The sequence below is a fragment of the Monodelphis domestica genome, chromosome 2 (genome assembly GCF_027887165.1).
Source record: "Monodelphis domestica isolate mMonDom1 chromosome 2, mMonDom1.pri, whole genome shotgun sequence".
In the NCBI taxonomy this organism is placed as follows: Eukaryota; Metazoa; Chordata; class Mammalia; order Didelphimorphia; family Didelphidae; genus Monodelphis; species Monodelphis domestica.
In genome coordinates, this window is record NC_077228.1 from 107,200,810 (window position 1) to 107,317,031 (window position 116,222).

General features: G+C 43.2%; 1 protein-coding gene and 1 long non-coding RNA gene across 3 annotated transcripts; one reads left to right on the top strand and one right to left on the bottom strand.

Annotated features, from left to right (window-relative positions):
- Positions 1–13,602: 13,602 nt before the first annotated feature.
- On the bottom strand, positions 13,603–14,357 carry LOC103096024 (uncharacterized). Its single transcript, XR_461549.2, has 2 exons — positions 14,194–14,357; positions 13,603–13,863 (listed from the first exon to the last, which is right to left on the bottom strand). It is a non-coding gene; the product is annotated as an uncharacterized LOC103096024 (long non-coding RNA).
- An 11,132-nt stretch (positions 14,358–25,489) lies between these two features.
- On the top strand, positions 25,490–110,362 carry SOX13 (SRY-box transcription factor 13). 2 transcript variants are annotated; one of them, XM_056815765.1, is made up of 14 exons: positions 25,490–26,908; positions 81,178–81,388; positions 83,908–84,016; positions 84,119–84,205; positions 88,112–88,284; positions 95,424–95,492; positions 96,796–96,910; positions 101,787–101,872; positions 102,589–102,751; positions 104,372–104,481; positions 104,947–105,043; positions 106,005–106,148; positions 106,455–106,671; positions 107,986–110,362. In XM_056815765.1, the coding sequence occupies exons 2-14, from the start codon at positions 81,179–81,181 to the stop codon at positions 108,260–108,262; spliced, it is 1,857 nt and encodes a 618-aa protein (XP_056671743.1). In that variant the 5' UTR covers positions 25,490–26,908; position 81,178; the 3' UTR covers positions 108,263–110,362. The 2 variants fall into 2 exon arrangements, with proteins under 2 accessions (XP_056671743.1, XP_056671742.1); XM_056815764.1 differs by having other exon boundaries at positions 25,779–26,908; positions 96,799–96,910.
- Positions 110,363–116,222: the final 5,860 nt, after the last annotated feature.

Consider the following 116,222-nt stretch of genomic DNA (forward strand, 5'->3'; position numbering starts at 1 on the left):
GTTGGAAAAATGGCGCCCATAGAATTGCTCAACTTAGAGTTGCTACAAACCTTCAATTTGTTAAAAAAAAAAAGCACAATATATACAAAGGGCAATAAAATAAGGTATGCCTGTGCCATATTTCAAGAATTGGGATGGGTTCTGGCACTGGGAAAAGCAACAAAAATGATAAAGGTCCTACCCTTGAGGTGCTTACATTCTAGTAAGGAGGGAGTTTTTTCTCATTCTATCTTGGGAGAAGATAAAGCACTGTGTGCAAGGCTGAAGCAAGAAAGTCAGCCCTGTCAGGGACACTGTGAGAGTATGTTTGCCAGCTTCAGGCTTTAAATCATGTAGGTTAGGGCCCCCCCTGGAAATGACTTAGGAATCAGGATGGACTCTCCTTCCCACTCGTACTCAGAACTTGTCAGAATGCCTTTAGAGCAGGAATTCTTGACATAGGGTCCATGAGCCTGTATGTTTAATATTTTAATAGCTGTACATTATTTCAAAACAATTGGTCTCCTTTGTAATCCTATGTATTTTGTTTTATGATCTTCAAGATGTTATTTTGAAAGGGGTCCAAAGTCTTTATCAGATGACCTAATGAGATCTTGATAGACAAAAGGTTAAGGATTCCTACTGCAGAGCCTTCCATAACCCTTAGTCAAAAAGCTGATGCCTTCTGGAAGGGGTTAATGGCCAAAGTAAGCCCTTATCAAGCAACACTTTAATTTTCAGCTGTCCAGAGGAAGATCATAGGAAAGAAAGGGGGTGAGTGATAAAAGATAACGAGCCAAAATCAGGATCCTAAAGCTAAAAAGGATTCCTAGGGACCACCTAATTCAATTATCTTTGCTTTTACAAGGAAGGAATCAGACTTTAACCATAAAGAACTTTATTATCATAATGTAATTATAATATGATACATTATATTATGTGTAACATAATGCAGCATATTACACATATCATTATATAATAATTATAAAAATGTACTGAATTATTCTTTCCCAGACATAGGATTTCATTGATAGCTCCCAGTGAGGAGCTCCCTATATCAGTTCAGATCTTGATCTACTCTGCAAATGAGAGCCTTAGAGAATTGTCTGAGGGAACATGGAAGTTAAGTGACTTGTCCAAGGCTTCACATCCATTATATGTCAGAGCAGGAACTGAAACCTATTTTCTTGACTCCTAGGACAGTTCACAATCTGTTACAACATGTTATTTTTCACAGAGGATGATAAAAGATGATAATAGTTATTAGTAATAATTATGGGTTAATAATACTATTACTGTAAGACATAGAAAGAATCACAAAATGTAAAATAAATAATTTTGACTACATCAAACTAAAAAGCTTTTGTACAAACAAAACCAATGTAACTAAAATCAGAAGGGAAACAACAAATTGGGGAAAAATCTTCATAGAAACCTCTGACAAAGGTTTAATTACTCATATTTATAAAGAGCTAAATCAATTGTACAAAAAATCAAGCCATTCTCCAATTGATAAATGGGCAAGGGACATGGATAGGCAGTTCTCAGATAAAGAAATCAAAACTATTAACAAGCACATGAAGAAGTGTTCTAAATCTCTTATAATCAGAGAGATGCAAATAAAAACAACTCTGAGGTGTCACCTCACACCTAGCAGATTGGCTAACATAACAGCAAAGGAAAGTAATGAATGCTGGAGGGGATGTGGCAAAGTAGGGACATTAATTCATTGCTGGTGGAGTTGTGAATTGATCCAACCATTCTGGAGGGCAATTTGGAACTATGCCCAAAGGGCGACAAAAGAATATCTACCCTTTGACCCAGCCATAGCACTGCTGGGTCTGTACCCCAAAGAGATAATGGACAAAAAGACTTGTACAAAAATATTCATAGCTGCGCTCTTTGTGGTGGCCCAAAACTGGAAAACGAGGGGATGCCCATCAATTGGGGAATGGCTGAGCAAATTGTGGTATATGTTGGTGATGGAATTCTATTGTGCTAAAAGGAATAATAAAGTGGAGGAATTCCGTGGAGACTGGAACAACCTCCAGGAAGTGATGCAGAGCGAGAGGAGCAGAACCAGGAGAACATTGTACACAGAGACTGACACATTGTGGTATAATCGAACGTAATGGACTTCTCCATTAGTGGCGGTGTAATGTCCCTGAACAACTTGCAGGGATCCAGGAGAAAAAACACTATTCATAAGCAAAGGATAAACTATGGGAGTGGAAACACCGAGGAAAAGCAACTGCCTGAATACAGCGGTTGAGGGGACATGACAGAGGAGAGACTCTAAATGAACACTCTAATGCAAATACTATCAACAAAGCAATGGGTTCAAATCAAGAAAACATGTAATGCCCAGTGGATTTACGCGTCGGCTATGGGGTGTGGGGGGAGGAAAAGAAAATGATCTATGTCTTTAACGAATAATGCTTGGAAATGATCAAATAAAATATATTAAAAAAATAATAATACTATTACTGTCCTGTTATTTTATTATGATGCTTTAATATCATCATAAAAGCATATATTATATCCATGGCTATACTGTTATCATTATATTATTAATACATACAATCATCTCTTATCATCATCACCATCATCTCATTGACTTCTATAGATGCGGTATGGAGGACTGAAAAGTGAAATGTGCCCTGGACTTGGTGCCATAGGACATGGGTTTGAATCTTGGCTGTGTCATTTAGTGACTAGGTACATTGTCGAGTCACTTCTGTTCTCTGAGACTATAAAATGAGGGTTGCATTAGATGATCCCCAGAGTCCCTTCTGGCTCTAAATTCTATGGTTGCCCAAATGCTTCTTTGTAGTCTGAAAGGACAGCATCAATTAACTCTGCTTTGGTCCCCTGGGCCAGTCATTCTACCTCTGAGGGTCTCCATCTCCTCATTAATAAAATGGGGAGAGAGTGAGGTAAAGGGTGAAGATGGATCTCTCAGGTCTAGCATTTCAGAGTTTGGGGACTGGAAGCTTTTAAGACCCATCCAATTGAATAGCCTTTCTTCTTTTTTTTTTCTTTAATTTATTGCCTTCAATGTTTGAGGCTCTGTTGGGGATGTAAAGTCAACAAAAGACCACTTTTAAGAAGATTACATGAGGAATACAACTTTGTAAGCAGATAATATATACATATGTTATGTTATTTTAACATAATTAGTTTCCTTTGTAATTCTAAGTATTTTAGTTTATACATGCAAAAATATTTTGAAAAGGGGTGCAAAGACCTCAGAAGACTGTACATCACTGTGTGCCATTGGCACACAAAAGGTTAGGGAATATATGAGAGAGAGAGGCAGTGTGTGTGTGTGTGTGTGTGTGTGTGTGTGTGTGCACATGATTATTTGAGAAGAAGAACTGATAGAAGAATAAAGGAGATTTTCCTGCAGAAAGTGACACTTTTTTTAGTTTGTTTTTTAATTTTATTTTTTCCAGATTACATGTCAATATAATTTCTTAATATTCATTTTCTGATATTTTGCAATCCATGTTTTCTCTCTCCTTTCTACCTCCCTCTTCCTCAAGAAGGCAGGTAATATGATATAGGCTGTACATATAGCATCATGTAACATTTATTTCCATATTCATCATGTTTTTAAAAATTAATTAATTAAAAATTTTTCCCATAGTTCCATGATTCATGTTCTTTCCCTCCCTTCATCCTTCCCCATCCCGGAGCTGATGAGCAATTCCACTGGGTTTTACATGTATCATTCAAAACCTATTTCCATATTATTAATATTTGCAATAGAGTGATCATTTAAAGTCAACATCCTCAATCATATACCCATTGAGCCACATGATCAATCATATGCTTTTCTTCTGCATTTTTACTGGCACAGTTCAGAAAGTGACACCTTAGCTGAATTTGTAATCAAAGAAGGATTTTCCAAGACAAAGGTAAGGAGAAAATACATTCTAGGCATGGGGAATCAGTCTGTGCAAAGACACTGAAAAGGGGATAGAATATTGACTTTAGAGCAAGCAGACTGGCTTGATTGGAACAAAATATATGAAGAAAAGTAACGTGAACTGAGCCTGGAAAGATATGTTGGAACCATATTGTGAAGGCTTTAAATCCTATGTAAGGTGTCTGCATTCTATCCCAGAGGCGATAGGGAGCTACTGAAGATTCTTGAAAGAGAATAAGGGAAGGTATGAGAAACATGTGTTACATGCTCAGACTTGTGATTTAAGAAGATTGCTTTGGCAGCTGTTGTGGAATGGCTTGGCAAGGGGAGATGTTGGAAGCTGGGAGTCCAATTAAGACACTGATGCAATAATACAGGCAAGAGATGATGGTAGAGGCTTGAAGTAGATTCAATGTGAGCAGGGAGAAGGGCACGGATGCAAGATATGTTGTGGGGGTAGAATCAACAAGATATGTCAACAGATAAGATAACAGGAGAAAGGGAAGAATCTGACTAGGATGGGCCCCAAACCTGAGTGATTAGAACAATTCCACAGAAATAGAGTAGTTTGGAAGACTAGAGGCTTTAGGGAAGAAGTTTGGTTTAGGGGAGAAGGAGGAAGGAATTAAATAATTTTATAGAGCTTACAATGTGCCAGATATTATGTCTAAGATCTTTACAAATATTATCTCATTTAACCCTCAAAACAACCCTAAAGTTCCTATTCTATAGTTGAGGAAATTAAGGCTGAGTTTAAGTGACTCTCCCAGGGTCAGGGTCACCTAGCTATTATTAACTGTTTAAGGCTAGATTTGAATTTAGGTCTTCTTAACTCCAGGCCCAGCACTCCATCCCAAGATAACAAGTTTTGTTTATAAATATTGAGTCAAGACATCCAACATGCAGTTTGTGATAGGAGACCTGGAGCTCATAAAGGGAGATTAGGGCAATATATATGCTCCTATTCTGGGCTAATAACTTTGTTTTACCTTCTCTACACAGATTATTCAAGGTTTTCTGGGTGATGGCCTTCTTCATCCTCTACAAATCTTTCTCCTGCTCTGAACCCTCAGTGCTCTTCTACCTGGTCTGCTCACTGTTTGGGTACCACCAGACATTCCCATGCTCAGATTCACAATTTGGTCACATATTTTCTCCTCCTAAATGGCAGTCCAATTCTCCTTCCACCTATTTCTGGTTTTCTAAGTCTTGCCGATCCATTGTTCAAGGCCCAACTCTAAGCCCTTAAAACTTCTTTCCTCCCTTACAATTTCAGCCCCTAGTGATCTTTCTACCATCTTGTCTTTGACCTTCCCACTTTCCCACTTCCCATTCAGATGGGCCAACACTTAATCGAGTGTCGGCACCATGCTAAGGGCCCAAAGATGGAAAAGCATCCAAGACCTTACCAACAAGAGTCTCATAGTTTAATACTGGAGACATTACGATCATAGATTGGGGTGCTACAAGGTAAACTATTCAGATAAATAATCATAGTACTTGGGGTTGGAAAGTGTCTTAGAGATCCTCTTTCTGAGGTTTTTAGCTTGAGGTCCATGAATTTATTTTTTAAAATAGTTTGATCACTGAATTTCAGTATCATTGGTTCCTTTGTAATCCTCCACATTTTGCTTTTCTACCTCTAAAAACACCCCTCTTCTGAGAAGGGGTCCCCAGGCTTCACTAGACTATCTAAGGGGCTAATCCTCTTATTTTACAGATGAGGAAAAGAGAGATGTAGGCAAAAGATCAGGGATACCTGGGAAGGCCTCGTGGAGGAAGTGGCAAGGGAGATGGGCCTTGAAAAATGGACACCAAGGATCTCAAGAGGTCAAGTTGAGGAGGAGAGGGTGACCTGGGCCAGTGAATGGAAGGGAAAGATGAGAGAGGACAGAAAGAACTAATAGTATAGATTGACTAGATTATAGAATGTGTGAAGGGGAGCTGCATGAAATATGCCTGGAAGAATAGATGATAGTAGATGAAGGAAAGGATTTTTGACTTTGTCCTAGGAGCTATAGGGAGCCAGTGAAATTCCTTGAGCAGAGGAGTAATGTTTATCACATTTTACCTTGCATGGTATGGAAAGGAGGAAATAGCAGTCATCTCATCCATCTCTGCCTTCTGCCTTCTGGATCCAGGACAGTTTGGATACTTAGATGCCTCCAGACTCCAGTGTCATCCTTTTGCCTTTGGAGTAAACACTTCGGATGGGAGTGGGAATCAAGTCCTGGGAAATACAGCTCCTTTTGCCAGCAAAGTCCTATGGGATGAAGAAACGGCCAGGTCAAAGGGTCTCCTCTCCTCTAGGCTCAAGAAGGTAGTATTATTGTGGAGGGGGAATGGGGGAGGAAATAAAACTGTTTAACAACTTGAACGTCAGGAATGATTTCCTTCCAAAGAGTTCCAAACACTCAGCATTTATGATCTTAACTTTTTTTTTTTTAATGCTCTGTGGGGAATGGAGATAGAAGATCTTCTATAAGACAGATGAGGGAAATTGAGGCCCAAAGTAGTGAAGGGACTTACCCAAGGCCATATAACACGTAGGGGCAGAGACCAGATGAAAAGCTGAATTATCAGTGTAATTCTTAACCTTACAGCCCACCCCTTTCCCCAGGTGGGGTCCTATGACCCCAGCGGAGTGAGCAGAGAGGTGGGTGGGGAGTCATAGGACCTCCCTGTGGTTTGCCCAGACGGAGCCCACATCTCTGCTTCCCAGCTCTCCCAGTCTTAGACCACACACCAGCCAGCCTGCCTCCCCTAGGGGAGCCAGCCCGACTGGCTTCCCTTTGGTGCCATGCCAACTGCCGAGCTCATTAGCAGGTCTGCTTCCAGGTAGATCCACCAGCAGGGTCATTAAAGTCATAAATGAGACCCCAAATGTCAGTGGGTTGGACAGGTCCTCTCCCTTCATTGTACTCCGTTCCAGCGGGGTCCGGAATTGGGCCCCCGAAACAATGCCCCACTTCCTCCCAGGAAGCCAGAGGCCCATGCTGGCCTCCCCGGTCTGCCCACGTGCTCCAGCCAAGCCATTGTCTCTGAGTGTGAGCAGCCCAACCATTCCCATGACCAGAGTAATTGCATCCTCTGCAATGACCACATTTGGCAGAGCCAGAGGTCAGGGCGAAGAGCCTTTGACAGCTAACCACAATTGCCTTCCCCACCTGTCCCTGGCCAAGGAGAGGGGCCCAGCAGATCACTGAGAATTAGGATGCTCGGCCACTACTTCCCTGGCTGCCCCTTCTGACTCGCTTCTTCCTTAGAAACAAGGCAGGTAGGTTGGAATAAGAAGGGAACTGGGGGGTTGAATTGTCTGTGATGTGTTGGGTGGTCCTGAGTAAATCACTCTGCCTCTGGGCTTCAGTTTCCCCATTGTGTGTTTCTGGAAAGACCTCCGTAGCTGAAATAAGCAGTGTTTGAGTGCTCTCGTAGGCCAAACTTTTCCCAGGGAAGTATTTTTATGTCGGGGTGTAAAAAGTCCATTTCTATGACTATACAACATTTGGGGGGATACCAGAAAGTGACTTCTCTGACAGTAAGTAATTTCCAATAAGGAAACTACCTCTGCTCCTAGAAGATTTGCCTGGGGCCTTGAGAGGCCAAGTGGCCAGACTGTGCCAGACAGAGGATTTAAATAAACCATCTCCTCCAAACTTTGGGGCTGACCCTTTATCTTCTCCTCCATGCTTCCTTTCTGTCTGATCCGTTCTACTTTCCTTTAGGGGATGCCACAGCCAAATTGGATGGTCACTAGCCTGTTGGTCCCCTTAGCAGGGAAGCGGTGGGCAGGTCTGGTTATCCTGATGTTTCCTCCCCCAGGGAAGGTGGCGAGATGATCTAAGCATTACAGAATCAGAGAGAGTCAGAATTAGAAGTCCGAAGCCCAACTTCCATACTCATTTTCCAGATGAGAAAACTGAAGCCTGGGGTGGGGGGTGGGGGGGAGACTAAGGAAAAAGGCTGGTAGGGAGCAGGGCTAGGATTGGACTTCTCAGAACTTCACCAGAGTGAGAATGGGTCAGGGAAGAGGGTTGAGTGGATTCCAATGAAAACCAGATTGGTCTCTGAGGGTTGTGTTAGAGGGATGACTGGTACTTTTCTCTCCCCATTGACTGAAGTTTAGAGGCAGAGGTCACAGGTTCCCATCCAGCCTCAGTTTCTTACTCCCTGTATGACTATGGGCAGGTTGGTTCTTTCTCCTGGAAAACAGACTTGAATTAGACCTCTGAGGCCCCTCGGAACCCTTGTGCTTTGCCCCCACTGGCTAGGGGACCCAGGGAGAACTTTGGTCCTCTCTTGGGATGACCCAGACCTGGCCCTGCTGGCCCACAAGGTAAGAATCGTGGAGGGTAGAGATGCCAGAGGACTCCGTGTGGAGTCTCTCACCCTTGCCAAGACTGAGCCAAAGATGATGCTGTTGCTGTATTTTGTTGGGGGCCAACTCGGCAACAAACACAACTTGCAAAGACTCCCCAGCTTTAGCCTCAGGCCCTTGGGAATAGAGTGAGACACAAACAACTGGGTAGACCAGGGGCGGCTGGGGAGAAGGGGGAGAATTTGGAAGGGTGTGGCTTCTTTGAGGCTGCTGGGGAGAGGCCAAGGTCTGGGATCCTGGGCTGGAGTGAAGGAAGGTTTCTGTGGACCACAGAGGAATCTGAAAGCAGAAAAAGATGAGCAGGTGAGAGGGAGAAGGGTTCGATCAGGCTCTGGGTCAGCGCTCTGAACCTAGGACCTCATTCTTGAGAGCTCTCTCCCCCTGGGCCCCCTTCCCTCACTCTAAGAAGGTCTGGAGGCACTCAGCTTCCTAAAGATGAAGACATGTGTAAATGAGAACCTCTCTTCTTCTGGCCTCCAAAGCCCACCATCACCCACAGCCAAAGGGGAAGGTTCTCCCTTCTTGTGGTGCTACAGGGGCCATCAGGCCAGTCATTGTATCCAGGCAATATGGAATAAGGGCAGCTTAGTGACAGTGGACAGAGTGCCAGGCCTGAAGTTAAGAAGACTCTACTTCCTGAGTTCAAATCTGGCCTCAGACACTAGCTAGGCAACCCTAGGAAAGTCACTTAGCTCTGTTTGCCTCAGTTTCTTCATGTGAAGTGATTTGGAGAAAGAAATGGCAAACCACTCCAGATGGGGTCACCAAGAGCAGAACACAACCAGACAAGATCAACAACAAAGTATGGAGGCATAGCTGGGTAGTTTAGTGAATAGATCCTGAAATCAGGAGGACCTGGGTTCAAATTTGGCCTCAGACACTTCCTAGATGTGTGACCCTGGGCAGGTCACTTAAAACCTTTTTGCCTAGCTCTTGTCCTTCCATCTTAAAGTTATTCCCAAGACAGAAAACAAACAAAAGTATGGAATAGGGGCAAAAACTGGGTTCAAATCTAGCTCAACTCTTACCAGCAAGTGAGACCTTGGCAAGTCACTGCCTCTCTAAGCATCAGTTTTCTATCTATAAAATGGGGATAATAATAATACTTGTACTACCTACCTCAAAGAGTTGTTGGAAAGAAAGTCCTTTGTAAACTGTCAAGTGATAAATAAATGTGTTATTTTAATTACGATCATTACTATTATGAGATAAGGAAGTTTTCAAAGGATTCCCACTGAGCATCAAGAAGGCTCAGAAGGAACTCTTTCCCAAATTTTAAAACTTTTAAGTCCAGGCCTGACCCCAGGCTTTAGGTAGAAACTATAATAGCAGGTAGTCCAGCTGCTGAGGGGCATGGCTAAAAGCCAAAGAGGACTCTGGGGTTAGAGATCGGGTCAGATCTCATGTCTTACTCCAGCTCTGAAGGAGCCAGTTTGGAATCACCTTGCTGCTATCTTCTAATCTCCTTCCTTCGTGCCAGTTTTATACTAAAAGAAGCTTTCCCTGCCAGTTTACCCTCCCCACAAGTGGTTCTTTTGCCTCCTCCTTTAACTAGGGCTCTGGTTTGGCCCTCAAGTATAGTTACTTCTGTCCTGCTGGACACAATCAGCATTTGCTGCATGCCAACTGGGAACTGGGAAGGGAACAAAATGGCAGAGATTAATTTTGAAGAATTTCTGGGCATCCAAGATGGGTTTGAGTCCTGCCTGGGTCCTTTCTACCTATGTGACCTTGACCAAATCACTTCATGAGCCTCAGCTCCCTCCTTTGTCCAATGGAAAGGAATGACACTTGTACTATCTCCCTGCTGGGAGTGTTTTGAAGATCATAGATACAGAGCAGGAAGTGAATTTAGAGGCTACTTACCCCACTCCTTTTCAGTTGAGGAAACTCACTTTTCAATCAAGAGATGAAGACCTGAGTTCAATTCTAGCCTCAGACACATACCGACTGTGTGACCCTGGACAAGTCACTTTATCCGGTTTGCCTCAGTTTCCTCATCTGTAAAATGAGGTGGAGAAGGAAATGGCAAAATACTTTAGTAACTCTGCCAAGAAAACCCTAAATGGGGCTATGAAGAGTCAGGCTTGAGTGAAAAAAAAAAAAACAAACCCACAAAACACAACTGAAAAACAACAAAAAGTAGGTATAATAATAGTATCCACCTCCCAAAGTGGTTGTGAAGATTCAGTGAGATAATGATTGGAAAGCACTTAGCACAATACCTGGCACATGGTAGGAACTATGTAAATGTTAGCTTTCATTATTATTATTATTATTATTATTATTAAAGTGATTTGCTCAAGGCCACACAGGTAGTTAGAAAGCTGTTGAAAAAAAATAGGTAAAGTATCTTATAACCTTCCACCACTCCCAAACGGGGTTCTTCAGAACTCTTTCCCAGTGTTCTGTGCCAAGGGAATAGGGGTCCTTGTGAGGAAGTCTTCCCCCTAGAGAGTTTTCATTTTCCCTCTAAAATATTAACTATTAAATGCTATTAATATCACAAATACTTCTAGTTGGCAATTTTTTCCAGTGTGAAAATAGCTTTAATTTCCTTTATTTAAAAATGAAATTTCCCAGACCTCCCTTAATCCCAGGGTACTCCCTGTCCTCTGCTACAGACTAACCAGCATTTATGGATTTCTTCAAGTTAATTCAAGCCTCCAAGTATTCTGAGGCCAAATTCGTTTGGGAAATATCTGGAGCCTAATTAAGCAAGTTATGTGCCGCCAGCTCTAAGAAGCCACAGAAGTTGGGAGGAGGAGACCCCAGTGACCAGAGTTCAATGACAACAAGGTGCTTGTGGGAGAAGCTGTAGGACAGTGTTGGGGAAGACTGAGGACAGGAGTTTAGTGCTTTAGTAAACAACTTGGGAAGTGACAAGGAAATAAGTCTCCAATAATTCCTGCTGACCTCTGATCCTATAGTACTAGGGTGCTGCTAAAAAGGTGACCCTTCCAGTCAGTGAATTGAGAGCCAGACTCAGAGACAGGAGGTCCTGGGTTCAAGTCTGACCTCAGACACTTCCCAGCTGGGTGACCCTGAGCAAGTCACTTAACCCCCTATTAACTAGTCCTTACCACTCTTCTGCCTTGGAACCAAGACTCAGTATTGATTCCAAGATAGAAGGTAAGGGTTTAAAAAAAAAAAAGAATTGGAAGGAAAATAAATAGCTCTGACCTACTGAGGAAATGAAATCCTTGAAAACTGGAATAGATGAAACAAATATCAATGACTACAAGGTGGCAAGAAATTAGAACAAAATAAGGAAGGAAGGACTCATCCTGGATTATTCCTGGCCCTAGTTCTCATTGTCCCTTATCTTATCTCCCTACTTATTCCTTTTTTTTTTCTTTCAATCTCTTACCTTTTGTCTTAGATGAGTTCCAAGACCAGAAGAGCAGTTAGGCAAGGTGGGGTTAAGTGACTTGCCCAGGGTCACCTAGCTAAGAAGTATCTGAGTTCAAAATTGAATCCAGGACCTCGACTTCTCAAGTCCTGGCTCTCAATCCAAAAAGCCACTTAACTGCCTTAACTCTATTCTTGTACCAATCTCTGTGCAGAAATCATTGGGGTAAATGTCTATTAGTTTGTAAGCTCCCTTGAAGGCAGGGACTGGGTCTTTTTCAAATCTTTGGGTCCCAGTGACTAGTATGATGCTTAACAAAGGTTTTGCTTTGTTGAATGGTGGAAATTGTTGAATTGTGGAATTGTTGAATGAATTGTTGAATGGTGGAAAGACCTGGGAATGTTTAGTTTTGAGAAGAGAAGACCTTGTGTGCAGGGGAGAAAAGGGGTGGGCAGGGGTCTCCTTTGACGTACTTTTAGTGGAGGGTGTGCAGCAACAATTCTAAGTGGTAGATTGTTTAATTGCTTTCAGAGTGAGCATTTACACCTTGGAAATCTGAAATGGCTACAAATCCAGACTTGAACTATTGCTCACTTGATTGTCTAGACTTGGGAAAAGTAGTGGGGAAGATATTAATAATTCAGATTACTTTTAAAAGTCTGTAAGGAGTACATTTTCTCCCTCGCTTCTTTCCCCAACACACCGATGGGTATCATTCTTAGCTGTAGAGGGTATGGAAATGTCAGGGACTAGGTGTCTCAATGGATGGAGAGCCAGGCCCTGAAGACATGAGGTCCTGGGTTCAAATCTCACCTCAGATACTTCCTAGATTTGTGACCATGGGCAAGTCACTTACTTTACCCCATTGCCAAGCCCTTACTGCTCTTTTGTCTCAGAACTGATACTTAGTATTGATTTTAAAACAGAAGGTTTTGTTTTTTAACTCAGAGACTCTGATTTTGCCTGAAAATAAGGGAGTTTTTTTTTTTATAAAGTTACCCAATCCTAGAAAAGTTCACTTTACTAAGTAGTGAGTTCCCTGTTACTTGGACTGTTCAAGTCGAGGCTAGATGAGCATTTCTTCGGAAAGTTTTAGGGAGATTTTTATATGAAACAAGAATTTAGACTAGATGACGTGAGAAGGTCCTTTCCGACCCTGACTTATATCATTCTATGGTTATTCGATGGATGATACATGAATGGAAGGTCTTATAAAATTCTGAAGTCCTTACAAATTCACTCCAGTTCAACGCTGATTTGTACAGAGCCTAGATGCTGGAGAGAAACAGAGTTGATCTCAGGGATCTGGGGACCAATACTTAACTGAGAGTAGAATTCTTTTGGGGAAGGGAAGGTAGAGACAAGGAGAGAAGAAAGGGAGAATAAAATGCACCCCAAATATAATACAATACGAGGGGCAAAATAAGGCTCAAGATACAATGTAAGTTCAGAGGAAAACCGGAAGGGAAAAGAACCATGGGAAGACTTTTGGAGAAGGTGTCATTTGAATTAAGGGGGTAGGAAAAGAAAGGAAAAATAGCACTTAAATAGAAAAAGAGAAAACATGCCAGCGATTGGCAAGGGTGTAAGCAAAGACATAGAAATGTGAGCGGTCAGGGGACAGAGTAGTGGATTAAGTCTGGGGCATTGAGAAATGTGAACCATTTCTTTAGATCTCAGAGAGAAAGATAAAGTGACATAGGTCTTATATCCATTAATATGAAGATTTTTTTTTTAAACCTTCCCCTTCCCTTCTTGGAATCAATACTGGGTATTGGTTCCAAGGCAGAAGAGTGGTAAGGGCTTGGCAATGGGGGTCAAGTGACTTGCCCAGGGTCACCCAGCTGGGAAGTATCTGAGGTCAGATTTGAATCCAGGACCTCCCATCTCTAGGACTGGATCTCTAGCCACTGAGCCACCCAGCTACCCCCAGTATGAAGATTTTTGAGCAGAGACTTTACGTTCAGTGAGGTTGGTATATTTTATTTCATCCCAGTCTTTTGAAGAGATGGTAGCTCCTTTGCCCAGGATGCATGGGGCAATTAGAGCGTGTGGGCAGCAGGGGAAGCTTCGGTGACCAGAAGGATGCTGGATACCCAGAAACACCTCACTCTTCCCCAGCCAGGCTGGGTAATGGGAATCGGAGCTGTTTTGTTCTTCTCTTGCTGGTGCAGGGGTTCAGGGCTCAGTGAATGTGTGGGAGGCGCCATGTGCCTTCTGGGTCTACCTCAAGAGAAAAAGGTGTGTGTTGTGGAGGCAGAGGGGGTGTGCAGGCTTTAAAGACTTCTTAGGTAACTCATTCCTTTTGTGGATGGAAGGCCTGACTAAGCCAGGGATGCCGTGGGAACACCTCCCAAGGAGGATGACATGGGAGCCTGGTGGATTTGTCCCTGGACTGACCAGGGCTCCCCAGGGCAGGGATTTGGGGACCAATACTAGCTGCAGGTAGAATTCCTTTGGGGAAGAGAAGGAAGAGAGCAAGAAGGAGAGAAGGGAGGAAGGGGAAGATGCTACAGACCGTCCCACCCAGGCCACCTCTGCACCCTTCACTACCTGAGGACTGTCCTGAAAAAAATTGGATCCAAATATCTAGACTCTTCCAGGATCTCCCTGTCCCAGCCCATCTGACCCAAACCTTGGTACAGTGGGGAGGAGAAAGAGTGTATACAGCAGCTCAGAATGTCCCTGGTCCAGACCCCTTCCCCCCCACCCCCACCTCTTCCTCCTCCTCCTCTGGCCCCCCTGAGTTGCCATAGAAACAAGAACAAAGCCTCTCTTTCCCCTCTTTTCTGGATTGTTAATTGTCTTTACTCCATGGTGCCTTTGTTAATTGTTGCCTGTCCCTTCTAGTAGGGGGAACTGGGGCTCCCCCAAGGCTAGGCAGAGGGGGAAAAATCCAATGTGGAGGCCCAGGGATCATCAGGCCTCTTCTTGAGGAGGGAGGGGAAAGCACAAAGAACCAAGCCTGGGGCTCTCTAAACTGTCCAGACTCCTTAGACAGGCCACATTTCTCCCTTCACCTCAATGGCTATTTACAACTCCTCCTCACTCTTGTATATTCTGGGGGGGACCCCAAGGAAGAGGTCAGTGAGAATGGCAGCAAGAGGGAGAAAAGAAAAGCCAAGGACACAATAGGCCATTGCTGACACTCCCTCCCCATCCCTGCCTCCTGCCCCCCCCCCCCACCTCCACCAAGTTAAGCAGAAAGACTGGCTGCCAGATTCTTCCTCATCCTTTAGGAGACCCAATCATGCCCCCCCCCCCAGCTCCCAGGGAGAGAGGAGCCTTCTGCCCTCTCCCCCCTCCAATCCGGAGGCAGGCGGTTCCTTATGCCACCCCCAAAACACAATGGAGAGATAGTAAAGAATTAAAAAATGAAAGAAAATGAAAGGCAGAGACATAAGTGAACTGATATTTCCTGGACACCGATTATAGGCCTAGTATTTAACCGGGAGTCCTAAGGGATGAAGAAGTGTGCAGTGAGGTCCTGATTAATGGAAAATAATGAACCCCCCTGAGGCCGTCCCATATATTTGAATATACATGAATTAGGTTATAATTATGTAAAACAGGATAATTGGTATCAGCTGGTCAGAACCATTCCGTACAGTTTCATTTCTGCTTTCTCAGGGAGATGCTAGTCTGGATAAGAGAAACAGGACTTATACTTGAGAATATTTCAACATTTATTAAGCATCTACTGTATTCCAGGCACTGAGCTTAGACAGGGAAAAGAAAGAGGGGGAGAAATGGCTCAATCCTGTCCTATCCCTCAAAAAAGTTTTTAATCTAGTCTTGATACCAAAAGGTAGTTGTCCAGGTGGTATAATGGCTAAGAGCACTAGCTACGGTATGAGGAAAACCCGAGTTCAAATCTTGACTCTGATACTTACTAGCTGGGTAAGTCTGAGCAAATTATTTAACTTCTCTCAGCCTCAGTTTACTCATATGTAAAATGGGGATCATAATAGTATCTGCTATCTCCTGGGATTACTGTAAGGATTAAATCAGATAGTCTATATAAAATGTCTTGTAAAGCTTAAGACTAACTGCTGCTATTATTATTATTATTATTATTTCTATGGTTAAGTCTATGAGTACACAGAACAAACTGTAGGAGTTCCAGAAGGAAAGATTACTATAGGTAAGACCACCAAGGAAGGCTTTATAGAGCAGGGGAGATACTTCATTGCTATTATTTTAATTGTTATTGATATCTTTGGTTTTTACATCATCTTAATTTCCATGTGTCTTCTCAGTACTCACCAGGGAGCCATCTTCTATAACAAAAGAGAAAAGGAGAGAAAAGGGGGGGGAGGGAGGGAGAGAGAAAGAGAGAGGAGAGATGGAAAGGGAGAGGGAGGGGGGAAAGGTAGAGAGAGAGAGAGAGAGAGAGAGAGACAGAGACAGAGACAGAGACAGAGACAGAGACAGAGACAGAGACAGAGACAGAGAAAGGCAGAGAGAGAGAGACAGAGAGATAGAGAAGAGAGACAGGTGAGAGAGAAAAAAGAGAGAGGGGAGATGGAAAGGGAGAGGGGGGGAAAGGAAGAGAGAGAGAAATAGAGACAAATGGGGGGAGAGAGGGAGAGAGAAGAGAGAGAGAGAGAAGAGAGAGAAAGAGAGAGGGGAGATGGAAAATGGAAAGGGAGAGGGGGGAAGGAAGAGAGAAAGAGAGACAAACGGGAGAGAGAGAGAAAGACAGAGAGAGACAGAGAGAGAGAGAAAGAATAAAAAAGTATTTCAACAAAGCCAACCTAGATGGACATCAATGAATTCAACTGCCTATGCTGTGTTCCACATAGTCCCCCACCTCTTCAGAGAAGTGAGGCAAATACATTCTTCTATATGTATTCTTCAGGGCCAAAGTTGACCATTATAAGTGACAAAGTGTTCACCTTTGATTTTTGTCATGCCATCCCCTCATCACCCCTCCTGGCCTCTCAGTACAGGGGACAATTTAGCCAAGTCTTAAAAGCTGGGTAGAATTTGGATGGGGTTTAGCTTAGAGTAGAGTGGTGGAAATATTCCAACATCAGTTCGAATGATGGTACTTAAGATTTATAGAGTTCTCTCCCCCACAGCAAACCTGGAAGTTAGGTAGATTAAAGTATGTCCATTTTATAGGTAAGGAAACTGAGTCTCAAGGGAGGAGAAATTAAATAGCCAAGGCTATGATGTTTGTAAATGACAGAGCCCCAGTGGGAACCCAAGTCCCTTGACTTAAGATCAGCAATCTTTCTCTTACAGCAGAATATCTACAACAGTCAACAGCATTCACAAAACTGAACAATGATTCTAGGGAGTGGGAGATGGGGAGTGGTTTAATTTCTTCTGAGAAAAGAATAGGGGTTAAGAGAACATGGAGACTGGGGCAGCTAAGTGGCTTAGTGGATAGAGAACCCAGGCCTGGAGACAAGACAACCTGGATTAAATTTGACCTCAGATATTTCCTGACTGTATGTCCCTGGGTAAGTCACTTAACCCTTATTGTCTAGCCCTTACTCCTCTTCTGTCTTGGAACCAATATTTAGTATTGATTCTAAGACAGAAAGTAAGGTTTTTTTTTTTTTAAAGAAAGATAACATGGAGACCCTTTAGTCCAACTCTTTCATTTTATAGATAAAGAAATTGAGAGTCTAGACTGATTAAGTCATTTACCCAAGTGGTCACAGGAAGCAACAGAGATCAAATTCAAACCCAAGTCCTCAGACTCCAAATCTCTTATTCTTCCCACTTTGTATTAACCCTGAGTAGACAGTTCTCTACTTCTACCAATCCTCTCCAGACTTTCTGTCAAAGAACTGGGTTCCCTTAAATCTGTGTCAGAAGGAAGAAGGAGGAAGAGAAAGAGAAGGAAGAGGAAAAACAAGAAGAATCATATCTATATAGTGCTATGAGCAAAGCACTTCACAACTATTATCTCATTAAATTCTGACAAAAATCCCTAAATTGGGAACAAATATTATCTTAATTTTACACATGATAAAAGGTAAGGTTTAGTTAAATGACTTACCTAAGATCATACAACTAGTAAACATCTGAGGAAAGATTCAAAGACTAGTCCTTCCCATCATTCAAGTAATCAATAAGTAAGCATTTCTTAGTTATTTAATCTATGAAGTCATATATTTCATGTATGGTCCCTCTTCAAGGAACCTACTATGACTGGTACTGGCAACATGTGTGTATATATATCTACATCTCTTCATATGATGTGAGGGAGACAAAGGAGAGAGGACATATATATATATATATAAAGAGATAGAGAAGGAAGGAATAAATCCTTTTTCTCATGGATCTAGAGAGATGTGCACATATAGAAATGTATATAGAAATATATGTAGAATGTATAGATATATAGAATATATATGTCAAGAGAATAGTTACAAGGCAGTTGGGGAAGCAGAGTGCTAGGAGTTGAGAGATTAGGAAAAGGCTCCTAATGATGATCTTTAAGCTTTGTCTTGAAGGAAGAGAGGAATTTTATGAAGTTGAAATGAGAAGATGGTATACTTTAGACCCATGTTGGTGAACCTATGGCATACATGCCAGAGTCTGCCAGAGGGGGCTGCTCCCTTCCTCCTCTCCATGTATGGCTGAGGACATTTCTCACATGACCTGCCCCTCTGCCTAGCAGCCCAATGGGAGTGCTTCCTCCCTCTCCTGTCTGGGGTAAGGTTGTGGGGGGAGGGGGCAGGAAGTATACATTTGGCATGAGGATTGCAGTATAGGCATTCAGTCTCTAAAAAGTTCACCACCACTGCTCTAGACACAGAAGAGACCAGAGATGGGAGATGGAAGGCACAACGAGAAAGACAATTTGACTCTATCGCAGAGTGCAGGAGGGTATGTAGTTATACAAAGAAATTAGAAAGATAGGTTTAGGCTAGGTTGTAGATTGAACTTTTAAAACTAAATGGGATAGGGGAAGCTTGGTGGCTTAGTAGATAGAGCACCAGGCCTAGAGTCTGGAGGCCTCAGACATTTCCTAATTGTGTGACTCTGGGCAAATCACTTAACCCCATTTGCCTAGCCCTTGCTCTTCTGTCTTAGAGTTGTTACTAAGACAGAAAGGAAGGCTTTTAAAAAAATTAAATGGAAGTTTCTTTTTAATGGAAAGTAATAGGGAGCCATTGGTTTATTAAATAGAGGAATGACATGGCCAGATCTCTTCTCAAGAAAAATCATTTTGAAGAGATTGGAGTAGGAAGAGAACTGAGGCAGGGAGCCTGTTTTAATAGCCTAGGTGAGAGGTGACAAGAACTTGAATTAAGGTGATGTCTCGGTAGTTAGAAATGGAGAGTTAGATTTGAGATATGTAGCAAAGTAGAAATAGCAAAATCTGATTCATTTGTACAGAGGAGAGGGAGCAATCAAGAATAACATTGATTCTTAACTGTGTGACCCTGGGAAAGTCACTTAAACCCAGTTGCCTAGCCCCTTACTGCTCTTCTGCCTTAGAACCAATTCTTAGTAATGATTCTAAGCCAGAAGGTAAGGATTGACCCCCACCCCACCCCAATAGCATCAAGCTTAGTCTGGAAAGACAGCAATGCCTGAAACAATAATAAAGAAGTTTGGAAGATGAGTGGGTTTTGGCAGGGAAAGAGATAATGATCTCTTTCGACACATGATGTCCAGTTAAAAAGGTCCAGTTAGTAATGCCATACTGAAGCTTGGGGGACTAGACATTTAGATCTATGAGTCATCTGCTTAGAGATGATACTAAACACCTGGGAGCTGATGAAGTTATCCAGAGACAGAATATGTAAGAGAAAAGGACATGCACTTGACTTTTGGGGAACATACAAGGTGAGACAGCACGATATGGATGCAAAGGCTCCAAAAGAAGCCGGAGGAAAGGTTGACCAGGAATCTGGAAAACCATGAGAGAGTATTTTCATGAAGACCTAGAGAAGAAAGTATTTCAGGGGAGGGAGAAGGGCAGGTTTAGGAGAAAGGTCCAGAAGATTGAGTATGGAAGACAATAGATTTCTAGCCATTAAGTTAGCAATCATTCATTCAGATGAATCATGATAGACTTAGCTATTATGGCAATACAATGATCCAGGACCATTCTGAGGGACTTATGACAAAGAACTCTCTCCACCTCCAGAGAAAGAACTGTTGGAGTAGGAATGCAGATGAAAACATACGATTTCCCCATTGCTCATTTTGTTTTTGTTTTTTGTTTGTTTTGTTTCAGTTTTATTTGATTATTCACTTACAGAAATCAACAACTTGGAAATATGTTTTGTATGATAATACATGTATAATCCAGATGGAATTCCCTGCCAGCAAGGGGATCCAGGAGGCAAGTGAGAGAGGGAGATATAAGTTTGATCACATAACTTAGGACAACTTGGGTGCAAATTTGTTATTACTTGTAATTACTTGGTAAAAAAATAAAAATATAAATATAAAAATTAAAAAATTCATTCACTAAACACTTATTATGGAGAAGGCATTCTACTATAGACACAGTGGGTATTAGTTTATTTATACAAATAAAGACAACATCAGGCAAACACAATCCCTGCCCTTAAGGAGCTCACATGATAAGAGGAGAGAAAACTTGGAAATAACTGGATAGATACAATATGTATATACAAGTTGGGTCAGCTAAATGGTGGAGTAGATAGAGCCCCAGGGCTGTAGTAAAAAAGATCTGAGTTCAAATATAGTCTTGGATGGTTACTAGCTGAGAAGCTCAGCAAATCACTTAATCCTGTTTACCTCAGTTTCCTTATCTGTAAAATGAGCTGGAAAAGGGGCAACTAGGTGGCTTAGTGGGTAGAAAGCCAAGCTTGGATACACTTCCTAGCTGGATGACCTTGGGCAAGTCACTTAATCCCAATTGCCTAGCTCTTGTTGCTCTTCTGCCTTGGAACTGATACTTAGTAAGAATTCCAAAACAGAAGGTAAAAGCTTGTTTGTTTGTTTGTTTGTTTTAATAAATTGGGAAAGGTAATTCAAACCACTCTAGTATTTTTGCCAAGATAATCCCAAATGGGATAACAAAGAATCAGATACAACTGAACAACATCAACAACAAAGTATGGAATTGGGGTAAGAATTGGGGTCACTACATTGGGACTGAAATGACCCAATAATAATAGCAAGACATACAAGTAGATAGAAGATAATCTGAAAGGTGAATATATTAGTGGAGGTATGTGAAGGAGAAAGGGAACATAGGTTGTCCAGAACAAGCTTCCTGGGGGCAGGTAGTTGAGAGAGAGGCAGACCTGGAGCTGGGAGGTCCTGGATTCAAATGTGGCCTAGGACACTTTTTAGCTATGTAACTCTGGATTAGTCACTTATCCCCATTACCTAGCTCTTACCACTCTTTTACTGCAAAGTATTGATTCCCAAATGGAAGGTAAGGGTTAAAAAAAGAAGGCTACTGCCATTTTGTAGGTGCAAGGTGTTGAGGACCTGAACCAGGGGGTTGTCTACATGAATGGAGAGTAGGGGGTGTATACCAGAGACACTGGGAATGTAGAAATGACCAGTTTTAATACTGGATTAGATTGAAGGGTTAAATAAGATTAGGGAGTCCAGGTTGACATTGAGATTGTGGCCTTGGGTGACAGGGAGGATAGTGGTGTCCTGGAGTGGAATGGGGAAATTTAGAATACAGGAGGATCTGGGGGAAAAGATAATGAGTTCTGTTTTGGACATGTTGAAATTGGAATGACCATGTAACATCCAATTCTAGATGTTCAAAAGGTAGGTGATGATTTGGTTCTATTGTTCCAGAAAGAGACTAGAAGTACATACATTTGGGACATAAATCCTGAAAGGTTGAACACAGGAGCTGCTGAGATACCAAGTGAGATAGTATATATAGAGAATAAAAAGAGGAAGAGTCCAGGACAGAGCCTAGAGGGCCATCGACAGTTGGTAGACATGATAAGGATGAAGAACCAGCTAAGGAGACTGGGAAGAGGCAGGCGGACAGGGAAGAGAAAAACCAGAAAGAAAACAGTGCCACAGAAGCCTAGAGAATAGAGATTATCTAGGAGGAGAAGGTAATTACCAAGTACAAGGATAGGGATTAAGAAAAGGCTATTAGATTTGGTGATTAAGAGATAATTGGTAACTTTGGAGAGAGGGGTTTCAAATGAATGATAAAGTCAGAAGCCAGGTCACAGAGGATATGGAAAACAGTGAGAGGAGAGAAAGTGAAGGTAATGCATGCTGGACCAAGATAATCTGTTGGTAGCTTGAAAGGATGGTAGAATCTGCACAAATTTGTTTTTCATGTTTTTTATTTTTGTTAAAGGACAGAAAAAAACCATATATTTTTAAGAGCAGCAGGAAAGGAATCAATAGAAAGAAAAAGACCCATCGTTAGACAGAAGGGATGCTTGATCCAAGAGTATGGGCTCAAGATGGCCTTGGTAAAGGGAATGACCACCTCATCAGAGACTGGAGGAAAGGAGAAGAGAGTGGGGATGGTATCAAGAGATAAGGCAGTAGACAAGGGGCTTCATGGGAGGACTGAAGATCAAAGAGAAGACTTGAAATAGATTTTGTGAAGATTGAGACAGCAAATCAATTAGGGAGGAATAAAAGGACTGCTTTGCTGCAATAATCTGCCACAGATGAGGTTAGACAACATAATTTTGTAGTATTCTCGTCTTTACAATTTTATAATTCCCTCCATCTCGGTTCCTGACTTTTAATCCAGCATTTTATTCACTTGGCTCTACTACCTTGATAATTCAAAAAGATGGTCAAATCTAGTGGCATGAGCTATGGGCATGTAGGTTCTAATCCTGTCTCTGCACTAGTTAGCTCCATCACCTTTATCAAGTCCCTTAACCTCCTTAAACCTCAATTGCCTCACCTATAAAATGAGAGAATTAAATTAGATTCATTTGTTTTTAAAAAACTCTTACCTGGGTTCAAATTTGACCTCAGACACTTCCTACCTGTATGACCTTGGGCAAGTCACTTAAACCCCATTGCCTAGCCCTTACCACTCTTCTGCCTTGAAACCAATACTTAGTATTGATTCTAAGACAGAAGGTAAGGCAGAAGACTAGTAAGGGATAAACAGTGGGGGTTAAGTGACTTGCCCAAGGTCATACTCTTCTGCCTTGAAACCAATACTTAGTATTGATTCTAAGACAGAAGGTAAGGCAGAAGACTAGTAAGGGATAAACAGTGGGGGTTAAGTGACTTGCCCAAGGTCATACAGCTAGAAAGTATCTGAGGCTCATTTGAACCCAGGACCTCCCATCTCTAGTTCTGGTTCTCTATCCACTGAACCATCTAGTTGCCCTGAACTAGATTCTTAACCTAAGGTCTATGAAACATCATTGGAAAAAAAATTTACATCTTCATTTTCACTTACCTCTAACTAAAAATTAGAACATCCTTCAATTAGTTTTAAAACATTGTTCTGAGAAGGAATCTGTAGGTTTTGCCAGACTGCCCAAGGGGCTTGTGGCACACACAGGAAGGTGAAGGACCCTTAAACTAAAGGATCTCTTATCACACTGAAGTTGTGCAATGTAAAAGATGTAGCATGCCAAGCAACATGTGGGTTTTTCTAAGTGTGTCCCTCAGGGAAAATCCAACAACTCTTTCTTTGTGCTGAAGGAATATCATTGGGAAAATTTGGAAGAAGAAATTATAGGTCCTTTTTTCCTGCTCTCTTTCCATCTGTGACTCCCTTCCTTTAACTCTCCTGAGTTTTAGAACAGTCAATATCCCCCTCTTCATTCCCTCTCCTACACACATCCAAATATACCAGGATCTCTGGACCCTCTTCTCAAAAACAGAGGCTGAGCTCCAATTGCTCCTTTGGTGTCCACTTTGGTCCAATACTTTCTTTAGGGCTAAGAGTTTATTGGACCTCACAATGGGGATGCCCACTGTGGAAAGTGTGCTGGATTTGGAGTCAGAAGAAGTGGGTTCATATTCAATTTCTGCCATCCCTGTATGACTTTGGGTAAGTCATTCGCTCTCAGTTTTAGAGGCAGCTAGATGGCAGAGAGGATGTGTTGGGTCTGGGAACAGGGAAGTGTTATTTCAAATTCAGCCTCAGGCAATTGTGTGACAGAGCACCAAGTTTTTAACTTTTGTTTGCCTCAGTTTACCCTACTGTAAAGTAGGGAAAATAAAAACACCTACCTTGTACAGTTGTGGTGAAGATCAAGCTTATAAATCCCTTAGCAGAATAAATAGTAGGCACTTAATAAATACTCATCCTCCCTCAATGTGGGAGTTGAACTAGAAGACCTCAGGGGTCCCTTTCAGCTCCAAATCTGTTTCTATGTGTTCTTCGTGTTCTAGAGCAGGATTTGGCAGTCTTGATATAATAGAAAGACTTTTGGATAGTCTCAGGAGATCATGGGAAGACAGTGCACTTGAGTTTGAATAATTGTGATCACCTCTTCAGACTTAGTGCCCATAAAATGTTGTGCTAGATGATCTCTAAGACCATTTGCAGGTCTCAGCCCTTGACCCTCCCAGAAGAACAAATCTAAAAGGTGGAGACTTAAAGATTTAGAACTAACTGCTTGTCCCTTCAAGACCTGGAAATATCTCTAGCCTAACCCCACCCCAGGGACCATTTTCCCTCTTTACCCAGCTCAACTACTAGCAAAGTCATTTACACCTTTGTATGAATTGAAGTTCCTGTTGGTACCACTCCCAAGTGTGTTTGCATGTAGGCTGGGCTAGTAATTATGACTTTTTTAAAGTTAGTCAAAGGAATGTAAGGCTCAACCAAAGAATGTTGGATCAGGAGCACTTTCCCTTGTGGCTCTAAAGTCCCTTAAGTGATCCAAAAAGAGATCTAAATCACCTTTTCTGCTAACTTTTCTCATTCCACTGGGAAGTTTAAACATTTTGAAGAAGGTTTGCAGGAAGGTAAGCACATGGGTTTTCTGATATTTGCACCAGGTATTTACTGTGCCTTCTAATTAGGAAATTTAATCCAATTCAATTTATAAGTTTATCATAGGTTTAGAGCAGGAAGGGATCCAATGTCCTCAAGAAAGTGAGGCAGAGAGAGATTGTGACTGATTTTGTTCACACAGCTAGAATATAGAAAAAGGATTCTAACTTAGAACTAGTGACTTGGAATCTAGTGCCTTATCCACTTTTAAGTGCCTACCATATACTAAGCAGGGAGATACAAAAGACAAAAATGAAACAATCCTTGCACTGAAGAAACCTGAATTCTACCAGAGGATGAAACATGTAATCTGATATATACAGAGTATATCTATATCTATCTCTCTCTCTATAAATATACAGAATAAAAGAAAGTAATTTCAGGAGAACGAGAACATTAATTGGGGGCTCAGAAAGACTTGCAGGAAGTGGTACCTGAACTGTTTTAGAATGGGAGGAATGACATGGCAAAGGTCATATTAGGAAGAGGTTCTCACCAGTCATCCTAGAAGAGTCTCTCTGCCTAGGTACTGCTTTTTTTTTTTAATCTGCCAAGCTCCTCCTGCCCCTCTTTTCTCCTCCCCTCCTCCAGACCCCTATGGAAACTAAAGAGGGTCGAGAGACCAGCAACACATATAACCAAGAATTAATAAGAGAACGTGTTTGAAGCACTTCCCAAACCTTTAAAGACATTGTTGTTATCGAAAAGGCAGGCAAATAGGCCCAGTGAGAGCAGTAGGAACTGTTGAACCTGGAGAAGGGAGGGCCAAAGGTTTCCCTGAATAACTAGATAGGGTCTTTATTATAATAAGCTGTTATCCCTCTCTTCGGAGCAAAGAGCAGGAGGAAATGATGGGCTCATTCGATTGATTTTTTAAAATGGCAGCAAGTGGGAGTTGGATTAGATCTAAAGAGGGTTCCCGGCTCTGAGGAAGATTAGTTTTCCTTCGAGAGGTTCTGCGATCTTTGTCCGAGTAGGCTGGCAAATCTCGAAATTAACAGCCACCTTCCAGAACAGAGCCTGGAAAGGGGACTTCTCTAGCTCTAGACCTAGGGTTCTATGAAGGAACACCTGTACCTGCGGAGTGTGGGAAAGGGGGAGTCATCCGACCTAGTTTCCTCCTTTCTCTTTCTTTCCTCCCCCACCCTCCTCCGCCCCCTATCACCCGGGGCAACCTCGGCTCGGCCCCTTTAAACAGAGGTTTCCTGTCCAGCCAGCTGCGAGATGCCTAGATGGACAGGGCGAGAGGGGGAGCTCTGTCTCTCTGTCCCTCCCTCTCTACCCTCCCTCCTTTCCTCCCGGCTCTCTGTCTCCCTCCCTCTTTCTCCTCGGAAGCTGAAGAGCCGGTGAGGCGGTGGAAGCAGCAGCAGCAGCAGCAGCAGCAGCAGGAGCAGGAGCAGGAGCAGCAGCAGCAGCAGAAGAAGAAGCAGAAGCAGCAGCAGCAGCAGCAGCAGCAGCAGCAGCAGCAACAGCAACAACAGCAGCAGCAGCAGCAGCAACAGCAGGAGCAGCAGCAGCAGCAAAAGCAGGAGCAGCAGCAGCAGCAAAAGCAGGAGCAGGAGCAGGAGCAGCAACAGCAGCAGCAGCAGCAGCAGCAGCAGCAGCAATCTCTACCACCACCACTACCGCCGCCGCCGCCGCCGCCACCACCACTGCCGCCACCACCGCCGCGGCCGGAGCAGTAGCTGCAGCCACCAGCAGCTCTTTCCTTCTCTCTTTCCCTCCTTTCCTCCCTCCCTCCTGTGTTGTGAGTGTGACGCCGGGCGGCGGAGAGAGAGATAGGGAGAGAGAAGGTTCTTGGACTTAGCCGGAGAGAGGAGCGAACCCTGCCTTCAGTACTCCGGGCTCGGAACTCCAAGACGCCGGGAACTGGGGCGCAGGGAGGGAGTGAGCGGCTGGAGCAGCTCGGTGGAGGCTGTGCCCTGGGGCAGAGAGACTACCGAAGGGTCCAGACTCCGGACAGACCCCAGGAGTCTCGAGCAGCCAGCAGAGCGCGGGCTTCTAAGCTCAGGAAACCTGAGGGAAGACTGAGCTGGGGAAGCGAACAGACAGCCCGTAGCCGTCTACAAACGTCAGTCTCCCTCCGGGGAGCTCTGGACCTGGGACCAGCGGCGCCGGGAGCCTGGAGAGCGGGGAGAGAGCTTTCCTTGATATAAACCGAGGAGCAGTACTCCTCACCCCGCCCCCCAACTAGAACCAACCCCCCCCCCACTACCCCCATAGCCCTCCCCACTCCTGGACGTGGTTGGGGGCATGTGAGCTGGAAGCCGCGGCAGCCGGCGGCGATCATCCGGAGGGAGAAGCCCTGCCCCAGCGAAGGACGGAGCCGGAACCGGAGCCGGGAGAGTAGTAAGTGCACTCTGGCTTGCCTTGCCTTGCCTTGCCTTGCCTTGCCTTGCCTTGCCCTGCCCTGCCATGCCATGCCATGCCATGCCCTGTCCTCTCGCAGCGCCACCCCCAACCCTCGGGTCCTCTCCTCTCCCCCAGACGAGGTCCTCGCACAATTCAGCCCCTGGCTCACCCCTCTGAGTCCCTCGTTCTCCCTCAGACACCTGAAGTTTGACAGACGTATTGACATGTTTTGGGGGACACACCAGTTCCTGCCTCTTGAGTTTCCATCTGCTTGTAAAGTTTTCTAGGGTACCCACTCCTCCCTAGAAAGTGGTCTGCACCTACTCCTCCACCCCTCCAGTAATACCAGTTCTAGGTACGGTTATCACTCTGGCCAGACCCTTTAGAGCCGCCTGGTTGGGGGCAGGTTGCTTGTGGAGATGGAGATGAGAAACAGGGCGGCGAGCTCAGTCTCTATGCCTCCCTAACTCCTCCATCTGCCCAGCGTCTGTCTGGCTTCTCTCTTTGCCTGATAACTGACCCGGGTCCCTGTCTCGCCAACCAGTCTGTGGGGCTCAGGCACTATGATTTCCTAGCGGGAAGAGGTGGTGTGTGTGTGTGTTGTGTGTGTGTGTGTGGTATATGTGTGTATGTGTGTGTGGTGTATTCGTGAAGGGAGGGGGCGGGTTTATGTGACATAGCCCATACACACAGCCCCCAGGAATCGTCCCTAGATACTGGGATATCAATCGTACCCGTCCCTCGCTGCTCACCCCCTCCCTTCCTTCCCACCCCAATCCAATCAGCCCTAGGTTCATTCCCCAGAGGAGATGGGGGGAGGCGGCATCCTGTTTGTGTCTTAATTCTGCTGTTTCCCTCTACCCACCCCATACCGACCCCCCCCCCCCCCAATTTCTTAATTCGGGGATACACGAGGTGTATTTTCTAGTCCTGATCTTGCAAAATAAAAGTCCGGGGAGGGGGGGGGGGGATAGTCCCATTCTCAGCGGCTCGCCATTGTTTTCATACAAAGTGTATTCAACATATAAATACACACACCACACACGTGTCCCCGACTGGATCTGCCCAGGGCTTGGGGGATTCTCCCACCAGCTAGTCTGGCATTCTCCCGCTGTTGCTCATCTCCGGGCCGGGGTAGGTCTAGGAAGGTGTCATGGAGTTATGGAGTGTGCTTTTGCTGTTGACCACGACGCTGGGCAGGGGAATGAGTTTCAATTTAGGGGAGGCAGCTTTCTGGGAAGACCCTGCGCTCGGCCGGGTGGTTCCGGCTCCTGACCCCAAAGGAATTGGCAGTGAGCTTCAGAATTCCGCCAGACCTCTTGGCAAAGGCCCCCACGACATCAGTCTAGGGAGGAAGCTGGAAGTTTTCCTGGGAAGTTTGCTTTTTCTCCGTGAGAATTTCCGGGCAGAGCCAGGCTGACCCAGAGAGACAGTGACTGAGAGAAAAAGCCACGGACACACAGAGAGAAAGAATAGACAAAGAGAGACACTGAGAAGAGGCTTGGTGTTGTGGGGTCTCCCAGGGGCTGTAGGTAGCTAAGAGAATTAAGGGGCCCTGTTGCCTGCTAGTCTGAAGGGAAGGCGTTGATTTAATTGCTGCTTTGATTTTCAGACACTGGGCCTCCCGTTTCTTTGTGAAGTGGAGCCCCCTGACCAAGCTCTGGAATCTCAGTCCCACTCCCTGTCAGTCTCTGGCCGTGGGCAAGTCCTTTAACCTCTTGGGACCTCAGCTTTCTGTCTGAGAAATAGGGAGGCAGCCACACTTTGAAAGCCCATGTATCTTGCAGAAGTCAGAACTAGGATTTCAGACTCAGTGACTGCAGGAGGGCAAAGACCCACTCTCCTTAACTAATTTTGCCCAATCTAGAACAAAGTGACTTTGGGCATGAGATTAATTAATACTAATATTGAGCTTCAAAGAACAGAGGTTACATATCCAGGTACTGGATCCTGTGTTTAGGTTCATCTCCTCATCTCATTTTGGTGTTTGATTGTTTGAGTGGTTTTAATGAAAGGAACATTCTACTCACTCCTCCCCTCCCTCCATCTCTCCCTGGTGGGGCCTTCTCCACCCAGACCAATCTGCCTGATAGGAGAAAAACTCAGGACAGGCTTCCCCAGTGCATAGCTTTCTTGGCAGCAGGCTCTAGAATCGGATGTGCTTTTGTGTCAGTGGGGTTTGGTGAATTTCCAGAGAGAGATGGAACCCCAATTGTCTGGGGCCCTGGGGAAGAATCACCAGGGAAAGGTTAAGGCCTCTTCCTCCTGGGTATCTGCCCCCTAAGGCTGTATTTATATTGCTTACTGTTTAGGAACTTCCCACTGCTATAAGTAAAGAAAGATGGAATGTGCTTGATGATGATGATAATAATGTTATATAGTGCCTTACAATTATGATCTTTTTTGAACCTCACAACAACCCTGGGAGATAGGTGCCATTATTATCCCCATTTTATAGATGAGGAAACTGAGACAAATAAATAATTTGCCCAGGGTCCTGCAGCTAGTGTCTGAGGGTAGATTTGAACTGTGATCTTGAATTCTGATGCCAGGTCTAGTGAGTGACTTTTTGTCATCTAGCTGCCCCCTAAATATCCCAGCTACTTTGGGAGTTAATTCTCTGGGTTTCATCCATACATGGTTAGGGGATATTGTAGAAATGTGCTGGTGAATTAAAATCTCTGGAAATAGGTGCAAGTCAGACAAGTGGAAAGATCTAAAAAGAATGAGGTTAACTCTGGGTCTCAGTCATCTGGAAAAAGGATTCTAGTCCTGACTATTTTACTTATCGTTGTGTGACCTTGGGTAAGTCACTTGAACACTCCAGAAATCTTTTCCCTTTACTATAAAACTAGAGATACTATTTACAATATTACATTCATAGAAGTGTGGAGAAAATGCCTTGTAAATTAAAAAGAAATCTAGATTTAAATCCCTCTTCTAACACTTGCTATTTTTGTGAAAATTGGTAAGTTATTTAGTTCTATAACCCTCAGTATCCTCTTCTCAAGAAAAAAAAAAGGTAGAGGGAGGCACAGAAATAGACCATACCTGTAGGTATGTTTATTTAGCTGACTGGGTTGTTATGAGGGTCAATTAAGATAATTTAGGTAAAGTACTCTGCAAACTTTAAAAGTGCTATATGAAGGTCAGTCTCTAGAATAGAAATATGATCCATTAATATTATTGTTTCTCCCTTTGATCAAAGAAAATAAACTTTTCTATTCCTAATTCCCTTCCCTGAACTCATTGCTACTTGAAAATACTTTAGAAAACCAGTTGCAGTTTTCACCAGAACTTCAAACACAATTGCCCAATCTTGATTTTTCAAAAGGATCTTCCATTATACATCCTCTAAAATCTTTGTATTTTCAAACTTATGCTTATTCTGTGTTATTGAAGCAATTTTAAGTATTTTCATTAATGTAGGGGAGTAGGACGGAATGGACAGGGACCTGCCCTCTAAGTCCAAAGACTTGGTTTCAAGTCCAGACTCTGACACTTACTTATTTTGTGACCCTTGGAAAGTCATTAAGACTCTTCATGCCCCAGGCAATTCTCTAAAAACTATTAAGTTATTAATAGTTGTCAATATGGGTAGTTTCCTCACCTTTAATTTCCTATAGAGAAGAATTCAAGGGTCTTCTTTGAAAAAAAAAACCAATTATTGTACTATACCTTAGGCATTGTATCTTATAGAGAGATAAATTGGACTAGACAGTCTCCTCATGAAGTTGGAGGATATGGGCAGGGCAGAGAATAGAACAGTTTTGTTTTTCAGTTGTTTCTGTTGTGTCTAACTCTACATGACCCCATTTGGGATTTTCTTGGCAAAGCTACTAGAGTGATTTCCCACTTCCTTCTTAGCTTATTTGTCAAATGAGGAAATTGAAGCAAACAGGGTTAAATGACTTTCTTAGGATCACACAGCTAATGTCTGAAGACAGATTTGAACACAGGAAGATGATTTCAGGCTTGGCACTCTATCCACTACGCTACCTAACTGCAGTTGGGCTGACCTTAGATACTTAATATCTGTGTGACCTTGGGCAGTTCACTTAATCCTGTTTACCTCAGTTTCCTCATATGTGAAATGAGTAGGAGAAAGAAATGGCCAGCCATTCCAGTATCTTTGCCAAGAAAACCCCCAAATGGGGTCATGAAGACTTGGACACAGCTGAACAAGAAGAAGAATAGAATGGGGGTATCTAGGTGGCTCAGTGGATTGAGAGCTAGGCTTGGAGATGGGAGTCCCTGTGTTCAAATTTGGCCCCAGTCACTTTCTAGCTATGTGATCCTGGGCAAGTCACTTAACTCTTATTACCTAGCCTTAATGACTCTTTTGCTTTGGAACCTGTGTACTGTTTTTGATTCTAAGATGGAAGGTTAGGATTTATTTTTTTATTTTATTTTTTTTTCTTTAAAACCCTTACCTTCCCTCTTGGAGTTAATACTGTGTATTGGAGCCAATCCTGTGTATTGGTTCCAAGGCAGAAGAGTGGTAAGGGCTAGGCAATGGGGGTCAAGTGACTTGCCCAGAGTCACACAGCTGGGAAGTGTCTGAGGCCAGATTTGAACCTAGGACCTCGGGTCTCTAGGCCTAGCTCTCAATCCCTTGAGCTACCCAGCTGCCCCCAAGGTTAGGATTTATTAAAAAAGAAAAGGAAGACTAAGATCATACACAAGCACAAATATACAGAAAAGTGTTATGTCCATTCACCTGAAAGGAGAGACTCTTTGGGGAAAGGAGGCCATCCAGAAAAATTTCAAAGAGGAGTTGACATTTAAACCAGATGATGAAGGATCTCAATTTAGGAGATTTAGGGAAAGGACATTCTAGACCAGGAACAACCTTAGCAAAGACCTATAGGTGGGGAAGTATGATGTATACAGTAGTCTAATTGGGCTTACCTGCCTTTCAAGGAGGATATTGGAAATCAAGGATGGATAAACATATTCCAATTCTGTCCCTGGTATTGTGAGTGTGATAAGACATTCTCTCTCTCTCTCTCTCTCTCTCTCTGTCTGTCTCTCTCTTCTCTCCCCCATTTATTTACCTTTTTCCCCACCCCTCCATGGGGAATCTAAAGTTAAAGTTAACATTTCTCTAGGCAGTTAAGTGAATGAGTGAGAGATTCAGTTCAATCAACAAATATTCACAGAGTAGCTACTCTGTGTGTGTGTGTGTGTGTGTGTGTGTGTGTGTGTGTGTGTGTGTGTGTGTGTGTATAGGTAGGTAGGTAGAGGGAGATGGTACAAGACATATGAGTCATTGACTACCCCTTGCCCCAAAGGAGTTGCCATGCTGATTCAATCCTTTCTAGAGCTCTAGTTTGACAGGGTGCTTTGAGGTGCTTGGACACCAAGAGGCTGGCATGAAGTTGTCACCTATTTGGGGAGGGGAGTTCCAATAGAACAGCACCTTTTCCCTCCACCCCCACCACACTCCCCACCTCCCACCCCCATTCAGGGGTGAGGCTATATGTTTGAAAAGAACTGTGTTGGAAGGGACCGGCTGTGGGAGCTGGGAGCTCAGTAAATCGTGCTGTGAATGGAGTTATTTTTGTGTTCACTGTTTGCTTAAGAGGGCCTGCTCCTGCCTGAACTCGTTGCATTCACACTCTGCTGGTCCCCTTCCCGGAATCTGGCCTTCTTAACTCGGGTGATGGTCATGGTGCCTGCCAGGGGGTTGAGAATGAGGGCCCAGAGGAGACCTACTTTGCCCTCCCCTTTAGCCCTATTGGTGAAGATCCAGTGTTTAAAGAATTGAGCCTTCTCTTAAACCAGCCCATTCCCACATCTTTTGTGGGTGTAGGATAGGGGGGAGATAGTGATATTCCTGACTGGTCTCTGGGCTGATGAAGTCTTTGCATTAGAACTCTCCTCTGTTTCTTTCCTGTCTATTACTCTTCCCTCCCAAGTTCCCACCATCAACTAAACAGTCACTGGTATAGATCCAGTAGCTTATAGGGTCGATTAAACAGATTATTTTAAAAATTAATTTTTATTAATATAGTTTATTTTAATATTACCTTCATTTCCCAATATATTACTCCTTTCCCCCTTCCTGGAACCATCTCTCCTAATGAAGAATAAGAAAATGAGAACAAAAATGTTAATCAAAATTACCTACTGGAGTAGCTAGGAAGCAGAGTAGATACAGTACCAGGCCTTGAGTTGGGAGCACCTGGGTTCAAATTTGACCTCAGATACTTCCTAGCTGTGTAACTTTGGGCAAGTCACTTAACCCTTCTTTGCCTAGCTCTTGTCCTTGCATCTTAGAATTGTTACTAAGACAGGAAGTAGGGGTTTAGGAAAAAACTCCCTACCATATCAGCTAAGTTCAACATTAGTTGTGTTCTTTACTTGTTGTCCCCTCCCTTGTACAAAGAAAGCATTCTCATAGTCTTTTCTTTGGGACCACTGCATTCAGTTTCAATCTTTTCCATTGTTGCTGTTAAATAATCTCTGGGTGTGTTGATTTCCTGGATATACTTACTTCATTTTTCATCAGTTCATTTAAATCTTTCTTTGCTTTTCTTAGTCTTCCTATTTCTTGCAATCCAGTTACATGTCGTTACATTTACACGTCACAACTTCCTTAGCTGTTCCCCAGTCCGTGGGTATCTACTTTGTTTCCAGTTCTTTGCTACTTTAAGAAGTGCTGCTATAAATATTTTGGTGCATGTGAGACCTTTTTGTCATTGACCTCCTTGGGGGATGTGCCTGGCACTGGGAACTCTGGGTTAAAAGTTTGGACGTTTTAGTCACTTTCTTAGTATATTTCCAAATTGCTTTCCAGAATGGTTGGACTAATTCATTACTTTACCAACAGAGCATTAGTATGCCAAACAGACTGCTTCTGTTGGACAGCAAAAGGGCCCTAAAGCACTACTTGGCTCCTCCGGATTGAATGAGTGTCCTTAGCTGGAAGTCAGAGTTCATAAAAATCATAGAATATTAGAACCAAAAGGGGTCTTGGAGATATTCTGATTCAACACTCGTATTTTTATAGAAAAAGAAATTGAGGTAGTACAGTTAATAGTGTGCCAGATCTGGCTGGTATCAGGAAGATCTGGCTTCGAATACTTCCTAGTTGTGTGACCCTGGGCAAGCTGGCCCTTGCCACACTTCTGTTTTAGGATAGATTCTAAGATAGGAGGTTAAGGTTTAAAAAAATAGAAGAAATGGAGTCCTAGAGAACTCAGGTGACTGGCCTGAGATCTTCATACATTTAGAAAAAGGAGTAAATGTGAGATTCAAACCTTGGTTTGAGTTCAAATCCATGGTACCTCCCATTATAATACACTATGACATTATATTATGAAATATTGTAGACAAAAAATATAAATATTGTATATGAAATTCTATTTGTTTTTAACCCATACTTTCAGTCTTAGTAACAACTCTTAAGACTGAAGGGCAAGGGATTTACCCAGCGTCACACAGCTAGGAAGTGTCTGAGGCTAAATTTGAACCCACTTTCTCCTGACTCCAGGCCTGGCTCTTTATCCACTATGCCACCTAGTTGTCTGAGTAAAGGATTTTCTCAAAGCATCTGCAGTTCTTAATTTTGGCCATGCCTGGTTTGGCTAGCCTTGGCTTACAGCATATCTTAGGGAGCAGCTCCTCTTCTGGACTTTCCACTTCCAAGGTGAATAGGACCTGACTGTCCTCAAGTCCAGCAAGTGTCCTCCACCCATAATTTCTTTTTTCTTTTATGAGGCCCCCAGGAGTGTATAGGGCAGAGTATCTGCTCTGCAGTTGGTTAGTTTAGAGAGCCTGGCAAAGAAGATGGAGAGAAGGCAACAGCTGTAACTCCTCTCTCTTCCCAGATTCTTCCTCTTAGAAAGGAAAGCATGGGAGTAAGATTAAAAGGAAGTCACCAGAGATAGCCCCTGCCTCCTCTGTGAATAAAGTCTTAGGCTAGGACAAGGCAAGGCTTTCTCTTTTTGTGCCATATCACTCAGCTTAAGGCAATTCACCTTCCAAATTCTTTCCAATGGGCAAATCATTTGTGATTAGCCAAACAGGGTAAGAAGGGAAATTGAGGGCACTGGGTGGTGAAACTTGCTACTAGCAAGGTTAAAATCAAGATGAAACCTTGTGAAATCAAGATGGGAATGGGGAAAGGGAGGAAAGGACAAAGGAGTAAAGGGCAGAATTTCCAGCTGCTTCCTTTCTTCCCACAATATTCTTTCTCCCCCTCTCAACTGCCTCCTTCTTTCCCCCTGGGAGACTTGACTCCCTCCATTAAATCTGGAATTCTGTTCCCTCAATACCTGTGTTCCTACTCTTCTGCTCAGTGGCTTTAGCATTTAAATGGCCTTCTGCAGTATGTGTGGGATGGATATTAATATCCAGCCTTCTCACCCACTACCCCCCAAACCATTGTTCCACTACTGTGTGTGCTGGGGACATGTGCACCGCTTAGGTTTCAGTGACTTCGCCCTGGAGAGGGAAGGGAAGGAAAGAGGAAGTGTCAGCCTTGCGTAAGGGGGAAGGGACTGGAGCAGACTAGATGGCCAGACTGCCTTTACCATTACTGCCTTGTAATCCCTGCCAGGCTCCAGCTCCTCTGGGACACTGGGGGCAGAGGCTGCAGTGTTCTTTTCCCTGGTCTGGACCAAACCCCAACCTCCACCCCCACCCCCAATTGCTGTGCTTAGAATGGAATGTGCTCTATGTGGAATGGGATGGGGTGAGAAACCAGAACACTGTCTTGTCTAATTCCAAACAATTCAGGGAGGAAACCACTGCCCCCAGGGCCGTGGCACTGCTGGTAGCCTCCCTCCTCGCAAAGGGACTCAGATTACCTGCCTTTTGGGAGACAAGAGCAGGGAAAGTACCTCTCAGGGTCAACAGGGTTGGAGGTGGGCAGTAAGACTGGTTACGGAGAAGGGAGGCAGACAAGGCTATCTTAGATACCCCTACTTAGTAGTTGAGGAATTCCTAATTTGGTAAACTTCCAAAGGGGGTCTTATATATATATATATATATATATATATATATATATATATATATATATATATAAATAATATAGATGTGGTTTGTTTTTAAACTCTTAATTTCGAAATTAGAATCAATGCTAATATAAATTCTAAGGCCCAAGAGTGCTAAGGGTTAGGCAATGGGGTTGAGTGACTTGCCCAGGGTCACACATCTAGGAAGTCTTGCTCGTATTTGAGACCAGGTTCTCCATACTCCAGGTCTGGCTCTCTACCCCCTGAGCCACATAGCTGCCCCTGGGTTTGTCATTTCATAGTGTACAACAATAATTGCTACTTTCAAATGCCATTTTCCAATTGATGGGCAGTCTCTTTGTTTCCCTATTTTCTTCATCTGACCTCCTTATGGACAACAGTAGTAGTAAGGGTATCAATGCAATTTTATTGCCTGGTGTATCACTACAGTTTATGATACCCAACTATTTTAACTCTTACACTGGGTAGAAGCTGGAGGTGGATGGGTGGGTGGGTGGTGGTGATGGAGAGATTTTATAGAAGGTAATATATTTCCATTCTTTCCTGGCCATTTCAGTGGCTACCCAGAACCAGGAGAGTGGTGGTCTGATGCCCTTTTACTCAACCAGATTTATTCACTTTTTAAAAGAAATATTTGTCTTTTTAAATATTCTATTTGATTGGTATATTTTGTTTTAATATCACTTTCACTTCCCCATTGTATTTCTCTTTCCATTCTCTCCCTCTCTGAGAGTCATCCCTTATCAGGAAAGAAGAAAAAAGGGGAAAAAACCCCCATTTTAATAAAACTAACCAACCCACCTAGAGGCAAGTAAGGGCATAATTTATAGAATACTTAGAGCCTGGAGTCAGGAGGACCAGAGTTCAAATCTTACTTTGTGATTCTGGGTGAATCACTTAACCCTGTTTTGCTTCAGTTTCCTCATCTGTGAAATGGTCTGGAGAAGGAAATGGCAAGGCACTCCAATATCTCTGCCAAGAAAACCCTAAAGGGGTTCTCAAAAAGTAATTGACCAAACCTCTTACCCCAAAACAAAAAAAGTCCCTCATTATATTTGGGGTTCCTCTGTTAATTAAAAAAAATGGAGAGAACCCCGGAAAAGGTTTCTTTTCAGATTTCTTCTTTGGGGTCAAGCTTCACCATTAAAATTTCCCATATTCAGTTTGGATTGTTCTATTGTCATTCTTTCCACTCACCTTATTCTAGTCATTGTGCATTTCTGCTTCCTTCACTCTGAATCAATTCCTGTAAGTCTTACCTTGCTTCTCTATTCATTGTTTTCATTGTTTCTTAGCACTGGCCAGAACTGCCCTCCATTGTGCTGCAAATACCCTCCCCCCTTATCCTTTCCCCCCTTTCCCCATCCTGACTATTTGACTAAGTTTTGATCCTTTCAGAAAAGTCAGCTCACCATTCAATGCCTTGGTTTCCCTTCTGGTCCTGAGCTGTCCCACTCTCTTCTCTCCCTCCCACAAATGACCCAAGCTTTGGAAGGATTCCTTATTCTCGCTGACACTCTTCCATTCTGGGTCCCTAAACAAAAGCCTGAACCCAAGGGAAGGGAATGCCGCCCCTCCTGGAGATCCCGAGGAATTCTTTGGTATGGATTCCTGCCTTCACTTGCCCCTCTCAACTTTTACTCTTCCCCCCCCCCCCCCATTAATTGCTTTTGAAGAGCTTAGCTTTGGCTCTAGGGCAGCATTAGCTGACCCTCCGGGAGCTGCTCTGATCCCCCTCTTCTCAGAGCGCCGGAGGACGTTTTTTGGCATTCCCTACCCCTCTGGCCCTAGTAGCACTTTCTCCCTCACGATCTTGGGCCTGGGTCCCCCCCCCCCCCACTGACATTTTGAATTTTCCCTTTTGGCACTTGAACTTGGTGAAGGTTTGCCCCTGTTGCTTTTGTATGGGGAGAAGATCCTAGCCTCAGAGCTGGAAGGGACCTTGAGACCTTCAATTCAATTTTACAGATGAGGAAACTGAGACCAAGTGGCAAAAGTAGAATTTGAACTCCCATCTTCTGACTCTAAATCCACTGGTTTCTTACCATATCTGGTTGGAAGGAAGCTATAATGATTTTTCCAGATAGGTGGTATGAGTGAGGGAGAACATTTATGGGAATATTTATGAAAAGATTTCTTGAGGAAAAACTGAATCAAAGGCAAAAACTTACTTGGCTTCCCTTTTCAGTTTTTTGGTTGGGACATGGTCTGTACCTATAGACCATTTGAAAGGAACCCCAAATTTGTGTGGGGAAAGGAGCAAAGAAAGATTCTCTCCATTTTACAGAGGGAGAAAATGATTTAGTCCCTGTCACCTACTCAGTCCAGGGTACAGCCCTTTTGACTCTAAATCCAGATCTCTTTGCTGGAGTTTAGTGTCATTGGCTAAGCAACCTCCCCCACGAGGGGGAACATTGGGTAACCCAAGGGAAGAGACCATAAAGGGAAAGGGGAAAACGAGTGGGAGAATAAATCAGGAAGAAAAAGAATATAGGAGAATGAAGAGATCACAGTATCATACATAGATCTAGAACTGTAAGGGACAATTAGTCCAATTCTCCCATTTTCCAGATGAGGAAACTGAGGGCCAGGAGCTTTAGTGGCTTGCCCAAGGTTGTTGCACTGGTTGGAACTATCAAAGGCAGGATTTGAACCCACATCCATTAACCTCACCAACTATCTCAAACTGAGAAAAGAGAGAGAAGTCCTAATTAGAAGTGGTAAAGGACATGCCAGGGGAAGATGGGTGGTATATGGGAGGAGTGGTGTTACCCCTAGGTACAGCCTCTCTTCTCATCCCCCTGTTAATGCTCAGAATATTTTATGGTTTTTAATTCCAATATCTGGGTGGGTGGGATTCTGGATGGATGGGGGAGGGATGAGTGCCACCCACTGTGGGTGTAGCTAGGTGGCAGGCACTGAAGTCAGACTTCCAAGACTGGAGTCGGAAAGACCTGAGTTCAAAGATAGCCCCAGGCTTACCTCTTGTTTACCTCAGTTTTCTCTTCTATGAAATGGGGATAATAATAGCACCTACCTCCCAGGGTGTTTGTTCAGATCTGGAGAGAGAATAATTGTAATGCTTAGCAGAGTAAAATGCTATGTAAATGTTAAATGTATTATTTCTATGAATGCTGATCTACTAAGTGCCTCCCTCCCCCTCAGGTGCCTCATTTTCCCCCTCTGCTTAAGGAGGGCTTGGAATCTCTTCCCCCCCAGGAAATATTCTTCCGAACAGATGAAAGGGAAAGGCTGGTAGGTAAGGAAAGGGTTAAAGGCAGGGGCTACTGGGGCCTGCCGGGTTAGCCTGACTGAGGGCTGGGAGTCTGCCCTGGAATGTAGCTGGGGAGGAGTGGGGGGAGGGAGGCCACTCCCTGGAGAGCCTCTCCTCTTATCTTTTGTTTGGAACAATGGTTCTCCTGGCTTATTGTCTTTAACCTCCCTACCTCCCTTTGGAGCTGGGGTAGGGAGGGGACACTGAAGAAAGGGAGGGAGGGAGAGGCCTGCTAGTCTTCACCTTGGGGGCACCCACTCCTCTTTGGGGGGGGTTGGGAGGGAGAGGAAAGCTCTGAGAACCAGCTCGAGGGGCCTGGGGTTGAGTCTTAGCTGGGGTGGATGTATGGTGGGGGATGGGGAAAAGAGAGGGGAGCCTGATGGCTGGGGGTTGGGAGAGACCATCCCTCCTGAGTGGGGTGGGAGGGCTGGGGGGGGGGGGAGAATTGTACCTGTGGCCATTGTTGGCCCCTTGCCTCCCCCAGGCCCTGTCCCTCCCCTGCCCCCAGCCTCCTTTTCTGTCCATACCATTGTTGAGCGTCTTTAGGGAGGTGCTCCATCCTGGGGGGTCGGAGCCTGGAGGAGGAGCTGCCCAGCTTGGGGAAGGACAACAGGCAGAATTTCCTTCCAAGCCCGAACTTGGAAACAATAATGTCTATCTAGTGCTTTTTTTTTTATATCCCTCACCTTCCATCTTAGAATCAATACTGTGTATTGGTTCCAAGACAGAAGAGGGGTAAGGGCTAGGCAGTGGGGGTTCAGTGACTTGTTCAGGGGCATATGGCTAGTAAGTGTCTCAGGCCACTTTTGAACCCAGGACTTCTGTGTCTCTAGGCCTGGCTCTCAATCCACCTCTCCCCCTCCTCTAGCTCAAAATGTATGCATTATTTCATTTGAGCCCCACAATATTGTGATGTAGGTTAAATGTTTGACAAATGAAAACTGACATTTAGAAAAGACTAGCCCAGGGCCACACGGTGCTTCCACTTCTCTTCGGATTCTAAATCCAATGAAACCTTCCACTGCAAAACACCCATCGCCTTTTATCACCCCTTTTCCCAACCTTGATGCCCACCAAGCCTTAAGGTCAGAAGGACTGTTCAGAGCTCATCTAATTCCAATAAAAACCCCATTCTGCAGAGGAAGAAACTGAGTCACAAAAGGTTCCAGCTAGGGGCTTGCCTAAGCAGCCCACTTGATAGAAAAGGCTTGGAATCAAGAACTCTGGCTACCTCAGTTTCCTCATCTGTAAAATGAGATAGTACCTATTTCCTAGCATTGCTGTGAGATCAAATGAGATTATACTTGTGAAGCCCTTGGCAAATAGTAGATGCCTCATGAATGCTTTGTCCCTTCCTTCAGTGGGGAGAAGGAAGGGGTCTATTGCTAGGGTAAGGGGTTCTTTTGTGTCCCCTGCTGGGGGGAGGCAGTTAGGACATCCCTATCAGGTCTCATCTACTCCTGACACTCTGCCCCCAAGCTCCTTGGCGTCTAGCACCTATCTGTGGACTCCAGCATTCATAGACTGTGAGGAACTCCCTCTTTTCATTTTATTTTTTATCCAACCTGTGATTCTATCACTCATCCAGGTGGGGCACTTCCTACTAGCTGGGACACTCAGTCACCTTCCCTGCAGTCTTTAGAGAGCCAAAGAAGCCTTGAGCACCAGCATGGAGCAGAGGACTTCAGGTCAGGGCTTGGGGACTCCAAGGCCAGCTCTCTATCCAGCTACATGTTTATTTCTCTAAATGCTTCATTTTTCAGACCAGAAAGAGATGGAGTCCCAGAAATGGGAACTGATTTGCCTAAAGTCACCAAGTAATTAGTGGCAAAGCTGAGATTAGAACCCAGATCTCTGGACTCCCGTAGTCCCTCTCTAAGCAGCTGGAGGGCAGAGCTCCTGTGGGCTCCAGGAATCCAAAGTGAGCATTTAGCAGTCTTGGCTCAGGGCTGGCCTAAGGCAGAATTGTGAAGGTGACAACCCTCTCCCAAAGCCTCTATGTCCTCCTTCCCAAGGGTGTGCTGAAGTGAGCAAAGATCCAATTATTACAATTCCAGGATGAGCATTTACACTTCAGAAATTGGCAAAAGCTAAAACAGGGCTCGACTTACTGTTTTGTGGATGGTCTAGACTTGAGAGTGATGGGGAGAATGGTGATGATACAGATTATGCTGAAAAGTGTAGCCTGCATCCTTTCTGCCTCAACCCACCTCCCCTAACCCCTGCTTTAGACATTTATTAGCATTCTCCTCCTCCTCCTCCTCCCTTACTTTCTGTCTTAGTAACAGCTCTTAAGACAGAAGGGCAAGGGCTAGGCAGCAAATCAGGTTAAGTGACTTGCCCAAGGTCACCTAGCTAGGAAGTGTTTGAGAGACTTGATTTGAACCCAAGACATCCCATCTCTAGGTCTGGCTCTCAATCCACTGAGCCACCCAGCTGCTTGAAAAGGTGTTTTTTTTGTTTTTTACACAGTACCTTCTGTCTATCAAACTCAAGGCAGAAGAGCAATAAGGGCTAGGCAGTGGAGGTTAATGACTTGCCCAGGAAGTGTTTGAGGACACCTTGGAACCCAGGTTCTCCAGACTCCAGGTTTGGTGCTCAGCTGTTCCGGTTGCTACTTCTTGATGCCCAGAGTCCCCACCCCTCTGGTCAGTAGTCAGTAAACATTTATTATATGCCTACTTCTTCTGGCTCTATGCTAATCTCTTCCACACAATCATCCAATTTTATCCTCCTTGGGGTACAATTTGTCACTTTCCTCTGACCAGGTTCTCTCCCTGCTAAACAATTGGTAGAGTTTAATGGTTACTTTCATGTATTATTTGCATTTTAAAGGGGCTTTCTGGGGACTGATCTTTAACCCTAGGGATTAAGTAATTGAGGATGGAAAATCGGTAGTAGATGAGTCTGCTAGTGGAAGATATATACTTGGGTCTTGAGGGAGAAAGTCTACCCTTAAAATCAAAGGTAGAAGAGTTTGGTGTAGAAAAGCCTTGATTTGAAGTCGGAAGACCTGAGTGGGAATCCCGAATCTGCTATTAGCTATGTAATCTTGGGCAAATAAGTTCCTTTTTTTAGGTCTCAGTTTCCTCAATTGTGAAATGAGAAGATTAGACTGGATGATTCCTGAAATATCTTCCAGGACTAACAAGAGTCTTTAATGCTTTTCATGGTGATATTGGCCATTCCCCTCTCTCCCGATACCCAGCCTGTTAGCCTCCCCTCACTATAGCCACCCCTGAAGCTTGTATCTGAAGTCTCCTGCCTATTCAGAATCTGACTCCTCAAACTAAGGTAAGGGTCCTCGCCTTGGGACTTCTCTCTCCCAGATACCTTTAGGGGGAGCCAAGTGTGTCAAGGATAGAGGAGAGGCATGAGAGGACCAGAGATTTGTCAGGGCAGGAGTATTGGGCTTGGGTTCTCCTAAGAACTCGGCCATCCGTGTGTGTGTGTTTAGTAGAGCATCTTCTATGTTATTATATGTTCAAATGTTCCAGGATGTCCATGCCAACATCATGGTATTGAGAGAAAAGCATTGTCCTTGGAGTAAGGAAGAAATAGGGGTTCAAAGCATTTGGTAAACCACTTAAACACTGAACTTCAGTTTTCTTTTGTGTTTTAAACCCTTACCTTCCATCTTGGAATCAATACTGTGTATTAGTTCCAAGGCAGAAGAGTAGGCAATGGGGGTTAAGTGACTTGTCCAGGGTCACACAGCTGGGAAGGGTCTGAGGCCAGATTTGAACCTAGGACCTCCCATCTCTAGGCCTGACTCTCAATCCAATGAGTCACCCAGCTGCCCCCTACCTTCAGTTTTTTTGGGACTGTAAAATGGGGCTAAGAGTAGCCTTATAGTATGCTTCTCTCCGGAGTGCTGGAGACTCAGACAGGATGATATTTCTAAGCTTCCCAGTGCTGTATAAATGTCAACATATATAAAAAGAATATATTACATATTAAATATAATATAATCTATAATGTTTTTATATGTATACATGTTATATATTATTCTATAATGTTCATTATAATATTATAGATTTATATATTTATGCATTTTAAAACAGATTTGTATATTTTATATATAATGTATTTATAATATTACATATTAATATATTTTAATATATGTATATATAATTATATATTTATATATAAATTTTATATATTTTTATATGTTTTGTGAAGATTGGATTTGGCTATCTCCTGATTGTAATAATGAAGATACTTAGCTCTTCCTTGATTGTGAAGATTAAATTATAGTACCCAGTCTATTTTTAGATTTTAATCCCAAAAAGTGTTAACTCAATATTTGAAGTAGATCTACCCATTTTAATCTACAAAAAAAGTAACTAAACACTAAAGTTGCGAACTAACTACTAAAGGTGTGATATAACTAAAAAAGATATAATCTAACCAAAAAAGGTGTGAACTAAAGAGTGGGCAGTCCTGGAGAGGGCATCTGCTGTGTATGGTACATGTAAAATTTAGGGGAGAGGTGACACAAGAGAAAAAAGATCCTTAAATAGAGGAAACGGAGGCACAAGAGAGATAAATTGAAGAATTGACTTGGAGTTGGACTGGAGGATCAGTCTCTCAAGCTTGGAGTAAAGAAGAATCACTTGGAGTTGGAGGGAAGACAGAACTTGAGGAGAGACTGGAAGACAGACACTTGGACTTAGCTGTGGAACTGTACCCCAGGAGGAACTTGTGCAGGAGACCTCAGACTGCTTTCCTTTTAGATGGTCACAGTGGTGAGTGAAAGGCTGACTTAGTTTTCCTACCTTTCTGGAGGTGTGAACCTTTGAGAAAAGGCCATTGTCTTGAGACTCCTTTTCCCTGATAAGGGCCTTAGAATTTCTACCTGGCTCAGAGGAAGCCAGAGTTTTCTCTCTCTAATTTCTTAATATCTTCCCTCCATTGTAAATAAAACTCCATTTTACTTTAGTAATTCATTTTGGGATTTAGAAATTAAATCCCTGGCAACCACTAATTTAAATATTCAGTCCAACCACAGGTAAATTTAACAATTTATATATTTCTATATATAATAATACATAGAATATTTTATTTATTTATTTATTTTTAGAACACTCCCTCTTCCAATCAATATTATGTATTGTTTCCAAGACAGAAGAGCTGTAAGAGCCAGGCAATGGGGGTTAAGTGACTTGCCTAGGGTCACACAGCCAGGAAGTATCTGAGGCCAAGCTTGAACCCAGGACCTCCCATTTCTAGGCCTTGGCTCTCAATCCACTGAGCCATCCAACTGCTTCCAATGTCGGCTAATATTGCTGGGTAGAGAGGTATCATAGGCTAATGGAAAGAGCACAGCCGACAGACCTCTATGCGCTGATTCAGGCTGACTCTTTTAACAGGCTTGTGACCCAGAGCAAGTCACAATTTCTGTGAGCCTCAGTCTTCTCTTCAGTAAAATGGGAATGGTAATACTTATGAACCCGACTTTCACCAGCTTGTGGAAAAAGTGTTTTGCAAACCTTTTATTATTCCTCTTAAGTGTGTGGTCCTGTGGCACTGCCCCTTTGGAGCCCCTGGCTCTAGGGGGATGGTAGAAGCAAGAGCAAAGGCGGTGTTGGGGCAGGGGTGGGGGAAGCCATGGCGGGGGCCTGATGCCCAGGACCAACTGCGAATTCACCCGACGGGCTGCTAAATGCCTTTGCTGGTTCTCTGCCCTGTCGGCCCCCCTCCCTTCCCTCTCCTCCCTTCGATGCCCTCCTGAAAATAAACAACTGTGTCAACAGCAGGGTGATTGTGCGTCTCCTCAGGCCCCGCTGCCAGGACTGGGCAGGTGTTGGGAGAGGCTGCCAAAGGCCCATGCTGGGAGCCAGGGCTGGGCTGGGGCTGTGGGAGCGCAGGATAAACAAGGCCGCACACATGGAGGCAGGCAGACAGGCAGGCGAGGAGGGGAGAGAGAACAGGTGTCTCAGGAGCTCCAGGGACACAAAGAGCCTCTTGTCTCCTCCCTAGCAGCCCCTGCCTCCTTCCCCCAGGCCCAGGCCTGGGCCCAGTGACCAGGTCAGCGGTGAGGGCTCTGGGAACAATGAGGGAGTTGGCTTTCTCCCTACCTCAGTCCCTCCCTTGGGACACTCCCTCGTCTTCTCAGGCATTCTTCTGAAGACTGAAATAAAATGGGTCCCATGCTCTGGAGGACCAGGCAGGTATGTGGAGTCTAGCCTGACTGACCAATAGGCCTTAGAGGAATTGTTTAACCTTTTGGGGGCCTCCCCCCACCCCCAGAGCTTTGCAGGAAAGAAATGAGGCGGGAGATGAGACAGTGGCCGGTTCTGGGCTGGGATCTCTGGGGGGGAGAAGGGGGATGCAGCGGTCAGTGAACCTGGGTTCGAATCTTGTATCTGCCGCTAACTAGCCATCTGGCTTTGGGCAAAAAAACTCAACCCTCTCTGGACCTTCATTTCTTTAGTCTAACTGAAGTTTGCAGACAAGGAAACTGAGGCCAGTTAATGGGGCCATTAGGTTAAAGGACCATTTGTCCAAGCAGTGAGCACAGTTCCTACTTTTGACACCCCCTGCTATGGGCAGAGCCGTCCAGATACCTTCAGGGTCTTAATAATTTACTGTGATAACCAATGGCATAAGTCAGTTTTTATTCCTTCAGAATGCAATAATAATGGCTAGGTGTATCTCAGTGGATTGAGAGTCAGGCCTAGAGATGGGAGGTTCTGGGTTTAAATGTGTTTAATTTAAATTTTAATTTAGGGGATAGCTGGGGGGCTCAGTGGAGTCTTGGGTTCAAATCTGGCCTTAGACACTTCCTAGCAGTGTGACCCTGGACAAGTCATTTAACCCCTGTTGCCTAGCCCTTACTGATCTTCTGCCTTAGAACCAATTTACAGTATTGGTTCTAAGGCAGAAGGTATGGGTTTAAACATTTTTTAAATTTAAATGTTTATAGATTTATAAGATACTTCCCAGTTGTGTGATCCTGGGCAAGTCACTTCACCCCCATTGCCTAGCCTTTATGGCTCTTCTGGCTTGGAATCAATGCACAATATTGATTCTGAGATGGAAGGAAAAGGTTTTATTTTTAAAAATGAAAAATAAATTAATAGTTCAGTATCTAGAGCATTGTTAAATCTTTTCTTCCTCACAACACCATGAACAGTGGTATGATGGTAAATGTTTAATAGTCAGATCTCTAGGGATAGAAATAGACACACTTTTAAGTTTGTTGTTCATGTTGAGTGGTTTCAGTCATGTCAGACTCGTTTGTGACCCCATTTTGGGTTTTCTTGGCAAAGGGTGCTGGAGTGGTTTGCCAGTTCCTTCTTCAGCTCATTTTGCAGATGAGGAAACTGAGGCAAACAGGGTAAAGGTTTTGTCCAGGGTCACATGGCTAGTAAGACTTTAAAGCTGGATTTGAATCCAAATTTTTCTGGGGCCAAACCTGGTCCTCTGTTCATTGCACCATCTAGCTGCTCCTACTAGGCATAATTGACACTTTCTCTATCACCTTTCTAGTCTAGACAATCAACAAAATAAGAAATGGAAACCCCTATATGCAACCTTTGTGAATTTAAATGCTCACACTTAAACAGTTTTGCCCCTTGCCTAGGAGGCAAGTCATACAAAAATTATGGTCCCTATTTTAGAGAAGAAGAAACTTGAGTTTTGGGAAATTAAGTGATTCACCCATGGACACACAAATTTAATTTATTATATTTACATAATGTACATCATACTTTATAGCATTTATATAGTGTTTTAAGGTTAGTAAAGTGCTGTACAAATGTTATCTCATCAAATCTATTCAACATCCTATGAGGTAGATGCTATCATTACCATTTTATAGAAAAGGAAAGTGAGACTAAGATAGATTTAAGATCATACAACTAGCATATTTCTTTTTTAAGTTTTATTTAATTAGATGATTTAGAATATTTTTCCATGGTTACATGATTAATGTTCTTTCCCTCCCCTCCCCTCACCCCCTTCCTTTATCTGACTCACAATTCCACTGGGTTTAACATGTGTCATTGATCAAGACCTATTTCCATACCATTAATATTTGCACTAGGGTGATCCTTTAGAGTCTACAGCCCCAATCATCATCATGTGATCAAGCTGTTGTTTTTCCTTGGTGTTTCTGCTCCCACAGTTCTTCCTCTGGGTGTGGATAACGTTCTTTCTCATAAGTCCCTCTGAGTTGTTCAGGATCACTGCATTGCCACTAATGGAGATGTCCATTACATTCAATTGTACTACAGTGTATCAGTCTCTGTGTACAATGTTTTCCTGGTTCTGCTCCTTTCACTCTGCATCACTTCCTGGAGGTTGTTCCAGTCTCCATGGAATTCCTCCACTTTATTATTCCTTTGAGCACAATAGTTTTCCATCACCAACATATACCACAATCTGTTCAGCCATTCCCCAATTGATGGGCATCCCCTCATTTTCCAATTTTTTGCCACCACAAAGAGCGCAGCTATGAATATTCTTGTACAAGTCTTTTTCCTTATTATCTCTTTGGGGTACCAGCAGAACTAGCACATTTCTGAAGCAGGAATTGTACTTGGGTCTTCCTCAATCCAAGTCCATCCTTTAGGTTCCAATCAAGTTTCACCACTGACTTTCTGTGTGACTTTGGGCAAGTCATTAAACCTTAATCTGTGGGGACTTATCCTTGTTTCTTCAGAGATAACATGAGGAAGACCGCCATGTTCTGTACCTGTCTCCTTCACAGTAAGAAGTACAATAGTACTGTGAATTTGGAATTAGCACCTAGGTTCAAATCCCAGCTCTGCCCCCTACAATTCCTATGCCTTTGGGTAAATCACAACCTCTTTGATCCTCAGTTATTTCATCTATAAAATGAGGGGGCAAGACTAAAGGGCTGGCCTATAACTTGCCCAAATCTGAGCCTCTAAGTAGGCATGATGGAGATGAGGACCCTTAGATGTCAGTTATGGAGCTATGGGAGCAGAAGGTATGGATCTCAGAGGAGTCAGTGTGGGTCTGGCTCTCTGGGCTGAGGAAGACCCAATTCAATGGTTTTTGGCTTGGGCTTGGGCCAGGCTGTTTATAGCAAAGCTAGGATTGTTAATGACAGGGAGAGGCCCAATGGCTGTCATCCTCTCAGCTCGGGCATCTGTTCCCCAAACACCGGACAGCTGGGGCAGCTGAGACTCTAGTCCTACCCTTCTGATTTGGGCTAAGCCTTCCCAGGGGCAGCTTCTCCCCATCTTCTCCCCAACAGCTGTGTTAGCATTTGGGAGGAATTGTTCTCTTTCTAGGCAAACTCTCTACCCCATCCCACCTCCTACTTCTGAGGCAGCTGAGTCTAACCAGGAATCAAAGTCTTGGTTGGCTCTGCCACTGACTTGCTGTGTGCCTTCGGACAAGACTCTCACCTTCTCTGAATCTCAGATTTCCCTTCTTTACTGTGGAGAGACTCCTCTTTGTTCTTCCTGAGAAAGTGAGTTTACAAGTGATAAATAAGGATGAGACTGGGGATTATTGGTTGTATTTTAAGACGTTTCACCATGGCTTTAAAACTTTGTTATTGTAAGATTCAAATTAATATCCAATAACTCCAAGTATTATATTGTATAAGATTTATTAATAATCACTTGAAGTAGAGGAAATAAAATGACAAGTAAGGCCTGAGTAAAGAGAAGTTTTTCTTCTTCTTGATGGAGTTTGAGGGAGAAGAGAGAGGAGGGGGTGGGGTTACCGAAATTTTATCTCCAAAACAGAAGGACAAAAAAAAGTGAGGACAAAAGTGGGATTCTGGGAAACGGAGTCCTGGGGTACAAAATTCTAATTACACATTATGGTGCCTGAATCCTTTATATTTGCAGGGGACTTTATTGTTTTCAAAATAGTTTCTTTTTTCAGCCCTATAAGAGCTCTATAAAAGCTAAGTCACTTGTCCATCGTCTCATAACTCATTAAGAAGAATTGGGGATGGGGGGCAGCTGGGTAGCTCAGTGGATTGAGAGCCAGGCCCAGAGATGGGATGTCCTGGGTTCAAATCTGGCCTCAGACACTTCCTAGCTGTGTGATCCTGGGCAAGTCACTTAGCCCCCATTGCCTAGCCCTTACCATTTTTCTACCTTGGAACAAAATACATAGTATTGATTTTAAGGTGGAAGGTAAGGCTTTTAAAAAAAAACCAAAAAACACTTTATAGTAGGGCAGCTAGGTAGCATAGTGGATAGAGCTTGGAATTGGGAGGATTTGGATCCAAATATGATCTCAGACATTTCCTAGCTGTGTGACCTTAGGCAAGTCACTTAACTCCAGATGCCTTGCCATTACTGCTCTTATGTCCTGGAACTAATATTTAGTATTGATTCTAAGATGGAAGGTAAGGTTTTTTTTTTTAATCCTTTATTCCTAACAACTGCTAACCATTATCTGAGCTTGTAGAGAATTGTAATCTTTTTTGCTGGTAGAGGATCTTGCCTCGATATTAACGTCCTCTGACTGCTCAGGGTGGTGACTGCTGAAGGTTGGGGTGGCTGTGGCAATTTCTTAAAGTAAAATAGCAATGAAGTCTGCAGTATGGACTGCCATGGCCTACTTGAACACTTAAGAGGCCATTGTAAGTTTATTAAATGACCTAATTTTGGTATTGTTGTATCTCGGGGAATAGAGCCAGTCTGTGGTTGAATAGTTAGAACACACACAACAATTATTGATTAAGTTCACTGTCTAATGTTGGTGAGGTTTATGGAACCCCAAAACAATTACAGTGGTAACATGGAATATCACTGTGATAAGAGTAGCATTATGGTTCACCATCAGGTATAATAATATTGGAAAAGTTTGAAATATTGTGAGAATTACCAAAATGGGGGACAGAGATACAATGTGAGCACATGCTGTTGGGAAAATGGTGCCAATGTAGACTTGTGGGACACAAACCTTCAATTTGTTAAAAACACTATCCTCAAAGTACAGTAAAGGAGATACGTCTGAACAAGATAAATAGGAGATAATCAAAGGGAATTCACTAATTAGCATTCAGGAGAATTGAGAAAGATCTCCTGTAGGAGGAGGGATTTTAGTTGTGCCTTGAAGGAAGTCAGAGAAGCTAGGTTTTGGAGATGAGGGAGAGAATTCCAGGCCAAAGGAGACAGTCAGTGAAAACGCCTGCAGTCTGGAGATGGAGTGTCTTGTTCGAGAAACAGTAAGCCAATTAACGTCACTGGGTCTCAAAGAAATGATGGGATATAAAATAAGGTGTACAACTGGAAAGGTATGTGGGGTCCAGGTTATAAAGGGCTTTGAAGACCAGACAGAATTTTCTATTTGGAGATAGGAAGGAAGGAGTTTAGTGAGTTGGGGACTCGGGGGTAGGTGACATAGTTAGACCTTCACTGTAGAAAGATTAATTTGACAGCTGAGTATTGGTTAGACTGGAGTGGGGAAGAGATTTGAGGTGATATGACCCTGCATTGGGGTGGTGGCAATATTAGAGAGGGAAGGGAACATATCTAAGAGAGATTATGAAAGTAAAATTGAGAAGACTTGGCAGCAACAGTTTGCTCTCTCTAATTCCACTTCCATTATCCAATCTGGCAAGGATGACCTAAAGGTAACTGGGAATATGGTGGTTCCCTTGTTGTAAAAATGGAGATTTTGAACCCTAGACTTCAATCCCCAGAAGTCCTTGGTATTTCCCAGAATTCCCTATAATCTCACCTGAGTCTCCATGTTGGCAAGATCACAATTGGTACTGGCAGTAATGCCTCCCATGCTCTCTTCTCTTCCTTCCTTTGCAAAGATGTAGCAAGTATAGTGGTAAGCTAAATGCGGGGATTTTAAATGGGCTAATCATCCATGGGCATTCCTTGACTTTTAATGATCCTTAATAAACCTCATAAAATATAATATTTTTATTATTAGAGACATAATTTAATTTTTACATGTTAGTAATAGCAAAGTTCAGAAGCAGAGAGTCTTTTGGGGGAAAGACTATAAGTTCTGAAGTCACTGCAGTCATTATATCAATTATTCCCTTAGTTTTGCTTGTTTTGTTCAGCATCATTTCATACAAATCTTCCCAAGTTTCTTTGAATTCTTGATATTTCATCATCTCTTATAGCCCCCAAATATTCCCATACTCAATACGCCACCATATTTTTACCATTGCGTATTTGTTGAATGCCTTCTTTCCTTCCCGTTCTTTGAAACTATGAAAAGTTCTGTCATTCTCTTGCTGACTCCACTTGGTACAAGTGCTGGGCATCCCTGGATTTTGTCCATTAGGTTCTTCCCATGTAGGACCTCCAGGCAAGTGTTGTGAGTCTCATGAATTTGCATGAAAATATTTTGGACCACATCTTCCCTATCTCTATGCCACTTTTTGCTCTATGGCATGCTTTCAATGATCACTTCTTTTAGGGATTCCTGGACTTCTCTGGTGCGTGGGCTCCATATGACCTTTGAAAAATTTTAAGAAAAAAAAAAGTTGTTCTCTTGCTGGGGAAATTGTCCCAATGCCCTTTGCCCTTCTGTTCTGACATGTTGGAACGGTTCACAGACAGCTGATGGACACCAGAGAACATCTGGAGTCCATTGGATGTCAGAACTCATGCCTCTAATGTTCCCACCCACAACATTTGGGAAGGCTTTTTTCTAGTTGCTCTGTGAGTCTATCAATGCTTGGCCCATACTTGGGCCATGCTCAAGGCTGGGTCTGACATCTTGTTTTCTCCCTCTCAACAGACACAACAATCCGAGTGCTAGCCCTTGGCTTAGGGGACAATGGGGGTGAAATGAGGCCAAGTGGAAACAATATTGCAAAGGATGATGCTGGCAGATAGGCTCGTGGTTGTGGTCACTGGAAGGGTTTCTTCTGTTCACACTCGACATTGTCTGCCATGTTGTTGATGAACTGTGGCTCTGGAGGAGAACTAAACCCACTGTGACTTTTATTTTTAAAATTCAGGAATCTAGAGCTTGTTTCCCAGTGTAGTTGCCAATGGCAAAGTATGTCAAATTGTTTTATTATGATGGGAATCTCCTGATTATGACAAGTGACTTGAAGTAATACTTCCATTGGATTTTTGGATTTAAAGCTGAAAGAGACCTTAGCAATTACCTAGTGCAATCCTCTTTTTTGCAGATGATGAAACTAAGAGCCAGAGAGGGGAGGTCTTGTGGTCCAAGGTCATATAGGTCTTAGGTGGCAGAGTCAGGTCTTGGCTTCAAATCCAGCCATCTTTCCATGGTACCACAACCATCAGATTTCTGAGAGATGTCCAACTGGCCTATGTAAGATAATTCCCTCTACCTTCCTCCTAAGTTCTGATCCAATTGTTGAGAAATAAGGAGAATGAGTCCCTCTTCTATGTTTCCTCCCTTGTGCCTAATTTGGAGCATCAATTTTTTTTCAGAATTAACATGGGAGATCAGGACAGTGGCACTCTGGTGGGGTCACTGACGACCAAGACAGACCCACAAAATTCTCCCTGGAGAATAGAGCCTAGATGCTTCTTAAAGGAGAAAGGCATCCAGTAAAGGTTCTGTATGTACATGGGGAACAGAGAGAAGATGGGTAGGGACACACGGAAAGAGGATGCTAGCCTGCTTGGTCACCATACCATTGGCTCCATGGGAAAAAAATGGCACAGAAGAAAAAACATCCCCCACTGTGCAAAAAGTGCTGAGAGAGTGGAATTTAAGTCAGATATGAGATCAGGGCGGAAGATAACATTCGTTGTTTGTCCCCTCTGGGTTTGAGTTGCGGGGGCTCCCGGAAGCAATTGGAGGTGCCTGGAGAACATCGACTTTTATCTCCATTACAGAGTCAGCCTGACTGCTCCCTCATCTCATCATCAATCCCTGGTCCTGGGATCAAGTCCCTTCCCTGCACTCATTCTGCAGGTATGCTAGTTCTATTTCCTCCCTGTCACTTCGTCCGTTCAACTGTTCCGGGGCTCCCTTTCCACCAAGAATTAGACAGATTTCTATTCAAAGGAATTTATTGACCAGGGCTGGATTTCCTTAAGGTTTTCTAGGACCAGGAACTGAGCTCTAGAAGGGAGCATTCCAGGGGCTAGGCCTTGGACTCTGTTGGGCCTTCCAATATGATTCCTAGCATAAAACCAGAAGCCATTTCACCCCTGCTACCAGTCCATTCTTCAAAACCCAAACAACTATCTCTAGTCTTCCTGAGACTTTGGCTATAAGGAAAAGGAATTAGCTACCTTGGAGTTTAGGGAAGATAATATAGGCTCTAGAGCTAGGGGGACAGTGAATTAATGCTCCCTTATTTTCTAGATGAGGAAACACTCATAGAGAAGGGGGAAGATGCTTGTCTAAAGCCACACAAGGTAGAAGGTGGAAAATCCGGGATTCAGATCCCCTTCTTTAAAAAAAAAAAATTTTTTTTTAAACTTTTACCTTCCATCTTAGAATCAATACTGCGTGTTAGTTCCAAGGCAGAAGAGTGGTAAAGGGCTAGGCAATGTGAGTTAAATGTCTGAGGCCAAATTTGAACTTAAGACCGACTGTCTCTAGGTCTGGCTCTCAATCTACTGAGCCACCTAGCTACCCCTCAGAGCCCCTTCTTTCTGACTCTGCAGCCCATGTTTTAAGGCAGAATGTTATTTAAGGCAGAAGAGTTATTTAATGGGAGATCCAAACTGGATTCCTCATCTATAGGTCCTCTCCTATCCTCAGAAGTGGATATTGGGAGAATCCTTAGCTTATTATTTTCCCTTTCTCCATGTTGGGCCTGTTTTTCTGACATTATCCTCTAGCCCTTTATGAGAAGATTTCTTTCTTTCAGAGATTCTGTCTGGATGAACTCAGGCTTACTTCTATTCAACAAACATATTTTTAAATACCAACTATGTATATATTACAAGCCAGATGTTGTATTTCATCCCCCAAACCTTCTGTTCTTTTTCTACCTTTGATCTTTTTTTTGAACCCTTAAATTCTGTCTTAGAATCAATACTTAGTATTGCAGAAAAGCAATAATGGGCAATGGGGATTAAATAACTTGCCCAGGGTCACACATCTAGGACTTGCCAGAGGCCAAATTTGAACCCATGTCCTCCTGACTTGAGGCCTGGATCTCTATCCACTGAGTTAACTAGCTACCCCAAAATATGATTTTAATGGGCAAAGATAGAAAGAGACTTTTTGGACTGATGGAACAGGCTAAGCAAAGTTATGGAGGTGTAAATAATAGTCATACCTGATATTTATTGAGTGTCTTAATATTTGCAAAGAATTTTACCTATCTGTTGTAATAAATGCTTATTGATCGACTGATTATCTGAAATGCTCTTCCTTAGCCCTTACTCCTCTATGCTTACTCTCTGCATATTCCTTACATGACAAGGTAGACTTCTTGAAAATCCAGTGTCCTTGCTTGTGTGATTGTATCCCCAGGGTGTAGTAGAGTGTTTGATATTTAGTAAGAGTTTAATAAATGCTTTTTCATTAATATTTCATTTGAACCTCAAAACAGTTTACTGGAGAGAGGGCCATTATGGCATAGGGAGACATTATTATCCTGATCATTGGATTAGGGAACTGAAGCTCCCAGAAATGAAGTCATTTGCCTGGGGTCACCCAACTAGCAAGTAGATAACGAAGGCTCTAGTAGCCTGAAGGGATGTTAGATGCCTTTCCCTCCAACCCCTTCAATCTTCCTGATGAGGAAACTGAGGCCCAGGAGCACATTTAAGGAACAGCTAATAGACCTCTGGTTGGGCACATGCACAAAGGACTGGTGAGAAATTAGGCTGAATTAGGTTGGGGTCAATTATGGGTCTTTTCTGTTTCAGTTGATTAGCTCAGCCACTGAAAATGTTCCTCTCCAAGAGACATAGATGGCTGGGCGCTTGGATCTAGAGAAGAATATCTTGGTTTGGGTTTGCCTTGCCCCCAGGAGTTATGGAGAATCGTCTTTTTTTTTAATCCTCCAAATTAACCTTTTATTTTATTTTTAACTGAAAAAAAATAATTAATTAATTTAGAATATTTTTCCTTGGTTACATGATTCATAGTCTTTCCCTCCCCTCCTCTTCCCCCGTAGTCAATGAGCAGTGTCACTGGATTTTACATGTGTCATTGATTAAGACCTATTTCCGTACCATTGATATTTGCACTAGGGTGATCTTTTAGTCTACATCCCAGTCATATCCCCCTTGACCCATGTAATTAAGCAGTTGTTTTTCTTCTGTGTTTCTATTCCTTTAGTTCTTCCTCTGAATGAGGAGAATATTCTCTTTCATGGAGAATATTCTTAACTCAGGTGGTTTTTCTCATTTTGTACTAATGGTGATCAACTGAGGATGTGGAAGGCTTCCTGAACCATTCTCCCAATGACTGGAAAAATCAATACTCAGGCCAACAGTTAAGAGCCATACATCATTAATTTCAAATATTCAGTGTTATTGGTTTAAAAGGCAGTCTTAAAGGGCTGCTAGGTGGCACAGTGGGTAGAAAGCCAGGCCTGATGACCAGAGGTCCTGGATTCAGATTTGATCTCAGACACTTCCTAGCTGCGCATCCCTGGGCAAGACTTTGTCCATCCCTTACCACTCTTCTGCCTTGAAACTGATACTTAGCATCCATTCTAAGACAGAAAGTAAGAGGTTTTTTTTTGTTGTTTTTAACCCTTACCATCCGTCTTGGAATCAATACTGTGTATTTGTTCCAAGGCAGAAGAGTGGTAAGGGCTAGGCAATGGAGGTCAAGTGACTTGCCCAGGGTCCCACAGCTGGGAAGTGTCTGAGGCCAGATTTGAACCCAGGACCTCCCCTCTCTGGGCCTGGCTCTCAATCCACTGAGCCACCCAGCTACTCCCATAAACTTTGTTTTAAGAGACAACTCAGGCAGGCACAGAGTGATTGGGGGGAAATTCCAGTCTTCCACAAGAGAGAGGTTGTTGCTGGGAGTGGATGAAGAGAAGAGAAGAATGAGTTGAACATAGATTTAGAGTTGGAGGGGGCCTTTTAGAAGTCAATGAGAAGGGGGGGGGGCAGCTCACTACCTCAGTGTCCTGCGGCAAGTCAATCTAACCTTCCTAGGTTTCAGTTGTAAAATGTGGGGGTGGGACTTTATGGCCTCTTCAGAACTTTCAAGTTCTAGGTCAATGGCCTTACGTCAGAGGTACAAACACAACACCCCCAGTTTTGGCCAGAGCCAGTTAAAATGTGGTAAATCCAAGTCAATATGAGACTTATTTTGTGCGTGTAGTGGCCCCGTTTTTATTTGTGTTTGATATTACTGGTCTGCATTATAGGTGGTGAAGAAGAGTTTTTTCAGTGAATTTGGAGTTTGTTTGAAGAGATGACCCCACTCCCCCCATCTTTCCCAGCAAGGTTAATGGGGTGGGGGGGTGGTAGAAGAAAAGGGGGGTGAGGTTGTTAAGCCAAAGTGTTTGAAGAGAAGGTAAGAGATAGAGGCCCAGGGTGATAGGGACTGGTAGCCAGCTTCTCATACTTGAGTGTTAGTTACCTGCCCAAAGTCTTATAGCAAATTAGGGACAGAAATCAGATCTGGAACTCAGTTGTCTTGAGTCTAGAGGCCAAAGCACTTATCCTGAGATTTCTCATTCTGAACGGAGGAAGGGACTGATGATGGAACAAAGGTATTGACTTTAGGCAAGAATACTTGTCGCTTTTGTCTCCTTCTCTCTGTAGCCTTTAACTACCCACCTAAAAGACCTGAAATAACCTTCAGTATGGACTACAGTGGGGAGGGTAAGGAGGCAGGATACCTCCTAATTAGTTAGGGAGGGGAGACAAATAGTGGGGCAGGTTTGACAGTTTCTGTCTGGACTTTCCTATGGGGTACACTTCAATTAGGGATGTTAATTATGGCTTTGTTAGTAGCCTACAGGGTTTTCTGGAGTCCCCAAGCCCTCAGTCTGTTACTCCCATGGTGCCCTCATCTTTCTTTGTATTTCCTACCTCCTTTCTGAGGGATTTTGAAACATCAAGGCCATTCTTCTTGTGGCCTGGAGGGAGGGAGGCTTCATGGTGCATCACCTCAGATGTCTTCCCAGCCAGGTGACCTGAGCCGTGTTGTCACCCAGCCTCTGTAGACCTTCTGCTCCCTCATCTGTCAAATGAGGATAATGATAATATGCTTTGTTGCCTGGGGTTATCATGAAGATGTGATGAGATGATATAGGACAGGGAAAGTATTTACAGAAGTTAAGTGGCTTTCGGATTTGGAGAATAATAATAGCACAAATAAGGTATATTATTACTATTCCTATTATTATTTGTTACAACTATGATTATATTTTCTATGTTAGCCAGGGGAAACTGAGGTACAGAGAAATGATAGGTTGTGTCCCTGGTCCCAAGAGCATTTCAGAACTCGGGTTTCTGAATTTGCAATCCTGCACTGCTGGCCATCCTATTCACCCCATAATCATCACTAGGTGACCTGGGTGAGGCTCTTTTATTTCGTTCTGTGATTGCTGAGGAAAAAAACTATTTAACTTTTTAAGGGCTTCGGTTCTTCCGTGTGTAATGTGGGGAAAATAACCTGATTGAACAGAGCTATTAGGAAGGATTAGGAGTGTTCACTTTTTAAAAACACTTTCTTGTAAAAATATACTTGTAAAATATACTTGTAAAAAAATGTACACTTTCTTGTAAAAAAAACATTTAAATATTTGATACTTTTTTTTATTTTATCCCTTTTATTTCTGAATGTATTTCTTCCCCCTATCATAGCCTTATAATAAAAAGTTTTAAAATTTAAAAAGGAAGAAAAAAGATAGGTTCAGTAAAACCAGTCAGTACACCAACTGAGTCTATGTATGCCTTGCTCCACACCCATAGTTCTCCCTCTGATGCTAACTAGTTCTGTTACCCTGGGCCAGCCATTAAGTGCTGCCTGCCTCAGTTTCCTCAACTGTATAATGGAGATAATAATAACTACCTCCCAGAGTTGTTGTGAGGATCAAATGAGATCATAATTCTAAAGCTCTTAGCAAAGTCTCTGGCAGAGAGGAGATATGTAAACTTCATTCTTTTTCCCTCCCTTGCTTGTAAAGAAAAAAAGGGACGTGTCATTCCTTTAGGACCACAATTCGTTATTATCATCTCATAGTGTTTAGGTTCCTTAAAAGAGTTTTGTTAATATCTTCTTTTTACAGCATTTCCATTTCTCCCTGTTTTCTTCCTCTATCCTCCTGCCAGAGCCATCCCTTCCCAGTGTTGGGTTTTCATTTGCTCTTGTCCATCTTTACTAACATTGTGGGTGTCATTGTGTATGTTGTTTACCTAGTTATCTTTACTCACATCTGTTCATCTAAATCTTCCTATTCTTTTCTGCAGTCTTAATATTCCTTATTTCTTTCAGTACAGGAATTTCTTGTTATATTCACATAATGCTGCTTTTGAAATCAATGAGCCAGCTTTGTTTTCAGTTCTTTGCTCATGCAAAAAGTGCTGCTATGAATATTTGGTTTTCTATGGATCCTTTTTTTTTGTCTTTGCTCTCCTTGGTGTATGTGCCCAGCTATGAGCCAGGAAGAAAGACATCTTAATACTTCAGGGTTCAGAGAGTTTTCTAAGTGTGAGGTGACAAGGAGATAAAGAAATTTCCATGCCTTCTGGTGATTTCTACCATGTCGGATCCTCTCTTTGGTAATACAGATTGCAGCCCTCTCCTAGCTTTCATGCATAATCTTCATGAGTTTCTATGTCCTTTAAAAAATTATCATCATCATCATTTATTAGCAACCAAGTTTTTCTGTTTCTCTGGGCTTGGACTGGCCTGGGAACCATAGATTTATAGGAGGTCTGTTGGATCTTTTGCTGCTGGGGAGGGTCAGGGTTTACCTTCTGCTTAGTCACTAAGGATAGAGGTAGAATTTGCATTCTGCTCTACTAGCCTTTGGGGTCCAGGATCACATCTAGGAGTGGAATAGGAGTCTAGTGGAGGGTTTCAGTTGGGGTCTGGGTTGGGGGTGTAAACCTTAAAATTCCTTAGACTTATAAATGTTGGAAATTTCACCATTGGGAAATTTCATACTTGGAAAATTTCTTACTGATAGTGTATTGGAATGTGAACCCCATTGGCATGGGAGGTTCCTCCTCCTCCCTTCTTAAGATTACTTTAGGACAGAAACCTTTTGCTGAACAATGGAAAGGACTTTGACCTATGCTTAAGCATAGAACAGGAATTTCTTTGAGTCATGATTGATTTTAGAATTGATACAGTGGAGATACTTGGAATCAATCTCCACCCTACTCAGTCCTAACAGGATTGAGGAAAGGCTGCAGCATAGATCAAAATTTAATTATTCCAATCTCTACCCTACTCAGGGTAACAGGATTTAGGAAGGGCTGTAGCAAAAGATCAAGATTTAATTATTTGAGAATATGACCTTCAACAGACATGTGCAAAGCCAGAGACCTCTGGGCGGTCCTGGGTTAAGCTAGAGCCTCCATTGGCACAGGGAAATTGATGGACAGTGATTGGTAGATGTGAGAACTGAGGGGAGGGAACTTGGATGGTTTCCTTAAAGATAGAGGGGTCTGAAGACTCAGGGGGTTGGAGTTGAGGAGTTGGTCTGAGTGGTTGGAGTGTGCTCTGAGAAGCTTGCTCTGAAGGAAGCTGAAGGTGGGGGCCTTTGAGACTGTTTCTCCATTTTGGTCACGTGAGTAATAGGGACTGATCTCATTTCTTTGCCCCAGCTATCTAAGGGCTTGGGCCTTTTTGGCCCAGCCTAAACAGAGGGGGTATTTAAGCCCTATTCCCTTCTCTCCCCTTTCTCTCTAATTCCTTTCTTCCTCCTGTTTGTAATTAAACTCTATAAAAGGCTGACAGCTGGCTGACTTGAGTTTTCATTTAGGAATTACATAGCTGAATTCCTTGGTGACCTTAAATTAATATATATCAGTCTTTTAAAGTGATTTCCTTGTCACAGGACGTCCTCTGGCTTACACACCTTTTGAGCATCTACAGATAGATTTCATAATAATGCCAAAGGCTGGACATTATAAATTTTGTCTAGTCATTGTAGATCAACTAACCAGATGGCCGGAAGCATTTCCTACGACCCGAGCCACAGCAGATTTTGTTGCAAAGATACTTTTAAAAGAAATTATTCCTCGTTTTGGCCTACCAGCACGTATTGACTCCGATAGAGGGAGTCATTTTACCGATTCTGTCTTAAATCAAATATATTCTTGCTTGGGGATAACTCCAAAATTCCATGTTCCATATCACCCCCAGAGCTCAGGCCAAGTGGAGAGGATGAATAAAGAACTTAAGACTATGATTGGCAAATTATGCACTGAGACCCATTTAAAATGGCCTGAAATTCTCCCTCTGGCCCTATTTTATCTTAGAAGCAGGCCTAGAGGAGACTTACATATTTCACCATTTGAGATGCTTTTTGGACATCCGCCTATACAGGCTAAGCCTTTCTCCCCGGCTTATACATCGCTATTAGGGGGAGATATTACTATTGCTTCCTATATACAGGAGTTACAGCACAAGCTATGTGAACTTCATGAATCCGGAGCTGCAGTACAAGCCGGACCATTAGACTTTTCTCTGCATGACCTGAACCCAGGAGATAAAGTTTATATCAAGAATTTCAAGTGAACTGGAGCAACTCAACCTTCATGGGAAGGACCATTCCAAATATTATTAACTACTCCAACATCTATAAAGATTGGAGAAAGAGACTCTTGGATTCACTGCTCACATGTGAAGAAAGCATCTTCTGCTGAGACTGATTGACTTTATCCTATCATATGAATTGTGACTCTATCTTATCATATGAATTGGAGATAATAATCCATAGACAAATGGATGCTGTTTTTTTTTTCAAGAATATATTGAGTTACTGATTTTTTTCTTATTTTTTCTTATTTCTTTTCTTTTATTTTTTGATCAGAATATTTGATTTTTTTTCTCATTTTTTGTACTGAAGGTACACATAATTAATATTAATATTATTTTTCCCTGCAGTAATACAAGTTAATATATATACTCTTGCTATAATATCAACATATGCCTAAAAGCTTTAAACTATGGGAACCTGCCATTTATTGATAAAATATTATAGGACTGTGATTAATGTTTGTGTCTGATTTCAGGAAAAGGGATAAAAACAAGGAGCACAGACTAAACCTGAATAGTGCCAATAGAGCACACAAGAAATATTAAAGTGAGACTCGAGGTTGCGACGCTTAAGTTATGTTTAAGTCGTAGGACTTCCTTGTATCTACACTCTTTTCGAAGTACTCAAACAAGTACAAAGCTTGACTATCATGCTGGCTCCCTATATCCCTGAAGAAAAAATCAGACAAGGGAATGACATTTCCCCATCAAAATAGAATTCTAATTCTTTTCTTCTTATATTATGGCAACTTCCTGTAGTCTTGGCTACAAATGGCTAAGTGAAATATTACTGCATTCTGTCCTACATACTTGTGGGATAGAAATTACTTTAAACTGGACCTATACAAGGTCTATTTTGAATTTTTCTTATGTTTTTGATTATTTTTCTATTCTTTTGATAATTGACACATACACCCCCATAACTGAACATTGCATTCTGAGCTAAACTTGATATTTTTTTTTTTAAATACTTACTTCAGGGGGGATTGTATTTTAATTTAAAATCTAAGAATTTTTGAATTTTTTTTTTGTTTGAGATTGTATTTTTACAAAAATCCAAGAATTTTGTTTAAGATTTTACTTTTATAAAAAAATTCAAAGATTTTGATTCTGTTTGAGAAAAGATCTTCAAGAAAGAAGCTTGAAACTTTTATATCCAGAGAATGAACTGTTGCAGAAAGATGCCGAAAACCTACACTTCATCAAGAAGATCAAGAATGAACTTTGGATGTGATTGATTGGACTGAACTTTTGATTGAACATTTATTGTAACTGTACACATTTATGCCAAAAGGGACTGCCCCTAATTTGGCTTTCTGTCAATGCACCTAGCAAAACATTGGTTTTGCTTTCTTTTCTTTTCTATTTCCTCTCTCACTATTCTAATTTCTCTTAGAAAATTGAATATTGTGTATATCTTTAGTTAGAAGTGAATTTAGAACTACAAAATGATTATGTTAAATGATCAATGGGGAGACTAGTCTCCCAATGATCATCAGGGGGGATTGTAAACCTTAAAATTCCTTAGACTTATAAATGTTGGAAATTTCACCATTGGGAAATTTCATACTTGGAAAATTTCTTACTGATAGTGTATTGGAATGTGAACCCCATTGGCATGGGAGGTTCCTCCTCCTCCCTTCTTAAGATTACTTTAGGACAGAAACCTTTTGCTGAACAATGGAAAGGACTTTGACCTATGCTTAAGCATAGAACAGGAATTTCTTTGAGTCATGATTGATTTTAGAATTGATACAATGGAGATACTTGGAATCAATCTCCACCCTACTCAGTCCTAACAGGATTGAGGAAAGGCTGCAGCATAGATCAAAATTTAATTATTCCAATCTCTACCCTACTCAGGGTAACAGGATTTAGGAAGGGCTGTAGCAAAGGATCAAAGATTTAATTATTTGAGAATATGACCTTCAACAGACATGTGCAAAGCCAGAGACCTCTGGGCGGTCCTGGGTTAAGCTAGAGCCTCCATTGGCACAGGGAAATTGATGGACAGTGATTGGTAGATGTGAGAACTGAGGGGAGGGAACTTGGATGGTTTCCTTAAAGATAGAGGGGTCTGAAGACTCAGGGGGTTGGAGTTGAGGAGTTGGTCTGAGTGGTTGGAGTGTGCTCTGAGAAGCTTGCTCTGAAGGAAGCTGAAGGTGGGGGCCTTTGAGACTGTTTCTCCATTTTGGTCACATGAGTAATAGGGACTGATCTCATTTCTTTGCCCCAGCTATCTAAGGGCTTGGGCCTTTTTGGCCCAGCCTAAACAAAGGGGGTATTTAAGCCCTATTCCCTTCTCTCCCCTTTCTATCTCTAATTCCTTTCTTCCTCCTGTTTGTAATTAAACTCTATAAAAGGCTGACAGCTGGCTGACTTGAGTTTTCATTTAGGAATTACATAGCTGAATTCCTTGGTGACCTTAAATTAATATATATCAGTCTTTTAAAGTGATTTCCTTGTCACAGGGGTCAATAGCATTTTGTCAACAATACCCTTTTGATCTGCAGAGTCCCATATTACAGTGAAGATAGAACAAAAGATTGGTCACATGAAAAAAAAAAGGTATTTGTAACAGTGATGGATTTGCACTTTGAGACATCCCCTCTCTGCCCAAGGCTAGTAGGGATGAATTGCACAAAGCCATCTAGGCTTTCTTCTCCTGGTTTTCTTTATGATCATCATATGCATTTGTGGAACCTCGGTGGCCCAGGACCAAAGCTTTTCTCTTTGGGAAAGAATTTCCATGCTTTCTGGCTTATGTATTTATGACATTTGCCTTTGCATTTAATGTTTTCTGTAGGTCTTTTCCCCCTTTCCTCCTAGACTGTAAGCTTCTTCAGGCCAGGGATTGGGGCATAGAGCACCCCTCACTATATATACACATATGGGCAGACACAGAGTACTTAGCACTGTGCCGATACAGAGTAGAAATGCTATAAATATGTGTTGAATGAAGCTAATTGCACCGCTCTGCTGGAAGCTCTGCCCTTGGCCTCATTAACACTAACTGAGGTCAGGATTCTGTGATTACGGTGACCATATGGGCCAGGATTTCCTGCGAGAGCCCTGATTTCAGATGTTCTGCCCCATTTCCAAATGGGGAGAAGGACAACGCAACCCCAAACATCTTTTGTAAAACTGTGTCTTGAGTTGGTGCTTGGAAATAAGGCCATGGTACCCGTAATATGGAGAAACTCCATCCTGGTTTACTTATCTCTGTTACGATACTGAGTACCAATGACTACAGGGAGAAAGGGATGATTGAGTCATAATAAGCCGAGTCTTGAATCTTGGGGCTCTTGTTTCTGGCCCCTAGGGTAAAAACCGAAGCAGATTCCTAACCCTCCAGATTTCAAAGACCATCCATGGTTTGGGTCTCATCTCTTGCTATCCTGCCTAGGTTCTGATTTTCACCCTTTTTTGGAGAAATGTTGTCTCTGTGTTTCAAGAGAAGATCAGGGGATCGAGGATAAGGTGTCTGGTGTGTAAAGGGTCAGATGTTGGGGAAGGGAGGCTCAAGGGTGGGAAAGAGGGCAGATTATTTTTTCTGGTTGTTTCTATAATCTTGTCAGATGGGGTGGGTGACTAACTGGGCGTTCCAGGCTTTTGTTGTTCACCTCTCACTCTCTCCCTCCTCTTCCTTGATGGCCCCTTTGAAATGGTGCCAGGACCCAAAAAGGGAAAAAAAAAGTTATACCATAAAGGAGAGAACTAAAATAACAAAAAAGAAAAGAGAGAAAGAAATCTTGCTTTCATGCAGGACTTGGCTGGTGATGGGGTAGATAATGGGAGAGGAAACTCAGCTCTTGCGGAAAGAAAGAACGGAACACTTTGTTCACTGGAAGAATGAGAGCCACTCGTGCAAGGGCTGCAAAATTGGGGTTTCCGATGTGTGAGCTATCTTAAGGATCTTTAAGATGGTGGCGATTAAGAGAGGCCTCTATATAGGATGGGTGTCGTCAGCACCCAGAGTTGGGTGGGGGGAATTGGGCCCACCAACCTCATGTCCATGCTACACCCTCCTTCAAATGAGAGACTAAGTCACAAGTCATAGAAGCCAAAGCATTGGGCCCTGGAGTTGGAATCTCTAGCAAGATGCTCCTTTCCATGACTTCCTGAATCCATTGTCTAGGGGAGAGTATCCAACTTTTTTTTATTCCTGTATCCTTCTGGCTTGGAGTAAAACTCCTTATACCTCCTATTCATTGTGAAAGGAAATAAATTCTAGAATTTCTCATGCATATTCACATAAGAAATAAAAGACATTAATTTTCCATAAAGAAAGCTTTATTCAGTATGTAACAATATTTTTTGTATCAAGGATTTTTCTAATTCACAGTTTTTTTCAATGGCTCTACTATTTTTAGAATATTTCAATAGAACAAAATAATTATGTACCAAGTATTCCCTATAACCCCTTAACAAACTCCTCATACTCCCTAAGAGTAAATGTACTTCCAGTTAATCTAGGCTTAAAGTGGGGGTTCAAAGAGGAAAGAGAATATGCTAATTAGAGTATCTAAAGAGGTCTAGCTTCTGACATCAAAGGGCTACTACCTTCTTAAATTTGATTTGCCCAAATCCAACAAATATTTATTAAGTGACTGTCTTCTAAGTGTACTTTTAAGAGGCACATGCTCAGTGGTAGAGGCCAGTATTTATGTGGGAAGCTGTGAGAAGGGATCTTCCAGCATGGCATCTATACAAAGTGTAAAGCTCATGGGGGACAATGGCAAGTTCCTATAATCTCTACTCCTCATCTCCGGCAGGACCAGACTTCAGCTGGTGAATCTTTTGGACTAGAAAGTTCTGAGTTATAGTAAGACTAAAACAGATTCATTGTTTCCATGAATTCCACTACCAATATGGTGGTCCTCCAAGAGCAGAGGAGAATACCAGGCTGCTTAAGGAAGGGTGAACCAGCCCATCTTAGATTGTAGATTGAAGCTTCCAAGCCAATCTACAGTAGAATTGGATTCTTGGAAGTGACCATGGCACTTCCAGACTAGGCAAGATAGGAAGACACCCCACTTTAGAAAAGAAAAAAAAAAGAGGTTTGTGAGACTTAAAAGTAGGGACATGGATATAGACCCCAGTTTGGATATATTCTGAACCTGTGATTTCATCAGTGAATCCATCAACTCCCACTGTGATAACTCCCTTCACCGATACTGTAACTTAAGAGTCTAGTAGAATTGCTTGAGACATTAAAGTGTTAAATAATGTCCTTGGGATCACAGCTAGCATATTACAGAATTAGGAACTGAACTCGTCTTATTGACTCAAAGTCCAGCTCTATCTACCATGTTGTAGTGGTGCAATTTTGAGTTACAAATATTATTTTTATTTGGACCCGAACTTTGGTTTCAGTGATAGAAGGATTCCCCAGTGGTGATGCTCACTATTCTTGTTTTTGCTATTTGCATGTTTGCATACTGTATTTGCATAATAATTGTATCCACACTTGGTCCAGTTTACTCTGGACCTATGACTGCTCATGTAAATGGCCTATTGATGCTCTTAAGCCATTTGCCATCATTTTCATGATTTTCTCTTTAATCTTTCTTATCACTCATCCATTTACAATCATTACCTCTTTTCTGGAGCTCCAGAAGTATATAACAGGTGGATGGGAGAGATAGATACTTGGTGCTAGGGGAAGGATGAAGGAAGCTCCCCACTTTTCTGATGCCTCAAACAACACCCCTTCCCCCATGATGTAGAGGGGTCAGGTCAGAGAACTAGAGCCATTTATGAGGCTTGGGCAACAATGCTTGTTTAAGTGGTTTAAAGGAATTGGTTCTGATGTCTTCTGAACAGAAATTGGTTTGGGGCTCAGTGCATAAAAAAGGACAGAGGGAATTTCTTGAGAGCTCATTCATTCAGCTTTTATTTATGGGCCAGTTGCTTTGTGCCCTGACTTTGGAGAGGAAGATGAACCCTCTGTTCTCTACCCCATTTCCCATTCAGATAACCCTCCCTTGAAACTGGATGACTAGGGAGAGAATGAATGTTTACTTGGTCCCCCATATCAATATTACCATTAATTATTGGTCACATTGGCTTAGAACTTCCATGGAAACAAAAACTAAACTCCTTCATAGTCATACAGCTCAAAAAGACTTCAAAGATGGGGCGTCAGAGCTGGCTCTCAGTCTAGTATACTTAAAAATTGTTTCTTGATTTATTTTTATTAAACAGTTTTTTTATTATATTGTTTGAACTTAAACTTTTTATATATTAAATTTAACAGGCTAGTAACAAAATTCCTGTTTACACACCTTTCTGAACTGTTAAAATTTTTTTTCTTTATATTTTAAAAATGCTTTCTTGATGTTCTTTTTCTGAACTTCTGAATTCTGAATTCTGAATTTCTGAAATTCCCATTCTAACTAACCCTCCTATTCTCCCTTTAATGGAAGTCATAACAAAAAATTTCATTCAAGCAAAATAAATCAACACATTGTTGGCCACATTCATGGATATTTTACACTTCATCTTGTCATACGATGCTTGGTATGTCTCCCAACCCTGCTTGGCTTTAACTTCCTCATGTATCACATGAACATCAACTCTCACCGTCCTTCCCTTCATTCCTCAAGAAGAGAGAGATTATCCAATGAATGAGGAGATAGTCTAGTACAATGGAAAGAATGTAGGAGTTCACTTTTGTTTACTTGTAAAAATTTTTAAGTTATTTTCTCCTCCCACTCTCTTCCCATTGAAAAAAAAGAAGAAAAACCCTTATAACAAACATACATTGTCAAGCAAAATCAACTTCTACATTGGCTCCATCCAAAAATATGTCTTTCTCTACATCTTGGGTCTATCATTTCTGTCAGAAGGTGGGTAACATCAGTAATCCTCTGGAATCACAATCGTCATTACTTTGATCAGAGTTCTTGAGTCTTTCAGTTATTTGTCTTTCCAATGTTGTTGTTGTATGTAACTTATTCGTCTGGTTCTATTCCTTTTACTCCACCTCAGTTCATTACAAATCTTCCCAGGTTTCTCTGAAACCATTCCTTTTGCCATTTTTTTAATGGCAAATAAATGATAATTATTCCACTGCATTCCACTGCATTCATGTCATAATTCCCCAGTTGGCAGATACCCTTTTAGTGTCTTATTTCTTTACCCCTTTAAAAAGAGATCATTTTAAATATTTTTGTCTCTTTGGGTCCGTTTCCTTTTTCTGTGTAGTGATGTTGGTGCCTCAGGGTATGTGCATATTTCCAAATTAGTATGTAGAATGACTGGACCAGTTTATAGTTCCAGCAACATTAAGAATGTTGGATTCAGAGTCAAAATCTCAGCTCTGAAGTTTATCATACGATTTTGGGTCAAATCACCTAACATCTCCAGACCTTATTTTCCTTCTTTGTAAAATGAAGAGATTAGACTAGACTAACCCTAAATTCTCTTTATGGGAAAGAACACTAGTTTTGGAGTTAGAAATCTTAGGTTAGAACACATGTTTCCTATGTGACTTTGAGCAAATCACTGAACCTCTTTGCATATTTATTTTTCATCAGTAAAATGAGTGAGCTGGACTAGATAACCTTTGAAATTCCTTTCAGTTCTAAATTTCTGAAGGAGAGGTGGTTCTAGCATTGGGTGAAATTCTGGTGCTCTCCTTTGGGAGATAGAAGCTTCCTGAGACCATCATGTCCTTCCCTTTGGGATGCTCTATAAAGTGTGTATCAAACCCAGCTTGGATGGAAAATGGGGATGTTTGACTTCTGTTCCTAAAGATCTCCAGACAAAGAGCATCCTTTGCCTTTACTGATATTTGTCTATCCATCTGTGTTGTAAGTTTAATGAGATAGTAGCAAAAGTGCCCTTTTTGTAGCCCCTTTCTGGACTTTTTGTTTTCTTCTGTGTATTAAAACATTTTTTAATGCTTTTTTGGGGGGTGGGGTGGGGTGTAGGGTACCTCTACAGCTCCTCATCCTCCTCTTCCTTAATACTGAGTGGGAGTTGTCTCTAAAAGGCTATCTAATAATTTCTGAAATATCAGTGGTGGTAGGAAGGTTTGGTGACAGAGACATATTAAGTAAAAGTTGTTTTTCTTTTTTGGGGGGGGGTTGATACTGGTATTTAGAAATCTCTCCTGCAGAGGAGAGGTCTTCTTGAGAAGAAAGTCATTTCCCTCCTAATGGGATTAATTTTAGGGTTTGGAGAAACCTGTACAAGGCAAGAAGGGGACAGGAGGGGATGGAACAGTGAAAGAATAAGAACCTAGTCTGATAGGGATGCCAAAACATACAAATACACCGAGGACACAGATGAGAAACAAAAAGATAGAGAAACAAGGAGAGCTACGGATGTCAAATGCTGATGTGTTGTTGAAGGGACTGAGTGACCGTAGAAGAAGTTTGGTGAGTCTGGGGGACAGAGTTGTGTCTTTTCTTCTAAAAGAGTTCAGGGTTTGGGGACCACCGATCTGAAAAGCTCACTGTCAGCTTGTACCTGCCCCCTTTCCTGTCTCTCTGTGAGTTCCTATTGGAGAAGTGTCAGGTCCATTTTCCTGCTACTCTGTGAGCTGGGAGGAAGGCTTGGGAGTGTGGGTAGGAGGAAAGGGAGATGGGTGGGTAGATCATACTTCCAGGTTCTTGGATGGCTGCCCAGGTGGGGAGAGAGCTTATTGTGACCCCAGACGGTGGCTAGTTCATTCGCTCAGTGGATGAATGGAATTGGACCCCTGTGCCAAGGCTATAGGCAAGAGGCAACATCCTCTTCCTGGAGGGAGAACTGGAGGCTAGGAGGAGCTTCTGACTGGTCTAAATCAAGCTTTTCTGTTAGGCTGCGTATGATAGAAACCAATCTGGAAATGGCGCCGGGTCTAGCCTAGGTGGATGCTTCTGCCCCTGTTGGGCACGGTCAGGCCAAACTGGGCCACTCCCTGGATATAGTCTCCCTCATGCCTGCTGGGGTCTGGTGGAGGGAGCCAGGGTGGGGTTGGGGGTTGGGACTTTCAGGAAAGCTTTTGTCCCCAGCATCCAGGCAGCCCAGCTCGGAATAAACACCAGAGATAGGATCGCAGCCTAACCAGGAAGGGTGGCAGGGTGCGGCCCAGGAGAAGAATAGCAGGATGTGGCAAAGGGGCCTGGTTCTGGGCACCCACGCCTCAGGGATATTGTTAGGGCACAGATTTCTGCTTGCCCAGTGGTTTCCCTGCTCTCTGGGACTTTTGAGGAGGAAATAAAATCCCCAGAGAATCAATCCTTCCATCAATAAAGGCTCCATTACTTTTCCACCTTTACCTGGTGCTTCTCTCCAGCCCTCACTCTCCATAGTCTTAGATACATGACTAATTTTAGTTGTGACCTTGGGCAAGTCAATTCCTTTCTTGTATAAAATGAAAGTTATTCTAGAATCAGAGGAGTTCTTAATCCAGGGTCTATGCCCTTTATATTACATATATATGTACATATACATATATATATAATTTTTATATGTATATAGAATTTTATTTATGCATATGAATAAAATTTTATTATAATATAGCCTATATTATTTTAGGTTTTTATTATACATTATATATTTCAGTATATATTAATTTTATATTTTATTTTATATCACATATAACATTTATATTACATATAAACTCTCTTCCCAACTCACAGAGTAGCAGGAAAATGAACCTGATTCTTCTCCAATAGGAATTCACAGAGAGACCGGAAATGGGACAAGTATAAGCAGAGCTTTACACATATGTGTGTGTGTGTGTGTGTGTGTGTGAGACATACACATTTTTTTTTTTAAACCCTTATCTTCCGTCTTGGAGTCAATACTGTGTATTGGCTCCAAGGCAGAAGAGTGGTAAGGGCTAGGCAATGGGGGTCAAGTGACTTGCCCAGGGTCACACACCTGGGAAGTGTCTGAGGCCAGGTTTGAACCTAGAACCTCCCATCTCTAGGCCTGGCTCTCAATCCACTGAGCTACCCAGCTGCCCCCTACACATTTTTTTTTTGATAACTCTATTTCCATGTCATCAGTCTCCTTTGTAATCTTCTATATTTTTTATTATATGTTTAAAAGCACTCTTCTTTTAGAGCAGGTGATCTTTTAAGGAAGATTCCTTCTCTAAGCTTCTAGGATTCACACTATTAATGACTGTTATAATAACTTGCACAAACATACAGTAGCATTTTAAGGTGTCCCTAGCACTTTCACGCCTATTATCACATCAACAGTCCTGTGAAGTGAATAGTACAGGTATTATTACCCCCATTTTACAGGTGAAGATACTGAGGTTTGTTAAGGTGAAGCAACTTGCCTAAGGTGGAAAAGCTTCTGTAATTATATACATTTAGGGACTTAGGAGTGTTTATATCTGTGGAGGTTAGAGTTGGGAAAAATTGGGGTGGGGAAGGAAAGCTCACTTTCAAGTTAGGACATCTGTTGGTGAGAAAATGAAGTGACCAGTGACCTGGTCTGGGGAGAAGCCAGGCCAAGTGTTAGGTTATAGAGGTGGACAATAGGGAGGGGAGGAGAGGAGGAGGGAAGAATACTACCACCAGTTTGCTCTGCGACGTCATCGGGCAATGATGGCATTGAATGGTTTCTCTGGAGCGCCAAAGCCTGCTTCCTTTCCATGCTGGACAAGAGATTGAAGGGATTGACCCAAGTAGGATTCCCAGTCCAGAATCCCCCAGGCCATGGGCACCAATCAGAATCCAAGAATGAAGGCTACTGAGCTTTCCCACACTGGTGAAGTGAGTCCCCCCCAAAAAGTATGGAAGTGGATGGCTAGTAAGGATGGGTTGATTGGAATGTGTGCCTGTTTTTTGGGGGAGGGAGCTTGGCCTCCAGATGTCAGGTGCTCTAAGGAGCTCAACTTTGGGGAGATCTGTCCCCAAGGAGGATCAGTGGGCTGAGGAAGGTGCTTTCAAGGAAAAGGATCAAAAAAAGAAATGGGGGTTTGGGGTCTTAGGGGAAGGAATGAATAATGGGGTCTTAAGTCTCTTCAGTGATGTCATACAGAAGACAGTTTCTACCTGTTCTGAGATTAGAACAAAAGGAAATAGACTTGGTTTACAGCAGGAGGAATTTAGGTCAAACCCAAGGAAGGAAGATATTGGTATAGAGGACTGAATCAGGTTTGGGGGCATAGGAGAAACTACTCTTTTTCCATCGGCTTAAAACAGGAAGGAATTTCAACTTTCTGGATTGGAGTTAGAGAAGAGACAACTCAGGCATTAGAAGACCCCAGTTCAAATCCCAACGCTGCCATTTTTTTAGTTATATGACCATGGATAAATCATTTCCCCCGGAGATGGACCTCATTTACATATCTTGTACATATCCATCATCTCATCCATTAGGTAAAATGTTTTTAAACTCTTGGAGGGTAGAAGCTTATGTTTTTTTCTCTCTTTGTGTCCTCAGAGCTTAGCCCATGCCTGGCAAATAAAATGCTTAACAAAATCAAGAAAAATATTTTAGGTAAATAAATATTTTTCCAAATAAATATATATTGCATAAATAAAATTTCTAAATGGATACATATTTTTATAAATTATAAATATAATCAATATAAATATAAAAAATAAAAATAAAAGCAGTACTTTGGTTCCTACTTTATGGCAGTCTCTGTTGCTAAGCTCTGGAGATATCAAGAGAGTAAAAAATAATCCCTGCTCGCAAGGCGTTCACAGTCTAATGGGGCACCTAATGTACAACAGTTACATGCAAACAGAATGGAGACGGGGTAAATTGGAGGAAGTCAACAGAAGGAAGGCGCTAGCATTAAGGAGAACTGGGAAATGCTTCTTACAAAGGTAAAACTGTGGCTGAGACTTGAAGGAAGCCAGGGAAACAGAGAGGCAGAAATGAAGGGGGAGAGACAGTTGCAAGCATGAGAGAAAGCCAATAAAAATGCTTGTTGATGAGGATGATAACTACACTGGTAATGAAGTGATCTTTATCTCTTGGGGCCCTAATTTTCTCCACTACCAAATGAAGGAACTGGACTGGATAGTCAATCAACTGGGGCAGCTCAGTGGTCTGGTGTTTGGAGGTCCTGGGTTCAAATGTGGCCTCAGATACTTTCTGGCTGTGTGATCCTGGACAAGTCACTTAACCCTGATTTCCTAGTCCTTGCTTCTCTCTTGATTTGGAACCAATACTTAGTATCAATTCTAAAACGGAAGGTAAGAATTTCAAAAAATTAATTATTTTCGCATATGACTTGGGGTTTTGGAGATTATTCACTTATAAAAATGAGTAATATGGAAATGTTTTGCATGATAATACATGCATAACCCAGACTGAATTGCTTGTCAACCACAGGAGTGGGGAGGGAAAAAGGGAGGGAGACAACATGAATTATATAACTTTGGAAAACTTATGTGGAAATTTATTAAAATAAAATTTAAAAAGTAATCAATTAAAAAATATTTACTAAGTACCTACTATATACTACGTATAATTCTAGGTTTGGGGGGTTTAAAGATAAAAAACCAGGCCTGCTCTCAAGGAGTTTATGTTCTCTTGGGAGAGATTACTTGTATCTATATATATGAAATAGATCAATATATTAAGTATATTAATATATATATAAAACCAATATATTAAATACATTAGTTTATATCAAATATATATTAATGTGTCAATATAGTAAATTTGTTAACTTAGTATCTGTTAAATACATTTCTAAGACTTATGGATCTAAAAATCTTATTATCCCAGGTCCATTTTTAGAGGCAGAAATTAAACTGGATGGCTTTAAAGATTGCTTCTAGTCTTAAAAATATGATTTATGGTCTTATGACCTTTTCCATCTTGATAAATGTGCCTTCTTCCAGACCTGAGATTTGCAAAGTTTCCCCACCCCACTCTACCCCAGGGGCCTTTTGTCTTTTCTGCTTTTAGCTCCTACCTACTGGCCCAGGATGGAGCCTCTGGATTTTAATTTGGTTAAAAGCAAAAGTGCCTAGAGTAGGGCCCTTAGACCTTGCCAGTGAACAGGGAGGTCCTGACTGGGCAGACAAACCTAAGCAGCCTCTGAATGCTCAAAGATACCATCAGGACCCCCAGGACGCCAGGATTGCAGGAAATCGGTGATTTCATGGATTTGCCTACTTCTGCCAGCTGGACAGATCTCAGCTCATCCAGTCCTGCCCGACATGCGTGATTCTCTCCCTGTGCCCTGCTCTTCCCTTCTCTCTGCCTCCCAAGCTCACCACAGGGAATAGATAAGGATCTTTTAATCCAGGAATTCTTAATGGGGGGTTCCTGAACTTTACAAATACATGTATTTTAATAACCATTCCCAGAGAGCTGGTTTCCTTTGTAGTTCTGCTTATTATATTTTATGCATTTAAAAACATTACTCTGAGAAGGAATAGGCTAGGTTTCACTAGACTGCCAAAGGCGTCTATGGCACAAAAAACAAGGACCCTACTTTAGTCCAATACTTAGACATCTATATATAATTACATATTTCATATATGCCTATAAATATGTATTTATATATCTGAATATATTTATATATGTCCATAAGTATATTTTTAAATTTCTAGAAATATATTTTATGTATCTAGAAATATATTTCTATAAACATATTTCATATATCTAGAAATATACTTCTATAAATATATTTTATATATCTAGAAATATTTCTATAAACATATTTTATATACCTAGAAATATATTTCTATAAACATAATCTTATATCTAGGAATATACTTCTATAAATGTTTTATATATATAGAAATAGGTTTCAATAAATATATATCTAGGAATATATTTCTATAAATATATATTTTATGTGTATAAATGTGTATTTATATATATGGAGAAATGGAAAGATCATTACTTAAACACTCATTTAACCAATGAGGTGGCAACAATGATGATAATGATAATAAAAATAATAGGGAGAGAAGGAATAGTTGTTTATATGGCCTCTACTATGTGCCTACAGGCACTGGACAAAGCACTTTCACAAATATCTCATTTCATCCTCCCCACCGTTTTGTGGGGTAGGTGCTATTATTATTATTCCCATTTTAAGAGAAGAGGAAATTTATAGAATGCTTTAAAGTGTGCAAAGAGCTCTACTAAGAATTCACATTTGTTTATGGCCCTTTTGGATTCCCAAAGTGCTTTTCATAGATTATCTCATTTCTTCTTCACAACAATCCTTTAGGCTAGGTGTGATTATTATCACTCCCATTTTAGAGGTGAGGAAAACTGAGTCAGAGAAAGTCTGTAGTCACCCAAGTAATGGTTTAGGCACTGGGCCACCTAGTGGTCTGTAGTCATTATGACACAACATGATGTAAACTAGGTAGGGAGGGGGAGTCACTTTACCCCTCATTGCCTCTAAGAAATTCTCCAAGATTAGAAATCCCAGAAAAATGTCATTGGTAGAAGAAGTGGCCTCACTGGGAGTTCCCTATACCAAAAAATACAATCCCCCCCAAATCAAGTCTACATTTTTGTTTTGTTTGTTTTTTTAAAACCCTTACCTTCTGTCTTAGAATGATGTAAACATTGGTTATAGGACAGAATCTCAGCTAAGAGCTAGGCAAAGGGAGTTAAGTGACTTGCTCAGGGTCACACAGCTAGAAAGTAACTGGGTCGTATTTGAACCCAGGACCTCCTGTCTCTAGGACTGGCTCTTGATCCACTGAGCCACCCAGCTACCCCAAGGGAATTTTGTTTTAATGTTCCCTGGCTAAGGACATGAGCAGGGAGGCTGGGGTGCCTATTATGGTGCAGACAAAAAGCAGAAGGCAGTTTCTGCCTCCGAAGGTCTGGGTGGGAGCCTTGGTCCCGACCCTTATTTGCTATTCGATCCTGGGCATGTTGCTTTACCCATGATCCATCCCTCCGTTTCCCCAGCTCTAAAGGGGGAGCAATAAGTGGCGGAGCCGGACCTCCCAGGATGGCTGTGAGGAGAACGCTGGATGCATGCGAGTTATTATTGACTCGCCCAAGGTCACCCCGTGAATGGGCGGCCGAGCCAAGTCTGGGTGCCAGGTTCTGCTGTTTGCACTGTACCACACCATTAGCCTTTTGAAAGGGCCCTGGGCCAAGAGACTTGGCTCCTCGTTCTCATTGTTCATGCAAGAGAGAGGAGTGACAGTTTGAGAAAGGAAGCCCAACTCTGAGCCCCAGCACTCCTTCTCTGGGGGCTGCTGAGTCCCAAGCAGCAGGGAGGAGGTGTATTTAGACCCGCCGCTTCTGGTGACCAGCGCCAGGCAGGATGGGAGACCCTCTTATCTCTCACCTGCACTGTAGAGCAGAGTCGAGTGGGCCAGGCATAGCTGGGGCTTGGAAGGAGGGGAGAGTCTCTCGTTTGTTTGTTGGTTTTAAAACCCTTCCTTAGAATCTTCAAATCAGTCTTAGAATCAATACTGTGTATTGGCCCCAAGGTAGAAGAGTGGGAAAGGCTAGGCGATGGGGGTTAAGAGTCTTGCCTAGGGTCACCCAGCCAGGAAGTGTCTGAGGTCACATTTGAACCCAGGATCCGGCTCTCAATCCCCTGAGCCACCTAGTTGCCTCCGAGTTCCTCCTTTGTTAGAATCAATTCCCATAGGTGGGAGCCTGAGCCTGAGTGATCACCATCCGAACAGCGCTCCTGGCTTTGGTGACCTCAGCTGGGCAATGCCAGGCAACCTCCCCCTTCCAATCTCCCCATTATTCTCCCCTGTGGAAGGTCTCCATGGTGCCAGGATGGGATTCTGTGCTAGGTGCTGTGGAGAATGAAAATCTAGAGAAGGCTTTTGTGGCCAGAGGGAGCTTCTGCTTGCCTGGGAGCTCAGGACCTGTATGACAAAGAAAAGGAATATGAAAATGAAAAGTGCCAGACAGGTGTGACGGGGATCAGACCCACATTGCTTTGCTTCAAATCCAATTCTCTTTCCATTCTCCTACATGATCTTTTCTCCTGTACTCTGCTTTACAACCAAACCTAAAAGGGGATCTTGGATACCAAGGCTGATAGTATCACTATCTTCTGGGGGCCCAGGGTGCAAATTCTTGTATGAAGGGACCTTCTAAAACCATGTGTTGGGGCGGAAAGAATCCGGACCCAGCTGGGCCTCGGCTCTTTCACTAACCTAGACAACCTTGGACTGCACAAGTCTTGCCTTTGACAGGCTCTGTCTACTCCTCTATAAAATGAATTAGTTGGACCAGAGGACTTTGAAGGTCCCTTCTCTTCATGGTCATGCACTTGGTTATCCATTTACAGGTCCTTCTCCCTGCCCTTTGCCTCCCCACCAGACTGTAGCATTCTTGAGGGCAGGGCAGGGATTGTTTCTGTCTTGGTTTCCTAGAATCTACCATTTTGCCTTGCCTATAGCTCCTACTAGCATGTTGGGTTGGTTTGGCCCCTTCTAGTTCTAGGATTCTAAAGTCCATGATTCCAAGTGTTCTGGGATCTAAAGGGGAAGAAACCCAAGATAGATGGTCAATGCTTTCTTTGGAGTGTCAGGTGAACACAGCTTTGAAAATCATAGAATAATAGAGCATGTCAGAGCTTGAAGGACCTTGGAGATCACCTGGTCAATCCCTTTAGTTTACTGAAGAGGAAGCCTGGCATGAGCTGGTGGCAGAAGCAAGGTTCTCTGGAACCCAAATGGCTGGTTCCACTGTAGAATACCTAATCAGAAGAGACAGAAACTCAACAGTTTCTCAGGCACTTGGCACTCACAGAAGGCCATGGATTTAGGGTTGAAATTGGAAAGCAATCAGTGTGTGTGTGTGTGTGTGTGTGTGTGTGTGTGTCTGTCTGTCTGTCTGTCTGTCTGTCTGTCTGTCTGTCTGTCTGTCTGTGAGATATCCCCATCATCTCTCACCTGGACCTACTGGGTCCCACATGGCAGAAGACAGGGTGAAGAGGCCTCTGGGGCAAACTGGAGGGGGCCAGTGCCGGAGACTGGCCAGAGTGGAGGCTGGGTGGGGGGAACCAGAGCTGGGGAAAAACCCAAGGCCCAGCCCCAGAGAAAGGAGGAAACCCAATCACCCAGAGAGCCAAGTGGTCGGTTTGGAGGAGGGCAGGGACTGGAGATAAAAAGCCCCAGGCTCGGATCAGAAACACACAGGCCCCCATTGTTCGCCTGTCACACTTCCCCTGGCTTTATTGCTTTTGTCCAACACCCTATTGTCTGATTTCCTTTTGTCCCCCATTCAGCGCCCGCTGCCTTTTCATTTCCCAGCCAGCCCGGTTGTTTTCGTTTCTTTTGTCTGAAGTTCCTGAGAGGAAGGTTTTATTTTCAGCGGTTTGATTAATTCACAGCTTGAGCCTGGGGTTTGTTTGTTATGTAATTACTGCCCTGAGCTTCAGGAGAACACCCCTTCCCCGGCCTCCCCCTACCCCCTCCACTCCCCATTCTCCCCCACCCTCCCACCCCATCCCTCCCCAAGAGGGGCCTAGCTGGCTGGCCCAGGGGGGCGGGGGCTCCCCTCCTGCCGGATGGGCTGAGGCCTCGCAGCTTCCTGGAGTCACTCGGAGCCCCTGGGGTAGCCAAGGGAGAATAAGAGGGCTAGGCAGTGGGGGATTTGGAATCCAGGACCCCAAGCACTGGAAGAGTCCCTCCCCCCCTTCAGCCTACCTGAGTGAGTGAGCATGGGCCTCCTGTCCCCTGGCCTTCCCAGACTTATCTTGTCATATCTTTCCTCTTAGGCGACACTGAGGTGGAGTAGGGGTGGCCAGAACAGGCCTAAGTCAGTCAGTAAACATTTATTAAACACCTACTAGGTGCTGAAGGGATACAAAGGCAAAAAAGCCAGCCCCTGTTCTAGAGGAGCTCACCTTCTCTTTGGGGAGACAGGGAGTAAACAACTACATACAAACAAGCCACTGGAACTGAGAGGGATTGGGAAAGGCTTCTTAGACCAGGTGGAATTTTAGTTGGGCCCTGAAGGAAGCCAGGGATGCCTGGAGGTAGAGATAGGGGCATTCCAGACATGGGGGGACAGCAGATGAAAAGCTCTGGGCTCCAGAGTTGGAATGCTGTTTTTAAAGGAGAAGAAAGAAGGCCACTGTCACTGAACTGAAGCATTCTGAGGGGGCTGTTGGGCTTAGGAAGACTAAAAAGGATGGTGTGCCATGGGCAAACCCTATGCTATGAAGGGCTTTGAACACCCAACAGAAGTCATGATTCATAGGCTATCTGTGACCCCCTTGAGGGAGCTGGAGAAGAGACCCCTCTGAGGGCAATGGAGTTCCCTGTGGGCTGGGAGAGATGGGGAATAGTGGCTTGGACCCCACTCCCTGGGAAAGCAGTGTAGCTAATCTTTCCAGTGTTCTAAGTTTGGAACTTTGGGGAGTGTTTACACACAGCACGGCAACCCTTTGAAGTAAATATTACAAGTTTATTTATCCCCATTTTATGGATGAAGGAACTGAAATATAGAGAAGTTAAGTGATTTATCAAGGTCACACGCCTCATAAGAGTCAGGATCATATGAACTCAGACTCTGCCTGACTCCAAGGAAGATATTCTATCCACCACAGAAGCTGAGTGACCTAGAAGGACCCATCATTGGTTCTAGCCAGTGGAAAAGAAAGGTTACCTAAGAGAAGGGAATCATGGCATTATCAGGATTAGAGGAACCTTAGAAATCATCTAGCCCAGCAATTCTCAAACTCTTTGGTCTTAGGTTCCCTTGACATTCTTAAAAATCATTGCGGATCCCTAAAGATCTTTTTTTTTGGTGTGATTATCTATCTATCAATATTTGCTGAATTTGAAATGAAAATGGATAATTTTTAAACTATGAATTCACTTGAAAATAATAAACCCAATCCATGATAACAAATAACATTTTAATAAAATAAATACATTTTTAAAATAGTGAAAAGGACAACAATGTTTTACATATTTTTGTAAAATATGTCTGAATTTTGTCTGAATTAATGGAAGATAGCTGAATTCTTCAATCTGCTTCTGTATTCAGTCTGTTGGTATATATTGTTTTGGTTGAAATATAGGAAGAAAATCTGATATCACATAGATATGTGGTTTGAAAGAGGAAAGTATTTTAATAGACAAATCATGTCTCAATATATTGGGGCATCTAGGTGGCCAATGGATGGAATGCCAGGCTGGGAGTTAGGAAGACTCATCTTCCTGAGCTCAAATCTGGCCTCCGGTACTTATTAGCTATGTGTCCCTGGGCAAGTCACTTAAACTGCTTTCCTTAGTTTTCTCATCTATCTGTCAAATGAGCTGGAGAAGAAAATGGCCAACCACACTGGTATCTTTACCAAGAAAACCTCAAATGGATTCCTAAAGAGTTGGAAATGACTGAAAAATGACTGGACAACAACTACAATTATTATAAAAATAGTTTTGATTTCAAGGGAATCCCTTGAAAGAGAACCATGAGAAAAAACTTTGAAAACTACTGTTCTAACCCAATCTCTTCATTTTGCAGATTGAGAAACTGAGATCTTGGGTGACTTCTCATGATTATACAAGTATATACAAGTAGGGAGATATTATGATTTTGCATAAGGAACATCAGATTTTGAGTCCAAGCTCTTGTGTTACTTAACTGTATGATGTTGGACAAGTCATTTGACTTCCTTTTTACCTTAGTTTTCTTATAAGAAAAATGAGGGCTATAGGATGGGCAAGAAATCCCAAATAGGGTTCACAAGAGTAGATGTGACTGAGATGATTGAACAAGAAGAAAACAAAATGGTCCTTTCTACCTTTAATATTCTTTTTTTCCAAATAAAGAAGAGAGGAAAAGTATGATCATTTATGAAGAACTTACCATGTGCCAGAAACTGTGTTGCTTTACAACTACAATTCAAACCTAGATTTTTAAATATACAATTCCAGAATTCTTTCTATTAAACCAAAGCAAAGCAAAGCAGTAAAGATGCTGTAAACTGAGTTGATAAAGAATTGTTAGCTAAGGCAATCCTCAATTTTCATAAAATTGTTTATCCAGAAACAGAAATACCAGTTAGATGGAACAGTGAATAGAGCACTAAAGAATCTTGTGCTCAAATCCAGTCTCAGATTCTTACTCATTGCATGACCCTGGGCAAATCACTTAACTTCTGTTTGCCTCAATTTCCTTATTTGTAAAATGAGGATAATAATAATAGCATCTACCTTCTAGGATTATTGTGAAGATCAAATGAGATAATTTTTTTGTAAAGCACTTAGCACAGTGCCTGGCACATATTATAAATGCTTTTTAAAGCTCTCCTTCCCCCTCCCCAGTGTCTCCTCCATTGTAGAGTTTGTATGTAGGAGACCACCCTTTTTTATCTTTTTGAACAGAATATAGAATGTAGATTTCTGACCCACACACCCATGTGTAGTATAATAGAAATTGAGGGATGTGGTTGTGATATGGGGCTTCTAAGATTTAGGTGAGTCTCATTCTGATTTTTCCTTCCCATCTTTCTTTGGCAGGATGTCCATGAGGAGCCCCATCTCTCCCCAACTGGCACTCGATGGCATTGGGACCATGGTGAACTGCACTGTCAAGGCAGAAGAAAAGAAAGAGATATGCCAGGAGGCTCCACCTGGCCAGCAGCAGGTGCCAGCCTCTGCTGCAGAACCCTTGACCGGAGACCCAGCTCGGGCCCCCCAGGATGGAGCTGACTCAAGTGGCCCACCCCAGGTGACTGTGATTACCCTTAAATTGTTCCAGCCTCAGTTTCCTTTTTCCTGTCTTTAGAGCTTCCTACTCAAGTGGAATCATAGACTGGGGCAAAAGCACTCACCCACTTGGCTTCACTCTTCATTCAGGTGGAGGTGGCTATCTTTAGAATTTGGATTCATTCTTAGAAAGGGACAGTAGAGACCCAGCCCCATTATTTCACACATTAGAAGACTGAGGCTTGTTGGGCTGAGCTCACCTGGGAAGCTGTAAAACTAGGTCCTGAGAATGTAAATCCTCTTGCATTATAACACTGTGTGAAAGCTAGTCAATAAAATGGGTATAATAACATGTATACTGTCTACTTCTCAGGCTTCCTGTGGGGAAAAACTTGTAAATCTTAAGGTACTATATAAATGTGAATTGTTATTATTGCATTTCCCCCAAGCTCTTACTTTCTGTCTTAGCAGAAGAGTGGCAAAGGCTAGGCAATTGCAATGAAATGACTTGCCCAGAGTCACACAGCTAGGAAGTATCTGAGGCCAGGTTTGAACCCAGGTCCTTCTGACTCCATGCTGGCATTGCATCCACTGTGCTCCCCAGCTGCCCCATCATTATTGCTTTTTATGTTTGTATCCCTACTAGGGACATGGCATTCATTCATTGAAAGCAGACTTGCTCTGCCTGGCACCATAGGAAAACAGGAAAGATAATACACTTCTTAGCATGTGGCCGCTGTTTTGTGGTGCCCCAGGACTAAATCAAGAGGGACGGACGTCAGGCCATCTGATCCAACCTCCACGTTTAACATGAGGACACTGAAAGCCAGCAAGGTTAAGAGACCCCCCAGCTGGACAGACCCAGAGCACAGTCTGAATTCAGGTCCTCGGATTCCAGAGCCAGCATTCTTTCTCCTGTCCCATGCTTTCTCTTTCTTGTGTTCCAGTCTGGCTGAGAAATAAGACAGGTATATGGGAATAGCTTATAAGCTGCTACGTGGTACCGAAAACTCCTTTTCCATGTGACTCTTGGAAATCAGTCTTACAACACATCCAAGAGTTAAATAACCATACCAGACAACAATACACTTCTTTTCTCCGTGAAATGAGGGGGTTGGACTAGAAGCTCTCTAAGGTTCCTTCCAGCTCTAAAATATTCTATGAATCTATTCAAAAGATGTCTCGAGGCTTATAATTAAAGAGCCAGATGAAGGGTATAGACAATAACCGCTAGGAGAGATGGGAGGAGGGAGAGACCCTTAGAGGCTGGGGTGGCCAGAGAAAGCTTCGTGGAAGAAGGTAGGATTTGAGGAGGGATCTGAAGGCTGGGCTGGACTCCGATAATTATCGGGATGGAAGGGGGTTATTTCTAAAGGGAGAACAGTGAGAGCCAATATATGGCACATGGAAGGGGCTGAGAAATAGATTGGTCTGGCTGGATGGAAAGGGTTTATGTATGTGGTAGAGAGATCCTTTAGACTATAGACACAGCAATAATCTCAGCCCTGTGAGGGTAGGAGAGTTAGATGGTTAGGGTGGAAACTTACCAACATTAAGGTCTCCTAAATTTCCCAGGTGTTTGTGTTTGTAGTACAGTGGTTCTGGAGGTAGGACCTGGATTCAGATACTGCCTCTGATGCTTAATCCTGCTCTGAGTTTGCATAAATCACTTAATCTCCCTGGGCTTTAGTTTCCTCCTTTTAAAAATGACCTGTGTGGTATTGAACTGGGTGGCCATTAAGGTCTCTTCCAGCTCTAGACCTCTTATTCTTTGTAAGAATTATAGGGTTATAGAAGAAAAATATTCATAACATAACATAAGCTAGGAACTACAGTGGATAGAGCAGCAGACCTGAAATCAGGAGCACCTGGGTTCAAATCTAGCCTCAGATACTTCCTAGCTGTGTGACCCTGGACAAATTGTTTTCATCCCAATTTTCTAGCCCTTTCTGATCTTCTGTTTTAGAAACAAAACTTAGTGTTAGTTCTAAGGCAAAAGGTGCAGGTTTTATTAAAAAAGAAGAAAGAAAGAATTCTAGGATTAGGGACATGTCATGCCTTCTTGATAAGTCAGAACCACTAACCAAGTCTTTCTGAGGCTGTGTCCGTTTTATCATCATTCCCTTTTGTTAAATACTATGAAAACAGAACTGAAAACTGAAAAACCTTATTCTTTTCTCTGGCCATATTTCTTTTATCTTTTATTTTACTGTCATTTAATTTAAGCAGTGTTCACCTGACTGACAGAGGAAACTGTTGGTCTCTCTCCCTGCAATTGCTTGTGACCTGAATAAAGTGTCTTTGACTTTAGCCAAAATGCAGTCGGGTTTGTTTCTTCCTTGTTTGGGAGCTTGGAAAATCCCACGTAAGAAAGGCATATGTAATAGCTATTCCAGTCCACGTTATCTAAAGCTCAGCCTCCTTTCTTCCACTCCTCCCAAAAAATCACTCTGCTTTCTTCCCTCTGGATGTGCGTTTGTATGTGTGTGTCTGTAAGACAATTAACAACCTAATGACAATTTGGGATGGGTTGTGTTATAGGACTGTGGGTCCCCAAGGAGCGACGGACCCCCAGAACCTAGGAGGTCAGGGTCTGAGCCAGCCACTGGGAGCCAAGAAAAGCTGGATTTCAACAGGAATTTGAAAGAAGGTAAGGTCCTCATCAAGGTCAGAAGTGGGTTTCTCAGGGTTTCCAGAAATAGTGATGGGAGCTATCAGCAAAGACTACTCCTCATCTATTCATATCTTGCAGTTATGCCCACCATTGAGAAGCTTCTGTCCAGTGACTGGAGAGAGAGACTTCTGGGAAGAAGCACTGTGGAAACCAAAGATGTTAAAGGTGAGAATCTATGCTTCAGCAGAGAGGAAATAGTAGGCATAGAGATGGCTTTTATGTAAACAAAGCTGAGTGTCTGTGCCATCTTCTTGAGTTTGTTGGCCAAGGGGATGGAAGCTATACTAGTGTGAGGACCTAAATTTTTTCGACCCAGCAATAGGAGGAATGATGAGACCTGGGGGAATGTCCAGAGTCATTTAGTCAAATATTTAAGTGCCTATGATGTCCTAGACCCTGGGGAATACAAAGAAAGATAAAAAATAATTTCTTTTTTTTAAGGAGCTCACACTTTAATGGGGGGGAGACAATTTGCAAATAACTGTATGAACTATATATAGGATATATTAGAAATAACCCACAGAGGGAAGGCTCTAGAGTACAGGAGGGTTGGGAAAGATTTTCTGTAGAAGGTGGAATTGGAGCTGGGACTTCATGGGAAAGCCAGGAAGATAGGAGGTGGAGATGAGGGGTACTATTATTCTAGGCCTAGTGGGAAGGGGGGAAATTTCCAGCGAAATGCCCAGAACTGGGAGACAGAGTGTCTTTTTTGAGGAACAGTAAAGAAAGCAGAGTGCATGGTTGGCAGAGTACATTTATCTCAGTTTATGTTGGAGGGTGGAAGGTGTAAGATGACTGGAAAGAAGGGTAGATTCTGAAGGGCTTTGAATGCCAAATGGAGGATCTTATATTTGATCTTAGAGGCAATAGGGAGCCACTAGAGTTTATTGAATGGTGAATGATGATCAAATTTGAACTTTAGAAAGATCACTTTGAAAGCGGATGGACGAGAGTGAGGAGAGACTTGCAACAGGCAGGGCAATTGGCAGGCCACTGTAATAGCTCAGTCATGAAGTCATAAAAATAATGGTGGTGGTATCAGTCGAGAGAAGGAGGCATATGCAAGAGATGTTACAAAGGAAATTGATAGGCCTTGGCAATACTTGGATATTGATGGTGACAGTAAGGATTAGAGGGTGGCACTTAGTTTACTTACCAAGCTGAACGGGAGGGAGGTGGTACTTTCAATAGTAATTGGGAAATTCAGGAGAGGGGAAGATTTGAGGGGAAAGATAACGAGTTCAGTTTTGAACAGGCTAAGTTGAAGATGTCTACAAAAATCCAGTTCAAGATATACAATACTCAGTTGGAGATGTAAGACTGACTATTAGCAGATGCAATATGACTAATATGGACATTTATTTTGCATGGTTTCACATTGATTGATGTGATATTGCTTGCCTTTTTAGTAGGTGGGGTTGGGAAGGAACTTGGAATTCAAAATTTAAGAGGAAAAGAATGTCAGACGTAACTAAATAATAAATTATAAAATTAACACACACAGAAAGAATGTCAGCAAAGAGGTCAGGATTAGAAAGGTAGATCTGAGTGTTATTAGCAGAGAGATGCAAATTGAATCCATGGGAGATGATGAGTCTATTCGGGGAAATAATATAGAGCGGGATGCATATGTAGCTAGCTGGCTCAGTGAATTGAGAGCTGGGACTACAGAAGGGAAGTCCAGGGTCCAAATCTGGCCTCAGATACTTTCTAGCTATGTGACAATTGGGACAGTCACTTGACCCCCATTGCCTAGCACTTAACACTCTTCTGCCTTGGCACCAACACACAATACTGATTCTAAAATATAAAGTAAAAGGTTAAAAAATAAATTAAAGAAATAAGGGGAGGGGGCAGATGGTTGGTACAGTGGATAGAGTACTAGATTTGGGAGACAAATCTGTGTTCAGATATTTCCCAGCTGTGTGACTCCAGACAAGTCATTTAACTATTGACCTAGACCTTGCTATTCTGTCTTAGAGTTGTTACCAAGACAGAAAGTAAGGATTTTTTAAAAAGAAGGAAAGTATATAGAGGGAGAAGAGAAGAGAGCCCAGGGCAGAGCTCTGGGGGAACACTGATGGCCAGCAGTCATTATTTGGATGAAGATCTAGTAAAGGAGACTGAGGAATGGTCAAATAGCTAGGAGGAGAGTCAAGAGAGAGCCGTGTCCCAAAAACTTAGAGAAAAAGAAGTTAAAAAAAAAAGAATGATGCACAGTATTAAAGGCTGCATAAAGGTCAAGAAATATGAAGACTGAGTAAAAGTCATTATATTGGGTGATTAAGAAATCACTGGTAACTTGGGAGAGAGCAATTTCAGTAGAATGAAGAGGATGGAAGTCAGACTGGAGAGAGTAAGGAAGAGAGTGAGAGGAAAGGAAGTGAAGGTATTTGTTGAGGGCTTTCTCAAGGAGTTTAGCCACAAAAGGGAGGAGAGATATGCAACAGTAGTTAGTGGGGATGGGGCAGCTAGGTAGCACAATGGATAGAGTACCAGGCCTCTAGTGGGGAGGACCTAGGTTCAAATCTGACCTCAGACACTGTCTAGCTGTATGACCCTGGGACAATCACTTAATCCCCATTGACTAGACCTTACCTCTCTTCTTCTGCCTTGGAATCAACATACAATATTGCTTCTAAGACAGAAGGTAAGGGTTTAAAACTACAACAACAATTGCATTATTTTATATCAGTCTTCTCACCAACTATCACCCCTTTGTACACTGATGGGCTTAAATCTTTGAGTTATCTTGCTCTCATGGGGACTTTAAGGCCCGGTAGAGGACTTACTTGGAGTATGCTAAAGGGAAAGGAGCAATAGATTCTGAGTTTGGGACCTGAATTCAAATTCTGGGAACTAACACTCATTACTTTTTATCTTGAACAAACCATGCAACCTCCATGGGCCTCAGTTTCCTCATCTGTAAAATGAGTGGTTGGATTAGATGATCTCTATGGTTCTTTCTAGCTCTGGATCTAGGATCCCATTGACTTGTCTTTTGTTTGTTTTTTAATCCTTACTTCTGTGTTGGGACACTTAGTATCAGTTCCCATCCAGAAGATCAGTAAGAGCTAGGCAATGGGGATTAAGTGATTTGCCCAGGGTTACATAGCTCAGAAGTGTCTGAGGCAAGATTTGAACCCAGAACTTCCTATCTTCAGGTCTGCCTCCCTATCCATTGAGCTGCCCCATGTCTCTTCTGTTCTTTATTCCTAAGCCCAGTTTATGGCACATAGTACATGCTCAATAAATGTTTATTGACATACTAAAGTAATTCTTTTAACAGATGGGTACAGAACTGTGAATTCAGAAAAACTGAGTTCTAATCAATCCTTAATCACTGATTTGCTATGTGATTTTACCTTTTCCAGGTCTTGCTTGCCTCTAATTTGATTCAGTTTAGCAAACACTTATTAAGTAGTTACTATTTGCAAAGCACTTTGCTATGTACGGAGGATATAAAGTTAGATATATCTTAAGATCCTGGATTTGAAGATGGACTGGACCTTCAAGGTCATCTGGGCTATCCCATTTATTTTACAGATGAAGAAATTAAGGCTCAGAGAAATTAAGTGACTTGTCCAAAGTCACATAAAGGTGACTTTGTTAAGTGAGGCAACATTGGAGTCAATTTCTTAAACTCTGTTTTCAAGATCTTAAACCTAAAAGGAGGAAAGATAGGAAAATAGTTGGTATATTATAAGGGAAAGAGAAATAGAGGATGAGGTAAAACAGTGCGCTGCTCATCCTTTTAGATGACCCTGTGTCTATTGGGGCTATTAGGCAGTGAAGCTGGGGGTTCTACCTAGCTCATAGACCTCTCTATTTGCACCCTTTTCCTATTTGCCCTGTCTTCCCTGTGGGATTATATTCCATCATAACTCTCTGATTGCATGTCTTGGGAATGGACCCAGAGAGGCTGAACATCTAGGTCTGGGATGCTGTATTAGGCAAGAGATCCCAAGTACCTAAGGGTTTGCTTTGAAAAGGAGCATAAATCCAAGTCTGGCTTACCATCTGTTTGACAGTGCTATGAAGACTGATGAGGGGTATCTATTATTTGAGCAGGGACCCAAGAAAGCCTGGCAGAAAAGGAACTTCAACTCCTGGTTATGATCCATCAACTGTCCACACTGAGGGACCAGCTCCTGACAGCCCACTCAGAGCAGAAGAATATGGCTGCCATGCTGTTTGAGAAGCAACAGCAACAGATGGAACTAGCCAGGCAGCAGCAAGAGCAGGTAAAACTTGTCACTCTCTCTTCTCTTAGAGGTGTGGGAATTTGGTAGGTGCTAGCTGGAGTGTATTCAGGGGAAGGGATAGAAACTTGAGGATGAGACCCAGACAACCCCAACCACCAAAGACTTTGTGTAGAGAATGGGGAAAAGTAATCTTAGTGTTCTAGATTTCATTCATTGACTTGACTTATGGGGCAATTCTTTGGAGGGAGGCAAGTATGTCCGGGAGGGGCTATCCACTTTTTAAGCATATTTTCAAGAATTAGGAATTTCCAGTTGGACCAAGATGAACTCAAATGGATAATGGCACAGTAAAATCCAGGGTAGGTAGGGAGATAGTAAGAGATCTCTTAGTTGGCCCTGAGTTTAAGCCACTACATGACTATACATTGCTGATTTTAGAGAAAAGGAGAGGCACTAAAGGTGGGAAGTAGGGCACATAACCTGATTTTGGAGAGAGACAGATAGATAGTCAGACAAGAGAAGAGAAGAAAATAAGAAAACTAAAGACTAGTGCTGTTCTCTTTGATTCATTATTAAAAAGATTGAATATATCTAGAAGAGGGAATTCTGATCATAGAAAATCTTTTGAAATCAGGCCATGCCAAATCATCTTCATGTTTATACTTGATAGATTTTCTAGTTAAATCAGGCAATGTCATAGATGTAGTTTACCTAGATTTTATTTTTAAATTATATTTAATTTTTTGCATTCATCAAAAATCTATCCTTTTCCTCTCCCACCCCAATATACATATGTCTCATTCAGCATCAAGTCCTTCATCTCTCTTTCAGGAGTTGGGTCGCATGTCTCATTAATAAGTGATCAGAATAAGTCTTTCAAAATTGTGTTTACCATGTTGCTGTCATTGTATGAATTGTTTTCGATTCTTCTCACTTTATTCTACATCAGTTTTCCTGGGTTTCTGTAAAACCATTTCTTTTTTATCATTTTTTTATGACACTGTAGTATTCCATCACATCTATATACTATAACTTGTTTAGCTATTCCCCAAATGAGAAGCACCCCATCAGATTTCATTTCTTGCCACTTCAAAAAGAGCTATAAATATTTTTGTACATTTTTTTTGTTAGAGTTTGTTTTGCTCAGGACTAATTTCTCTCATATTCTATCTTCCATCCAATTCTTCCTCCCTTTCCCTTTTCCTTCCTATTTCCTTGTTGAGTGAATTATAATTCTGTACTCAACTTCACAGAGAGAGAGAGAGAGAGAGAGAGAGAGAGAGAGAGAGAGAGAAAGAGAGAGTGAGCAATGTTTTCTACTTTGACCAGTTTAGATGAAAGTGAGATTAAAGTGGCAAGTCTCTCTGGTTCTTGTTTGTATAGAGCCACAGATTATGTGGGATAATTTCCCCATACCTTCCTTTTCTTTCCTATCCCAATTTCTTTTTCCATTCTTCTAAGATTATCAAGGCCTAATAGAATGTATCTCAGATCTTCTATCTAATTAGACCCTCTATGACATGATTGGGGTCAGATATTAAATTGAACTAATGAGTTTCTTTATAGCTCTGGTCTTTTCAACAAGAATACTGTTAAGATTAAAATTAATATCCAATACTATTTATTAAAATCCACTTAGAGCAAAGAGCAATTTTAAAAAAACAGGGAAAGGCAAAAAACCACTCCCTCTTCCACTCTGATACCAGCCAGAGAGGTGGAAATGGAAACTCAAAAAATCTCAGTCCACCTTACATGAAAAGGAAAAGGGGATTATGGGAAATGTAGTCTCTAGGGTTCAATATTCTAAATCAATACATTGCACAGAGGTTCTCTATTTCATTAAAAATCCCTTTTTATCCCCCTTTGTAGCATTAAACTCAGATCTGCTGAGTCAGTAAGATTTCCTTGGCTATATATCATTTGCCTTCCAAACTCTCTGCTCTTTAATAGTGCTGGCTGCTAACTTGTATAAGATTCTGACTATAGCTCCTCACTACTTGAATTCTTTTTGTTCTAGTTACTTGCTGTCTTTTTTCTTTGTTCTTAAAACCCAATTTTGGCTATAATATCCATTTTGGGACTTATTTCTTGAGGTAACCAATGAATTTTTTTTACTTACATTCCCTCTTTTAAGAGCTTTGGAGAGTTGTTTGTTTTTAAAATGTCTTTGTGTCTAGGTTCTTTTTTTTTTGTTCATAGCTTTTAAGTAGTCAGAATTTTGTTCTCAATCTATTTTATTTGTTGCTTGTTTTTGTTATAAGATATCTTACATTTGTTCCCATTAAAAAAAAAAAGTCTTTATTGTTCTCTCATGGAGTCTTGTGTTCTCTTTTGGCCATTCTACTTTTTTGAGATTTTATTGCTTAGGCAAGATTGTGTACTTCTGTGCCAAGCTATTAATTGCCTTTCCAATTTTTTTCTTCTATAGCTCTTGATTCTTTTTCAGCTTTTTCTTCTAGTGCTTTCAGTTCAGTGACAAAAGCATTTTAAAACTATTTCAAACTCTTGTTTCATATTTTAGTTGGATCTCTGTCCAAGCTATGCTTTTCTTTTGAGTCTGCTTATAGATGTTTTGGAATTATTCTCTTCTTCTGGGTTTTGTTTTTCATATCCCTGTCACAATAATGGCTTCTTATGTGGTATTTTTTTTTTGATTGCTCATTCCTCCAGCATGCTTCTTGTTATTAGGGCCTGTGACAAGGAAATCACTTTAAAAGACTGATATATATTAATTTAAGGTCGCCAAGGAATTCAGCTATGTAATTCCTAAATGAAAACTCAAGTCAGCCGTCAGCCTTTTATAGAGTTTAATTACAAACAGGAGGAAGAAAGGAATTAGAGATAGAGAGAGAGAAAGGGGAGAGAAGGGAATAGGGCTTAAATACCCCCTCTGTTTAGGCTGGGCCAAAAGGCCCAAGCCCTTAGATAGCTGGGGCAAAGAAATGAGATCAGTCCCTATTACTCACGTGACCAAAATGGAGAAACAGTCTCAAAGGCCCCCACCTTCAGCTTCCTTCAGAGCAAGCTCCTCAGAGCACACTCCAACCACTCAGACCAACTCCTCAACCACCCCCCTGAGTCTTCAGACCCCTCTATCTTTAAGGAAACCATCCAAGTTCCCTCCCCTCAGTTCTCACATCTACCAATCACTGTCCATCAATTTCCCTGTGCCAATGGAGGCTCTAGCTTAACCCAGGACCGCCCAGAGGTCTCTGGCTTTGCACATGTCTGTTGAAGGTCATATTCTCAAATAATTAAATCTTTGATCCTTTGCTACAGCCCTTCCTAAATCCTGTTAACCTGAGTAGGGTAGAGATTGGAATAATTAAATTTTGATCTAGGCTGCAGCCCTTCCTCAATCCTGTTAGGACTGAGTAGGGTGGAGATTGATTCCAAGTATCTCCATTGTATCAATTCTAAAATCAATCATGACTCAAAGAACTTCCTGGTCTATGCTTAAGCATAGGTCAAAGTCCTTTCCATTGTTCAGCAAAAGGTTTCTGTCCTAAAGTAATCTTAAGAAGGGAGGAGGAGGAACCTCCCATGCCAATGGGGTTCACATTCCAATACACTATCAGTAAGAAATTTTCCAAGTATGAAATTTCCCAATGGTGAAATTTCCAACATTTATAAGTCTAAGGAATTTTAAGGTTTACAGGCCCAACTGTGTGCAGTTCTGGAGGAAAAGTCTGGACTGGTTCTGTTGCTAGTTTCTTGATTAGGAGTTCTGTGTTATTATAGGATCTCAAGCTGGAGACCTGCAAGCCTTCAATTCTCCCAAAGTGGTTTTACCTAGGGAAATCTAATTTTTGTTCCTTTGGTCTAAGTTCTTTATAAGTTTCTAACCTGGGCTTGGGTTTGAGGAACAATTAAATGTTCCTAGACTCAAGCACCATTAGCCTACTTGGGAAACTCTGCTGGTTCTGAGTTACAAAATTTCAGAATATCTTTTTGTTAGGGATTTGCCCTAAGGGCTTCAGATTGAGACTAGTTGCTGGAACTGAGATCCTGCTCTTTTCCTGGAAGTCTAAGCCACATTATTGATGATTGGTTTGGAACACAGTCTTCTTTCAGTAAACTTCCTAAGACCTGCAACTGATCCTAAGCTTAGAAAGCCCCTTTACCCTGGAAAGCCACTCTTGGTGGCAGTTCCCCTCTTTGGTCTGCCCTGGATCTGTGACCCAGAATTGTGTAGTGGCTGGCAAAGAGTCTTGGCACTTTTTCCCATACCTTACATGAATTTGATCCCAGTATGGGCCAGTGACTTCCTCTTGCTCTGGTTCACAACCTCTCCTTAGGCACTAGAGTGTTCTCTAGGTGGTCCACTCCTGGTCAGATCTTATCTCCCATATCCATAGAACTCTCTGTTTTATCCTATGCTGATCTGAGCTGGAAAATAGCCCCCTGTGACTTTTTCTGGTATTTTCCCCTCGGGATTCAATCTGATCTGTTTGGAGGAATTTGAGTTAAGGGAGGTAGGTAGATGGTACAGTTGTGGGAAGACACACCCAAGTTTGTAGCAGGGTCTCACTTGAAGAATGAGAGGCTCAAAGCTGTTCAATCCTGAAGTATGAAAGAATTTTATTTAAAGAAGAAAGAAAAATTTAAGATGATTTAATAGTCTATCTAGGCTTATAAAATGGCCTCAGACAGTGATGGCAAACCAAGTGCCCAAACGGCAACCTTCATGCCCATGTGAACTTCCTGACCCCTTTTCCCTAGATAGGGCAGGGAGGACATGCTCCCATTAGGCTACTGGGCAGAGGGGACGGGTTATGTGAGAAATGTCTTTAGATGCTGTAGAGAGGGAGAATGAAGCAGCCCCCTCAGCAGCACCCCTGCTATAGGCTCACCAACACTGGCTAGGGGCTAGTAAAATAGTCTAGAGGCTGGCAGAATAGGCGAAGGGCTGATGGAATAGCCCTGGAGCCGATGGGGTAGCCCTAGCTGTGGATCAGGGTTTGCACATTTATTGAGGATCTGGGGCTTGTCACCTTCCATTCCAGGGAATTTCCCAGAATAGCCCATCCCTAGGCATTATGGGGTGTTACAGGCAGAAAATCTTGGAAAATGTACTTTGAGAAGGTGGGTTCCAATTCAGGTAGTGGTATGGTTTGGGATCTGACACCTCAGAGAGGATCTTGAGGGCACCAGAAAGGGAATAAGGAACATGTGCAAGTTTTGGGGATTCCCCTGGACTGCCAGAGCCCTTAGTGCACATGTCCCATGTTTTCCTCCATTTTCCTACTTGCCATCATTTGTCAGTGCAGGAGAGGTCTCGCTACTCTTCTGGAATGTCCTCATCAAAGATAGGAACATCAGGAGAATATAGTATAGTAGACAACCACTATAAGTAATTAATAATGCCTAATGGTTCCGAACTAAAGTAAATACAGGGAAAACCAAGGGATTTAACAATATAGAACAACCCAAATCTGTATAGAATAGTACAACACAGAACCAGTATAGGTAATTATTAATAAAGAATGATTAACTGATTAATAATACAGATTTTTCATTTTATGCCTGACTAATGCTGAAACTAGTGAGAAATACAGGATTTCAGAACATGAGGGTCCCACTTTGATCATTGCCCATCACAGTGGAGTTAAGAAGTCCATCCTGAGTTCAAGTATGGCCTCAGATACTTATTAGTTGTGTGACCTTGGCTAAGTCACTTAAACCTGTTTGCCTCAGTTTTCTCATCTGTAAAATGAGCTGGAGAAGGAAGTAGATCATTCCAGTATCTTTACCCAGAAAACCCCAAATGGGATTAGGAAGAGTCAGATATAATTGAATAATAACTTTGCTTCTTTCTACTACTTTTGATTCCTTACCTAGATTTTAATAAACTAAGTCTCTCATTCTTTTCTTGCCATATTTTCCACAATAGTATAGTTAGATTCAGAATTGATTGAATAGTAGGACCAAAAAGAATAATCTTTAATGGCTAGGCATCATGTTGGCCTGAGGTTGCCAGTGAAGGACTTCAGGAGTCCTTGTGCTGTTTTAATATTTTTATCATTGCTTTGGATAAAGCCATAGATGGCACATCATATCCAATTTGGAGGGGATGTATTGCTGAGAAGGATAGCTAACACACTGGATGACCAGGTCAGGAGACAAAAAGATTAGACAAGCTAGAATATTGGACTGAATCTAATAAGAAGACATTTAATTGGGTTATACTTGGGTTCAAAAAATCAGCTTCACAGGCACAAGATAGGGAGTACACGTCTAGGTGGCAATGGGGAGGTTAGTGAATGATGGGCTCAATGTGAGTCAGCTGGGTCAAGTGCCAGCCAAAGAAAGCTAATGCAATCTTGGGCAGCCTTACGAAAAGTGTCGTGTCCCAAACTAGGGCATTAATAGTTCTGCTGTATCCTGCTCTGGTCAGACCACATCTACAAATACTATGTCCAGTTTTTGCTGCCATATTTTCAGCTAGCCATTGATAAATTGAACATTGGCCAAGGCAGGAACATCAAATTAGTCAAGGGACCAGAAGTCATTGCTCTATGAGACTCAGGTAAGAGAATCAGTGATGCTCATTTACCCCTGAGAAGAGATCACTTGAAGGGGATGGGAATATGATATGTCTTCAAGTATTTGAAGGGCTGCCATGTAGTAAAGAGTTTAGACATTAGTCTGCTTAGCCCCAGAGGACAGAACTAGATAAATAAAATGAACAGAAGTTGCAAAAAAGAAGATTTAGACTTGATAGAAGGAAAAAAAAAGTCTCCATAACCATTAAGAGATATCTAAAATTGGAATGGGCTGCTTGGGAAGGTAGTGTGTTTCCCTTTACTGAAGGTCATTTTACATTGCTTAGTTGATTTTTGTTCAGGTATTGGTAGAAGTTTGAGATTCTGTGACCACTTCCACGTTAATCTGTTCTACTCCCATGCTTCCTCTTTTTCATTTTTCTGGGTGACTATCCATTCAAGGAGGGGGTAGATTCCCAAACTTCAATGACTGCCTGTATTGCCTTCTCCTTGACCCTGAAGAGGTTCTACATGGGATCAGGTTGGCTTGGAGGCTCTGTGGTTTGCTCCAGCATCATGGATAGGGCCGGGGTACAGGGTGGCCATTCCATAGGACTTTGGAGAGAAATGTTGGCATGTGAGGAATAATTAGGCACTGCCTTCTCTTTCCTTCCCACCCCTTCCTGTGAGCAGATTGCAAAGCAGCAGCAGCAGCTCATCCAGCAACAGCACAAGATCAACCTCCTACAGCAGCAGATACAGGTAAAGAGAACCAGAGTGGTCAGAGGAGGGTTGTATCATGTGGGTGGGTTGGAAGTAAGGGAGGCATAGAAGCATGGAATCATGGCTAGAGGCAGGAGGACCAAGGTCCAAATGCACAAGGGATAGAGCACCAAACTTGGAGTTGGGGGGACCTGGGTTCAATTCTGGCCTCAGATACTTCTTAATTGTGTGATCCTGGGCAAATTACTTAACCCCTATTGCCTAGCCCTTACTACTCTTCAGCTTTGGAACCAATACCCAATATTGATGCTAGGACAGAAGGTAAGGGTTAAAAAAACATTCTGCCTCTTACCATAAGGGGGTGATATGAACAAGGCACAGCCTTTCCAGGCCTCAGTTTCTTCTTCTGTAAAATGAAAGGATTGTCCTCCTTGGTCTGTAAGCTCCCTTCCAGCTCTAAATCTATGATCCTGTAAATTAATTGTCTATCTTTAGAGATGCTTCCACAATAAGCTGCTCTGTTAGCCATCTCGCTTCTCCACATTTAATCTGCCACCTCAGTTCATGGAGAGGAGGTTTATGAGAGAGCCTCTCTCTTAGGGAATGGAACTGGAATAAAGAAGGCGAAATAAGTGGAGTTGGGGTGGTCCACAGTCAGGATAATAATTGGGGTCACTAGTGTCTCCATGTAGTACAATGGAAAGATTAGGTTTGTCCTAAAACAAATAAAAAACCTTGGGCCAAAATCCCAATTCTGCCCCATAGAAAGCATATAATCTTTATGCAAATCACCTAACCTTTTGGACAGAACTTGCTCATCTATGTATGAGGTGATTGGATTAGGTGATTTCTAAAGTGCCTTTTAGTTCTTAATATTCTCTGATTTTTTTCACCCTCCCTCATTTTCTTCTTTTTCTCTTTCCCTGAGGAGAGGCTTAGAGTAAATACTTCCCTAAAGCACCTTGGTACAGTGGGAAAAGCAATGGATTTAGAGTCAAGAGTTTCTGGGATCAAAGCCCACTTTTGCCAATTCTCGTCTGTTTAACCTTGGAGAAGTAATTTCATCTCTCTAAGCCTCAAGTGGCTTCATCTGTAAAATGGGTGGACCAAATGGCGTCTAAGCTTCCTTCTATCTAAATATATGGTCTATAATTTGAATTCCCTAATAAGAGTTGGGAACTCATAGAACTCTAGATATGGAGAAAGCAGTCATTTCCTTGACTGGCTGGAAGTAAAAGCATCAAACGCTTTGTCCTCAGACCATAGGCACAGAAGCTTCCTACATGTGTCCTGGAGTTGTCACATCTAGGGAACTCACATGGGGGGGTCTCTTTCCCTTCAGCAGGTCAACATGCCTTATGTCATGATCCCTGCGTTCCCTCCCAGCCACCAGCCCATGCCTGTCACCCCTGACTCCCAGCTGGCACTACCTATTCAGCCCATTCCTTGTAAACCAGGTAAGTGAGAGATACCAAGAGGAAGGTTGGGAGTTTCAGAACCAGACCTAGTTCTGAGAAGGAAAGGTGATCTCTGGGGGGAACATTGCAAATCTGGAGATGTTGGTTCTATGCCTGGTACTACCATTGACTTATGCATTCCTTAGCTTCCTGGGGTCTCAGTTTCTTCGTCACTCCAATAAGCATGAGAAGCATTTCCCTGTGTATTTATTTCACAGCAGATGGAGGGAACCAAATGAAGTCATTCATTCATCCAGTGAATATTACTGAGCACCTGCCATGTGATCACTGTCCTAAAGGAGCTGATGGTCTATAATAATATCTACCCAATTTCAATTTAGGTCAGATATCCCCATTTTACAAATGAATAAATAGAGACTTGAGACAGGAAATGACTTGCCCAGGGCTACATAACTGATAAATAGAAGCTCTGGGATTAACATCCCTACTTCTTCTGACTCTAGCACTAGTGCCCTTTTGGAAAATGCCATAGAAAATATATAGGAAGAGTAGCTAGGATAGAGTATCAGACCTAGAATTGGGAGGACCTCAGATATTTCCTAGCTGTGTGACTTTGGGCAAGTCACTTAACCTCAGTTGCCTAGTCCTTGCAACTCTTCTGTCTTAGAACTGATACTAAGACAGAAGGTAAGGGTTTTTAAGGAGGGGAGGGAGAGAGGGAGGCAGAAATGAAGGAAGGAAGAAAGAAAGAAAAAGGGAGGGAGGGAAAGAAGAAGAGAGGGAAGAAGGAAAAGGAGAGGTGGAAGGAAGGGAGGAAGAAAAAGAGATGGAAGGGAGGGAGGGAGGAAGGAAAAGGAGAGATGGAAGGAAGGAAGAAAAGGAGAAATGGAAGGAAGAGGAGAGATGGAGGGAAGAAAGAAAAAGGAGTGAAGGAAGGAAAGAAAGAAAAGGAGGGAAGGAAGGAATGAAGGAAGGAGGGAAGCTAGAAAGAAAGGAAGGGGAAAGGAAACACAGGAAAGAGTTGGATAAGAAGACTAAGAAGCAATCTAACATAGTGGAAAGAATGTCAGCAAAGTAGTTAAAGGACTTCAGTTCAAATCCCACCCTGGCACTTCCCTATATGACTATGAGTGAATCATTTAACTTCCCCCAGAGCTGAGATCTGTCAGTAATGTTCCTTCTATCTCTAAATGGACCTATGGTCTGGTGCCATCATTTGCTTTACAAATAGAAGGAGCTGTTTCTCTCCTGGCTTCTGGGGCCATTAGGGTCAACATGAGGATTTGATCCAGCCTGAAATTCTGTCTCTTGTATCTCCAAGCATATCATTTCCTCCTTTCCTGGTTTTAGCTGCTCCACTAGTCATGCCGATCCCCACAACTGCCCCCTGAAGGACTCTACATGAGTAATACATAAACTTGGTTCCCCATATCTGCCTTATCCCCTGCCTGCCCCACAGACAGACAGACTGACACAAAGACAGACAGACAGACAGACACAGACAGACAGACAGACAGACAGACACACACACACACACACACACACACACACACACACACACACATACAGCCCCATAGAAATCTAGCCCATGGAGATAAAGGAGGAAAAGGAAAGAGAGGCAGAGAGAGGGTGGAGAGGCAGTTCCTGGTGGAAGGAGAGTGATTCGAATTCCTGATGGCTCACTGGCTAATTTCCTTTCAGCCTTGATTGTGGGTCAGCTGGTCAGTGATTGAGGGGAAGTGCTTGCCGCCCATACCTGGCACTTGGAAATGACCTACGAAGAAGGCTAGGCTATGCTTTATTTTTTTGTTTTAAAAGAAAATTCTTTTGTTATAAAGCTGGCATTGAAATACAACCAATCAAACCTGCATAGCAACTATTTACATTGAAATGAATTCATCTGGGTATAAAGCATGGTGGAATGTTTGCCTCCCCTCACTCATAACATCAGGATTCTTTGTCCAATCACTCCCATTTACTGGACTCCCTGGGGCAGGCGGGTAGTGAATGTGTACTACTACCTGTTCTTTTCATTTAGTGCTATTTCATACAGCTTTTTCCAGATTTTTGGGTATTCCTCATTCTTGTTGGCCTTAATTGTATTATTCCATTACGTGAAAGTACCACAATTTCTTTAATCAGTGCTCCATTGTTGGACATTTAGATTGCTTTCAGAGCTCTGTTGCAGTTTTTGATATTTTACAATTACATATATTGCTGCTACAAAAATATTTGTAAAGATAGCTTTTTTAAAAAAAAAAATCTTTACCTTCTGTTTTAGAATCAATACTGTGTATTGGTTCCAAGCCAGAAGAGTGGTAAGGGCTAGACAATGGGGGTAAGTGACTTGCCCAGGGTTATACATCTGGGAAGTGTCTGAGGCCACATTTGAACTCAGCACCTCCCATCTCCATACCTGGTGCTCTATCCATTGAGCCACCTACTTACCCCCAGACTTTTCAATTTTTAAAAAGTTGGGTGTGGTGGCTCGTGCCTGTAAGCCTCATCACTGAGCAGCTGATGGATCATTGAGTTCTGCAGCGAGGCCAGGGCCAGATCTGGGGTCCTTGTGAGTGGGGGGGGGGGAGGGAAGGGAAGAACCACGGGAGAAAAGGGCTACAAAACCAATGAAGAAAGGGCAAACCAGCCAGCAGTGGGATATAGCCCAGGAATGGCTGCCCTCCTTCTAGCCTGGGCAGGATTGGGAAACTTAGCCTCAAAAAAAAAACAACAAAAGAAGTAAACTTTTTTTTTTTTTGAGGCAAACAAGGTTAAGTGACTTGTTCAGGATCAAATTGCTACTAAGTGACTGAAGCTGGATTTGAACTCATATTTGCCTGACTCAAACCCAGAATTCTACCCAGTGTGCCATATTGCTGTTTTTACAAATAAAAAAAATTTTTAAAGAGCTGTAAAAGAGGGCAGTTAGGGTGGCTCAGTGGATAGAAAGCCAGGCCTGGAAGAAGGTCCTGGGTTCAAATGTGGCCTCAGATATTTCTTAGCTGTGTGACCCTGGACAAGTCACTTCATCTGAATTGGCTAACCCTTATTGCTCTTCTGCCTTGGAACTGATACTTAGTATTGTTTCTAAGATAGAAGGTAAGGGTTTTTTTAAAAGACCTGTAAAACGGCCTCAGCCACTTCCCAGCTGTGTGACCCTGGGCAAGTCACTTGACCCTCATTGCCTAGCCCTTACCACTCTTCTGCCTTGGAGCCAAAACACAGTATTGACTCCAAGACGGAAGGTAAGGGTTTAAAAAAAAAAAGACCTGTAAAAGCACCAGATATTATTATAGTTCTCCTATATATATAGCACCCATCCATGAAATAGCCCCCTCCAAAAAAAGAAATAGATTTTTACATGGAGGTCTCTTGGCAAGGGTGACCAAGTATGATGTAAGTAACATAGTCACCAAGTACTGGGAGTTCACTCCATAAAGGTGAAACCCATAGGGATTAGTCAAAGAAGGATTTCTGGAAGAGGCACACTTTAAATTATTTTAAATAATGTTTTAAATGATGATTATTATAAATTAATCTTAAATGAATTATATTTCTATATAATATATAATCATAAAATTAAATTATAAATTAATGCTATAATATAAATATATTGAATCAACATAATAACAAATACATATATAATGATATATAACAATATAGTAATATAATAAATTCATATAATAAAAAATAAATAATCTTTTAAATAAAAGGGACACAGACTATGAGGTTTGCTTGTTAGGATGATTCCACAAGTTTTTCCAGATTCCTAAGTTAACGAGAGGCCCTTAAGCCCCTATTAAATTATTAATAAATCTTAAAAGTGCAGCACTTATCCTGTCACTCCATGACTCAAAAGTTATCAGTGTCAACTTTTAAAAAAATAAATTTTATTTCATTTATTAATTTAATTCATTTATCTATAAAATAAAACCCAAACTCTTTAACATGATCATTTAATTTAAGACCCAGAGCTCTTTGCTCCATCCTACACAGACTCTAGAAACAGAAACATTTTGATATCATCTCTCCAACTCCCTTGTTTTATAGAGAAAGACACTGAGGCCAAGGGTGGTAAAGTGTCTTTTTTAAATCGTAAGGGTGGAAAGTCAGGATTTGAACTCAGATCCTCTGACTCCACATTCAATGTTCTTTCCACTCAAAACTGTCTTTGCCTTTCCTTTACCCCTCTGAATATATTCTTGCCCTTTTGCTCGTGTTGAAGGAAATGTTGGCTGACCTTCATGTTCTATGGTCAGAACTCTATGCATCCTTCAAGGCCCAGCTTAGATGATCCTCTTGTCTTTGCAGCCATCTCAGATCTTCCCAAGCAGCAGTCACAGTGCTGGGAGTGAGGACCAGGAGGAACCTTAGAGTTCATCTTTTGTAATTTCAGTTCTGGCTACTCAACAGCTCTGGGTTTTCATCTCTTTTTTGGCATCCACCGTTTGCTGCTTTGTGTTATTGTTTCAGTCTTGTCTGTCTCCCCAAGCAGACTGTAAGCTCCTTGAGGGCAGGAACCGGGTCTTATTTTTCTCTTTGTATCCCCTTCGATGCCTTGCACACTCAAAAAGTGTTTGTTGAATGAATGAATGAATACATCAGTTCTGGTGAGGCTGAGGTGTTTCAAACGTTGCCTAGAGTTCTTGGGTGTTTGTATGTGGCTGTGTAGGACCTGTGTGTGTGTGTGTGTGTGTGTGTGTGTGTGTGTGTGTGTGTGTGTGTGTGTCTCATGATCAGGGGCCCTGGCTGGCTTCTCAGCCCCTGGGAGGGAGAACTGCTCAAGGCCAACCGGAGACGAGAGCCCAGATCCTCCGTCTGTCCATCTGTGCTGGCCGCTGATAGCCCTCGTCAAGCAGGGTCTCTGCTGTTCTATGCTCATCCAGGACTTTTCTCCTTGCCGCCTTTTCCACAGTGGAGTACCCGCTGCAGCTGCTGCACAGCCCCCCTACCCCTGCTGTGAAGAGGCCTGGGGCTGTCTCTGCCCACCACCCGCTCCAGGTACTATGGACCTCCCCCCAAAGAACCACCAACAGAAAAAACCCTGGGATCGGGGAAGGGATAAACTGGGAGAGAGGTTCAGTCAGCCTGCTCCAGCCACCCCCCTCCATGACTTGCTGGGCCAGGGACAGTGACCATAGCCAGGGAAGGAAGCTGGCCTGGACCCTGGCCATTTCCTGGCGCTCCCTGGGAAGGAACCAGGGATGGATGGAGACATCTACTCATCTCCTGCTCCCTGGTGTTCTTGCTCTCTCTTTGGGTGGGTGGGTGTGTAGGAGGCAATGCAAAGTGCTAAGAGAGGCGAATAACAAAATTGGGAAGATTCAATCAGTTATAGTCATTTACTTATTCTCAAATTCTTTTTATTTTATTTTATTCTCCCCCTATAATTATATATAAAACCAGTTCCTAACATTTAAAAAAAAATTGAGTCCCAAAGTCTTTGTTTCTTTCCCTTTCCTCCCTCCTTCCCCAAATCTCTTATCCTTACTGTCTATACTCTTCTGACATCCGGCCATTAGGCACATTCCCTTTCTCTCCTGTGTGCTGTCCATCCCTGGTTTTGTGTAATTTGAAGCCCGTCTCCCTTACTGTCTTTCTGTCTGGGTATTTGAATCTGTCCCTCTACTGCTCCCTCCGTGTTTCCTTCTAGACAGATCTCTTGTCTCCAGTTCATTCACCCCCTTCCTCTCTGTTTCTGTCTCGATTTCCCCTAGGAGTCTTCACAGCCTCTGAACTTGACAGCCAAGCCCAAAGGTCCGGAGCTGCCCAACACTTCTAGCTCCCCCAACCTGAAGATAAGCACTTGTGGTCCCCTCCCCTCCAACCATGGGGCTCCCACCCGGGACCTCCAAGCCAGCCCACCCAGCCTGCCTCTAGGTATGCTCTCTGTCTACGCACCTCTTTATTCATCCCGCTTGTCCTCCCACCTTCTCCTCCCTCCATATCCCAGGGGAGCCCAATAGGATAGAAAGTAAGATGGCATGAGAAGAAGTACACTGGCCTGGCAGGCTTGACCGCTAGGACTGATGTTTAGCTGCAAAGCTGCCAATTATTATGAGGATTAAATGATAATAAATGTATAAAGTGATTTGCAGTCTTAAAACCACTATGCAAATGTTAGCTATTATTGGCCATCATCATCTATTGTATATGTAATATATTATATATGTAATCCATTATATATCCATGTATCTAATTGATTTGTTATTAGATATTTAATACTATTTATTGTTTATACTTAATGATTAATGATAATAATTATATGATCTTGACCAAATCATTTCCTTTTTCTGGATCTCAAGTTTTTCACCTGCAAAATTGGCTTGATATTCAGTGAGTCTATGTCTCTTCAAGACCACCCTTTTCAGTCTTTTAAAGTGATTTCCTTGTCCCTTCATGGTCGCCACAAATGTGACAAGGAAATCACTTTAAAAGACTGATATATATTAATTTAAGGTCGCCAAGGAATTCAGCTATGGAATTCCTAAATGAAAACTCAAGTCAGCCGTCAACCTTTTATGGAGTTTAATTACAAACAGGAGGAAGAAAGGTATTAGAGATAGAGAGAGAGAGGGAGAGAGAAAGGGGAGAGAAGGGAATAGGGCTTAAATACCCCCTCTGTTTAGGCTGGGCCAAAAGGCCCAAGCCCTTAGATAGCTGAGGCAAAGAAAAGAGATCAGTCCCTATCACTGACCAAAATGGAGAAACAGTCTCAGGGGCCTCCACCTCCAGCTTCCTTCAGAGCCAGCTTCTCAGAGCACAACCTCTCAGAGCAAAAAACCTCTCCAACCAACCCCCAGTCCTCAGACCCCGCTATCTTTAAGGAAACCATCCAAGTTCCCTCCCCTCAGTTCTCACATCTACCAATCACTGTCCATCAATTTCCCTGTGCCAATGGAGGCTCTAGCTTAACCCAGGACCGCCCAGAGGTCTCTGGCTTTGCACATGTCTGTTGAAGGTCATATTCTCAAATAATTAAATCTTGATCTATGCTGCAGCCCTTCCTAAATCCTGTTAGGACTGAGTAGGGTGGAAATTGTATTTTCCAAGACCTGGTTCTGTCATTCCAAGTATCTCTATTGTATCAATTCTAAAATCAATCATGACTCAAAGAACCTCCTATTCTATGCTTAAGCATAGGTCAAAGCCCTTTCCATTGTTCAGCAAAAGGTTTCTGTCCTACAGTAATCTTAAGAAGGGAGGAGGAGGAACCTCCCATGCCAATGGGGTTCACATTCCAATAGAGTTCCCACTATCAGTAGGAAATTCCCTACAAGCATGAAACCTTCCAATGGTGAAATTTCCAACATTCACAAGTCTAAGAAATTTTAAGGTTTACAGACACCACTTCCCCATGTTGGAAGTCCCAGATGCCCCTATAACCCATTTACAAGGCCATGGGATAGAAACAGAAGAAGGAGGCTTATTTCTCTGAGGGAAGGATTCTACATTTGCTGATCTTGGCTTTGCTCTTCCTTCTCTTCTCCCATACTCAAGGCTTTCTGGGTGAGGGGGATGCCATCACCAAAGCTATCCAGGATGCCCGGCAGCTGCTGCATGGCCACAGTGGGCCCATTGAGAGCTCTCCTAATGCCTCTTACAGGAAGGTAAGGACTTCTGGTCCCTAAGGCGCATAGAATAGGGCACGGATCAATTGGACACAGGTACTTGACTATTCTGATTTGAGGATTAAAGGATAATTAAGAGAAAAAAACAGTGTGTGACGTGATGGGTATAGAGCTGGCCTCAGAGTGGGGAAGTCCTCAATTCAAGTTCTACCTGTTACATTTGTTGGCTGTGTGACCTTTGATGAGTTATAATAACTTCTCAGGCATTCTCTTAGCACTTTTAGTTGCGTAGAGATTGCCAACTAAGTTAAAGTTAGTTTGGTTTCCTCTTCTGGGAGTGCGCTATACCCATAAAATCACACATCTAGTCCCTATTATTCATAGGAGGATGTGAGAAGAAAAGAAAGGTTAGGGAATGAATGAGACAGTTTTAAGGTTTGGAAGAAGTGGGGGGCTGCTGAAGCAATGGGCATTATTCCTAGAGGACCCTCTCTGTCTCCCTAGGACCTCATCAACCTGGACTCATCCCCAGCCAAGGATCGGCTGGAAGAGAGCTGTGGGCACCAGCTAGATGAGACCATGCTGAGCTGTGACATGGATGGTACGGTCCCCCCAGGTTACAAGGGGATCAGGGAGTTCTCATTCCCAGTCATTTCCTAGTGGAGTCCCCAGATGAGACCTGGGATGGAAAGGCGGCAGAGGGTGGGTTTGGGATTGGACCCATCTTTGTATCTCTGCTGTCTCTGTTTCCTCTGTCCATCTGTGGGCAGTTTCTCTTTGTTTTTCTCCTTTTCTGTGGTTTCAATGTGTTCCCCTCTGGCTCTGCTGTCTGTACGTCTTAACAATATCTCTGTGTGTGTCCTCCCCATCCCTATCATTTTTAAAAAAATCTGCCTTGGAATCAATACTGTGTATTGGTTCCAAGGTTCCATTGGTTCCAGTACTGTGTATTGGCTCCAAGGCAGAAGAGTGGTAAGGGCTAGGCAATGGGGGTCAAGTGACTTGCCCAGGGTCACACAGCTGGGAAGTATCTGAGGCCAGGTTTGAACCCAGGACCTCCCATCTCTAGGCCTGGCTCTCAATCCACTGAGCTATCCAGCTGCCCCCCATTCCTATCATTTTTGATTCACTCATTCTTCTTCTCTTCACCCTTCTCTTCACCCTCTCTTCTTATACTGCCAGGCTCAGGACTCTTATAGACCAAAATCTCAAGAGTCCTTCTGAGTCCTGATGGATCTTGCCCATGGCCAGAGACCTGGTCCTGGGGGAAATGGAGCAAAGTGGGGTGCCTATCTCCCTCAGATCGCTTAGTGAAAAAGAAGGGGCAAAGCACCACTTTAGAAATGCACTTTCAGGGTTGGAAAAGACCTCAAGGGTTGGATCAACCTTTCCTGAATGGGAATATGCCCTCTACGCTATCCCTCATCTCTGATCTAATATCCTCCAGTGCCCCCTCAAGCCACCCATTACCCTTCCTCCCACCCACCCATGTCTCTCCACTCCCTTTCTGGGGGTAGGAAAGTAGACCAACTCTCGTTTCTATCCCACCCCACCCCTCCCAGGCTCCCGACACTTCCCCGAGTCCCGGAACAACAATCACATTAAGAGGCCCATGAACGCCTTCATGGTGTGGGCCAAGGATGAACGGCGGAAGATCCTCCAAGCCTGTCCCGACATGCATAACTCCAGCATCAGCAAGATTCTCGGTGAGCGATCCCCATCAGTGGCAGTGGGGCACGAGGAGTGCCTGGTGGCGGTTTTTTGGCTTCCTTTGGTTTCTTGCCTGGTTGTCCTATGCATTGTTTTGTTTGCTTGGTGCACCTATCCCAGACCCGCCTCCTATTGCCTCTATTCAGGTGCCCATAGAGATGCCAGTCTGACTGGGGGAGGGGGGAGTCCACCGCTGGACTAGACCCCACGTGCAGTGTGCGGGTGTGGGGAGGGCAGAGCCAGGGTTGGGCTCGCACCAGGCTGATGGGAGCTGGGCACTGACACGGGGATCTGGGTGCTAGGCTCCCGCTGGAAGTCCATGACAAACCAGGAGAAGCAACCCTACTACGAGGAACAGGCACGGCTGAGCCGGCAGCACCTGGAGAAGTATCCTGACTACAAGTATAAGCCTCGGCCCAAGCGCACGTGCATCGTGGAGGGCAAGCGACTACGAGTGGGGGAGTACAAGGCCCTGATGAGGAACCGGCGCCAGGACGCGAGGCAGAATTACGTGATCCCGTGAGCCTCCTGTCCCCCCTCCCTGCCTCCTTCCCCACTTTGGCCAGTTGAGCCACCCAGGAAAGAGGAGAATGGAATTCTCAGCTCTACCATGTCTGAGCGAGTGTAACGGGGATGGGGCAGATGGGGAATTCTACATTGCACCCAAGACTTTGAGCTAGAAGGATCATCCATCATTGGCACCCTCATTGAAAGGAAACTGCGATTATCTAAGCCCATTACCCTCATTTGGCAGTTGTGTAAACTGAGGCCCAGAGGGGAAGTACCTTGCCCAAGATCACACATGTTGTAAGTGGAAGAATCAAGATTCAAACCCAGGCCCTCTTACTCCAGAGCCAGGAAACTGGGTTTCTGTTTCTTCCCTTGTAAAATGAGGGAGTTGGACTAGGTCTCTTTCCACCTCTTGCCACTGTGTCCTGCGAATGTGTGACTACATGGATTGGTATGTTGGCAAATGTGGAATACCAGACTCTCCAAAAAAACAGTATACACAATTTAAAGTTTAACCTACATGTACATTTTCTCCGTGACTTCCAAGTCTAAACAGTCAACAAAATAATAAATCAAGCCCTGATTAGCAGAGTTTGCTGATTTCTGAGGTGTAAATGATTCAGCTTGAAAATTTAACCATCAGGGCAGTTTGGTGGCTCAGTGTAATAGAGATCCAGGCCTGGAGATGGGGCATCCTGGCTTCAAATCTGGCTTTAGATACTTCCTACCTTTGTGACCCTGGACAAGTCATTTCCCCATTTCCTTGCCCTTACTGCTCTTCTGCCTTGGAACCAATACACAGTATTAATTCTAAGATGGAAGCAAAGAATTTTATTTAAAAAAAAAAAGAAAGAAAGATCACTGCGTTGGAAGTCAGAGAACCTGACTTCCAATTCTGCCTTTCATGCTTCTTACCCATAACACTTTGGGCAAGTTACTGAGTTTCCTTGGACTCACTTTCCTCATTGGAACTGAAGAGGTTGGACTAGAACCTCCAAGGGCCATTTCAGACCTAGATTTCTGATACTCTGGAGGACGTGTGTGTATGTGGTTGGGATTGGGGAATGGAGGGAGAACTGACAAATATACATTCATGTCCACCTTTGCCTAGGTCCCATTCCCCCATCTCAATGAGCATAAGGCTGAGCATCGTGGAATATTGGAGGGATGTAGCGCTCCAATGTTCCTGGCTCTCCCAGATCGATAGGCTCTGAGAGTGACTGTAGGATTGGGACTGGGATTGAGGTTAGGGAGACCAGTGGGTACCTTTCCAGTTTGGGAGAACCAACTACTAACACCTCAACTTTTCCTCCTGCTCCCCAGCCCACCAGGCAATCAGATGCAGATGAGTTCCCCTGATGTCCTGTACCCCAGGGCACCCGGAATGCCCCTGGCACAGCCCCTTCTGGAGCACTATGTGCCCCGGAGCCTGGACCCCAGCATGCCTATCATTGTCAACACCCGAAGCCTTAAGGAGGAGAATGAGGGCGCTGAGGACGGGCACTCCGTAGCTGACGGGGAGATGTTCCGGTACAGCGAAGAAGAAGATTCGGAAGTCGAGGAGAAGAGTGATGGGGAGTTGGTAGTGCTCACAGACTGAGCTGGGCTCTGGGGCTCGTGCCCTCTCGCTTCCCCCAGGCAGATCTTGAAAGGGGGAGACAGGAGGCTAACAAGGGTCTGTCCCCCGACCCTATCGGGCACTACCAGCTGACCAGGACTGTGTAGGTACCTTGATGGGGATGTGTCCGGGAGATGGGCACAGCTGTGCATATGTACATACATCTATGCAGGGGAAGTGGGTCAGGAAAGGTTGTGTCCTACTCTAGGTTGTTTGGCCTCGAAGTAGGCATCCTGTCTTGGGGGGCTTCAGAGCCACAGGGTTGGTGTGGACTTTAGGAAAACAGGGGGGCACCCGAGTTCCTGTAAAAGGGGAGTTCTGTAGACGGGCCCAGCTTCCCATCATTGACCAAGTAATGCCACAAGTCCCCTGATATTCACACCTAGGAAGTTATTATATGACTAGCACCCTCTACTCCCTCCCTATTTGGGATCCTGGTCCCTGCAGCCCCCTCCCCATCCCCTCTTTTCTCATCTCCCTTGCTCTGCTGGAAGGGCGGGGTCTACTTGGCGTGACCATTTTATCCATCGCTCCCCACCCTCCGCCCTCTCCGTGCCCCACGTCTGGGACGGCATACCTCCTATCATTCTTCGTCTACTTCCTGCAGGGCTTTCCCTCCCCTCCTAGGTCTTTTTCCAGGGTCTGTATCTGCTGGATGTGAGTGAGCCCAAGGCGGTGTGTGAGTCCCCCCTGACTTCCTCATTCTCTCATTCCTTTCTACTGGACTGGCTCCGTCTTGGTGTGTCCAGCCTATGTGTGTATCTGTGAGCCTGTTGGGTGTGTGTGTGTGTGTGTGCATGTGGGTGTGTGTGAGTGTGCACGCACATGTGTGTGTGTGCACTTGTGGCCCATGTGTCCCCATTCTGGGGGATTCCTGTGTCTCAGGATTCCTAGGGGAGGTTTCTTTCTGGGCCTCCCCAGCTTCTCTAAATCTCTGGATAGCTCTGCCAGTGAGCATCATCAGCCTCTTTGCCTTTTTGTAGCTCTCTGTGGGTCTCAGGTTCTCTTCCTTTTTTTGTGTTGGGTTTCTGTTTCCTTATCGATTTGCTTCTCCCTGGCAGGATGCCCCCACCCTTCTGGAGCCACCCTCTGTGTCTGGACATCTCTGTGTGTCTTTGGGTCTCAGTGTTTGGAACTGTCAGCCACCCTGACCTCCTCTCTCTCCTGTTCACTGACTGCCAGTCAATTCCCACGGAGCCATTTTTAGCTCTGAGACTCGTGAGAATGAGCTGCAGCCTCTCCAAGGGGCTACCCAGCCCCCCAGCCCGAGGCTGCCCAACGTAGGCCCTGGTTCCCAGCCGGGGGGGAAGGGAAACGGGACCCTGTCCAGCATCCTGGAAGCTGGGATCCGGGGAGACTGGCTGAGGCCAGAAAGGCAGGTGCTAGGAGACCCTGGCTACCTGCGTCATCCGGTCCTGGCCCTGCCTGATAGACAAGGTCAGTTTGAACGAGGTTGGAATGATGGGCATCAAAGATTGCCCAAGGTGGCTGAGGCTGCTTCCAGAACTGGCCGGCCCTGCTGGCCTGGGAAGGGAAGGGTATGTATGTGTGAGTCACTTTGTTTATTTGGGGGGGGGAGATGAGAAGCCTCAGTTGCCCTTTCCCTCCCCTTCTTTCCTTTGGCTACGGTCCTTCCCTATTCCTTTCTCCACACTCACCCTCCACCCCCTTGCCATTGACCCCACCCCTTGGCTGGGGGACTTGACTTTGCCCATGATCAGTCTCTCATTTTATTTATTTATTTCCACCCCCAAGAAAGTCACATCCCATTGGAGAGGAATGCTGAGGGGGCAGGGAGAACTCTAGGGGCAGGAGGAGGGGACTCAATCCAGCTGGGACAGATGTGGAAACCAAGCCTACCCTTTGTCCCACCCCCCTTCCGTTCCCCACCTCAGCCCCATTCCTTAGCCCCCATCTCTCTCCAGGGTTATTCCTTTTTTATGGCTGTAAACATAGATAGGGCTTTATTTTGTTAATAAGATGATGATGAGTAATTTAACCTGTATATTTCTCCTGACCTGTTTACAATCTGGGGATTTTTTTTCCGGTTGGCACAATAAAGAGAGAACATTTTGGATCCTTGCCCTGGCACAGAGATGGAATGGGAGAAATGAGGGTCACCCCTATGTTTCTCAGCTAACCATGCATAGCAAAAACCAAATCCGGGCACCATGGGCGACCTGTTGACATCTAACCAGAATCTGAAGATTTAACCAAGGAAAGAGAACCTTCAGAGTATTAGCATAGCAAAACCAATTCCAGGAAAGAAAAAGCAAATATTCCCCCCCTGGAAAAACTACTACCATCAGAGTTCACTCTGGAGGTCTTGTTGACTAGGAGCAAGTTGTATGTAGATAGAAAAGCTGAGAGTTTGGACACCTGGGTTCTATTCCTTGCCTTGTCATTCCTACTCACTAGTTGTGTGACCTTGGCCAAGTCAGTTATCTGAATCTCAGGCTCCTAATCTGTAAACTGAAAGGTCCTTATCCATCTACAAAATCTTTCTCAAGCTTAAAGTTGAAGACCCTAGGAGTTTGAAGGTCTCTTCGTGCTGTTATTTTGATGTTCTGGTATAGACCTGAGGAACTATATACCAACCCCCCGAGTCTTGTGGGAATTGGTGCTCATTGGGTAGAAATGGAAATCTTGGTGGGTGGAGGGTGCTGGATGGATGGGTTGATTTATAGCTAGTCAGCAACTGCAAAGCATGAATTACTGGATCAATGGCAACTTGGAGGGCTGTCTAGTGGTGTGCCACAATGTTCTATACTGCAATCCTTCCTGGGACAAAATTATCACCACCTTGGATGAAAGCACATCTGGCAAATTTATCACCTTTTCAGATGACCTGAGCTGGGAGAGATCATTAATTGTCTAGTAGAATGGGTATTTTTTAAAAAAAGATATTGATAGTTTAGAAGAAGAGTAAACAAGCTAAAAGATGGTGATGACTTCCCCAAAGGCATAAGTAGCATTTGAACTGATGTCTCTTGAGACGTTAAGGACCATTTGGTATAGAATGAGGGGCTAGACTTGGAATCAGCAAGACCCAGGTTCAAATCTCACCTCCTAGCTGTATGACTCTTAACAAGCTACTTGGTCTCTGGGCTTGTTTCCTCACAGTTTGGACTCAGTGGCCCCTAAGGTTTCTTCTCACTTTAATCCATGAGCCTCTGATTCTAGGGCCATCTTACAACACACACAAGGCACTGAGGGTTTCTTAAAAGACAACTGTGCCAATACAGGGTGGCTGGGGGGTATCGTTGTCTTAGCCATGTGAAAAAGACCTGAGGAAGTAATTGATAAGCAAACTGAACAGGAGCCAAGAGTATGATGTGGCAGCCAGAACAACTCATGTGAGCTTAGGCTTCATTAAGAAAAAACAGGTCCAGAACTGGGGAAGCAGTCCTCACCGCAGCTGGAATTTTGTATTCATTGAGCATCATATCTGGAGAGACATTGAGGAGCTAGTGTAGCCAAGGAGAGGGGACTTAAGAAGTGGAACATCTGCAAACCATATTAGAATGAGTACTATTTAGAGGAACTAGGGATGTGTTTAGCTTGGAAAACAAGACTTGGGTGGCAGGAGTGCCATCTTCAAATGGGAAGTGGTGGGATTTATCCTGTGAGACTAGAGAGAACCAGCAGCAGTGGGGTAGAAGTTACAGGGAGAGATGTTTCATTTCAATAACTTTCTGGTAGTGGAATCTTTCGTTACAGTAGGTAGTGAGCCCTCCATCACTGAAACTATTCAAACAGTGACTCCATCTGTCAGGAATATAAAGGGCAAGAACCTGCTCCAAGTGAGAGACCAGACTAGCTGAGCTACAAATTCCTTTCTAGGATTTAAAATGATGCCACTAAGAAATTGGTTCCTGGTTTAAGGAGTTGGGGAGCATGGGTGGAAAGAGTGAGAAGGCCCAGCCACTGTGTGATCTCTGGCAGCCTACTTCTCCCTCCTAGGCAGTTCCTTTTTGTAAAACAAAGGGGTTGGACTAGCTGTTCTCTGAGGTCTTGAACGCCATTTCAAACTGGAGTTGCCTGGTGTGAGGGAGGAGATGGCTGCAGTGTGTCTTTAATGCCCCTGGTTTGGCCAGCTTGGCTTGGCCTCTGGGTGGCCTGAACCTGGGCAGTACAGAGTGGAAGTCAGCCTCTTGAACAAGGGAAATGGGAAGAGAATGGAGAGCTGCCATTCCTGCCCTCTGGCGTCCTCATGAGAAAGTGCTGCCCGCCACTGGCTCTAGGCATTCCCCATTCATCTGGCTGCTGGCTCTGGTCTCTGACCCAAAGCAGGTAGTTTGTTCTTTTGGCTCCCTGCCTCCAGAGCTCTGCTCTCATCCCTTCTCATGCAGCATCCCAGATTGTCCCTGGTGCCTGCATTGGGCCCACCTTGGCTCCGTTTGCCACTGGGTCTCTCCAATCACTCTCTTCCTTTAGAGCAGTGGTTCTCAACCTTTCTAATGCCGTGACCCCGCAATACAGTATTGCAGTGACCCCAAACCAAAAAAACCATTATTTTGGTGGCTACAGTTATGATTTGTAATGTAAATACCTGATATGCATTATATATTCTCATTGCTACAAATTGAGAGGTTGAGAACTGCTGCTTTAGAGGATCTCTTGGGGTAAGCAGCTCCAGTTCATATGCCACACTTTTTTTTTTAACTCTTACTTCCTGTCCTAATAACTCAAAGATGGAAGGAAAAGGGTAGGCAAACAGGATTAAGGGACTTGCCCAGGGTCATACAGCTAAGAAGTATCTTGAGACCAGATTTGAATCCAAGCTTAGAGTTGGGTGTTCTTTCTAGCCACTGTGCCACCTAGCTGTCCCATGCCTCACCTTTCTAGAGCTATGTTCCTGTTTCCATACTCTTAGCCTTCCTTAAAAACTGGGGAATGGATTTCCGGTAAAAAGAACCTGTTCCTCAAGCTATGAGAGGCAGTAAGTTGGGTACTACAGGGCTCATTTTCCCAAGTGACACCCCCCTTTTTTGGGGGGCCTCTCCTTGTTGCGGAGTGAGGGCTCTGCCAAGAGGGCTGCTAGGATTCACCTTGACCCCACAGCCTTAAGTAGGAATGTTGTACAAATGGGGTCATAACTGCTTGCAGAGGATCCCAATAAAATGTAACTCGTGGGAGGGAGAGCTCTTTTAACTTGGTCCCAGGTGGGTGCCCCTAAACACTCAGTACAATGACTGTACTTCCCTGCTTGACTCCCTTCTTGGGAGAGCCTTTTAGATTTCCCTGCCCCCAGAGATTCCCTGAATGGGGGGAATTAGGAGATGGACGTCTCCTGGAATTCAGTGGTGGTTCCCAGCCAAAGACAGTAGCAATAGCCGACTCAGCCCTTTCTCCTTGGGTTTCTCCTAAATCTGGACCTGGGTAGCTAAGTGTGTGAATCAGCCAGGTCCGTGGTGGTGAACCTAAGGCACCCACCCCCCTAAAAGGGTTGACGTCACTGAGCTAGGCAGTACACTGGAGTTGGGACCCATAGTCAGGAAGTCCATTTCAGTCCCAGGCCACTGGCTATTTGATGCTAGGTAAGTCTCTTTAACTTCTGATTGCCTCAGTTTCCTTTTCTGTAAAATGAGGATAATAATAGTACCTACCTCCTAGAGTGGTTGTGATAATATCTGTCCAGTCTTCAAGACCCAGGTAAATGCTATTATACTTGGATGTAGTTATTTTTGAAGGAAGAAACTGGGGTAGAAGAGATAGAAGGTAAGAGGATAAGCACCCCCAGACTAGGTGGGTAGGAGCCATTTCATCTCCACTGGGCTTAATCTAGAAATTTTTTTCCTTCAAAGGAGAGAATTGAATGGTGCCCATTAGGTTACATCAAGGGTTAACTCCTTTGCTGCTTGGGTGGTAGGTGTTTGGCTTTAGCTTAGTTTATGGCCTTAGCTGCTACCATAAACCCTTGCTCTGTCTTATCTTGGAAACATATGCTCGTCCCTTGGGATTCAGGAAGAGTAGCTGCTGAAATTAAGCAGTGGGAGGCTGGGGGTGGGAGAAGAGTTAGCAGTGAGTCTTCCAGACTGGGGAGAAAAGGGATGCCCAAAACGATGGTCACTCCACTGATGGACCCTTGGCAGCCTCTCTGCCTGATTGAGTCTAAGGCAGGCCCAGGCTATGTAAGGTATTGGGAGAGTTTCTGGTACCACCTCAGTGCTCATCTCAATCCCGAATGGACCCTACAAGCATCTGTTTGACCTTGGTGTTGGGGCTCGTACAGGAAATGCTGCCTTTTGGGAACTGGAGTCCTGCTCCCCAATCGCCATGACCTTTAAGAAGGCCAGCTGCTGGGTGACATCACCAGCAGTTGCCATGGTGCTCCTGGTATTTTTACACGACAAAGCCAAATAATCAAGAGTCCACTAGACAGGTGGCTGCTGCTGGCTGGAGTGGGGAAGGGGGAGAGCAGGCACCTTCCTGGTCCCCTGGAAGCAGCTACTCTTGCCTAGGAGGCCAGCATCAGTGGAGGTGGGTCCAGATAACTCATCAGGAAGGGAGCCATCCGGAGACAACTTCTCCCTGCCCCCTGCTTCAGCTTGCAAGTGACTGCTCTTAGACTCTTGGCCCCAAGGAGGAGGAGCTGGATACTGGAAGGAGAGATGGCTGGGCTCCAGCACCAGAAGGGCCATCCAGAGGTCATCTGTCCATCCCCCTGTCACCAGGCAGAAATAACTAGGAGGAACCAAGGCACTTCCAAGAAAGAGCAATCGCCCTCTTCCCCCATTACCCATCCCTCTGTCAGGGGGACAGTGCCCCCAGATGTTTCACTTCAATTTCTACCACTGCAATGGGAACCCCCTTCCTTCCAGGTGGAAGGGCCAATAGCATTTCAGGAAAGATTGAAAAGCTCAAGAGGGTTAAAGAAGGGTATTCAGAAGGACAGCTAGGTGGCTCAGTGACGAGAGCCAGATCTGGAGACGGGAGATCCTGGGTTCAAATACAATTTCAGACACTTCCTAGCCTGGTGACCTGTGGAAAATATAGACCGTTGGGCTATCCAATATCCAATTGGGCTAACCCCCAATTGCTGACCCTTTACTGCTCTTCTACCCTAGAACAATATTGATTCTAAGACTGAAGGTAAAGGGTAAAAAAAAAAAAGCAGTCAGGGTGGTTAAGGATTTTGAGATCCTGCCCTATCTGAGCGTCAAACAAAGGAACCAAGGATAGGGCCCAGGACACAATGATCATCTTTGCTTGCAGAGCTGTTCTGTCAGAGAAGGATCAGACTTGTCCTTCTTGGTTCCAGAAGACAGAAATGGGTACAATGAGAAGAAGGTGTGCAGAAGCAGAATTTTACTCCATGTAAGGAAAAAACTTCCAAACTCTCACAAGTTTGGAATACTCTCTTGGACAGCCCAACACAGAAGTGGCTGCCTCTGCCTCAAAAGGCAGCAACTTTTTTCCCAGCACAAGAAGTCCCTGGGGAAAGGCTGAATGCCCACTTGCCAGCAGTGCCACAGAGATTGCTCCTTACCTATGAATTAGACAACATTAATGGTTCTCACTCTTTTTTATTCAATGCACAGTTAGTTGTTTTTTTAACCCTCACCTTCCATCTTAGAATCAATACTAAGTATGGGTTCTAAAGCAGAAGAGCAGTAAGGGCTAGGCACTGGGGGTTAGGTGATTTGCCCAGGGTCACCCCGCTGGGAAGTGTCTGAGATCAAATCTGAACCCAGGACAACTCAGTTAAGTTTTTGCTGTAAGGAACTAACATGCCTATGCAATTTTGGACACACCTAAGGAAAATCAAGAGCACACTATCACTTAAGCCCTACCACCCTTTGAGAACCACAGGATTAGGGGATCTCTGAGGTTCCTTCCAGCATTTTTTTACCATGCATGTAGATCTCGGCACCAAATCTGGTTTCCCCCAAATATTAAAGATTTAACCAAATTCACATGAAGTACTGATTGATGGCAG

Excerpts from the sequence above, each read along its gene's own strand:
- SOX13 (XM_056815765.1), top strand. The coding sequence starts at position 81,179 with ATGTCCATGAGGAGCCCCATCTCTCCCCAACTGGCACTCGATGGCATT. Across the intron at positions 102,752-104,371 it reads CCCACCCAGCCTGCCTCTAG|GCTTTCTGGGTGAGGGGGAT; the intron begins GTATGCTCTCTG and ends CCCATACTCAAG. Across the intron at positions 104,482-104,946 it reads CTAATGCCTCTTACAGGAAG|GACCTCATCAACCTGGACTC; the intron begins GTAAGGACTTCT and ends CTGTCTCCCTAG.